The 144,179-nt window shown below is 40.8% G+C and overlaps 2 protein-coding genes and 2 long non-coding RNA genes across 31 annotated transcripts; 2 read left to right on the top strand and 2 right to left on the bottom strand.

Moving 5' to 3' along the window:
* Positions 1 to 20,984: 20,984 nt before the first annotated feature.
* Positions 20,985 to 22,379, top strand: Gpr151 (G protein-coupled receptor 151). Its single transcript, NM_181633.2, is given in 1 exon segment — positions 20,985 to 22,379. A coding segment is annotated over 1 exon segment (1,266 nt). The 5' UTR covers positions 20,985 to 21,027; the 3' UTR covers positions 22,294 to 22,379.
* A 2,436-nt stretch (positions 22,380 to 24,815) lies between these two features.
* Tcerg1 (transcription elongation regulator 1) lies at positions 24,816 to 85,526 on the bottom strand. 26 transcript variants are annotated; one of them, XM_087592856.1, is made up of 25 exons: positions 85,428 to 85,507; positions 78,705 to 78,930; positions 75,777 to 75,929; positions 74,566 to 74,968; positions 69,673 to 69,751; positions 68,203 to 68,445; positions 65,805 to 65,869; positions 64,136 to 64,198; positions 62,945 to 63,145; positions 62,358 to 62,470; positions 61,299 to 61,387; positions 50,132 to 50,292; positions 48,706 to 48,762; positions 48,494 to 48,560; positions 47,428 to 47,478; positions 46,005 to 46,140; positions 45,140 to 45,229; positions 39,451 to 39,569; positions 36,199 to 36,349; positions 32,626 to 32,790; positions 32,030 to 32,212; positions 29,505 to 29,684; positions 28,790 to 28,873; positions 27,292 to 27,392; positions 25,052 to 26,097 (listed from the first exon to the last, which is right to left on the bottom strand). In XM_087592856.1, exons 8-25 carry the CDS (start codon positions 64,188 to 64,190, stop codon positions 25,896 to 25,898), a joined length of 2,205 nt encoding a protein of 734 aa, XP_087448982.1. In that variant the 5' UTR covers positions 64,191 to 64,198; positions 65,805 to 65,869; positions 68,203 to 68,445; positions 69,673 to 69,751; positions 74,566 to 74,968; positions 75,777 to 75,929; positions 78,705 to 78,930; positions 85,428 to 85,507; the 3' UTR covers positions 25,052 to 25,895. The 26 variants fall into 26 exon arrangements, 12 of the variants coding, with proteins under 12 accessions (NP_001100860.2, XP_087448982.1, XP_087448984.1 ...); XR_015642316.1 differs by lacking the exons at positions 47,428 to 47,478; positions 65,805 to 65,869 and adding an exon at positions 26,357 to 26,450; XR_015642321.1 differs by lacking the exons at positions 47,428 to 47,478; positions 69,673 to 69,751 and adding an exon at positions 26,357 to 26,450.
* Positions 85,238 to 123,388, top strand: LOC147999762 (uncharacterized). 3 transcript variants are annotated; one of them, XR_015642520.1, is made up of 3 exons: positions 85,238 to 85,565; positions 120,745 to 120,921; positions 123,252 to 123,388. It is a non-coding gene; the product is annotated as an uncharacterized LOC147999762 (long non-coding RNA). The 3 variants fall into 3 exon arrangements; XR_015642518.1 differs by lacking the exon at positions 85,238 to 85,565 and adding an exon at positions 118,798 to 119,341; XR_015642519.1 differs by lacking the exons at positions 85,238 to 85,565; positions 123,252 to 123,388 and adding exons at positions 118,981 to 119,341; positions 122,949 to 123,040.
* LOC147999761 (uncharacterized) lies at positions 120,789 to 129,662 on the bottom strand. Its single transcript, XR_015642521.1, has 3 exons — positions 129,603 to 129,662; positions 128,966 to 129,122; positions 120,789 to 120,876 (listed from the first exon to the last, which is right to left on the bottom strand). It is a non-coding gene; the product is annotated as an uncharacterized LOC147999761 (long non-coding RNA).
* Between the last annotated feature and the right edge of the window lie 14,517 nt (positions 129,663 to 144,179).

Below are 144,179 nucleotides of genomic sequence, written 5' to 3'. Positions count from 1 at the left end.
AATATAGACTATATGAACCGGGACAGGACAAGCCACAATCCCTAGAAATAGACACTTGGGTCACGAATTTTCCACTGGCTTGGGCAGAGACTGGTGGGATGGGGTTGGCGCTCCAACAGCCCCCCTTAATTATACAGTTAAAGGCCACTGCAACTCCAGTCTCCATAAAACAATACCCCCTGTCACATGAAGTTCCTCAAGGTATAAGGCCTCACATTACGAGGCTTCTGGATCAAGGCATCCTAGTCCCCTGCCGGTCGCCTTGGAATACGCCTCTTCTGCCTGTTAAGAAACCCGGCACTGGAGATTATAGGCCAGTACAAGACTTGAGAGAGGTCAACAAGAGGGTAGAAGATATTCATCCGACTGTTCCAAACCCTTACAATTTGCTCAGTACACTGCCCCCTACACATACTTGGTATACGGTTTTGGACCTGAAAGATGCCTTCTTTTGCCTCCGGCTGAGCCTGAAAAGTCAACCCTTATTTGCCTTTGAGTGGAAAGACCCTGAAATAGGGCTTTCAGGACAATTAACTTGGACAAGACTGCCTCAAGGGTTTAAAAACAGCCCAACGCTCTTTGATGAGGCCTTACATCGGGACTTAGCTGACTTTAGGGTTCAGCATCCCACCCTCATACTCCTGCAATATGTAGATGACCTCCTCCTAGCGGCCACTTCTGAAACTGCATGCCAACGGGGAACTGAATCCCTCTTACAGACTTTGGGACGATTGGGCTACCGAGCCTCTGCCAAAAAGGCTCAAATTTGCCAGACCCAGGTTACTTATTTAGGCTACCAGCTACGGGATGGACAGCGATGGCTGACCCCGGCCAGGAGACAGACTGTGGCCGGCATCCCTGCCCCCAAGAATGGCCGACAGCTACGAGAGTTCTTGGGGACGGCGGGATTCTGCCGCCTCTGGATTCCTGGGTTTGCTGAAATGGCAGCCCCTTTGTACCCCCTCACTAAACCGGGGGTGCTCTTCCAGTGGGGACCAGAGCAGCAAAAAGCATTTGAAAACATCAAACAGGCCTTATTGTCCTCCCCTGCCTTGGGTCTCTCTGATATTACCAAACCTTTTGAACTGTTCATCGATGAGAAACAGGGGTATGCTAAAGGGGTCCTAACACAAAGGCTGGGACCCTGGAAACGCCCTGTAGCCTACATGTCTAAGAAATTGGACCCTGTGGCCTCCGGCTGGCCACCGTGCCTAAGGATGGTGGCTGCTATTGCTGTCCTGATCAAGGACGCTGGAAAATTGACTTTGGGACAGCCACTCACCATCCTAGCACCCCACGCAGTGGAGGCCTTGGTAAAGCAGCCCCCAGACCGCTGGCTCTCTAATTCCCACATGACCCACTACCAAGCCTTGTTACTGGATGCAGAACGGGTTCAGTTTGGGTCCATAGTCACCCTCAATCCTGCCACCTTGCTTCCTCTACCAGAGGAGGCAGAACAGCATGACTGCCTACAAATCCTCGCAGAAGTACATGGAACCAGGCCAGACCTATCGGACCAGCCTCTTCAGAATGCTGACCACACATGGTACACGGATGGCAGCAGCTTCTTGGCAGAGGGAGAGTGAAAGGCTGGAGCTGCGGTCACTACGGAGGACAAAGTGATTTGGGCGAAAGCCCTGCCTGCTGGTACCTCCGCACAACGGGCTGAACTCATCGCCTTGACTCAGGCGCTCAAGATGGCAAAAGGTAAGAGGCTAAATGTATATACAGACAGCCGTTATGCCTTTGCCACGGCAAACATCCACGGGGAGACCTACCGGAGGCGGGGGCTGCTCACATCTGAGGGTAAAGATATTAAAAATAAGGCTGAAATTCTGGCCCTCTTAGAAGCCCTATTCTTGCTCAAAAGACTGAGTATTATGTATTGTCCAGGACACCAGAAAGGGCACAACCCAGAGGCACGAGGAAACCGGCTGGCCGATGCCACAGCGCGAGAAGCGGCCATGAGCAAACAAATCTTGCCCTTAAATAGCCCAGACCAACCCACGCCCCCACCAGTGGGACAAACCAGTTGGGTTTATGCCCATGAGGACATAGAGCTCCTAGAAAAAATGGGGGCCATCTACCACCCTCAACTAAAACAGTGGGTCTACAAAGGAAAGACAGTTATGCCAATAAAAATGACTTTTGAATTGATCTCCTTTTTACATAAATTAACCCATTTGGGGTTTAAGAAGATGAAAACCTTACTAGATCGGGAAGAGATAAATCTGTGTTTTTTGAATCGGGACAAAGCGATACAAAAGGTGACTGAGAGTTGCAAAGCGTGCGCTCAGGTTAACCCGGGAAGGACCATGATTGGACAAGGAGTTCGTCCTAGGGGACACCGTCCCAGCATCCATTGGGAAATTGATTTTACTGAAATTAAACCAGGTATGTATGGATACAAGTATCTCCTAGTGTTTGTAGACACCTTCTCAGGATGGGTCGAAGCCTTCCCCACAAAGCACGAGACTGCAAAAATGGTCACCAAGAAGCTCCTCGAGGAAATCTTTCCCAGGTATGGCATGCCTCAGCGTTGGGGTCGGACAACGGGCCCGCTTTCGTCTCCCAAGTAAGTCAGTTGGTGGCCAAATTGCTGGGGATTGATTGGAAATTACATTGTGCCTATAGACCCCAGAGTTCAGGTCAGGTAGAATGCATGAATAGAACAATTAAGGAGACTTTATCCAAACTTACGCTTGCAACTGGCTCAAAGGATTGGGTGGCCCTCCTTCCCCTAGTTCTATATCGGGCCCGGAATACCCCGGGCCCCCATGGTCTAACTCCTTTTGAAATAATGTATGGAGCACCACCCCCATTTGTCCATTTCTTTGATTCAAACATTGCTGATTTTGCTGACAGCCCTTCTCTGAGGGCCCATTTACAGGCCCTACAGATTGTGCAAAGAGACGTCTGGAGACCTTTGGCCGCTGCTTACCAGGACAAGCTTGAGCATCCGGTGGTGCCACACCTGTTCCAGATTGGAGACACCGTGTGGGTGCGCAGACACCAGACCAAGAATCTCGAGCCACAGTGGAAAGGACCCTACACCATCCTCCTGACTACCCCGACCGCCCTAAAGGTAGACGGAGTCGCGGCTTGGATCCACGCATCACACGTCAAGGCAGTCCGGTCTGAGGAATTGACTAATCACAACACTACACCCCAGACATGGAGAGTTCAGCGCACTCCAAACCCCTTAAAGTTAAAACTCCTACGTGGCTCCTCCTAGTCCTTTTGTGGCCTAGAGTCAGTGGGGGAATAAGCCCCCACCACATTTATAACATTACCTGGACAGTCACTAATCTCATGACAGGAAGGCTGGCTAATGCTACCTCCGTAAGGGGGACGCTGGCCGATGCCTTCCCTCCCTTATACTTTGACCTTTGTGATGTGATAGACTACAAGTGGGAGCCTGGCACTACCCATAATTGGCATCCCTCAACCACCTACTATGGTTGCAGTCCGGCTTCCCACAGCAAAGAGATCTACGTTTGCCCTGGACACAGAGTGAGCCGGCAGTGCGGAGGGCCGGGGAGTGGGTACTGTGCCCAGTGGGGATGTGAGACTACTGGGGATGCGTATTGGAAGCCATCCTCATCTTGGGACCTGATAACTCTGAAACGAGATGGTCGGCTTCCTTACACCTTGTGTAAACGGGGCGCGAAATGCAATCCCCTCGTCCTCCACTTCACCGACTCAGGTAGAAGAGCGACCTGGGACGGGCCCAAATCTTGGGGCCTGCGCTTATACGTCACAGGGACCGATCCGGTGGGTCTGTTCTCTCTAAATAGACAAGTCTCTCCCCTGGCCACTCGACCCATTGGACCCAACCTAGCTAGTTCTACCAGATCAGAAGCCTCCCTCGCTCCCGGCACAAGCCCAACCCCCGTCATTGTCTAAGGTCACCCAGGCCCCTGGTAGTACCCCTACAAGCCCCTTCTCCACAACAGGGGGCTCCACCATTTTGATCTCCCCGTCGCCAGGCACTGGGGATCGATTATTCAATTTGGTGGCTGGTGCATATCTGGCTCTCAACTATTCAGACCCTTTTAGGACTCAGGAGTGCTGGTTGTGCCTCGTTTCCGGTCCGCCCTATTATGAAGGGGTGGCAGTCATTGGAAATTATACCAACCTGACTGCTGCCCCAGACAGTTGTGCCAATACCCCCAGCCACAAACTAACTCTGCCTGAGGTCTCGGGACGAGGGCTCTGCTTGGGGAATGTACCCCACACACACCAGACCCTCTGCAACACCACTCAGAAGATTCCCATCGGGAACTACTTCCTGGCAGCCCCAAAAGGCACATACTGGGCCTGCAATACCGGACTAACACCCTGCATCTCAGCCACAGTCCTCAACCAATCCTCTGACTATTGTGTATTAGTAGAAATTTGGCCCAAAGTCACCTACCATGAATCCGAGTATATATACTCGTTTTTCGAGAGACAGACTCGTTTCCGACGAGAGCCTGCCACCCTGACTTTAGCTTTACTCCTAGGAGGAATCACCTTGGGGGGAGTGGCCGCGGGTATAGGGACCGGGACCACTGCACTCATAGAAACTGGTCATTTCCGTCAGTTACAAGCAGCCATGAATGCAGATCTTAAAGCTATAGAAGAGTCTGTGAGTGCATTAGAAAAGTCCTTAACATCGTTATCTGAAGTGGTCCTCCAAAATAGACGAGGGCTAGATATGTTGTTCCTCCGCGAGGGTGGATTATGAGCTGCTCTAAAAGAAGAGTGCTGTTTCTATGCAGACCATACTGGAATAGTAAGAGATAATATGGCTAAGCTTCGAGAACGCCTGGCCCAAAGACAAAAACTGTTTGATTCCCAACGGGGATGGTTCGAGGGGTGGTTTAACTGATCCCCTTGGTTTGCTACCCTCCTGTCTACCCTGATGGGACCCCTACTTATTCTTCTCCTAATTCTTCTTTTTGGACCCTGCATCCTTAATAGGCTGGTACAGTTCATGAGGGATAGACTTTCAGTCATTCAGACCCTCGTACTGACGCAGCAGTACCATAGGCTGAGACAACAAGAGACAGAAATTTCTTGACCAAGTCGAGTGAAAGATTTCACTCAAAGTTAGCAAAAAATGGGGGAATGAAAGACCCCAGCTTAGCAGCAGTAACGCCATTTTGCAAGGCTGTACTTAAGATGACTGGTTCAGGGAAAGGTTAGAACACTGAGTACACAGCGGCTGCCAAGCAGGATGTGTATGGTTGAAGGCCTGGCAACAGGACGACTGCGGTTGAGCACCTGACAATGAGAAAAGCCCCGGGAGAGGTCCCACACCCTGGTGGGGGGCCGAGTCAGTCGTTATGTTCCAGGAAGGTGGCTAGGAAACTTGCCCCCGGGCTGAACCCTTGCCACATTAGAATCCACCAATTATATCCCTGTAACCATGCATCTGCTTCTGTATGCTTGCTTCTGCTCCCCAGAATCCTATAAAAAGCCCATCCTTGGTTCCATGGGGCGCGCCAGTCCCCCGAGTGACTGAAGCACCCACAGGTGCCTGTGTATCCCGACAATAAACCAAATCCTCTTGCTGATTGCATCCTGTGGTCTCGGTCTGGTCATTGAGTTGGAGGGTCTCCATCCCGAGGGAAAGTTCTCCCTGAGAACTTTTCAAAGGGTAAAGGCAAAAGGGTCTGCAGAGAAGAAAAGTGGTCACAGTAAATTGGGAGACATAGCCTCAGGCCAGTCTGTAGAAAATTTCATTTAAATTTTGATTGAAAAAATCTTTATACAATTTATTCTGATCATGCTTTCCCCTCCACCTACTCTATTCCTCCCAGATCCTCTCTGCCCACTCAACTCTACTGCATTTTTTTTAAAAAGAAACAAAACAGGAAATTCACATACACACACCCCACAAACCCTCAGAAACAGAAACCAAATATACAAGTGTAATGATCTGTATAGATATGGCCCCCATAGGTCAGGTATTTGAGCAGGTGAGGCCTGTTGGGGGAAGTGTGTCACCAAAGCGGGCAGGTTATGAGGAGGTCTCCTATGCTCAAGCCACACATGGTGTGGTACATAGTCTCCGTCTGCTGCCTGTGGAATAAAATTTAGAACTCTCAGCTTCTTCTCCAGCACCATGTCTGGCTGGACACTGTCATGACAATAATGGACTAAACTTCTCAATCTGTAAGCCAGCTGTAAGTAAATGTTTATAAGAGTTGTCATAGTCACGGTGTCTTTTCATAGCAATGAAACCCTAACTAAGACTACAAGCCAAAGACCAGTAGACCAAACAAAGCAATCTGAGACAAAAAGTTTACAAATATACCACTGAGTTCATTTTGTGTTGGCCACTAACTAGTGCTGGGCTTGTTAACACACCCTAAAATGTGGTTAATATACCCAGTGAGATTCCATTGGAGAAAAGTAAGTTTTCCTTTGCAAGTGGGTACCAATTAAACATAGCTTCTAGGTTAGTGGTGGGAGCCTATGTCCACATCCCCCTTTCAGTACTGAGACCACATCAGGCTTGAACCTGTGCAAGGCAAGTCTTGTGTATGCTGTCACAGTCTCTGTAAGTTCATATGTGTCTGGGGGGTCACAGTTTCCTTGGCATCATCTGCTACCTCTTAAAACTTATCTAGGGTTGGCGATTTAGCTCAGTGGTAGAGCGCTTGCCTAGCAAGCGCAAGGCCTTGGGTTCAGTCCCCAGCTCCAAAAAAAAAAAAAAGAAGAAGAAGAAGCTTTTAAAAAACTTATCTAGCTTGTCTTCCACATATCCCTGAACCCCAAGGGAAGGGTTTGATGAAGACATTCCATTTAGGGATGAGTGAGAGTTTCATCTTCATGGTAATATTTGAAGTCTTGGAGGAGTTGGGGGATGAAGGGAAGAAATGTGGAGGTACAAAAGATTCCATCAAGGTTGAGTGTTGAAAGACAGCCCTGTTGCACCATGGAAATACAGACAGACCTTTCAGGGGTGACACAGTCATGTGTGAAAGCAAGCTCATGGAAGATGTAAAGGTTCACTGTAGTTCCCAAAATCAAAAGTCAAGAAAGCACACTGAGATGTGCACACTGGGAAAAAGGCAGAGCATTTAAGTTAAAGCGCCTGACAAAGGCTGGATGTGTGGGCGCTCCCCGTCAGTGGGCGCAGTGACATTATAATAACTGCCCACAAAATAACATGTTCTCAATAAAAGGTTGTTATCCAACAGGCAAGCTATATTCCAATATAAATCCATCATCATCTTGAAATTTTAATCTCAGTGGAGATGAAGTTACTTTCCCCACAAAATGTCGAAACACTGCTGTCTTTGTCTTCTGCGACCTCACCTTCTCCTTGAAACGTTCCATTATAAAGAGACAAGTAGCTTGAAAGGACTACATGGCAGTGGACAGGACTTTGGTACATTATATACACATGCAGAAGCCATTATTTTATAAAATTCAGATATAAATAAATGTATGGAAACTGGTTTTCTATGGAGGGACAAATTCAGGCCATATGCAACATCTCCAAGAGGGTCTAGATCTTGGCAGACCACAAGACAAACTCAACTCACTAGCATGGTTTTGTTTTTATTCTTAGCCTTAGAATGATGTTTTTTAAAAAGCTAAGCAATGCTTTTAAATTAGATAATCAGAGATACTTTGATGTTTTTCTCTCTTAATGCATCAGAAGTACCAGCGACTCTGGGCATCTTTCCCACAGACAACCATCAACACAGGCCAAGGGGAGGCTGGCCCTCTTAGGCTGGCATCACCTCATACCACAAGGATGTCTGCACAGCACCTGCCTTACCCTCAGCAAGGAGCGTTATTTACTCTCCGCCCCTCTCCTGGCCAAATCCCTGCAACTGCAGAAAAGACCAAATTATCCTGCCCTGTACACAGCAGCAAACAGAGCTTTGCTACTACTCGGGGGGGTGGGGGGGGGACAATCGTCTCTGTTCCTAGCCTTTTCCCAGAAGCAGGTGACACGGGTCCAAGAGATGCAAATGGGAATTTGACAAATCGCCACCTTGAAAACGAAAGGGCGTGCTGAGTGCTAATTTCTCTTCATGCTGTGCTATACGTGGGCTTAGACGTGCTTCAGAACTGCTTGCAAATTTTGCTTTCCCAAAAACATTTAAAATATTAAATAATTTCATCACCATGTTTCTAAATACGATTAAAATTTTTGTTTATTACAAGGTCTTACTATGTAGCCCTGGCTGGCCTGGAACTCTTTACATAGACCAGATTGGCCTTAAACTCAGAGAACCATCTGCCTCTCTGCCTCTCTGCCTCTCTGCCTCTCTGCCTCTCTGCCTCTCTGCCTCTCTGCCTCTCTGCCTCTCTGCCTCTCTGCCTCTCTGCCTCTCTGCCTCTCTGCCTCTCTGCCTCTCTGCCTCTCTGCCTCTCTGCCTCTCTGCCTCCTAAGCGCTGGGCATACACCATCATGCCTACCTGATTAAAATACATTAAGACAGTCCAGAAGTGCACAAGAATTATCTTGTACTTATCTAAGATTGCAATATTAGACTCCTTATCCCAACATGGTACTCATGGTAGCCATAGCAGAGGCAAAGAAGAGGAAAAGAGAGGGAGAGGAGGGGAGGAGAGAGGAAGGGGGAAAGGAAGAGAGAAAAAGAAGAGAAAGGAGGAGAGGGACAGGAGGAGGGAGGAGGGAGAGAGGAGAAGACTGGGAAACAAGGAAAAGGAAACAGACAGACAGCAACCAGCAGAGCTCAGGAGAGTCTCCATCACTGAGTCTGCTAGGAACCCGTCCAGGTAAGCAGTCAGTAACCACCTCACAGGCATTCCTGGTCTGCCTGCAGATTTTATAACCACAGCAATTCCAGTCATGTTGACCAGCATATTTTGACAGCTACATCCATGCTCTACTTTTCAGATTCCCTTTTAATCCCCACTTCCCCATCTAGTTGCAGGAGCAACCCAGGACGAAAAGCACCGTGCACATTTTCTGCAGCTCAACTAGAGAGCAATGCTGGCCAAGCGCAGCTGAGCAAAGCCTCTCAGAGCATCAGACTAGTTCAGATCAGCAAACCGAGCATTGTCATTCTTACACAAATCCTACCTCAGCCATGTCAAACACAACTCAGAACCCCAGCAGAGCTCTCTCCCGCTAAGCGATTCATGCAAAAATAGAAGTGGTTTGTGTTGTATATGCACATATTTACAGTGAAAGCATCTTAGTCTTTGGAATGCCCTCAGTTTAAAGGCAGACACCCTTGGGTCCTTCCAGGGAAGTTGTGAGATAAAACTACTTCCTATTACCAGCAAAATCATCCCTGCTTTTTTCACTTCTCTCCTGCATGTGCAGCAGAATTTCTACAGTTTGCATGACCTGTGATCTTACAACAGAAAATGCAGTAGACAGTCTTTTTAAACATTTGCAAGAATGCTAAACAATTTGACTCCCCAATATTTTGTCTATTTGTCTTCTATATGAAAGTCTAATTTTTACTTTAAAAAAGTCTTTACTTGGGTTAACCTATAATGGGTGGCTTGTTATTGTTTCTCGGTTTGTTTGTTTGTTTTGGATTTTCAAGACAGGCTTTCTCTGTTTCACCTTGGCTATCCTGGAATCACTCTTTAGGGTAGTCTGGCCTCGAACACAGAGAAACACCTGTCTCTGGCCTCCCAAATGCTTAGGAAACATCCGGCTTGGTTTTATTGTTGTTTTGTTTTGTTTTGTTTAATTTTAAAAGCAGTGTGCATTCATATGTCTGAGCATTCGCTTGTGCAGTTGCTCTCAAAAGCCAGAAGAGGTTGCCCCAACCCCTGCAACTGGAGCTACAGGTGCTTGTGAGTTGCCTCCCTTGGGTGCTAAATGAATTCAGATGTTCTTCTAGAGAGACACACACTCTTAGCCACTGAGCATCTCTCCAGCCCTTTGAGTTACTTTCAAATGAACCTCCAGCTTTGGCTTCCAACCAAATAACAGGAGATGTAACCTAGGCCAAGCATAGAGGTAGAGACAGAGGATCCGGAGCTGAAGACCATCCTTGGCCACATAAAGTTATAAGAGACCCTGCCTCAGGAAACAAGAAAACCAAAAGCCTTCATTTTTCACAAGAGCCCAATCGCAGCACCAGCCCAGATGCCCCACAGGAGAAAGGATAAAGCAATGCAGTATCACACACAGTGGACTTTTCTTCAGTCAAAGGAAGAATAAAATAATGTCACTTTTAGGCAAGTGGCTAGAACCAAATGTCATCAATATCAAGTGAAGTCAGCCCAATAGAATAGCCGAAAAGACAAATATTCCCCCTCACATGAGGAATCTAGATTTAAACATATACATCTATCTAGATTTAAGTTAATAAACATAAGACATGAAGGGTGTGTGGTGGAAGGACCTGAGGGGATGGGAGGAACAGGAAAGGGAATTTGGAGAGGGAAGACAGGCAAAATATTGCAAGTTTTCTCTCTTATACAGAACCTAAATTTCACCATATTAATACACACGCATATGTATGTTTGTATATGAAGTGAAAGCAGAGGGGAAAAAGGGGACCAGTGAAGACAGTGAAACGGAACTAGAAAGGAGAGTGAAGGCAACACAATGATATGTACCACAGAAATGTTAACATCTGTTATTTCTGTATGCTAACTGAAAGATAAAACTATTGGGAGGGACATTGATTAAATTAAGCACTAATTAAAATACTAAATTAGGAAAGTGAAAATGCTTCGAGCATTGTCTAGGATGCAGTAATTCCCCATTAAACCTTGAAGACAATGATGCAGTGGGTTGTCAGCCAATAAATCCAGACGCTAAGACTCATTGCTTACAGTTAAGAAAACGTGTTACCCAATCTCCCACAGAGAGTAGGATGGCGCCCAACCCAAGGTTAAGCCTAGAATTCATGCAGCAAGCACTTTGCTGTGCTGCACCACTCATGTGAGTGCCTGGGCTGATCAAATTTAGGTTCTAAACTCCGGAGACCTGTGTGGGATCTGTTTGTCTAACCAGCGGTTGAGCTAGGCTGCGGCTCGACCTTGAACCATAGTTGAAGATTGTACACCTCTCCTCATGGATGCTGTGAATTTTTTTAAACATGTGAAAGGCATGGAAGGGATAGGGGTTTGAGGGGTTTGTGGGTGATGGTGGAGGTAGGGGTGTAGGAGTGTGGGGGTGTTAGCCACTCCTGTCAAAGCTTTAGGATGGTGATTCTTTTCTACCACCATGCAGGGCTCGTTTTGAACCCATGTGTTCATTCTCCTGCTTGTAAATATTAAAATATTCTCATGCAGATTAAAAAGTTCTTCAATAGCTCCATTCATGTCCCATTCAGTAGTCCCTTGTCTTCTCTGGACCCCTAACTTCCGTGCTGCTCACCACACTTCAAGCTGCCTTCTGTCCCAGCTCTGCAGTAGTATTTTAAATTGTCACAAGGGGGCGCCGCTCACTAATCTCAGGCTTCACTGCAGCGTTCTCCAGGATGCTGGTCGATTGTGTAATTGCTTGAACACAGTAATAGTGGATGGAAGCTGGAAAAAATAAAAGGCAGGATGCTACACGTGAATCCTGCCAAGAATCTGGGGCTGCGCGCCCTACTGTTTCGCCGCTGCCTTTTTTCCTCCATCTTTAGAAATGGCAGAATCATTGAAATCGTGACAAGGAGGAAAGAAAAGCTACAGCAAGCTTTTAACACCAGGACATTGATGTCATAACGTCATTTGCAGTTTGGGGACAATTGCTGTTTCTGTACAAGAAATACACCCAGTGCTGCTGTGCATGGTTTGGCTTACATCAGTAACATGAGATGCTTAAAGAACACACTCATCTTCCCTGGCCCACTTGTCCCTCACATTTAATAAAGAGAACACTGGCCCTTTGTGTGAAATGTGGGACAATATAGACAGCATTAAAAAGTTACTTAAGTTGAGTGTGGTGGTACACACCTGTTTTCCCAGTACTTGGGAGGAGATAGAAGAATGAAGAGTTCATTCAGTAACCCTCAGCTATATAACAAGTTTGAGGCTACCTATCTTTCAAAAAAAGTCACCTATGACATAATAGGAAGAGAAAAAGGAAATATGGGGATATGAGGAAAAGGGGACCTTCACCCTTCAGTCTGTCTGAGCCCTCAGCTAAGAAGAATTCCAGCGTGGTTAAGTACATTTGCTGTGATGATTACAGACAGAGACAGTAAGTTACTTTGTGTTGACTGTTAAAATAGCAATGAAGCAGGCCTGTCTGAGATAGGGTTAGCCCTGCTGTGATGCATCACCACCAAAAGCAACTCGGAGGGGAAATGGGCTAAGTTGGCTAAGTAAGATCCATACTCACAGCCCTTTGAGGGAAGCCAAGAAGGAACTCAAACTGGGCAGGAGCCTAGAGGCAGGAGCTGATGCAGAGGCCATGGAGGGGTTCTGCTTAGTAGTTTACTCAGACCACTTTGTTATAGAATCCAGAGCCACCAGCCCAGAGTGGCCCCACCCACAATGGACTGGGATTTCCCCCACTAATCACTAATTTTAAGAAAATGCTGGCCGGACAGTGGTGGTGTCCCAGCATTTGGGAGGCAGAGGCAAGTGGACCTCTAAGCTGGAGGCCAGCCTGGACTACAGAGTGAGTTCCAGGATAGCCAGGGTTACTCAGAGAAACCCTGTCTCAGGATAGATAGATAGATAGATAGATAGATAGATAGATAGATAGATAGATAGATAGATAGATAGATAGACAGACAGACAGACAGACGGACAGAGGAATGGAAAGAAAGAAAAAAAGGAGTCCTACAAGCTTGCCTACTGCCCATGGAGGCATTTTCCCGATTGGGCAACCCTCCTGTCAGATGACTCTAGCTTGTGTCAAGTTGACAAAACTAGCCAACATAACTAACCCTTTGTCAAGTCAACCTAACACACAAGCACATCATTGTTGAGTCACAACCTGTCCTGCCTTTTTCATCTCCACCATCACATATCAATAAAGACATCATGATATAAAACATTTTACAAACATAAAACGACCCAGCTGTACAAAGTCAAACACTTTAAAAGTTGTCTCTTTAAAAATATCCAGTTTCTTTTAAAATTCAAAGTCTCTGTAAAATTCCCAAATCTCTTTATTTTAAAGTGTAAAGTCTCTTAACTGTGTATGCCTGAAAATCAAAGGACTTCAAGAAGGACGAACCAGAGCAGAGTCAAAATTAAAGCAAACCACACAGTGCAAATAACTCACTGTCCAATGTCTGGAATTCATTCATGATCTTCTGGGCTCCAAAAGGCTTGAATCACATCTCTGACTCCACCCTCTGCCCCACACAGAGCTTGTCTTTCAGGCTGTGACAGGCTCTACTCCACCACTGCTACTATGGTTGGTAGTTATCCCATGGTTCTGGCATCTCCAAAAATGCTGGGGTCTTGATGACACCAAGCCTCAACTTTTCTTTTCAGCCCCTTGAATCCTGAGCCTTCAACTTCTACTGAGGCTGCACCTTCTTAACCTGGCCTCTCACAGTGCCAAGCCCCAACAGCTTCCCATGACTCTTCATGCTTTCAAAACAGATACCAGTTGGGTGACTCTTACTACCAAGTTCATATGCCAGTGCAAGGTACAACCTTGGCCACCTATGGAACACAGCTGTAAGCCAACTCTAAGGAAATACTTCCCAGACTACACCTCAGTGAGGCTGGTTTCTTCTTAATTATTGTTAATTTCTTAGCTCCAGCTGACCAGCATCAACTGTCCCAGTAAAATAAAGGCTTTCCTTCGGTGTTTCTGGTCTCTAGTTAATCACAGCAAATTCTTTAGCCCCAGCTAACCAAAGCCACTCATTCTCAACTCAAAATAGCAAGCAGCCCTCACAAGAGTCTTTATGTGACTCTCAAACCTCTCTCTGGAACTTCCCCAGCAAGATATTCATTGTCTGCATTGCTCTCAACATTCATATCTTCCAAGTCCCCATAGAAACACTCACCAAGCTTTAAACACTCAATGTCAATGCTAGCCCAAAGTTCTAAAGTTCCTCCACAAATCTTCCCAACACCAACATGGCCAAGTCTGTCACAGGAACACCCATTATCATGGCACCAATTTCTATGCTATGATCTATGATAAAATACCTTGACCAAAAGCAACTCTGGGAAGAATTTATTTCACTTATGCAGTCCACTGAGAAAAAACAAAAAGGGTAGAAACCCTGAGGCAGGAGCTCATGCAGAGGCCATGGAGGGATGCTGCTTACTGGCTTGCTTCCTATGGCTTGCTCAGCCTGCTTTCTTATACAACCCAGGACCACCAGCCTCAGCGATGGCACCACCCACTGTGAGCTGGGCCCTCCCACATTGATCACTAATTAAGAAAAATGCCCTACAGCCTTGGTTCTAGCCCAATCTTAAGGAGGGATTTTTCTCCATGGAGGGTCCCTCCTCTCAGATGACTAACTTGTGTCAAATTGACATAAAATTAGCCATCTCAAGGCCTTTGACTGTGGGTGGGGCCTTTTCTCAGGTAGTTCTTCTATTGCTGCAATAATCAGTTTTAATTCATCATACAACCTGGAGTCACACTCCATCACTAAGGGAAGTCAGAGCAGCAACCTGGAAGCAGGAACCTAGAGGCAGGAACCTGGAGGCAGGCACTAAAGCAGAAGCCACAGAGAAGTGCTGCTTACTGGTCAGTTCCCCATGGCTTGCTCACCTTGCTTTCTTATGCCATCCTTTGCCATGCTGGCACAAAACTAGCCAGCACAGGGCTCCTTCCTCTTCCAACCCTCAAGCAACAAGGTGATTGTTGACAGTAAAGCCACCCAATTTCCCTGCTTCCCTCTGATCTAGAGTTTTACCTTACCAACTACATTCATGTCTGGTGGCCTTCAGGGAATGACGTGTGACCTATTTCAGTTTCCTAGCAACCTTTTGAAGATAACTTCAAACTCTCCGAAATGGTCCCTGTGGCTCTTGCAAAGACAGTAAGGTGCCACTGTCTGAGAAGCCCACACCCACGCTCTCAGCTATGCCTTTGTTTTCTCCCCAGGAGTCTTCATTTCCTGAAGCCCTGTGTTTCAAAGTTCTGTTTCAAAGTGTCCTTTAATAACCTTCAATCTACTTCCTGCTGGCTCGACCTGAAATTTCCTTCTGCATGGAAGCTAAGGATCTGGTTTTAATTGAGTCGAGGTCCCTGATTAAAAGGACCTGTCAGGCTTGTGGGTGACAGCTGAGCAGTGTCTCTGTCCCTGTCCCTTCCAGCAGAACATCATAGGATCCCTTCAGAATCATATACAGGGGTAAAGTGTATTTGAAAATACATAAGTGGAGGAATCTGGAAGACATATCTCATCTTTCCCACAGAGCCTCTCCTGATAGACCCAGGCACTCTCCTGTCTCTAAGCATTTAAAACTGTTTTTTCTTTGCATTTTATCCTTAAAGCATTTCTTTTTGAGACAGGTCTCACCTAGCTCAGACTAGAACTTCTGCCTCAGGCTCCTACATGCTGGGATTCTAGACTTGTACCACCAGACCCACTGCTTTTCCTCATTCTAGGATTCACTCAGCTCATTAGAGTTTCACAGAGGGACTTCGGGGCTGCAACAGGAGATGAGTGGAACTTTAAAAGCAGGGCCAATGGTTCCACATCACCTACTTCATGGTGCCTAAACACACACACACACACACACACACACACACACACACACACACACCTGCTTCATGCTGTCTAGACGCCCCCAACACATGCCTGCTTCATGTTGCCTACAAACACACAGACACACAGACACACATACACATCTGCTTCATGTTGTCTAGAGATCTCCCCACACACACATGTCTGTTTCATGTTGTCTAGACACCCCCACACACACACCTGCTTCATGTTGCCTACACACACACACACACACACACACACACACACCTGCAAATTTGATCTGGGCAAGAAAAAATGGCCTCAGTCCAGCATCTAAGCAGTTTTGTAACTATAAACAGGTCATCAGGTCTGAGGGACCTCAGCTTCTTCTTCCTCCTCCCCCTCCTCTTCCTCCTCCTCCTGCTCTTAATGTTTATTACCACCTCCTCTAATTAAAAATTCATGAAATAAAAACTGGAAGTATTTCTATTTCTCAGTTGCAGGGGGATAAAATAATGCACACAGTAGAAGGACGTTGTGAAAACTGTTCGACGTTTGTTTCAGTACACACTCATATAGACAAGGTATTTCAAACTTTGCTTAATCTCATTGTACTCAGCAGAAAGAGTGTGTAACACTTTGTTCCCAGGTGGAAACATATAGCAGGAGTTTCTACAGTTTTCCGCCTCAGTCAGAGTAGCTGTTTTCTGATTTATCCTCCTCCCCAGTGCATTTGTTATTGGCAATGTTGAAAAATAATGTCACCTTAAAGGAACCAATCAGTAAAAATAGTTCATGAGGTGGCCACAGGCAGAGATGGCTGAAGTGCCACATCTTCCTCTGGGAGCATAGGGTTTAGGGCTATTTTGAGACCCTGAGAAACCTCATCAACTGATATCCTTGGTCTGCAACACCAAGGGTTGTTGTGGATTGCCCTGAAGTTATCTGTATTTTGATGCTAATTCCACTGCCCCAAGGACAGCTGCCTAGTCCTGTACTCAGGAATCAGGTGACTTCACCAGAACCTCCCCATTGAATTTGTAAAGTACAGGTGAGGGGCAGGTACAGGATAGAAGGAGGCCTGTCATTGGAGGAGAAGGAAGGATGGGCCGGAGAGAAGTTTGAAGGAAGAGGAGACTAGAACAGAGAGAGATAGGAGAGAGGAGAGGGTGAGAAGACATGGCAGGTGATGTTAAGATTCTGCTCTGTGTATTTACAGGTTGTTATTAATGTTCTCAAGGGATGGATGGTACTGGACTTTGTATGTTTAAGTGGGCAATTATATCTTACCAATTGGTCAAAGGTTATTGTGTTGTGTGTTCTTTTATGTGACAGTTTGAGTGTAGGGAAGTGTGTGGTGGCAAGAGACACTGGGCCGCCGAGGAGTTGGGATGTGTTTCTGCCAAGATATCTAGCAGATATCTTGGGACACTGAGGTACCAGACCTAGCAGGGTAAAAGACAACAATACATTTTACATTTTTTATATTTATACAACAACAAATAGTATCTATAAATCGTAAGTGGGATGCACATCAGTCTCAAAGAAGGCAATGGAGCTTCTCTTCCTGTGCAAGCGAGAAACCAAGGCAGTGAACACTCAACACTTTGAGTTAATGTCTAGGGATGCTGGAAGTGTGTGTCTAGATGCTATGTCCCCCACAGGGTTTCGTAACCATGGAAACAGCTCCAGTTTGTCGAAGAGATCATCACAGAGACTGGGCACTCTAGCTAGGAAGAATAGGAGAATGTAACATCACTAAATCTGGAATTACCTAATTTAATGACTGAATATGCGAACTCTAACTCAAAGGAAAATGTGGAAACAGATATTATACAACAGTCATATCTATGGGCTTTGTGATTTTGTGTGTGTGTGTGTGTGTGTGTGTGTGTGTGTGTGTGTGTGTGTGTGTGTGTTTGAGACAAGAAAACACACTTGCTATCAGGCTAGCAAGATGGCTCAGTACTTAAAGAAGCTACAGCCCAAGCCTCTGCAACCTCAGTGTGATCTCAGAAATCCCATAGGGTGAAAGCAGAGAGCCCCTCCAGGAAGTCGTCCTCTGACCTCCATGCATGCTCTGCAGGACTCAGTAACCACCACCACACTACGAGTAAAAACTAATATACATTTTGAAATTTAACTTAAAAATACAAATAAAACTATTTTTAAAGGGTATGACAAGATGTCTCAGTGAGTAAAGTGATCACTGCACAAGTCTGAAAACCTGAGTTTAATCCAGAGAAGCCATATTAATGTGAAGGGAGGGAATTCCACAAAGTTACTCTCTGAGCTCCACACTTGTGCCAAGTCATGCTCAGACATATCACATACACACACGCATACACATATCATATACACACAAATCACAGACATAACTTACAAACACATACATATCACACAACATACACATCTCACACACATCATACACATATCATACACACACACCACTCATACACACACATCATACACATGTCACACAACACACATACACACATGCACATGTCACATACATAAGCACACATATCATACAAACACATCATATACACATACATACCTGCATATCATGCACATACATGCATGCATATCATACAGACACACACAGGGTGAAATCCTCAGTAACAACAGAAGTGACAGGCATGTACACGGAATGAGGTTCTGCACAGAGTCCTGTTGAATGGAGCACATGAGGGGAAGCTTACCTCCCCATGCTTATCCCAGAGAAACACAGATTTGTTATTCTTGTCCATTTGATGATGTAACTCCTTTCAGTTACTATCTTAGTTTTCAGAGAAAATAAAGGGCTCAGATTTGAAAGGCGATATGAGAAGGGGGAAAGCCAACAAAAGAACAATGTACTGTGAGGAAAAGGTCTTTTATTTTAATAAATGTTCAATTTTAAATTCAGTGTTAAAAATAACAAGAGTTCACTATAGCCCAAGCTAACCTTGAACTTGCAGTCCTCCTGCTCCAGCCCTCAGAGTGCTAGAATCACCAGAGCACCACACTGCTCTGGAAGTGGATTCTTTTTAACAATTAGATTGACCTCCAAATGACAGGCTACGTTTCAGAATACAAATACAAAAACAAGACACCTGTGTCCAAGGATACGTTTATTGGGTATAAATCAAGACCATTCTTGGCCCACAGAAAGATCTTGGCATTTTACTTCCTGAGAGGTCCCTATTCTCCTAGGTAGGACAAGTCTTCACGAGTGAGCCACCTCTTCCTCAGTGTGGATAAACCACCTTCAAAACTGGGAGCATTCCCGAGAGCACAGCTTTTCATTATTTTACCACCACTTCCCAATTTTCAAGGATACCTTGCAGCAACATTGAAGTAGGTCATGGAAAAGTCACATGAGACCCAGCTGAGAGAATCTGGGGGTAGCAGCTACAGGCTCAGACCTGAGCATGATGTAGAAGCAGGCAAGGCCAGAAAAACCAGGCACTCTATCTACCAACTCCCTGCCTTCTAGGTCTTTCTTCCTCCTCCTACTGCCTCAGGGTAAAATGCACCTCCAGCCCGGGTCTGCTCAGCCATCTAAGAGCATGGAAATCTCATCTTTACCTTATCTCCACTCCAATAACTGTTTTCATAAAATTAAAAATATAGCAAGCTGGGTGTGGTGGCATACCACTTTAATCCCAGCACTTGGAAGGCAGGCGGCACTCTGGGAGTTTCTAACGAGGAAAGAAACAAACAAAACAAAAAAGAAAAACAAAAGCCGAGGTATTATTCACATTAAATTTATATGTTCTGAATATACAAGCAAAGGTAAATTGGTATATTTAATTGCTCAGAAATCCCCACAATACAATTTTAGAGTATTCTCATTTCCAAAAGGTCTATTGTACCTCAAAACTCAAAGGAAATCTCCATCACTAGTCCTTAGGACCAAGGTCCACCTCCCATATCTAAGGGAAAGGAAGCAGAATTCAAGGCTCAGCACCATGGCCAGCTCTCCCAGCGAGCTACTGTTGCGCATCAACTCAGGTTTTCTTTTCTCCTTCTTCTTTTCTTCTTTTCTTCTCCTCCTCCTCCTCCTCTTCTTCTCCTCCTGTTCCTCCTCCTCCTCCTCCTTCTTAAGATTTATTGATTATATTTTACATTTGTGGCTGTTTACCTGCATGTATGACTGTGGCTTCCAGAGTTCTTAATGTGCCCTCCTTTTCCTTCCCTGGGAAAAATGGCAGAATTAGTACAAGGACCTAGAGGTGTGCCTCACCACCTGGCCATTCTGACTGCCACACTAGAAGCATAGCATCAGTCACACTCAAGAGGGACAGCTCTTCCTGCTCCCACCTGGGACTGCCCTTTAGGCCTTGGGCATTCTGGGTAAATCAGTCTGCTGGTTATTCAAGTCTCAGTGATACTCGACCTTCTGATCCCCGCCTGCATCCACGCTGCCTGAGAAACTGCATTTGTCTGAGTTGCTCTTCCCAGAACCTTTTGTTATTGTGGGCCAGGGTGCCTGTGGAGGGAGGACAACTCTAGGGAGTCAATCTCAAGTCATTAGTGCTTTTTATCAGCTGTGGCGCTTGCTGGCTTCTCAACTTTAAAATGTTACTTTTGAATCTCTTAAATGTCTTCAACATAAAGATTCTGAAAAGCTTAATCATCATTCGGCCTCATCGCCACCATTCATTGAAGTCTTGTTATTATATAAACCAGTTCAGAGTTCTAAACGTACCTCGAGAAAATTTATAATGAACTTAGGTCATCCATAATTGGATTTAAAAATACTTTTCCAACCTTTTCACTATCCAGCTGTGCTTGCTATAGGTCAGTTAGTTATTCATGGAATTGATGTGGTAGTGAGGGTTGGGAAGAGGAATGTTCCTATCTGCAAAGAGAAAAGAGAGCACTGGTTCTTAAACGTGTGGTCTCCCAGTAGCAGCAGCAGCACCCCGTGAGAACTTGGAGAACAGACTCTTGGACCCTGTCTACACAGACTACAATATCAGAGATCCTGATGCATGTAAAAATGCAGAGAACTTGAATTAGGCATAGTTACTGAATTAGACCGGTCTGTACTTAGAAATTCAGTAAAGATTTTAGAAATAACTGAAAACGATGCCCCTCCCCACCTACCCTCACCCCAGGGGAACATCCCTACTGACTTGTTTCTCCTCATTTATCATTTATGGGAATGTTATCACTTTATGGGGCTGTACTTAGTATTAGACTTGCTGATGAATCGTATCAACACACTCCTGCTGCCTGTCATTCCGGGCAGCTAGAGGTATTTTCTGTGCAGCCCGAAAAGCTCAGCAGCCAACCTCCCACTGTCAGCCAACCAGCAAAGAGAGGGTCCAGAGGTGTCTTCAGTGTGGATGACGACAGAGGAAATTTTTTTCTTATGCAAAAGAACCAGAGAGAGAGAGAGAGAGAGAGAGAGAGAGAGAGAGAGAGAGAGAGAGAGACTGACCAACCTAATAAGAAGCTAACATCTGCAGGGAGGAGCTGGATGGGGAAGGCAACGCTGGCAGTCTTTGCTGACTCCGATTCCAGCAACATGAACGAGTCATTTGCTCACCTCCACTTTGCAGGAGGCTACCTGCCATCTGACTCCAAGGGCTGGAGGACCATCATTCCATCTCTCTTGGCGGCTGTGTGCCTGGTGGGCTTCGTTGGAAACCTATGTGTGATTGGCCTTCTCCTTCATGGTGTTTGGAAAAGAAAGCCATCCATGATCCACTCCCTGATTCTCAATCTCAGCCTGGCTGACATCTCTCTCCTGCTCTTTTCTGCACCTGTCCGAGCTACGGCATACGTCAAAGGTGTTTGGGATCTAGGCTGGTTTGTCTGCAAGTCCTCTGACTGGTTCACCCACATGTGCATGGCAGCCAAGAGCTTGACATTTGTTGTAGTAGCCAAGGTGTGCTTCATGTACGCAAGTGACCCAGCCAAGCCAGTGGGTACCCACAACTGCACCATCTGGTCACTGCTGGGAGCCATCTGGGTGGTAGCCAGCCTACTTCCCCTGCCAGAATGGTTCTTTAGCACCACCAGACATCACGCAGGTGTGGAAATGTGCCTCGTGGATGTGCCAGCTGTAGCAGCAGAATTCATGTCACTGTTCGGTAAGCTCTACCCTCTGCTGGTGTTTTGCCTTCCTTTACTTTTGGCTGGCTTTTATTTCTGGCGAGCTTATAACCAATGCAAAATACGCTGTGCGAAAACTCAAAATCTTAGGAACCAGATGCGTTCAAAACAACTCACGGTGATGCTGCTGAGTACTGCCGTCACCTCTGCTCTTCTGTGGCTCCCCGAATGGATAGCCTGGCTGTGGGTTTGGCATCTGAAGGCTGGAGGTCCAATGCCACCGCAGGGTTTTATAGCCCTGTCTCAAGTCCTGATGTTTTCCATCTCCACAGTGAATCCTCTCATATTTCTAATGATGTCTGAAGAGTTCAAGGCAGGCTTGAAAGGCATATGGAAATGGATGATAACCAGAAAGCCTGTAGTTACCTCAGAGGTTCAGGAGGTACCAGCTGGAAACATTGAGACCCTTCCTGGTAAGGCTCCATCTCCAGAGACCCAAACATGCATTCCAGACACAGACAGATGTGGCTCTCCTGACTCCAGCAAAGAGACAACTGACAAGGTGATGGTTCCCATCCTCCCTGATGTTGAGCAGTTTTGGCACGAGAGGGATGTTGGCCCTTCGGCACAAGACAATGACCCTATACCCTGGGAACATGAAGGCCAAGAGACAAAGGGCTGCAATTAGCAGACTTATGTTTCAAAGAAAAACAAATTGTTTTTACTGTATTTACTTGTACTGCTGGTTAGCAATATTGGTGACGTAAATTGCCATTAGATATTGCAAGATTTCTTTACTTTCAAACTATAAAATCTGGTAAGTAGAATGGAATGTAGTAATTATGCTTCAGAATTAATCTCTGTCTTAAAGAAATCACTTTTAGTGTTATGTAAAGCTAACTATTTCAAAGTGATTATAGGGCTCAGTGACTTTCCCCCCAGGGTATCTCCTAGACACAGCCCTGTGATGCACTGGCTGGAATAGTTTATCAGACTGAGCCCAAGTACTCTGCTTCTTCCTGAAACTGCTACTCTCAATGTCCCAACAAGTTATATTTCACCTAAGCAAAGCTCAAAATCTACATCTCCTTTGGTTTTTGAAAACTGTAAACTTCACTTGTAAAGTCTCTTCACTTGCTTAATAAATGTTAATTTACTTGACAAAAAATTCATAGAATTTCCTGAAGTAAAATTTACAGAACAATGAATACTTTCTTCTATTCTGCACTAGTTTCAAAGCATAGCTATATGGGGCCCACACTGGAGTAGATCAAGTTCAACAGTATAAAAGCTGTGTCAATCTTTAAAAATCCACCTGAGTGGGTTTTTATTCAACTATTGATTAAAGACAAGTATAAAGAAGAATGATGGGGACTTTTCTTGTATCAACAAACTTGAACACCCTCAACTTTTAAAATATTTGCAGGGTTCTATGGTATAAAAACAATCAGACATAACAAAGTGTGGAAAAGCACACAGACAACAGAGCCCAGCAGACAGCTAACACAAGATTTAGCTAAGAACAGAATAATCACAAGGACAAGTGCAACCACAATAAGTTAAAGCTTTTTTATAGTGCCTAGATGTGGAGAATTTGACAGCGGAATACAGCACACCAATAAAATGTGAGCATGCATTTCTCTCCCCTCCTGAGCATAAAAGGCATTACATACACTCAGGATTCCTAACTACTTCACTAATGGTATTCTGGGAATTTCCACTGCTCGGGTAAGGAAAATGCCTCTAACAAAGCAATGGAGAAGGCTGGAGAATATTCTGTAGGGTACAAAGAACCGCCATTTATAATGCTCAATCTTGGGATTATTTTATGATAAGAGATTGTGGCTTTCTTCTTAACAGAGGCCACAGCTGTCTTGTTCTTTGTTTTGCTAGAAACTGCATTTGAAGATCTCACATTCAAATAAAATTGTTTAGCCCAAGAATCCAAAATAACTGCTTTGTTGAATCTAGTTACATGAGGGTTTGCCACTGACCCTGAAAATCAGAGGAAGCAAGCTTTTGTTTCATATACACACACAGTAAGTACAGTGTAAGCTTCCAGTATATGACATCTTGTAAAGAAAGAAAAGCAATACTTTATTTCTGATTATAAAGACAATGCTGTTTGTGTCTGGAATCATCCTCTCAAAACCACTGCTCAGAACAAGAGGGTTTTATGAGGTGACAATGTTCCAGGTTTCTGGGTAAGCTGCAGATACCAGAACAACACATTATAACAAACCATTCATGAAGAACATGGGAGTCGGGTTAGAGAGATGACTCAGCGGTTAAGAGCACTGAATGCTCTTCCAAAGGTCCTGAGTTCAATTCCCAGCAATCACATGGTGGCTCATGACCATCTGTAACTGGGATCAGATGCCCTCTTCTGGTGTGTCTGAAGACAGTGACAGTGTACTCAAATACATTAGAAAAAAAAATTTAAAAAAAGAAAGAACATGAGAGGCCTGATCTGATCGATCTCCTTAAAATCTGCAAGGGAAAAGTTGACTCACGCCTAGGAACAATCCCACAGACAATTGATGTCAAATTTCTGCACTCTTTTTTCCTATGACGAGATGCAGTGAGCATGCAGACACTACCATGTGGAACTCAGAATAATAAAAGGTTTTAGGGAGGTCAGAAAGCTTCCAATTTGACTCCTTTATAAAAGTAAATGTGTAAGTGGTGGTGGGAGGATATGAATAATGTTTACAACTTTCACAGCTTTCAACCCTAGTCTGCTCCATTAATACCAGTCTTGACACGTAGCTTCAACTACATGTAATTGTACTAATTAAGTAGTAAGGCTATGGAAGTTATAGGTAACAAATACAGGTCAGCTGACAGTCCTCTTTCTAGGCTCTGTTGCCATCATAGTGGGTGGGAGACAATGGGGAAAACTAACACCTATACTTATGTGGCACTTCGCTGCTGGCAACCTGTGAGAACAGGATTTATACACACTCACACCCCACGCACTGGGAGGGGGTAAAGCCAGAGAAACTTAACTGAATGTTAGAGAAAGTGTTAGAGGGTGTTTGGGCATAGTAGAAAGGATGCCCAAAAGGCACAAAACTTTGAAATGTTAGAAAGAGAACTAGGAAAACGAATTATAATATTTTTGCTATTAGACAGCATTAAGACTGACTATACACACATATAAACATACACACACATACAGGCACACAAAAGAAAGGGAGAATAGGCTTTCTAAAAAATGTATCTTTTATATTAGAAATACATTATAGTCAAGCCTTTAAAAACTATATTCTAAGATTCAGTTGCCTCAAATTATCACATGCTTTTTTTCAAAAAATAAAACAAAACAAAAACCAACGAACCAAACGAGCAAGCAAGCAAGCAAGCAAGCAAACAAACAAACAAAAAAACATGTCTAAGGGTTTTTAAAAAATATATTGTGTAACAATAATCATTTACAATCCACATATATAAAAGGGTTGGTTTATTGTAGTTCAAATACATAAATTCAACATTCAAACATCTTAAAATTAAACTTTTTAGAAACAAAAGTTCAAACATTCAAACAGAAGTAGTTTCCAGGGAACGCCCAGAAAGGGAGTTTTGTTGTCTAATTGAGAATATTGGTAGAGATCATTCAGTGGAGAATAAAGAATGTTTAAACCAGGATTCCATTCTGGCCAACATGTTATTTATGAATGTGGTTCATACCTGAGAAGAAATTACTAAATACATCTTCTCCTGGGCTAAACAAGACTTGGCCTATAACCAAGAGGGGGAGAATCAAAGCTTACATGAACAAACACAACTAAACTGTGCTTCAGAGACAAAGGTAAAAGTGTGTCCGTTATAATATTCATAGTCTCTGGAAGAATCCAATTCAGTGTTTCCTCTTTTACCCGCTTAAAAAACAAAATCAAAAACAGACTCCAACTTCAGTTTTCCTGGAGTCTGTGCTATTTCCAAGCTCCTACCACAAATTCTCCTGTCTTGCTGAGTAACACTGCTAGTAAAAATATCACCAAGTCACTGGCTTCCACACCTTAGAAAAGGATGATTTTTTTAGCTTCAAGATTTTAAATTTACTAGAGACAGTCTATATTTGAGTATGTATGTCAGTCATGCCACACAAAGAAAAGCATTAAATATTTTCAAAGTGTTCTGTTCAGAGACTGCCCGCAATTGCTTCTCCTTCTGTCATCAGGTGGTTTTGCAATAGGTTGACTAATGCACATATATGTAAAAACCTGAAAATTTGGCTCATGCAAGCATTTTCAATTAACAGCAACCCCCAGGGAAGGGCATTTAGAATTATTTTGTTGATCGTCTAGTGGGCTCTGATGCTGTGGGAGGTGGAGGTGGACCTCGGCGATCCAGGTCATCAACATATGCCACGATGAGTTTCCTCCTCTCCTCTGGTACACAGTCCAGTACTAGATACCGTTTGTCATTCTGCAAAATTTTTTCTACATCTTTCAGGTGCTGATCAGATTCTTGGATTAGCTTTTTGGATCTGAAATAAGAAAGAAGCACAAGCATTACCGACTGCTGTCCGCTGGTTTCAGCAATGAGCTGGAAATGTCCGTCTAGTTCCTAATTGTGTTTCCACTTTTAAAGAAAAATTTCACTGCAGCAGTCACCTTTGTAAATCGCCTCAGCAAAGACTCCAGGGAGTGAAAGGGCCTCAGAAGCTGAATTACCCTCCCACCCCTACTGGTGGTCCCTCCAGATCAGGGCTGAGGGTGGGTAGGTAAATCTTGCCCGTGCTGTACCTGTTCTGTGGATGAACAGAGGACTTCAGTCTGCGGGGCTGCCAATCCCAGCATCTTTCACAAGCTTTCACTTTCACATCTTTCACTAAATTAACTATAAAAATGTAGAAAGAAGTCTTACTTCACATCTAATTTAAAAGCCCAAGCTGATGCAAAACATTAAGGACCCTGACCAAAAAATCCAAATGACAAAACACCTACGAAGCACACCCTCAGCACTATCTATCCTCCCGTGCACCCTTCCTTCCTTCCTTTCCTGCCTTTCCTTCCTTCCTTCCTGCCTTCCTTCCTCTCAGTCATCTTTTAAAGGAGGACATGCTGGTGCATGAAGCATAACTGGTTTCCTGCACACCACACAGACTGTAGGCCATGCCAACCTGTTTTCCTGGTGAAAGGTTACAAGTGGTGACGGGTGTGCTATAACAAAACCTCCTTTTAAGGGCTCTTGATTTTTATTTAATCTTTAAAAAAAAAATAAGTATATATAGCAACTCCTTTTCTGATGGAGGAAAATTATTTCTCTGCCTAAGAAGATGAATTCAGGCATTCATGTCTAACCCCACTCAGCAGTCTTCAGAGGAGGCAAAGTTAAGTTATAGTGAAGAATTAAAGTTTCTTTGTGAATTACAATTCTTAAAGAGTTGAGGGTCCTCAAAAAGGAAAAAAAAAAGCAGTGAAGTAAAAATAAAAGTGTATTTTAAAAATTGGATGTACATAACACAAAATGAGAATTGACATCTGGGCCCTTTCTTTAAAAGAAAAAAAAAAAAAAGGTACTGTGGAGTGGCCTGTATCTGCCCTTGAGGAAAGCTGGCATCTTCTGACTCCTCCTAAAATTAACAATGTCAGCATGTGTGTGAGTGCAAGTATGCTCTGGCCATTAGAGTTCAGGCTAGGAGACAGGAGCTGCCAGTGGGACACCGGACTGCACCTACCTGTACGTAATGAATTTGGTCTCTTTCAAAAGTGTCCTGAAGTCAGCTTTGGCAGTGATGTATTTGTCTCTGATGTATTCTTCAAACTCCCTTTGTTTTTTCTGCAGGGATGGGAAAAAATAAGATTAAAGGGAAGCCCACAAACTCTAAAACAACTTCTTTATTAAAGTCGCAAACCGTGAGTCCTGTAATAAAATTCTAAATAGAAAAAGACAAGGCAAGGATATGTCCTTCTTTCTGTAAAACTTACTGTAGTGTATAACATGCAAAGTACATCTTTAAGGAAAAGAAAGAAAATATGGACTATTCTAGCTGAATATGAAAGTTTGCTATGTGCACTCCACTGCTCAGTGGGTTACAGGGTCAGCTCCTCCAGTCTCCATAATGTCCTCGGGAGGAAGGCACAATGGAAACGAGAAACTAAGGATCAGGTACTTACTTCCTACAGAGCATATATCTTCAAACATAAAGACAGCAAGCAATGAGACACAGGTATGGACATACCAAGCAAGTACGTACATACTGAGCATTTAGCTTCCTGGTAAAAAAGTGGTAATGACTGCTACCTATACGGACCTTGCTATCAGTTCCCTAGAAGCAGTCAGGTAAATTAGAAACTGACAGTGGGCCTCCTAGCTATCAGTCTACCATTCTTTCCCAGTCATACATATTTTGTAGTTCACACATTAAAACTTCAGCTAAATAAGAGTTGAGTGAGGTCTGAGAAAAGTAGTTTTATGGGCTTTTCAATGTCAGACCTAGAGATGCCCCATCAGTGACAAAATAAGAAGCAAAAGCCAAAGGTATTAATATTAGATATTAAGTAAATTTGTTTCCTACACAAAAGTCAGAGCACAAGAAACGGACTCTACTTTTAAAATCTCATGCATCAAAAGACTCTGCTACTCTAAAGTCTCCGCTCTAAGAACTCAGGACTCTCACAGGTTTGCCAGCATGGCTTAACAGACTATAGCTTAATTCAATTGGTAAAATCCTTAAACACAAACCCAACCCTTAAAATTCTGAGCTTTAGATTACTACTTTCTTATTACTACAAAGAGCACAATTTTTAAAAATATGTTCTTAAAAGCCAGACGTGGTGATGGCCGCCTTCAATCCCAGCACTAGAAAAGCACAGGTAGATGGATATCTATGAATTCAAGGCCAGTCTGGTTTACAAATCAGGTTCCAGGACAGCCAGGGCACTTACAGAGAATGCTGTCTTGAAAAACAAAACAAAATGTACTTAAAATCCTGGTTTACATTCATATACTTTACTGTAATTCACTTAAAATGACCAGTTTCTTGGTGGTCAAGCAAGTCCTAGTGAGGATTATGCACCTTCGAATATTCATAAACTTCAAAGCACAGTAGTGCACATATGCATGTACTTAGTACTCTAGGCTAAGGCAGGAGGTTTATTAGGAGGACAACCAATACTACATAGTTTGTTTCATGTCTACCTGGGCTCCATAGGAAATAGAACAAATCCTCTTACCCTGTCACTGGAGGAGAACTTAATGCAGCGAGGATCTTCCTTAATTATTTTCTTCACTTCTTTCCACGTGGATGTTAAGGTAATCTTTCAAAACACAAGTGAAGAAAAACCATAAATACAGTTCCCTTTTATGCAGGGAGTCAAACAGCAGCACATACGTTACATAATAGTACACACTGACCTGCAATCTCTTGTAATGCCCAAGCGTAACTGGACTAGTTAGGGACAGGGAGCGGCTTTAATGCAATTTCTTTTTGCTGGCTTGTCACAAGTTATTTTCATGGCCATACTTTCAAGGTGGCCTAAGACAATCGCCTGCAAACCCTGTATTTACATGGGCAAACATCATAACTTCTGAAGAAACCATCACCAAAAAAGAGCAAATAAAGAGGAACAAACCCTGGATAACAAAGCAATAACCGCCAGGTAAGGGCTACAGCACCACACTGCGAACGGAGGGAGAGGAGGACAGCCCACTGATAACGTGCAGCTAAGGGCAGTCACAGCTGCAAAAAGAACTAGGTCCTGACTAGGGAGAACACCGTGACATGTTTAAACAGGGGAAAAAAAATCAGAAGAGGATGTCATAAAACCTAAAAATTTAAATAACAGGTCTAAACAAGACACTAAAATTTATGTCAGTACTTTTACATCAAACAGAAGATGAAATGAAGACTGCAGAAGATGAAAGGTAGGGACAACAGGAGACTCTCACCGCGGAAGTCTCATCCAGAAGCTGCCTAAAGTGCTCCCTTTTCTTTTTGGTAAGCGCTTCAATATGTTCATTAAAGAGTTTCTCTTTCTCCTCTCTTTCCAATAAGGAACCAGACTCCCAACGGTGGTCCTTCCGGAGGGTCCTCCTAGTATCAGACCAGGACACATCTGAAGAACGTACCTAAAAAAAGTTTTAAAAATTAAAAAAAAAATAAAAAAGGAACCAAGTGGATTTTGCATATCCCACAATAGAAGCTCAACATTATAGTCAGGAGGTAGTTACATTCAGAAACTGAAAAATATTTCCTGAAAAATAGATCCCTTCAACTAGACTACCTCATAAATAAATTCTATGTTAAAAGACAAGACCACTTTAAGTATAACTTTCAGTAAGTAAGTTTCTTAAGGACACAAAATCACCATCAAGTTAACCAACCACTAAGCAACGCTCATTTCCAGTATCTTAGGTGAAAGTCTGCGGTAATACCATTGCAGTTCCTAAGTCTCCTACAACTACTTTAGAATAGAAACCGTCAACTCACAGTGATCAGTTACCTGGTAATAAATACCCACTCAGGCTTGGGCAAGTCGACAAAGATGAGCAGTAGATTATCTTCCACCAGTCACAATCCATAAGAGGTTTAAACTGCACTTTGTATCTCTAAATCCTGTGCCATTTTAATGCTAATTTTGTCTTCTTTTAGCACTAAATATCTTCTCCCCAAACACAGTAAGACAAACTTTGTTTTGCAAGATGATTCAGTAAGTAAAAGGCACATGTAGCCAGGCTCAATGACCTGACTGTAGTCCCAGGAACCCATATGGTAGAAGGAGAGAACAGACTCCTGGAAGTTGTCCTCTGAAGTCTACATATAATGCACAGCCCAAGGCCATACACACATTCTTACATAAATGAGTCAGTGAGTGAAACAAAGTAATTTTTATAAATTCAATAGACTGGATATGTGGGGAATGTAAAGACCCCACTACGATGAGTTATAGTTCCAAAAGTGAGAAGGTAAACATTTTTCTTCTACAACATAAGGTTTTATGATATCTACCCCCAGCCCTCTTTCTCATCTAAGCAGGAAGGGAAGAGTTTAAAATGTCTCTAGTTGCTGATGGCTTGATTTTTATATATTAAAAAAAAAAAAAAATCAAAGGCTCCACCTAAACACTATTAGAAACAATAACTTTATTAAGTTTAAAAGGGTACACGTAAGAGTCACCACAGAAATGTTTGAGAACAATCTCACAAGCCTTAACAGTACCAATACCCCCCCATCAAAAGATAGTATAAATTTAAGCAAGGAATAAATTGTGTGCATGCTAAAAACTATTAAGCATTGATAAAAACTGAATAAAGTGCAAACAATGTGAATGATATTGTGTGCCCACTGCTTACACTAACTTTGAAAAAAAAAAAGAAAGACAGGGCACATCACAGATCTGGCTGGCAATTAAAAGCACTAAAAGTTGTCACACTACAGACAATGATGACAGGAAATGGGAGAGGATGAAAAGACAGAAAGAGAGGAAAGAAGAAAATATACAAATACAGAATTTCTTTAACATCTAACAAACATCTAAATACGTGCTTGTCATTGGAACTACAATTATTTCTTTCAAAGCGCACACTTGTATTTTCCACAGGGCAATGTTGTGTTACAGTGGTGTGTGTTGAACACCAAGGTGTAGCTGCAGGCGACCTCAAAGGGAGGTCCAGTGTGCACTCTTCAAGACTGAGAACCATGTCACTGCAGTGGGAAGGTGAGTAGCTGCCAGATGGTTCCATGTTCAACAAAGCTGCACAGCAAGGACTGAGGAGAGCAGGCGGACAGATAAAGTGAAGCAGGGACTAATGAATGGTCTTTACTTCATCCAAGGCCCTAAACTCGGTGTGGTGGTGAACTCATGAAGGCGAGAGAATCAGCACCAGAGGCCAGCCCAACCAACAAAAGAAAACCATACCTCAGAGCAAACAAACAAAGGAATTGACTTTTAAACTAAAATAAAAGCAACAAAAGGGTTGAATATGACTGGCACACAACTGCTGGGTGTTTTGGAGAACCTTCACCTTGTTCAAGTAAACAGGAGAGACAAAATGAAGTCTGCTGTTCTCCAAAATCACTGCAACTGTTTTCTCTGTAATGAGAATAAGACTTAGGGAAATGTCAGGAAGGAGATTTCAAATTACTGAATATGTCCAGAATGCAGAGCCCCACAACCCCCAAAGTAGTAGAAAGAAGAGAAAAAAAACCTTAAGAAAGCCTTTAGAGTCATTCATTGTCTCTTGTCAGTACCCTCCAGAACACCCAGCAGTATCTCATACCATCTACAGGGAAACAACTGATCATCACAGTGATGACTTTAAGCAGATGTTTTCAGCCTGTGGGTGAGAATCCACTAATACCAAGAACTCAATTTTTAAATGCTCTAGAAATAACAAGTTATGTCATAATTAATTCACAGAACATACACATAAAATAGACTCCCAAAGTCCAGTATTCAGAGGAAGAAATGTACCATGTCAGACAGAAGAGCCTTGAAATTCTGGATAGCTTCTTCTCGTTTGTGCTGCTCTCTCTCTCGATCAATTTCTTTAGTTTGCTCAGAACGTGCCTTTTGAACTTCTCTTTCACGTTCTCGAAGGCTTGCCTCAATGCGGGCTTGTCTCTCCAGCTCTTTTTCTTTTTCTGAGTCTAAATTCTGTAAAAATAAAATTACATTATCCTTGTTACCAATACCAACTTCCTTGAGATTTTTTTTCACAAGCTGGGCAGTAGTGGCATACACCTTTAATCTCAGCACTTGGAGGTAGATAAATCTGAGCTCAAGGCTAGTGCAGGCTACAGAGTGAGTTCCAGGGCAGCCAGGGCTAAACAGAGAATCCTTGGTTTGAAAATCAAAACAAAAAAAAATTTTTCCCATTAAGTATTTTTTCAAAAGCATTCAAGTATATTTTCCCCCAGAACATTTCAAACTGTCTTTCCAACCATGAGACTCATAATTTCATCTTCTTAACATGACAAAAGTTCTAGCCCCAACATCAAAGCAACTTACACTCTTAAACAACATTAAGAACGCAAACAGGTTCTAGCAGCAGTAAGCGTAACAGTCACCTTAGCTATTTTCTCTATGTACTGTTTGAAAAGGTCTTCTCTCATTGACGAACTATCCACTGCTTTGTATCGTGGGTCGCTTTCTACTTTGTCTTTTACTTTGCTCCACCGAGATTGACTGTCCAAGTGATGATTAGATAACAGTTCGAAGAAATCTGATTTAATCTAAAACAAGTGAAAACAGGATGATGTGCTATGAGACAGTTTCCATGTTTTAAGTAATTACGACCTAATAAGCTACTGTACTGTAACAGACAGCACTTAGGTTGATTGTAGCCACTGAGCTCATTCAAACGGGGCTGCACATAGTATCAGCAAGTCAGGTGTGTGACGTGACAGAAAAATACTTTAATATGACGATGTATCAATGGCTTATTTTATAAAAACTAGATGAATAATTTTTGTTCATAAAAATTAAGAGAAAAATTCAGAAATCAAACACATATAGCAAGTCTTGTCTTGATGTCAAGTGTCTAAAATAAAAGGATAAAAAACTTGTACAGGGCAGTGATGGCACACACTTTTAGTTCCAGCACTCAGGAGGCAGAGGCAGGAAGATCGAGTTTGAGGCCAGCCTGGTTTACAGAGCAATTCCAGGCCAGCCAGAGCTACACAAAGAAACCCACTTCAAAAACCAAACCCCCAAAACAAATCAACAAAAACATATATATTTGCTTTTAAAAACACAATATTTATACCTACCTTCATAAGAAAACTAATAATTCTGTAATTATAACCACTAGTTTAAAAAAGCATTTCAGTGTCTGTGCTTTATAACTAGTTAAATATACGTACCTCCATTTATTCCGCTATAGAGCTCAGGATATACACATCTGTCAAGTACTATCATGACATTTAGTGTCAAAGGCCTAGACGTCTACTAAACCTAGACGTCCAGTGTAAGAGCAGTCTGTTTAACAGAGAAGAACTGTGGGAGGCACTTGTTTCAGTAACTGTTACTGCTACACCAGAAAACACCCAAAGTCAGTTCAACAAGAGATTCTGGCCAAGCCTCCCTTTACCAATGGGACTAAATATTCTACCTTGCTGCCTGGCTGAGGAATGAGGAGTTAGGAATGAAATTAGAAGTTAAGATGTGTTAAGTTAAGAATTTTGCTTTCTACCCCTTCCCATTATTACTTCCTCTCAGAACTGTACTTTCCCCTCTCAGACAATTATGGAAGGTTATGCTCTTTTTGAAAATCATTTGGAAAGTTCTTAGACAAAGAATTCCAGCTTCAGAAACATTTTAAAAACAAACCAGAGGAGCCAATCAGCTATGGATTTTTCTGTTATTAAACTTGAACTTTAACTTAATTCAGATTAATAAAAAATGCTCAGAAATCCCACTTTTCAAGTATTAAAGTATTTGATGTATATTTTTATATTCACTTTGCCAACTTGTACCTAATAAATATTAATCCTAGGCGTGTCTGATAACTAGAAGGCAGAATTTATACTAAATAAATAACACATGTATTCTGTGTCAAAAAGACTTGTTTTAAGCCACAGGAATTTATATTAACTTAAAGTCTCTAAACATGTAAGCTATATAGTTAGTTTTTAATGTGCAATACAAAAACAAGTACTTTAGATAACCTCTTACATCATGACACATGTGCTAAAGCTGCTAAGCACGAGAAGTAGTCAATACCTGAATAAATGATGAAAAAGTGAAATTTATCCTCTTAATTCACAGTCCTTCTGCTTTCTAACCTTACCAGAGCAAAAATACTTAAACTGCTTGGCACAAAATTTAAAAAGGAAAAAAAAAATGCCAATTTTCTAACAGGGTTAACTCCATTGCCTATAGCATCAACTGTGTGGTATGAGGAATGACATATTTACAGTGAGTAAGTCACAGTAAACAACATGCATATAAGCCAAGTAAAGGCAAGCCAACTCTAGGGAGGGGTTTTTACAAAATGAAAGCAGCACAGACACCAACCTTACTATCCACATGGTTACTTCCTGTAGTGCTGGCAGTATCACCAGTAACAAGGTCACAGTGTAAGAGTAGCAGAAACAATACAGAGAGTGGTAACATTTTCATTAACCAAACACTTCACAAAAAGTGAACAAGAGATCTAGTGAACTTAACCCATTTCAATTCTCTCTGATCTAATAATCAATTTTATATTCTTTAAATTGACTCAATCTCCTGTCTTTTATAAGCCAGAGGATAAAGACATCAGGGGGAAAAAGTATGACGAGTAAGTACCGGAACTGCAGGATGCTAAAGCAACAGCAACCGGAGGCAATCCTCTAACACTATGTGCACCACTGATGTGGCAATGATTGGCCACACAGAAGAAAGCTGCAAAGACTAATCACTTATTATAAAATAAAATCCGTAAGTTATCCCAAACATGTTTAGAAAATTAAGTCATAATCTAATTTGTGCAAGTGCAATGACACACTATCAAATGATCATTCACTTTGTTTTCTTGAATCAAATACATTATTCTAAAAGTCAAAAGTAGGGGATGGAAAGATGGTTTAGCAGTTAAGAGCACTGGTTCCTCTTCCGAGTCCAATTCCCAGCACTCACATGACAGCTCCCATTAGTTCCAGGCCTTCTGACACTCTCACACAGACATGCATGCAGGCAAAACACCAATGCATGTAAAGCGAAATCTAAATTATATATTAAAAAAATGTAAAGTCAAAAGAAATTTATGTAATTTTAAATAATGTATAAAATGTGATTTTTGTTCACATGATTTTTCTGCATGTTTAAGAAGCATATCATTTTAAGTCACCTGTAAAATAATTCTATAAAAATTTACTTTGAAGCCATCAGATAATCAGAGTTCTGCTATTACTGTCAAAAGCTATTACATCTAATACTCTTACTATCTTAATTGAAAGAGGCTTCTTAACAATGAGATTTAGGATTACTTCCCTAACAAGGTTTCTTAATAGAATTTGTAACATTTTAGCTTCCCACTATAAGTAGCAATTTTGAATGTCAGGAATGATTAGGCTCTAGAAACTGTTTCCCCTATTACAAAGCACACCGGAACACTCAGGAGAGTGACTGTTTTGATGGCCATACACCACTGGTGTCATCTCCCCACTGTTCTGTCTCCACAGTGGTAAGCTCTCTGTTCCTGACACTGCTATCAAATGACATTTCAGATGCATTAATCTTTAATAGCTGACCTTTAATTCTGATAAGCAATAATTTATATGTAAGATACGTTTACTAAAAGATTAGAAACTTACTAAAGTGATATTTTTATAGAATACAAAGATGAAGAAGTTCTTTGAAATTCAAATGTTAACATCTATAAAGACTTCTGAAATCTTAACACACTTCAGTTATCTCAGAGCACAAAGTTCTAAAACCCAGTTCCAGGTGTACAAGGCACCTTATTTATCAGAATTTAAAGCAACTATATATAGTTTACTGAAGTTTCTAAAATAAACATTATGACAAGAAAGTGATTATAAATGTGTATTGACACTTGTGCAAATTAAAGGAAAACACATCCAACTGCTCACAGCTACAAACAAGGTTAGGAAACACTGCAGTGGACTAGTCAGACCACTAGAACAAAACCACCTTACCTTCTCACCTCTCGTCTTCGAATCTTCTTTTTCTTTCTTCCTTGCAGCTGCCACGAATTCATTAAACAATGCTTCTCTATCTTTCATCTTTTCAATTGCTTTGAATCTTGAATCTTTAGCATGTTTGGCAGCAAATTCACTAAAAGTAGCTCTGTAAGAAAATGGTCACCATTCTAACTTTAATTGACTATTTCGTTTCTAAAACAAGCATAAAGGAATCTCCCACTTTCCTAACAAGAATATATGCCACAGACATATGGGTCCTAAACTCAAACAGTGACTCACAAGGAACGTTTGACTGACTGAAAATGTGGTTAGTGATTGTATGCTGTCAGTCCAGATTAGGGGAATATAATAAATTACTTTTTAATAAAGGCACACCAGGAATGAAGAATGTGTGCATAGAATTTAATAACTATTCAAGGGTGTAGCCAAGGCTTGCTTCGAACACAGTGGGAAAGCTTATCTGACTATTCTTCCGGAATTGAACAAAGGACATCGAGCAACTGACTTAAAGCAGATGGCTACAGGTACCTGAAAAGAGAGAATTCCTGAGGTATGCACGCCCTACTGTTGTCCCCCATCACAGTCTCCCAAGGTCAAGAGCTGGAATACACACAACACAGTGGCTATAAATCTGCAAGAGTCTGGGCACTAAAAGAGCAGAGAAAGAAGTCCTAGAGACCGGACTCCCCAGAAGACTACGATTGAAGGATAATTCCCAATGGGGCCTCCAACACTACCTATCAGTTGAAAAGTATGGCATAGCTATTTTCTCTGTCACCAGGTTTAGAGTAAAAAGGCAGGACTGAGAAATGGCTCATCAATTAAGTGCATGAACTATTACCGTTCTTGCAGATGACCTAAGGTCGGTGCCCAGCACCTACCTCAGATGGCTCACAACCCCCCCGTAATTCCACTTCCAGGGGAGCCAACACTCTTTATGGTCTTTGCAAATGGAAAATGAGACTTGCTCATTTAATCTCTTTTAAAATTATTTTAATTAGAAAAACTAAAATGCATTATATCCTATGTTAAAACAAAGACTGTGTTATTTTAAAAAGAATAAATTGAAAACCTTGACTGAACAATTTGTGTGCAACCAAAATAAAATTAAGTTCCTGAGAATATGTATGGGGGGGGGGTCAACCATACATAGTCAGTTAAATGTTATTTTATTCATGATACATCAAGCACTTTGTTTTGTAATTTCAAAGTAGAAAATTCATGCTTTAACAATAGTTTTAGTTTAAAATCAAGATTTTTAAAAATTATTTGAGATATTTCTGATACATAAGATAGCTAGTATCTTTTACTCTAACAGACTACAATAAACATTTAAGCATTAGATTCCTAAGAAGTTTTTGGGGTAATGATTTTGTGTTGTTTTGTGTACAATTTATTTCTCAATTTTCAAAAGCACTATTTTAAAACAACAGATGGGGAAAAAAATCCTCCGGGGGAAATAGGTGGATAGATGGTAGAGAATAGAGAAGTATATTTTAACTCTAGAACATACATTTGAAATTTTTATCACAAAAATGAAGTTTTCGTCATTTTATATACATAGATATATATATTCTTTACTATGTTTTCATTCTTTCCTACTTGGAACAACCAACAACATTCTAGCACTGAAGAGTTGTTTTGTCTTTTTTATATTGCTCTTCTCCAAAATAGTTCAATAGGTAAGCTCTCTCACATTTAAGTTATTCTTGTTTTTTCTTCTATTTACTTGATACAGGTGTTATTTATGTATCAGAGTTACATGAGTCAATGAAGCAACATAGCATACCTAAGACATCTAACCTTTCCCCCACAAAATAACCTGCAGTGTACAGATACAGGCACTTTCACAATTTTATCTGCCCAAAAGCACACTGGAGGGGCCAAAATACAGTAGGGTACAATCAAGTCCATAAGAGTGGCGCTACTGTTGCTTTTAGACTTCTCATTATTCCCAGACCAGTGAGGGTTGGCTGGTTGTTTGGCTGGGTTTGTGGTCAGTTTATTTGCTATTATTGTACATATATGTGCATGATGTGTGGGTGGGAAGGTACAGGTGAGGTCAGAGGAAATCTTTGTGGAATCAGTTCCCCCCCTCTATTATGTGGGTTGTAGGGCTCAAATTCAGGCTGCCAGGCTTGTGCAGTTAAGCACCTTTACCTAGTGAAACCACCAATAAGAATTTTTAGTCAGTATCATTTTACCAAGTAATTTGAAAGTATAATAAAGACATAAGCCTTAACCTCTGAACATGTCAGCATTCGTTTCCTTGGGTTATCGCCTCTGTTTTTCCGTAGCTACAATATTCCAGAGAAATACTAATCTACCCTATGTACATTCAAATGGTCTCACATATCCCAGAATGTCTCTTGTAATCCTGTTTTAACTATGACCCACAATGTATATTCTATGAAAAAGCCCACGCCTGTTTGTAGTATGAAATTCTAACCCCCAAAAGTTACATTCTTCAGAGTCACAAGTAGTCATTAGTTTTCTGTACGTTGTACTAATAAAACCATTTTTTTACACTGCGGACTTAAAAAAAATTACATTAAATTGATGGGGGTAATTACATTAAATAAACTCGAATAGTATTACTTTTCTGTAGAGTTGTTTGTACTAAAAACACTTGCTTAACTAAAATAACCTCTACTTAATCCAGAAACCCATTATTCTGTCCTCTCACTGTGGAATTCCCCATGGATCTGGAGTTGTGGCTCAGTGTTATAATGCCAGCCGAATGTGAATCTCCCAGTTCTAGTCTTTTTTTTTTTTTTAATATGTCTATGTCTTTTTTTTTTTTCATATATATCTGATCATGTTTTCCACTCTCCACTACCAATTTTACCACCTTAAAAAATAAACATATACACTTCCACAGCCAGGCATGGTAGTACAAGCCTGTAGACACAATACTTGTGAGGGAGACCCAGCAGTCTGAAACCATCTTAGGCAAAATAGTGAGAGACACTGTCTCAGAAACAAAAAGAAAATAAAAACAAACTAACAAAAATCCCTGTGTGCTGTCATTCACAGTCACAAGCAAACCATGATCAAGTCTTCCTGTCTATACTATTCTGAGCAACAGTGGACTGAGGAAAGCTCCTGTCACAACCAGCTCATCTGCTTGTGTTACTTTCTTTATCTACAAGCAGGTGTAACCTGATGACCTAACTCACCCTGTCGCACACCCACACTTGAGCTCAGAGAGAAATCCACAGAGATGTGACTGCAGTAAACACATACCTTGGATTAAACTTTGCTTCTTCCATCATTTTTTTGAAATCTTCCTTGGCTTGCATTATTTTGTTTTTCTTTTCCCTGCGTTCTTCCTCTGCTCTGGTCTTGACATATTGATCAAACACCTATCAAAAAAAAAAAAAAAAAAGCAATTTGAAGACTCAATCTTCTTAATAGAAATTTCAAAAACAAAATCTCTATGTAAACTACAATGGGAACTGCATAAACAACTAACAGTAGACCATCTCCAGTAAGTCTCACTCTGAAGCCTCACCACACCAGTCACAAGCACACGGCCCTCAGTGTAGCCTTCCAGAAGGAAAGCAAAGAAAAGCCCTGTACTTTATAATTTTTTTCTCCAATGATATAATACATATTTCAAATTTAAAAAATAAAATAAAATAAATAAAAGCTAAGCCACAGTCCTCTTAATTTCATTTTAGAAAAGTCAGTAACACAGATCCCATAATTTAATTCTCGTTCAATATTTAAATCTATGCTACATTATTTTCCTCTCTTAGTATTGTATGGCTCAGATGAGTTAACTGAAATGTAAATGTGTGGTCTATAAAATGTCCATAAAGCTTCATCCAAACAGTCATACATTGTTTTACTTATTATCTATGAAGCTTCCACACTAAAATAGCAGATTCGGAGTCACAACTGACAGCATGTGGACCACAAAACCCCACATATCATCTGACCCTTAAGAAATTAAAACAAATATCTCATATAACATGATTTCTAAAGGAAGCATGTCAGACTAAGTACCTCAGAATTGAGGCAGTTCTCTAGGAGCTGGGGGGTTGGGGGACTCGGAAACCTCAATTAGGCTAATGAAATAATCCCTCATAAGGACTTCCAGAGGCTCATCTTCCTAGGAGGTCTATGCATCTATGCAGAAGTCTCCAGTCGTGGAAGCCTGGCCCAGGTGTCACACCGTTTTTTGGTGCTTCACTCTACCATGAGGCAAGAGTCCAAAGGCACTTGACAGAGGTCTACACTGCAAAATCAGAGTGTATACCAGAAAGCAAAGTTCAAAAGGAGAGAAAAAATACTTCAGCGACTTACAAAACCATGGCTATAAAAGAAAACCTGAAAGAAAAAAAAAAAAAAAACCTTAGAGACTGATAACGGGGAAGTAAAACTGAACTGAACAAGCTAACTGACAATGGCTAGGAAAAATGGATTTAAAAAAAAAAAAAGAAAAAAAAAACTTTTAATCAAGAGAAAAGAGCCAGGAATGAGGATGAGGGTAGGAGATTAACATCTAGTTCAGTGGCAGAGCCCCTGCCTGACCCATGTGAGGTCGGAGTTCAATATTCAATACCCCAAAAAAAGGTAAAGATTAAGGATGAATCCAGAATCCAGAGCCCAGATAGGTGTAGAGTGTGCAACCCTAAATGAGACATCTGTATCACATGCCTCCCAACATAGCTCAGGGAACACTGTGGAAGAGGGGTACAACTACTACAAAAGCAGGAGCTGAGGAGTCCTGTAGAAGTTGGCACTGCCTGAAGACCTGCGTAAAATCAACCCAGTGTAAGGTCACCACAGATGGACTTTAAGTAGCTCCATTAAGATGAAGATCTTTAGCAATGGAAGACTGCCAAGTAGAAAGGCCACTGAATTGCCTGTGTTTGGTTGGCCATGGTCAGAGGACATGAGCAAGGAGAAAAACATAGCAGGGGAGGGTATTGCAAAGTCTAGGGTAGACAGGATAATATATTGTATACAAATATGAAATTCTCAAAAAACAATAACAACATAAGTAATGGAAGAATTTTCCAGAACTGAAAGATAGTAGTTTTCATAATGTACAATGCAATCTTCTACTGGAATGTGTCTTACAGGAACATCAGACCACAAAGGATTAAGAAAGAATCTTCATACATACAAGGTCTAGGGGGATTCAAAAAAACAACAGCTGACACTATAGCATGATAAACATCTCCAAATGATTAAAACAAAGCAATACCTTCAAAATACTTAAGAAACTGTGCTTAGCTAGCCACACAATCAAAGAAAGGTACAAACAAGGCTTCCTCAAATATGTAAAATTTAATAGTTATCAACGCCCATTCTCCACTTAAAAGCAGCAAAAATCTCTAACAAAAACAATCTCTGAGTAGGCACAGTCGGGGTGGAGGGGCCACAACTCTAAAGGCAGCCCAAACTACAAGAGAAGATCCTATCTCAAAATGTAAGCACCATGAATGAGCTCAGTAGAAGAGCATTTACTCAGCACACAGAACACTGCACTTCATCTGCAGTGCTACCCCAATCAATAGTAAGCAAAAACCCCATGGGTTAACCACTGACAGCAACCCTATAAAAGTCTGGAGAAGGCCTTCTAGATAATGGCAAGCAAGTGAAGTTCTAGGAATTTAGGAAGTTCCAGGGGAAATGTTGGAAGTAATGAAGGCAGTAAGGCTATATTCCATCATCAGTGTCTATAAATCCACACCAGCATGTCTGCTTGAGATGGAGAAAATATTTCCTTAAAGCCCCTCTCTCCAGGCCAGTCTACACACAGAACATCACCAAAGCCATGCCCTGCCAGAGACAGACTCCATTTCTCCCACTCCCTTCCTTACTCATTCCAGTATTACATGATATATGAAAGGTGTTTCCTTGAGGCAGGAACATAAACTTAGCCTCCCTGTTTCTGCCTCCTGAGTTTCAGGATTATACACATACATAAACAGAGACCAGCCTCCATCACATTTTTCTTTCAAGGTAATGGAAAGAATTAAACATCCTCTCCTTTGAAGTAGTCCAGACCAATGTTATAAATTACTGATATGAATTACTATGAATTTCTTTTACTTAGAAATCTCTCCTTTCGCCTGTCATGCTTTCCATTATACGTGGCTGAATGTTTCCCCTTTTAAGCAACCATTTTTTTTTTTAATTTCAACTCAAGAATACAATAGTTACAGTGAGAGTGAGTGTATTTTAAAAAGCAATTCCTAGTTAAGATCCTTCTATACACATAGGCAAAAATACAATATTAAGGGAGTACTACTTGGGACTACCTAGGTTCTGGGATGCTAGTAATATTTTTTAAAGTCATTTACTTATTTTATGTATATGAGTCACTGTCACTGTCTTCAGACACACTAGAAGAGGACACTGGATCCCATTACAGATGGTTGTGAGCCACCATGTGGTTGCTGGAATTTGAACTCGGGACCTCTGGAAGAGCAGTCAGTGCTCTTAACCGCTGAGCCATCTCTCTACCCCACTCCACCCCCAATTTTAAAGATTTACTTATTATAAAAGTACGCTGTAGCTGTCTTCAGACACACCAGAAGAGGGCATCAGATCTCATTACAGATGGTTGTGAGCCACCATGCTTCCCAGACAACACTAGAGTTTAAAGATAATTTTCTTGGGTATAATCCCCATACAGAGGCTCTGTCTGAAACAGAGCATTCTCTCTGTTGTACTAAAACTCTAAGAAGGAGCTCAATTTCTACCAACTGCAAATGTTCTGGAAGTTGAAGAACCTGAATTCAAAGTACAGTTCTTAGGGTTCACTCACAAGTTTTGAGCAACATAAGAATGCATGATAAAATGTCTTCCAGAGCTTTTACTGCAGGGAACGACCCAGACACCACAGAGCAAGGAACAAAACTGCTGCAGGAGAAGTAAACAACGTGATGAACATTGTCCTTTCATTTTATTTACACTTATTTTTGTGTACATATGTATGCATGTATGTATCTGTGTTTTAAAGTAAGTGTGTGCGCATGTATGGGGGTCAGAAAACAACCTGCAGGGACTGGCTTTCTTCTTCCACCATGTGAGTCTTGAGAACCAAACTCAAGTCAGGTATAACAAAGATTCCTTCCTTTATATGTGGACCCACGTTGCCAGCCCCAAACTATACATTTCAGATGAGAGCTAACAATGCTATTCAAAAACCATGCCGAAAAGCACAGAAGGTAACCACAGACTGGCCAGGCAAAAGAAATACCAAGGACCAAATGTGCCTGCATTATTTAAAGGCTGCTGGTGTGGCTACAAGAAGAACTTTAAGAGGGATGGAGGAATGACTACATGTCAAGAATCTGTTTTATCTTAATTGAAATGGGATGTACTAGACAATTTTAAGAGTGGCAACTTAATCTGATTTCTCCTAAACGTTAAATTCTCTGGCTACCATGTAGAAAACTTGAGACCACAGAAGAACTAGAATAGAAATAAAGGAGAAAGGAAGAAAGGGGGCTCCTGAAGAGAAAACCAATAAGGAGCTACAAGGAAAGAGTCTACCTTAGTCGCTTAGATTAGGGTTATTTGTAGGGAAAATGATGAGCGAGAAGCTAGTTAGATGTTGTTTTGGAGGCTGACTCATTGAATAGAACCAGGGAAAATAAAGACTCAAGTTCATGACTATAATCCCAACACTGGGCAAGTAGGAAAATCCAGTTCATGTTTTAGACTCTAACAAAACAAAAAAACCCAAGGCTGATTCACAGACTTTGACTAGGCTGTTACATGACAAGAATGAAATGATCACAGCTGAACAGTTTAAAAAGTGTGCAAAACTAAACAGCTACAAAGCTTAAAGTGGACATGTGAATAACCTTGGACAGCTATATCACTAGTGTAAGCACAGACTCTACAATGCTCTCTCTTCATTCATGTTCACAAGTAGGTCTGTGTGCAAAACGATAAACTGCTAAGAACTACTCCGATCATACAATATAAATATTGAAAATGAATAGCGCTGCTACCAAAGGAAACTTCACAGCTCAAGTGTACCATGAGGACATGACTCAGATACTCACCATTTTACAGAAGCCATAGTCCAGATGGTTCAGAGAATTTAAATATTTCTTTTTTTTTTAAAGATTTATTTATTATATATGAGTCCACTGTAGCTGTCTTCAGACACACCAGAAGAGGGCATCTGATCTCATTACAGATGGTTGTGAGCCACCATGTGGTTGTGGGAATTGAACTCAGGACCTCTGGAAGAGCAGTCGGTGCTCTTAACCACTGAGCCATCTCTCCAGCCCAATTTAAATATTTCTTAAACTACAAGTATACAATGCTTTAGTGCAAGAAGCAGTTACCTTACTGTCCCAAATCATCAGGGCAATGAGAGCAACAAGGTGACTACCTCATGCAACTCTCCATATACTTACATGCATAGACAAGTTGGCACACTGGTTTAGAAGGCAATAAACAGTGGTTATGTCTGCTGGGAATTATGGATGGGTGCTTTTCTTTCTTATCGAAACTGTATTTTGCTAATTTCTACTCTAAATTTGCACCATTAGCACAAATTGATAAAATGCATTAAAAATAAGTTTTAAAACCACCAGACATAATCTGGTTTCTGACGTGGGAAAGCCTCCACACTGACCCACAAACAGCACTAAGATGCAAAAGTATGCTGCGAGGTATCATTAAAAACAAAGTATCAGTTCTTCTAGAAGACCTGGGTGCAAGTCTCAGTATCCACATGGCAGCTCTCAACTGTCTAGCTCCAGTTCTAGAGGATCTGACATCCTCAGACCATTGTACATTAAAAAACACACAAAGCAGACGGTGGCTTACTGTGAACAGTATGCTTTCACTGCAGCAAGAGAGACCAGAGCCAGGATTGCCAGCCTAGGAGCTTGGCTCAGTATGTAAACACTAAATTTCAAAATGGTAAATTTCCAGTTAGAATTCCTCTTACCTGTTTCCTTTCTTTAGGATTGAGAAGCAAGTACCGAGGGTCAAACACTATCTTGTGCAACTCCTTCTCCCATGTTGAAAAAGCTGACACCTTTAAAATAAAAAGAAAGCATTGCCTCACAATTAAGATACTCGACTCCAGAAAGGTCATAATTTTGCTTGAAATCTACAGGGCATCTGTTTGTAAAGGAGACATTAAAACCACAGTAAAGTTTCCATCACTAATAAATCATAAGCAGTGGGACGCTAGCAACAGCAAATTTCCACATTAATTGGCTCTGACCATTTCTTTGTTATAAGAAGTAACACACACTTCATTGCTCATTAAAAATAACCACTACTGTGTGACATTTTAAACTTAGTACATCAGAAAAAGCCTTGAGGATTTGCATTTTGATTTCACATACTAACTGCAATCTTATAAGCAATATTGTGATTTTAAAATGTAACAGTTTATTTATTCAAATACATCTGTGAATACAACCAAAACGTTTCTTTCTCAGTTAAGATTCTAATATAAGTATCAGTTATTTCAACAAAAGTCGTTCTGAAGATATTGGAAGAATTATATATACCTTACCAATCCGAAGTAGTCCGCAATTCTGTAATGTTAATACTCATACGTGTTACCGAAATTATATGACCCAACAAATGTTAAATGCTATTTATACTTTAAAATGCCACTTAAATATGATATGGTAAGCCAAATAAAAGGCCACTTCAAGAAGTGTACAGTAATTTAACAGGAACCCTTATCCTTCCCACCCCATTTAATGAGCACTAACCTTAGATTTGACCTTTTAGCAAGACATATTTATATTACTTATATAAAACAGAAATATCTCCCCCAAAGATTGTTTTCTGACCCCTCTCTCTAGCAGCATGTCCTTGAACTGCTTCATTCGAGCCTCCAGAGGGACAATGGCCCTTTCTCGGGCAGCTTTAATTTCAGCTTCCATGGCAGCTTCTTTCTCTGAATCAATGTCTTTATTATCATCTCTCCTATAAAAAAAAAACCATAAGGCGATATTAATACAATGAATACAAATCGTACTAAGTTCTTAAAATAAATGGAATTTTCAAGGCACTAGAAGCAGCATATTTTTGGCATAACAAACCATCCTGAGGATTTCAAATAAATTATACAGTACAATTTTCATTCTAATAATAATAAAATTACAACACATTTCTAATGTTACAGTAGCTACATTGGTTAAGAAAATATATATATATATCTTTAATGTGCTGTCTTACTCTAGTTGCTATATAAAGTGAACTAAGAAAGAAAAAGTTTTTCTGGCATTGCTTACAAAACTATGTTAGAATCAAATAGAATAGAATATATTTTTAGTTCTTGAAATATTTAAAAAATTAGCATTTCCCAAAATATTTTACCGTTAATTCAGAAAATATTTTAAGATCCATTAAAAATTATGAAAAGGTCTTAATAATTTCAAATATTTAAGAATAAAATTAAATAACTTAAAAAAAATACTGTGGGCAAGTATATATAGCAAGTGAGATAAACACCTTACCTAACATTCTTCCTCACTTTCTGGTGACAAGCTGATTTAAGCTGAAGGGCAGGTCTCAGAGAACATGTTCACAGAGTGGTTAGGAGGAGTACTAGGAATTAGGATAGCTCAGCAATGACTTAGCCTACTCCTCGTTTATCCAAAACTGCACCTCAGGGCTAAGGGGCAGGCCTACTGTTTGTGTGTACGCAAGGAGACAAACGGGAAATCATGCTCTCTCTCAAAACATATACACTATTTTAAAAAAGGCCTAAATCTGTATAACTAATCCAAGAAATAAATCCAATGTACCCAAATGTATTTGAACAAATCTTCCTTCTTAAACATGATCAACTAAGTACATAACACTAATAAAATCGGCTTATATTTCTGACATAAGTTACTGGAAAGTCAAAACCATGCTATATAGGTAACCTAAGAGCCTAACTAACAATGAGAGGTAATTAGCAATTGGGGATGGCTCAAAAGAAATAGAAAAACAATCCATGACCTTCAGGAGCTTAGTGAGATAGTCTGTGACCTAAGACATGCACAAAATAAACAGGTAAAGCAATTTGCCAAGCAATATTCCCTCTTTTCTTTACGGAAGAACTACTTAAATAGTTAAAGGAGTTCAAAGACAGCTACGAAATATAATAAAAACAACCTTTACAGAATTATACTAAATGTCACAATATAAACTATCACTATCTATCTCAATAAAATAAATAAAAGAAAAACTTAAGCCAGGAAAAACAGGCTTTTAGCTTTGTACCTAAATAGAGAAGCTCGGGCAATCCACATAAAGGGCTTCTTTGACATTCTCCTGATAAAAGCAGTTAAAAACCTTACAGAGATGTCTATAAGAACAAACAATTAAAAACAACCTAAAAGTTTAACATCACAGAAATATCTAAAATTATGGTACATAAACAGAATGAATACAGTCATTTACACATTTAAGACAAATGTCTTATTCTACAATTTTTAAAAACAACAAAAAATTAGATAACCACAACTAGTCAAAATACATTTGATTAAAGAATAAAAGGGTCAACTATGCAAATGAGAACAGCTGCCTCAGTTGCAGGATTATTGTAATTCTGTTTAATAAGATCTTAATTTAACATTGTGGCCAATAAACACTTATTTCAAACTATCTTACTAGAGTTGTTCTACCCATTTCAGCACAATCAGGCAGGCTACAGTCAATCTGTCCTCTTTCAATCAATTATCAAGCAGTCCCTAATAATGACCTTGGGCTTTCTTACTTGCTGAAAAACAGTAATTCCATTCACATACATCCTCGACTCCAACCTTACTCCCCCTAATAAAGTAACATCACATCTTGCCCACACTGATGCTCTAACCTCTTCAGTGTCTCTCAGTATTTTCTAACTAGTGAGTCAGTCAATCCACTCCTCACCAGGGAGTAATGACCAGTCTCTAGCAACAACCAAGTTACTATATGGAAGGAAAAGGTGTCCATTTTAATGACATCCCTTGAATGGAGTTTTTGTGTGTTGATATAAAGGAAATCTTATTTTTAATAACCTCCAGACCTATTAAAGTCTATAGAAAACTAATCAGTTAATGCCTAAATTTCAGCTAGCTTCATAGTATCTATTGTATGACCAAGTATTCAGAACTTTAACAATACAAAGAACGTCATGTCTACATTATAGAACAAAGCTAATTAATATCAGGTCTAAGAAAGCAATTATGACTACTGTTTTCTAACCACATAGATATTACACATTACCTTCCAATCACAAACTGGTAAACTCATCAACTCTACACTGTCAATCTACCTGGAAATGCACAAACTACGTATTACTTACTTCCGCTTTTTTGCTTTAATAGGCTCATCTTCATTCATTTCTTCCATTAATTCTTGTTCTTCTTTAACTGTAAGATAAAAATCCATTAAAACACTGAATAAAATATATGTAGGCATTAGTGAACTTCCAGCTGTTGATTCTTTTGCTGATCACTGCTGGAACAATTCACTTCAATGCATGAAAAAGCTGCCATTGACAGTTGTGTCACTCACTTGCACTCATCGAGAACTGCCACTTTTGGATGGACAGCATTGTCGGAGCCGGGTGCCCTAGCAAAGACATTTCAAACACTGTTATCAACAGTTACACACACATATTCACAAGCTTTCTGAACAAAATATCTACCAAACAGTTACTCTTTAATCAGACACTAAGCCAAGTATGATGACAATTCTTTATTTTTATCATCCCTTCAAAATGTAGTATCAATTTGGTTTCAGGTCTCCTGCCCAGCCCTTACCTTTAAAATGTACAAGTAAAACTTCCTAGTTTTAACTTTACCAATAAATAAAACTCCCAATTCATAACTCATAGAACATTTTTAAAGAAGGAATGCTTATATAATGAATTTTACTCAAATATAAAGAAAATGTCCCAAAACAGTCCAAAAGCAAATCACATGCTTTCTTGGCACTGTTTACTATGACTATAAAGTATTGTCATCATACAATATCATACAAAGCAACAGCACCAGAAAGTCAGCTACATGATCTACAAAGTGCTTAAAAGAACAAACGCCGGAACCACATGTGCACATGTGCATGCTCCATTAAATTTCTTGCTCACTTTAAAGACTGTATCAAGATGTCACATTAGAAATGTTAAATGATTTATCACATTTCCACATTATACATGAGTTCCATTAAAAACTAAATAAAACACTGAACAAACATAATACAAAATTGAGTAAAATTTCCATCAAGAATTAAACAAAAATTATACACAAATGTTTGTACCCAGTATTCTGAAATACTATCAGAAGAGGCAGTACATTTTAAAATGTCTGCCTTAAAAACTAAGGATTTCTATATTCAAGAAGAAAGCTATTATCTAGTTCAAAAATTTTTTGTTTTTCTGGTTGACAGGTATCTATATCTATATCTATAGATATAGATATATATCCTTGCTGATCTGAAACTCAATACGAAGACCAGACTGGACTGGATTCACAGATCAACCTGCCTCTACCTCCCAAATGCTGAGATTAAAAGTATCTGTCACCACATCCTACAGAATTGATTTTTTATAGTTTTATAAAATTTTGCAAATGTAGATTGAAATTTTAGAAAATATAAAAATACTGCATAGTTTGATTAGTGCAAACTCTATCACTAGTACAAAAGGAGGTGAAAGGCTAAGGGTTTCAGCAGCATTAGTAAGCATCAACCCAACAGCATCTCAGACTCACTGAAAATATGAGCTAAGCATCGCACAGTTCCAGCATCTCAAACTAGTAAGTCAAGGATGTTTTAAAAAATAAAACTATATCCGAATTCCTTAATTTTCATTTCTTATTGTATCCAAACCAGAATAACAGTCTATTTTTTAAAATTAAATGTTTTAAATGGCCTTTATACTATCCATCAAATAGTGAAAGGGGGTTAAATTCAGAGGATGAATTCCTAATTTAAAACTTACTTAGTTTCTTCATGTCTTCTAATCCTTTTTTATGAGGGGGCTCTTGAATAATTTTGTCAACATCTGCCCTTCCAATTAAATCATCAGGTCGGTCCCACATAGAAAGACGAGTGGTGGGATTGTAAAAGAAGACCCTCTCATCGCCAGTCCAAACAACACACCTAAAGATAAAACACCATTTTCCTGTGTTACAAAGGATAGCTTAGTCTTTAATATTAACTCTAAGAGGACAAAAGGACAGGCAACCAGTAAGAAAATGATAGGTCCTAATTAATAATAGTTTTTATAACAGCTTTCAGAACAAGAGATGAATGACTACCAGAAATGCAAATTCATTTGTGAATGGAGTTTAAAATGCCTAGGAACTGAATTCAGTACACCCAATCTGATACAGCACTAAAATTTTAAGCTATTTAAAGTATAAGTTCAAAGGCAACAAAAAAACACTATTAATAACTCTACAGCTTAAAAAGCAAACCATAGTACCTAATAAGTTGTTCTTTCTTAAATAAAAACATGACCTAATTATAGAATATGTAAAATTTAAATAAAGGACTGCACTAAAACCCCATAAACCACTGCAGTCCACTTGTCCTATTTTTTTTTTTCCGTTTTTTTTTTTTTTTTTTCAGAGCTGGGGACTGAACCCAGGGCCTTGCGTTTGCTAGGCAAGCTCTCTACCACTGAGCTAAATCCCCAACCCCCAACTTGTCCTATTTTTACAATAAGAAAACTAAAGGTATAACAAAAAAAAAACAAGTGTATGAAAATTAGTTGTAAGTTTAACATTAAATATATAAAAGTACACTGAGTCAAAATTTACAGAGGCAACTATAGGGAAGGAAATGGCCATTCTCGACCCTTCACAAGTTCAGACAATCAGAAATTATCAACACTGCCACGCTCAAAGTAAGCTAGATACTGAAATGAACAAAGGATCCTATGTTGAAATAGTCAAAGAATACAAAGCAAAAGCTATGTTTTCAATCATGAGATTAAAACACACACACATCTGAAGTTAATCAAAAGACGGCAGTTTTCAGAATAGAAAAAAATTTAAAAGATAAACAGAAAATTTAGAAACTTAAAATAGCTGATCTTAGGGTTAGATAGCTCTGCATAAAGAGCACTGAGGTTCTTGCAAAGGCACCTGGTTCAATGCCCAGTACCCACATAACAGCTCATACTGTAACGCCTTTCTCAGTGGATCCAGTGCTTTCTTCTGGCCTGCCTGGGCACATAGTACATAGACATACAGGAAGATAAAACACTCCCACACAAATTTTTCCAAAGGCATAACAGCAGACTAATTCTCAGTTTGTTGTATGAAGTACAGCTTAGTAAACCCCATAAAAAATAACTCCAAGAAAACCAGCCTAGACTTTATGACTAGGAGCAGCTGTGAATAAAAAATAAAGGACAAAAATCCTAGGAGCAACCAGGGACTGGGGAGGGGAATGGCAAAACTTATATGAGGCAATTTTATTCCTTAGCAAGAAAAGATCTGGAAAAAAGAATTACCAACCAGAACTTCACATCCTGCAGAACCAAAAGGGGGAAAAGTATTTTCAGATGAAGAGAAGCTAAGAGGTTCCAATCCAGAAGATCAGTCTAAGAAGAATGTTCTCCATGCTGAAATAACTCAACAAAACCCACATCTTTAGCAATAAATAAAACACAACAAATGGTAAATATAAAAATTTTTTTCTTCTTAGGTTTTTTGAAATTCTGTCTTTGGAATTTTAATGCATACAGAAGTGATGTATAGGATAACTAGGACATTAGTCAGTGTGTACAGTACAGGTTTAAAGGGGCCTGTCCAGCAGCAGGTTTATACATACAATAATACATTCAATTTAAACAAAATGGAGACTAGGTATGAATATTATAATTCCTAAAGTAACAACTGATGACAAGAGATGTCCTAAAAAAGTCAATAAATTAAGCAGAATGCTAAAGAAATTAAATAAACTGAAATTACGATAGAAGAGAGGAAAAGGCTAGAAAAAAACAAACAGTAAGTAATTATATTTCAAACCCAACACTATTAAAACTTACACTAACTGTTAATAGGCTAAAACTACTATGGTTGAAAAACATCAATAAAAGCAAAAACAGAGTAGATAAAAACATTACATTATAAGCTGTTTCTAAGGAACACTTTAAATATAAAACCATAGTAATGTTGAAATATAAAAATATAAAGTCTATTAAATAAAATAATTATTCTACTTTAAAAATATATATATAGTATATAAAGCCATGGGCTGGAAAGATGGTTCAGTGGTTAAGAGCACTGGCTATTCTTGCAAAGGTCCTGAGTTCAATTCCCAGCAACCACAGTGGCTCACAACCATCTGTAATGGGATCTGATGCCCTCTTCTGGTGTGTCTGAAGTCAGCAACAGTGTACCCACATATGTGAAATAAATAAGTAAATCTTAAAAAAAAAAAAAAAAGCCATAATAAATAGAAAAATAGAGTTGGGTGTGCTGGTACTCACACTTAATCCCTGCACTCAGGATGTTAAATCTCAAACCCTGGGACAAATGGAGGCGTCCATTTAACCTATCAAAGCTGACCTGGCCACCAGTTTCTCCCAGGAGCTGGGGTGCTCTTCCTTATATAATTTTGTTTACCTGGTTTTTTTCAACTACCCTTAACCCTTCTGGCCTCTTGGTTTGGCTCTTCCCTCTCTTCTCCCTTCTCTTTCATGGCTCAGGGTCATGTCCACTCCAGAATCTCCCAGACATCCCTGCCTCAGGCTATGTTTTCCCTTTTATTTACAATAAACTGTTCTCTTCCACCACACCTAGGAGCAGTCAAGCCCTCTCATTATTTGTGTTTCCTTTCTCTTTTTTCATTCATAAGACGTAGAGAGGTGCATCCCAGTGAGTTCAAGGCCAGCCTGATCTACAAATTGAGTTAGTTTTAGGAGAGCCAGAGACCTGCCTCAAAATATAAAATAAAAAAACCGAAGAATATACACCACCAAACAAAGTAGAAAAGGATGGCTGGGCTTTAACTATAAATAAAGCAAGCTTCGAGACAAAGAATATGAGAGAAGGAGAGTTCAAAGATTAAAACAAGATGTAACAATTATAAAACGTGGACAAGCTTACCAACAGGGCCTCAAAAAAACAGTCAAGAACAAACAAACTATATTAAAGTTGGCATGATGGACAAACACTAGAAAGGAATCCTGGTTTCAAAAGTTATGTTATAGGCAAATGGTTAGAACTGGAAAATATCATCCTGAGGTAACCCAATCACAGAAAAACACACATGGTATGCACTCATTGATAAGTGGCTATTAGTTCAAATGCTTGAATTACCCTAGATGCCTAGAACAAATGAAACTCAAGACAGATGATCAAAATGTGAATGCTTCACTCCTTCTTTAAAAGGGGAACAAGAATACCCTTGGCAGGGAATAGGGAGGCAAAGTTTAGAACAGAGGCAGAAGGAACACCCATTCAGAGCCTGCCCCACATGTGGCCCATACATATACAGTCACCCAATTGGACAAGATGGATGAAGCAAAGAAGTGCAGGCCGACAGGAACCGGATGTAGATCTCTCCTGAGAGACACAGCCAGAATACAGCAAATACATAGGCGAATGCCATCATTAAACCACTGTACTGAGAATGGGACCCCCATTAAAGGAATCAGAGAAAGGACTGGAAGAGCTTGAAGGGGCCCGAGACCCCATATGAACAACAATGCCAAGCAACCAGAGCTTCCAGGGACTAAGCCACTACCCAAAGACTATACATGGACTGACCCTGGGCTCCGACCTCATAGGTAGCAATGAATAGCCTAGTAAGAGCACCAGTGGAAGGGGAAGCCCTGGGTCCTGCTAAGACTGAACCCCCAGTGAACATGATTGTTGGGGGGAGAGCGGCAATGGGGGGAGGATGGGAAGGGGAACACCCATAGAGAAATGGAGGGGTTAGGGGGATGTTGGCCCGGAAACCAGGAAAGGGAATAACACTCGAAATGTAAATAAGAAATACTCAAATTAATTAAAAAAAAAGTTATGTTAATGACCTAAGAACTTAACATAAAACAAAAGAGTATAACGTCAATCAATGCAGATTGCATTGCGAATGCAAAGGACATCCTAGTAAGGGACATACAAGCAACTTTTATCCAGGAAATGCAAAGACTGCATTGCAGTGTTCAAGTCCCCAGTAACCCATCATTTAAAAAAAAAAAAACGAGGAGTCAGGCAATGGTGGCACATGCCTTTAATTGCAGCACTTGGAGGCTAGAGACCACCCTGGTCTACACAGTGAGTTCCAGGACAGCCAAGGCTACAGAGAAACCTCCTCCCAAAAATGGGATGTTGTGGGTGAAAAGAATCAGATTTGTTTTTTAAATTACTAAAACAAGGGGCTGGGGATTTAGCTCAGTGGTAGAGCGCTTACCTAGGAAGCGCAAGGCCCTGGGTTCGGTCCCCAGCTCCGAAAAAAAAGAACCAAAAAAAAAAAAAAAATTACTAAAACAAGAAAACCTTTTAAAGCTGATAAAGGCTCCTGAGAAACCTACAGCTAACATCTGAAAATAAAAAACTGAATTGGTCACGGCAGATGTGGCTCAGTAGTTGAGAGATTTTAGCATGCATAAGGTCAGGAAGGAAAGAAAAAGAAAAGGGAAGGGACGAAAGGCGGGAAAGAGAGGTGATGTACACCTTAATCCCAGCACTAGGGAACAGACAGCAGCAGAACTCTTGCGAGTTTGAGGCCTGGCTGGTGTACAGAATAAGACCCTATTTCCAAAGGAAAAAGACTAAGACGCATGCTCGTCGCCGGTACAGGGAGGGAGGAAGGCAAGCTCTCCCATTTTCCTTTTTCTATAGGAGGATCAGTAAAGGAGAAAAATTAATGAAACTCATAGATGAAAAGCATTTTTATTTGCAGGTGACAGTTTCAAGTAATCCTAGAGGACCCTGAAAAGTTGTCCTCTGACATCTATGGCATATGTACAGTAGTAAACAATATCATAATGTCTAGGACTATGTCTAGCAAATCATGTCCAATTCTACAGTGAACACTGTTCTGATATTTAAGGCCTAAACTGGCAATCTTTTCATCATAAATTATGTTTATGAATCAGGAAAGATGATGTTATTCTCCCTAACTTTCCTTCTATGTAGCTAAGGCTGCTCTCAAACTCATGAACCTCTTGCTTAATGTACTAAGATTATATGCAAACAACATCACACCAAGCTTCTCTCTTCCATTACTCTACAGTCAAGACAGGAATGACATATGTGCATTATCACAGAGAAGCTGCCAGAGAACCTCAGAATTAACCAAGAAACACAAAAAATTCTTCTATAGTACTAAGAAATGAGGTATATAATAACTTTCAATGTATAAATAAAGACCAATGGACTGAATGACAGGTAGGTTAAAGCAAATATGGCCAAGTAAGAACTAGAGACTCTCAGTGGTCACTATACACACTGTATATACTCAACAGAGAACTAGAGACTCTCAGTGGTCACTATACACACTATATATACTCAACAGAGAAGTAGAGATTCTCAGTGGTCACTATACATACTGTATATACTCAACAGAGAAGTAGAGACTCTCAGTGGTCACTATACATACTGTATATACTCAGCAAAGAAGTAGAGACTCTCAGTGGTCACTTGCACACATATACTCAATGTAAAACTATAGAATCTTGATAGTCACTATGCACATGCTGTATAAACTCAACATAAAACTGCATAAGCTCAATGGTCATTATGTATACACTGCATAAATTCATATTGAAGAATTCTCAACATATTTGCAAATTTCAAACTTGCCATAACAAAATATTGAGAATAAAAACGAACAATAAGAAAACAGAAAGGCTCTATGCAATTTTCAGTAAATTAAAAGAAAAAAACCAACCCAAAGATAAACTCAAAAAGCTTTTCTATTACATGTCTGCTTAAATGTATATGTGGGGATAGGGGAAGTTACTTCTGGGAGTCTGTTCTCTCCTTCTACCATGTGGGTTCCAGAGATCCAACCCAAGTCATGGAGCCTGGTAGCAGACGCCTCCCTTTACCTATGAAAGTATTTACTAAGTTAAACCCACAGGACCAGGAGAAATGGTCCAGTACTTGGGAAGTAGGAGCTCATGATCTCGCTCAGCTATACAACAAGTTCAAGGTCAGCCTGACTTGAAAAAACAAAAAGCCATAGATTAATAATAAAGCATGGGGAAAAAAGGCAGTCATCACTGTCCACAATAGTACAGGACTATTTAAATAACTATAAGCTAAATTATACCACAACTTTAATAAGTCAATGGAAAAGTTACAGTAAGTCTGTGACCTTAAAAATGTGTATATAAGAACTTTCAAAACTTAGAACCAAAAACTCATTGGTTCCTAGAGAATAAGAATACAGGACTTCCAATTTGACCTTATTAGAAATAAAAAAGATCAATTAACTTGGCCTCATCAAAATATTAATTCTGAGGCTGGAGGAATAAGTCAGCTATTAAGACTGCTCTTCTAGATGACCCAAGTTCAATTTTCAGCAACCACATAGTGAATCAAAATCACATCTGTCTGTCTGTAACTCTAGTTCCAAGAGATCAGAATGCACTCTTCTGGCCTCCATGGGTACAAGGCAGGCACGTGGTGCAGTCATACATGTAGGCAAAACACCCACTTTAAAACCAGATGAAATAAATACAATTATTAGTTCTATGGTGCTAGGGATATGACCCAGATCCTCACACACTTCTCAGTAAGTAATCTACCACTAAATACTCAACTAACAGTAAATATAAAATTTACACAAGTTACCAGAATAAAACAGATTTAGGTAAACTGGATACATGTAAAAGCAAAAGGGTTAAATAGCAATATACAAAAAAGACAATACATTACTTTTTAACACCAAGCAATCCCCACCCCCAAATTAGCAAAGACTGTAAAAAGGAATATGGCTAGTAAATATGAAATCAGTTCAACTTCAACAGCATTCTAAGAGTACAGTATCCCAGTCGACCACCGTGACAATGACTACAATCCTATTACCCAAAAGACTAAGACAGAAAAACCTTGAGTCTAAAGCCAAATCTTGAGTCTAAAGACTGAGCTAGAAAGGAGGGTACCTTGTCTTAAAAACAAACAGAAAGTAAATACATAAACATCCCTTTGTTAAATTACGGAATTAAATTTCACAACATTGGTATAAACAGCTGGTGAGCTCAAGGCCGCTGTCTGAGAAAACTGGCAGAATCCTTTAAGTCCTCCGAACTCTAGCTACCAAAACTTTAAATAGCTACTACCACTTGACTCAGCTTTTTCACATCTAGGAATCAACACAACAAAAACAGTTGAGTATGTTCATCAACAAATGAACCCAAAGGTAGTTTTTTTTATAATGCCAGGGACAAACAGATGGGCAAAAAAGGAACAAAACACAAACTGGCAAACACAGAGGAGGGAGGAAAGGAAGGAAACAAAGAAGAAAAAACCTTACCAATCCCCTGTAGAAAAAGTATGCATTGTAATACAATTGCTACTTTACATATTCTAAAACTGATTATTTCTAAGACAAATTTAGTGAAAAAACATAAAAATAAGTATTTCTAAATATGTTAAATGTTAAATAATATTCCTCACACACCCACAAGATACACCAAATACAAGAGAGTAGGTCTTAGTCTTTTACATGTACTACACAAGAGAAGTTTGGTACAGGTCAAATTCTATAATTTTAAACTTCATACACCTTTATTATATACTCTTTAAATGAATTGTTTTTTAATAACTTTCCAGACTGCTTGTTACATATGATCATGAAACATGGCAGCCTTCCCCTCCACTCCCAATTTCCAACTAAACATCTCTTTTAAGCAGAAGTGACCCTCAGACCTGCTTCAACTCTGGGCACCACACCAGCACAGTGAACAGGTGCAGAGCAGGGCAGTCAAGCAGAGCAATGCTGATCTCATGCGAAGGTAATGCTGACTATTTATTTATGGAAGTACTGAATGTTCCTGTTTGTAAAACACTGTTTGACAAAAACACAAAAGCTTCAAACAGGCACTCTGGCAGCAACCTAGAGCCTGCTACCATCTAGGCTTACAGAACTAAGAGTGTGAGAGAACCAAGTGGGTAAATAACAGCCTATCTACACTGATAACAAAGGTATAGGACCAGGTAGAAAAAACTAAAATATATACCTAATTTAGAAGATCAGTTGAGTGGCATAATATGCATAAATTAAATAATAAAGGCCCTTTAAAGGATCAAAGTGTAAAACCACAGACAGTTCATACAGTTTTATTATAAGACATTCTAAGCTGATATTCTGGATAGAATTAAGATGGTCATTACTGTTACTTAGCAACAGGGAGGCCAGAAAGGTGGTATGTAAGACATGTATGTGTTGAGTGGCCCAAAGGGCTGGGACTAGGAGTGGGTGAGATAGATGGCCAGCTGCAGCCTGTAGTGACAATCCACTTAGGGCAGAGGTTCTCAGCCTTCCAAATGCTGTGACCCTTTAATACAGTTCCTCACATTGTTGTGACCCCTAGCCATAAAATTATTTTCGTTACTATTTCATCTGTAATTTTGCTAGTTATGAACCATAATGTAGATTTCTGATATGAAGGATTATCTCATATGCAACCCCAAAGAGGTCACAACCCACGGTTGAGAAGCCCTGACTGAAGGGATTCCTTAAACTGCTGATGGATGATGCAAAGGAGAGTTGGAGCAGACTATGATGGTGGGGAAGTCACACACGCACACACCCTCCTCACTCACTGCTCTGCTTTTGAAATCGGCCCTGCTGAGGATACCAGAAGGGGAAGACATCTTCAGCCTTCCTCTACCCCTCCTTAAGAAAAAAGAAACTCACTACCTAAGTTAGGTCAATGATGAAAAACCTAAAGATAAAAATCATAAGAAGGGCTAGAGAGATGGCTCAGCGGCTAAGAGCACTGGCTGCTCTTCCAGAGGGCCGGAGTTCAATTCCCAGCAACCACATGGTGGCTCACAACCATCTGTAATGGGGTCTGATGCCCTCTTCTGGTGTGTCTGAGGACAGCTACAGTATAGACATACATTAAATGAAGAAATAAATCTAAAAAAAAAAAAAAAAAAAAAAAAAAACAGTTAAGGGCTTAGAGTAAAGACTAGATCCAAACATCTAGACATACAAATTACAAGTGGTCCAGAACAGAAAAAAGAAAGAAGCAATAATTACACAAAGTCTAAAAGAACATGAAGCTACTCTATGGACAGCTCCATGTGTGAAACCTGAAAACCCAAACAGAACAGGTGTGAAGCTGCTCAACTGTTCACGAACACAGAGAAATCAAACTTAGGAAAGCCTGGATATTAACTAGACTATTTTCATAACTGAAATTATATCAGACGCATATCTTATATAATTACTTTTAAATGAGTTTATCAAGTCAGTGAAATACATTCACAGAAAACTACACGTAGGATCTTTAAAACACATTTTTACTACAACCCTTGGTGACATACCCTACACATAAAAATAACTAGAGAACAGTTTCAACAGCCTTAGCAATTACATTAGAGGCAGTTTAGTGCTGATATTGTAACCTGTGTAAGAAATGCAAATAGTAATCATTGAAAAAGTCATGTGAGATGATGTAGTTCAGAAAAATGGCAGTGTCAGTAAGCCTCAATGGCACAAAATAGCATGAAGTTTTAACTGTACCTTTAAATATGTGTCTTCCATCTAAATCCACTACAGTCTTTTAAACTAGTAAGAATTCAATAGCAGCACTACCCGTTTTCAACACTGTGACCTATAAAAGCAACTTCTCACAAAAAGAAACATCTCCTTGAAAAACCGACTGAGTCTCAAACTGGAAATACATAAGACAAGCCTCAACATCTTGTCACAACAGAAAAAAGAAGAATATGAAAGAATCATCAGAAGACCAAGAATGAATCTTACGAAAGTCAGAAATAGGACAATGGAACATCAGTGAAGATAATCCCTCTACCAGACAGAAACATAAAGACATTTAAATCAACTATTCTGGGTCCTTTCTAATACAATCTATCCCTTTAAGATACCAATGCTGAGGAGGATATCTCTCCAAAGATACTTCAGTTAATAAAGTAAAAAAGGGTTAATACAAGGACATAGCACTATCAACCCTTAATAACTTATAGAATCTAGTCTAGGGATTTGCCTCCTTGCACTAATAACATGCTGGGCATATAACTTCTATACATAGGGAGCTGTGCATGGTAAGGTATTGAACACAACCGCTATTTCTCTACTACAAGCTATTAACAATCTGCAAGTTTTAACAATCAAAAATGTCTCCAACATTTTGCAGTTCTGTCCACTGAGGATTACTGCTGATTGAAAACCACTGATCTAGCTATCAATAACTGATCTGATCATCAGTATCAGCTACTAACATCACTCATATACACCAACAACTAGAAGCCTTTTGAGGAAACTCAAAAGATAAAATTTCTATCTGATCAAATTCAAGACCTGCTTGTCATTTTGTAAATAATGCTGAAACAAAGGTATCTACTCAACATTACCTCACGTACATGGTTTTTAACAGAGAGGCAGGGCCACTACTGGAAAAAAATGGCATTTGGGGAAGGCAAAGAGGGAAAGGAACAAAAGTAGCAAAACAAGAGCAAAGCAATCAGTGTATACGTAGTGGGTAAGGGTTAAATAAGCAAGAGAAGTAATAGAAGAGACACTAATGGAACAGAGGAAGAATGGAAAAACCAACCCAAGAAGAAAAGACAAGCAGATTCTCCTATGTGAAGAAAAAGTCCTATTTCCAGAGTTCTGTAATAATCACAGTGTGAGCCTACATATGCATGTTTATACTTACACATAAATAAATTTAAAACATTAAACAAGAAGCAGGTTCGAGATCTCACAGTAGTTCAAACAATATCAGTACGGAACCATGAAGGGAAGATTTTTATGTGATAATTATAAAAAATACTTATGGCAATTGAATTCTAAGTCTAAACACCCTAACAAGAATCAAAATATCTAATAGTTAAAAAATGTATCTGACCCATACTTTTACAAATCTCTTTTCTTCCTACAGAAATGTCATTTAAACAATCAAGTATAATAAAAAAAGAAATAAAATTGGTCAGATAAGTACATACCATGGAGTACCAGGAATAGGAGTAGTAGCTACTGGCTTTGCCTTCTGGGCAGCCTTTTCTTCTTCAGTCATCTCTTCTTCTTTGGGTTCCTAAGGGAAGTAATATTATATTTAATTAATAACACAAGACAAATAAGAAATAAATTGTCACTGCAAATACCTCAAACGAAAACCAACCCAAGATCTCTTGGAAGAACTCCAAGAGTAGATTCTGAGTAGGAATTTCTCAAAAATCCTACATCCTTGCCCTACATTAAAAAGCTGAATCACACATCAGCAGAAACAAGCATCAACAACTGGCCCTATCTTAGACAGACTAGCTATGCACCTGCGACTGAAAGAACGAGAGTGGAGAAATTAGACCTCCTCTCCCTTTAACATGGGTTCTCTCTTCTGCTAACTTCTGCAGTACTGAAACATGGCTACCACTGTCATCCTAGAGAATAAAAGCAGCTCCCAAAACTCAGAACTCAAGGGTCACAAAAGGACCATTCTAAACTTAAGACAGGACCGTGGAGAGGGCAGATGAAATACACCCAACTAGTAAGATGTACAACTTTACTCAAACTAGTCTACAAGCCAAGAATTTACAGATGAGGTCCAATCTCTAGCCCAAGATCCTGACCTTGACAAAGTATAAAAAGGAAAGAGCTGGAGAGATGGCTCAGCTGTAAGAGGTGTACACTGATCTTCTTGGGTACCTGACTTCAGTTCTCAGTTCCCATAAAAAGCAATTCATAACTGCCTATAACTAAAGCCCCAGTGGAGGGGTACCCACAAACACATTCAATGAAAATACACACACACACATTTACTTTAAAATAAAAAAAATTAAAAATACACCAAAAAAATTAATGAAACTTTCAAAGAAAAAGTATTAAAAACAGAAATTACCTTTAAAAAAATGAATGAAACTTCCAAAGGAAAAATTATTAGAACTTTAAACTTTTAGAGGCCAAATTTACAACTCTTTTAATATAGGGCAAATACATGTTTGGTTCTGTGTAAACCCTGCCAGGAAACTCAGGGTGGCCCCAGTTTAGCTGCCTTGGCCTTTTACCTCCTTTATCTCCTTTATAGGTTCTTCCTTAGGATCTTCCTCCTCTGTCTCCATTGGCAATGGCTCTTCAGATGCCTCCTTAATTGGTTCTTTAATCTTCTCATCTAATTTTTCTGTTAAAAAACTAAGATGATGTCATTCAACAGTTTATCTGTATTTTTTAAAAGAATTTCTACGAAATAAGCAGTTGAAATGTTCTATTTCTAAATGTTAACCATAAATATAAAATGCCCTTCTTGGTACTGTCACTAATATAACTAGAAAACTCTCTAACCTGCTGACTTCAAGAGAACATATTCGCAAGTTACCTATACCATGTGCAGCAACCATCCATAATACTGAACTGTTGAGAAGCAGGAATTCACAACATAGAACATTGAGTCTACCACATACTAGGTTCCAAAGACCTAAATTTTGTTATTAGTATCATAAACCTCCATAACAACAACATAACACTATAGCTGAAAAATGTGTTAATATACATGAATATTTTAAAACTATTTTTTAGCTTACAAAGTACAAATTTCAAATAGCATTCTACTTATTATGTAGTTCATAATTCGTCCTGAGTCACAAAACAACTATACCTTTTTCCTTCAGTTCTTGGGGCTTTTCCCACGTTGATTCAAGTGTTCTATTATTATAATAGTACGTCTTCCCATCTGCTGTTTTATATTCAGTCCACTCAGAAACTGCGGTGGCTCCAGCTAAGGTAGCAGGTGAAGCTGCAATAGCAACCTGGGGATGTATCATGGGTACTATAGGAGGGGCCATTCCTGGTAATACACCTAGAAAAAATAATAAAAAGTTAGGCCTAAGTATTAAGACATGACATAAAATAAAACCACAAGCTAAATCTTCCTAGTAAATATTAATAAATACTTGGAACAAGAATAGTATGTGAAAGGTGAGATATAAGTATTGATTCTACTTCCCTGGATTTCTGATTCTAATGTCTAAATTCAAATGGATACAAAATTGAATCCAAAAAATACCTTAAGAACAGTCAAAAGTTTAGGTGTGCTCTATGACAATGTCTAACTATCATGATGATAACAGTCACTGGGTGTAATTCCTAACCCAAAATTATTTCCAACTTGTAAAATACTTAAAGGGGTCAGAATTAAAATTCTTAGTTTTAAAGCAAAACAACTATTACCAACTCCAAATGGTAAATATGTGGACTATCAGATTACCCTTTTCCTCAAAAAGGCTGATCTATTTTTAAAAGACAAGCCACAATTTTTGTTTTTTTTATAAATACTGTTAATATAAGGATACAAGAATCCAAACAGAATCCAAAACAAAATCCTAGAATCCAGGTAGTCTTACTCTGGTAACTTTAAAATGCAAATGTATGCTATATACAAATATCACACACACACACACACACACATAGTCACTTGCATGCAAGTGTAACCACATCATTTTACACATGGAAATGACATTTTATATTTAACTTAAAAACATACATCAAAAATAAAATTAAATGTTATGAATATGAGAATGAAGTTGTTTACACTTATTACATAAATTAAGATATATAAAGTGATCTGACCTCATTTGCTTTTGTGAACCAAAGAAGCTAATACTACAGGAAATTGGGAAATTAAGTGTTGGCCAAATATGACAACTGCATTTAAACTGCTCATTAAAAAGAAAAATATTTTTTAAGCTCCACTCACTAGGGCAAAAATAAATAAATAAAAGGATAAACAACAACATTCACTACCATGCCAACTTACAGACAAAACAAACTAAGATGGTTTTAAAATTACCGGTCTTGGTGGTAGCGACTGTCTTTACATACGGGCAGCTGACTATTTGCATCATTGCTACACCTGTAAAATGGATAAGCAAGCATTGGTTGGAAAGCTGCCATTGTATGTCGGCTACCACTGGGATTCAGGGAGATAGTTTACCACTACAATTTAGAATCTATTTCCAATGAGAATGACCAAGAATGGAATAAAATAGTTGTTTGACATTTTGTGGGACATAGTGCCAAATCGAGTGATGCTATTTCTAGCTACAACACCAGTTACCTACCAGCTCTCATGTTTGAAGGAGCCTCAACATTTAAAATCAGCAAAAGAAACCCGCTTGGTTACACACTAATAAATTCTTGTGTGGGACCTTTGTCGAGCAGACATCAAACCCAGCTGCGGATGGATGCTTACCCGATAGTAAAAGGCACTGCACACAGTACTGTCTGACAGTGCTTTTGCTATCCTGATGCTCATTTGACAACACATGCTGGGGCTGAATGGTATGGCACAACTATACAAAAATAGAAAACGACAGGGCCTGAGGGGTGGGGGAATAAGAAAAAATTAAGCCATAAAATGGATTCAAATATTCCCCTGCAGGCAGTAACGGTTAAAATGAAAGCACAGATGGAGAGAGTGGCTTCCATTCAACTAGTGTCAAAATATGTTTAATGGCCGCCACATGAAATGGCACGAACACCACAAGGCAGGCCAAAGCAACCCTCTGATGTTCTTAGTCACTGTCCGTTGTCAGTTAGGCTGGGTGAAGGAGCCCGTATTAAGGAACAGATATTATGTACAGTCTGAGAAGGAGGAAGACTCATCATGATGTAATAGAATGATGATTAAAGGTGAAAAGAAAAGCTGGAAAACTGAGGAAATTCAAAAGTGAATGTGAATTTTAAAATGTTTTAAAAATAAAAATCTGAAGAATCATAGGGGAAATAATTTTTACTGTTTTGTTCCTGGAAAAAACTCAACTTAGTTTGGTACTGCAAATTTTAAAAATGTTAAATAGTATATTAAAAATAAATTTTCCCATTGAAGGATGGGAAGTCTCTCCTAGTTCAGAAAGTAAAATCAAAATTAAAACTCTGCGTTTTCAAATAATTGAAATGATGCTCACACACACGCGTACAAAAGCACCAAATTCTGAAGTGCCTTATATTTCATTACCATTCCATGTAAAGAGTAACACTAAACTTCCTACTAACTGTAAACCAAAATAAAGTCCCTGACTGTAAAAGGATGCTGAGTGGAGAAAGCTGGGTGCGTTGTTTTATTTCCCTAATGTTGAAGCAAAAAGAAAAATTCACTTCATAAAAGAAATTTCAGGCTTCAAGTTTCAGTTAATATAAATAAATACTGCCACCTACAGGAACTGCCAACCTATTTATTAAACCACCACTTCCCTTAGGATAAAACTTTCTTCCAAAGTCTAGTCTCTTAAACTATCCTCCAAAAAATGTTCATTATGTAACTTTAAATGAATCAAAGATCTTCATAATCAGACATAACTGCCAATGATAAAAATCAACGGAGCCACCTTAAGTATCTCTACATAACTATTAGCATATGTTTCTTCTCAACCTACACAGATAAATCTAAGGCTTTCCCTGAAGACATTACAAGCATATTATGAATACTCACAAAATAACCACATACCTAAAATACTAACCTTTTTTAAAAGGGGGAAGTTTTTGTCCAATTTTCCTACAAATTATGCTGTCCTCAAAATATGCTCTATTAGGAAATTAGAAAATTCCACTTAGCATTTTAGATTCTGAGGTCAATGACAGTTTCTTAAAATTGCAAGTAAGATTTCAGTTCTAGAAGTAGATACATCTAATCCTAATCTGTTACCACCCTTGAACTCCACCTTTTCATCTAAATCTTCTACCACTTTCCTTCATCTTACTCGTCTCCTACTTAGTCATTCTTATTACAACCAGACAATGCTATTACAAATAGAATTTCAAGCTGTAAAATACGTAACACAAATAAATCCTTCCAATTCACCTTAACACAGAGTTGACATAAAGAAGGGGGAAAGGTAGGATCACAGACAAAACTTTGGGGAGAAGAAGATAAGTGTTTTGTCTTTTCACTAAAACATCTTGTAGAATTTAGTGAAAAGGTTAATGAGAAAAAAATGATTATCAAATCAGAAATGCCTCAGTGCCAACTAATATTACTCTTACTCTCTATAAGACACCTTCTAAAGCTTGAACCACCCCACTGCTACACAGGTGGAGATTTCTTGAGTTTGGAGTACAGCTCAGGGGTATTAACACTTGCCTACCCTGCACAAATCCCTGAGTTCAATCCCCAGAAATGCAAACACACACACACACACACACACACACACACACACACACGAGAGAGAGAGAGAGAGAGAGAGAGAGAGAGAGAGAGAGAGAGAGATCAGTTTTCTTCCAGTTAACCTACAAAATCATTAGTGGCTGCCATTTTTTAAGTGTCTTTTACTGCCTAATTGCACAAGAATCATCTTCAGTTTGTGGTCACTACCACCTATTCTAAATTTTTGGAAAGTATGAAAATGAGGAACTGAACAAACTCCCACTTTCCACAAATCTTTGCTAGTACTATGTACCCTTTGCCTTTTTCCTCTGCTCTAGTAAAAGCATATGGAACAAAGTCAACATCCTTTCAAAAGACAATAATCTTTTGAAATATTTTTATGGGATCATAGTGCCACCTCTCAGTCTGTTCTCTACAAATTAAGAGCTCGGCATCCTCACACAAACCCAGAATTGGCCTTCATGCTGTCTTTAACTATAAAGTAGACTGCAATTTCAAGGCCTGAAGACTAGACAAGTGAGCCCCAGGCTAGGCTGGGCTACACAACAACACAGTAATAATAATAAATAATAATAACAGTTTTTAAAAAGAAAAAGGGTTTGACAAGTGTCATTGCCTTAAATATAACTCAAGAAAAAAAAATTGTACCAAACAACTTTTCATATTTTTAAATGACTACAGATTCAAACCTTCACATATAGGGCATTTTCTCTCTAGCACTTACCTACCACTATATCAATAATGTATAAAAAAAATTTTAATCCAATAAAAAACACCAGTTCTTAATTTTTTGGTTCTTGAAAATTTTTAATTTTTAAATGTATTCACACCTTTGCTTTTATACAGAACCTTATCCAGTAAGTGGCAGAAGCCTTGGGAAAAGTGTGAAAGTTAGAGACAGAAGCCAGGTCCTCTTCATGCTTACCACAAGCTAACCTTGTAAAACTTGTCTACAGAAACAATATTTTCAGCTAGAATACATAAGGGATGACTGAATCATGGATCAAGTATTAAATACATTGATTTGACAACGGCAAATTCACTCAAACTAGAATGCCCAACAATAGCGTTCCCTAATGGAAAACTTCTCCACAAAACAAATCCTTAAACTCGCTTTCTACTCCTCAATTCCCTGGTCAATAACACACAAATCTACCCGAAAGAAACTGTTAAATAATGCAGGGCATACTTTACTTCAAAAGTGTTGTAAAGAAACGTGATTACTAAGAGCTTGGCACCTGGATCTGGAGGGCAGCAGATCAAATCCTAATGCTGACATTTAACTAAGTAATACTGGACAAAAAAATAATTAAACCAGTCTGCAAATCTACCTACCTCCTAAGAATGGTTACAAAACTTAAGACTGAATGCATACAATGTGTTAGAATGATATACAGTGTACATTACTTGACCTGTGCTAGCTGTTACAGCTTGTAATTTATCAACTTCATAGATTCAATCTCTTTTTAAAAAAAAAAAATCACATTTAGAACATATTTACAAACAAAAAAAAATTTAGTTTATTGAGGCTATTATCCAAAATAAGTGTATTTTTAAATGTGACTTAAGACATGTAAACAACAACAAAAAAGGACATTTACCAAAAACTTAAGAAAAAAATATCGCAGTTAGCCATGAATCTTTCAAAACCATCTCAAACAGGTGAGATTCAAGGCAATTTCAAATGCAACAGACACATGAGAACAAACTGACAATGAGGAACAGCTAGAACATCAAGTGTGATCTGCATTTACCTGGAAGTGGAATTGGCATGCCAGGAAGGGGCACACGGAACGGAGGCACCATTACTGGTGGGAAAGCAGGTATTGCTGCTGCCGGCTGAGGGACTGAGTGAGGAACAGCAGGAGGTAACGTCTGTGGGTGCGGCTGGGGTACAGTTTGCACAGGTGTGGCTGTAGGAGCAGGAGCTGAAACACTAACTGTAGGCGTGGCAACTGAAACAGCAGAACTTGGGGTCTGGTCTTGTGTTGTGGGTGCTGATGAAAGAGAAAACAATATGTATCACTCATGACCCTTACTGTATCCTTCTGTCACTCACCCACTCACTCTCTCAGTATTTAAAGGGCCATCATCTCATGCACTGTAAGAAATGTGTCAACAAAACCCATGTTCAAGAAGTTTAAAAATAGCTACATAAAATATAGACAGAAACAATAGTAGGGCACAAAATGGAATGGAGTAAATGTACAGGAGTGTAACTAAGACCTAGTCTGTTCAGGTAGAGGATACAGAAATTTTTACACTGAGATTATTAAACCTCAACAAGTCAAGATTTCAAAGAAAGAGGAACTCAAAGAGAAAATAAGCAAATATTAAAAGAAGCATGAGTACAGCAAAGGGTAGAGAGCAGCAGTGGTCACAAATCACAAGTGAACACTCATCTCCTAAGACATGAGGCACACACCAAGTCTGGAGTAAGGGTCAGCAAGTCTCTACTCTGCTGAACAGGTAAAGGGCAGCGCTTACACAGAGAAAATGGGGTAGCAAACTACATGTTAGTGCACATAACAGTGTGTTCTCACATTATTGGCAAGATTTCATAAATGTAAATGAAGGGTGTATGTGATGAGTGAACTGGATAAATGCACAGGAAGAAGAGAGATCAATTACATTAATGCAACTGTCTAAGCAAGAAAGAGCACAGTGAGAAAGGAGATGCACACAACTAATGTCTGGTTAGGAATGAATGGAGCAGCAAATACCTTGATTATTTCAAATCTTAAGAAAACATTTTAAGTGCTTCTTATAGTGTGAATGGGTGAATGTAAAATTCAGGGTAATTTGGGTTCTGCTAACACATTTTTAATTATCAAAAATAAAGTAGAAATCGAAAAATAAAATCTATTCTTCACATTTTTAAAGGTTTTAGCTCTCACTTAATAAAGCAATTTGTTTATAACTCACCTAGTTCCAAATAAAATCCACTGTGATAATTCACTAGCTTTTCAGTGATTTTTTTTAAAGAAACGTATCAAACTGTACCTGTATCAAACTAAGAGTAAAGTTGCCAAATTACTAACAGTAATCTCAATCTTTAAGCAACTTCAATTTTTAGTAAGTGCAAAGTTGTATACAAACCGCCCAATTGTATTGTCCACCTGAAAACAAAACTCTGTCCACTACCATCTTCAAGCTTCTAAATGACAACCTCACTTAAGCTGGAAAGATGTGAGTGATTTTGTACTTGTTAATGAGGAACTCACCTTGGCTAAATAGACAGCAGGGCCAAAGAAGTATCTTCAGGGGCCCAGGAATGAATTGTTGGTCTAGCATAGACCTAGTCTTAGGGTACAGTATCATATTAATATAATTTATAACAGTGTGAAAAAGACAAAGTACATGCAACATTTGCCCAATCCCATATATACACCATTCAGCAATTGTAGACCACTAAACTGGCTGAAGATATATTTGTTCTCCCTGAATTCCCTGAGAAGTTGACTTCATGATCAGTTTCCATAACTTGCAAAACAAAAAAAACAAAAACAAAAAAAAGCTTATGCTCAACTTCAAGTAAAATAAAGGGTCTGAATGTTTATTCCCATGTAATTAATTACATATCTATATTATTTATAGTTCACAGAACTAAATTTTAAAATATTGTGTTAAGAATACTAAGCTATAGTCCAAAGGACCAATGCCAGGAAAATAAGTTTATAGGAACATAAAATTTCAAGTGGAAAAGATTACAACCAAGGAGATGGCAAAAAGTATTCACTCAACTCACTCCTACTTTCCACAACAGGGTATCTGCCCTTGCTTAAGGGTAATGAATCTAAGGAAAAGGATAAAGGCAATGCAGAGTCACGGGAGAACCCGAGAGCGATGCCAAGATAATGAGTAAGTTCCTACGAGTTCCACATGCTCAAAACACTGCTTAGTCCACGCTATTTAACCCAGGGTAGGAGTCTAAAAAAGAGCAGTGACAATGTATAAGTGGAAAAACAGTAAAACTAGAATGACACAGTACCAGTAGAATATTCAGGCATCCAATATCAAAACTGGTATTCAAAAGCAATGAAGGGAGCATGACTTTATTATGTTTAAGTCTTTTAAACAGCAAGAAGGGGAGGGGCACTCACTGATGAGGGTTTTATATACAGAAATGGAGCACACATAGACAAATGAAATAGCTACATAACCATGTTTGTCCCTTAAAGAAGCACCACCCTTCCCAAGCCATCATAGAGAGACCTTAAGCAACAAGAGCCTGCACACGGTGCTAAGCTGCCTTTAAGACTGCTCGGACGACCACCACCACATACTCCATCAGTCACTGGCAGGTTCCTGCCATAACATTCAAGCATAAACACGTAAGCTAAGATCACAATCCCGTGAGGCAGCACCATTCCCCTTCATTTACATCTTACACTCGCAAACATCAGGTACTAAATGATAGCTACAAACTGTCTCCAGCTGGATTCAGAGTGCTTGCCTGAAATGCTTAAGGCCCTGGGTTCAGTCACCAGTCCTGGGGGCAGGAGGGAGACACATACATCTATCTGTGGACATTCATCACATATACCTTACTTCCTTATCAATAAGATAAACTCAAATCTGAATCCATTATGATTATATTTCTTCACTATGTATTTCTTACATTACTGATTCCCAAATTTCTGAAACTACCAATCATTAAAATATAAGGAAATCCAGACAGTGCAATGTATTAACAATGATCACATCAAGATCATTTCAATAGTTCTGGGCTCAGTTAAGGTTTGCAGAGGAATACCACTGTCTTAAGAGTTTTCTCTGACAGGACTACATGATCAAGGCAAGAGACTTCAAAAGGAAAACACTTAGTTGGGGCTGGCTTATAGTTTCAGAGGTTCAGTCCATCAGCTGGAGGAGTTGAGAGTTCTATATCTTGATCTGAAGGCAGCAAAAAGGGACTGTCTTCCACAGGCAGCCAGGAGAAAACGGACTACACACTGGGTCTAACTTGAGCTTATATGTGAGACCGCAAAGCCCACCTCTCCACAACGATCCACTTCATTCAATGAGGCCACACATACTCCAACAAGGCCATACTTCCCAGTTGTACCAGTCCTTATTGGCCATTCAAACACATGAATCCATGCTAGGAACCTATTCTAACTACCACATTCCACATTCCACTCCCTGGCCCCCATAGGCTTCTAGCCATAACATAATATGAAATACATTTAGCCCAACTTCAAAAGTCCCTATAGTCTATCAGTCATCTCTTAACTGTAATACCCTATAAAATCAAAGGCAGATCACATACTTCCAATGATATCATGGTATAGAATATACATCTCCATGTCTGATATACAACAAATCTTTTCAGCTTTGTTGACTGTAACACAATTCTTTCTCTTGGGTTGATTCCATTCCCTGTTGGCAAATTTCCTCATCAGGTATCCCTCATCTCTGGTATCTCTAACATCTTAAGGTTGCCAAGGCAACTTCAACTTCACAGCTTTTTGATTCAATATCTAGGATCCACATATGATCTTCTGGGTTCCTCCAAAGGTTACTTCTTCAGCTCTGACCTCTGTAGCACTCCAGGCTCTGGCTGACTCCACTCCATTGCTGTTGCTGTTCCTGGCAGACATCCCACGGTACTGGCATCTCCAATACACTGTAGTCTTCTGCTGCAACTAGACTTCACCAATAGCCTCTCACAAACTCTCTTCATGGTGCCAAGCCTCAACTTCTTTGCCTGACCCCCTTCAGTCCTGGGTCTTCAAATGCCACTGAGGCTGCAGCTTCACCAATGGCCTTTCCTGGGCTCTCTCAGTGTCAAGCCTCAGGGATTCTCCATGACCCCTACATACTTTTGAAATCAGTACCATCTAGGTGATCCTGACACATTACCAAGTATCTCTGCCAGCTGCCAGCACAAGGTCTCTCTCTAGAACACAGCTTATTTGTGCTCTCAGAAAACATTTCTCAGATTTCTCCTCAGCGATACTGCTGGTCTTTTCTTTATCACCACTAATTTCTTAGCTCTAGCTAACCAACATCAATTGTCCCAGTAACCCTTCTATTCTTGACTGTCAAGCAGGAGCTGGCAAGTTCTGCTTGCCGGGACAAGAACATAGCCCCCTTGTTCTAGTACATCTTCACCAGCTTTCTATATTCAATGATTTTCTTCACTATCTAACCTTGGCTGTCCTGGAACTTGTACTGTATACTGACTTTGAACTCAGAGATCTGTCTGCCTGTCTCCTGAATGATGGAATTAAAGCATGTACCATCACACCTGGACCTAAGCTTTTCTTTAATTCCTTTTCACAAGATCTTTATAAGTAAGGCCACTATGATATGCCCCCCATTTCTGGATAGTAATTCATTCCAGATATAGTAGAGTTGACAACCGAGAATAGCCATCACAACTCATCCTTTGTCAGTCTGACACATGATCATATCTCCTTATGTCCAAATGAAAACAACAATCAGTGCAAAATAACACATAACATGATTTAACTATCCTCATACAACTGTAAACTCATTAAGTTTAGCTGGGTGGGATCATGCCCCAAGGGCACCACTTCTTTAATTCCATTTTACATCCTTGAATATCCTTGGATTTAGCTCCATTCCACTTACTGGTGCCCCTTTAACTTTTGAACCAAACGTTTTGTATTTTTCCTTTCTCAGTTTGCTACATCTGATCAAAAGGCTCTTCATAACAATGATCCACAGGATAATCTATGCTAGACTGTCTTGAAATTTCCCTGGCCAAAGCAATTAAATCTAAATCTCTTCATCTTAGCCTCAGGCAGACTCTTCAAATGAGGGCAAAAGCAGCCATTCTTCACCAAAACATAACAAGAACAATCTCTAGGCAACATACTAAAATTCTCCTCCGAAACCTCTACAGCCAGGCCCCCAAATTCCAATTCACCCTCAGTATAACTGTCTCCATGTTCCTACTAGTATGGCCCATTTAGCCCCACTTAAAGTATTCCAGTCTTTTACAAATCTAAAGTCCCCAAATCCACATTTCTCCAAAAATAATCACAGTCAGGCCTATGACAGCAATTCCCCAGTCCCTGGTACCAACTTCTGTCTTAGTTAAGGTTTCATTGCTGCAAGGAAGGGACAAGAAGTTCAAGGCAGCTCTTATAAAGGAAAACATTTAACTGGGACTGGTTTACCGTTTCAGAGGTTCAGTCCATCACCAGCATGGCAGCATGCAGGAAGACACGGTGCTGGAGGAGCTCAGGGTGCTACCATCTTGATCCAAAGGTAGCAGAAGGGGGACTGTCTCTCATAGACAGCCAGGAGGAAACTGATTGCACACTGGATTTAACTCCAGCTTATATGAGACCTTAAAGCCCACCTCCACAGTGACACTTGTCCACCAAGGCTATACCTAATCTAACAAGGCCACAACTCCTAATAGTGCCACTCTCTATGGGCCAAGCATTCAAACACATGAATCTATAGGAGCCACTCCTATTCTAACTACCAATATACAGAATAGTTGTTTAAAAACAAAAACCTACTTCTCTTCAGCCCTTACATCTGGTATTTATATACTTTCACTTTTATTTTTTAAATTTCTAAGCCAATACATACAGCATTTATGTATAACTTACTCTGGGGCCCACTGTCTGTAAAAGAAGTTTACAGAAAAACTCTAACAAAGTCTTCTGACTTCATTATCACCCAGAAGTAGCATCTGAAGAACAATCGAGAACATCTGCCTAATTTTTAAAGCTATCCATCTCCTACTGAGCAATATGAATTTGTCCTGCCTCAGAACTTCCCTAACAATCCCATAAACTACATCAGTCCTCATTATCTTTGTTCAACCCTCAATTAAGAAACTATAAAATAGGATCCAACACACATAGTTCTATAATTCCCACAGCATTTGTCATTAATGTTGGTCAATCAAAGTAACTGTACTTCTACACCTAATTTTACAAACTATACTTGGGAAAATAATTTCCTCTACTCATACAAATGTCTTGTTTTCTCTAACTCAAAAATTTTAATGTCAAAACATACTTTAAGTTAACATCAAGGGTAATGCTAAAAATATCAGAGCCATTTTAGAATACTCTATTTATTTGTTTTCGCACCCTTAAATATAAACACACTAGGCCATTACTTACTTGATACTGTCTGTGCAACTGAAGTAGCAGTTGTTGTGGTAGCTGTGGTGGAGGACGGGGTAGATGTTGGTGCTGACGTGGACACTGCAGGTGCTGGGCTACTGGTGGTAGGGGTGGGAGCGCCTACTGCTTGTGCTTGGACCTGAGCCTGGGCCTGGGCCTGAGCCTGGGCCTGAGCTTGTGCTTGCGCTTGGGCCTGAGCCTGGGCTGCCTGAGCCTGGGCCTGGGCCTGGGCCTGGGCCTGAGCCTGTGCCTGTGCCTGAGCCTGAGCCTGGGCCTGGGCCTGAGCCTGGACCTGTGCTTGAGCTGCAAGCATAGGTGTTAGTTCTGACTGCTGAATAACCTTAACTCCATCTGGCTTGGTCCATGCAGATTCACGAGTCCGAGCATTATAGTAATAAACCTGCAGAGGAAGGAATAAGGGATAATCACAAAACCCAGTACTAAAAATGTTAGTATTATTTTGTCTTAAAATATTTTAAAGAAGTCTTAGAAAAGGTTAAAAATATTCATAAATTGTAAGTCTGTTTCTATAGACAGGAGAGAAAAATCAATATTATATTTTGTGCAGGACGTTAATAAAGAAGACCTGACACTATCTTTATGAGAAAGCCTTGCTGACAAAATTGGCCTTTGCCTAACATGTAAGAACTATACCTGAGAAGATTACCATCATGCTCTTTCTTCCAAGTAAGAATGCACTCCATGCCTAAACCCCTCATGTTCATAGTCTGTTTTCTTTCTGGTAGTATGGAATTTTAGTATATGCTAAACAGTACTATATGACCAATGTCAAATGAAAACCCCACCAAAACCATACAGGTTCATGTGAGTTTATTGGTTACCATTCCTCTCTGAAGAAATTAACCATGCAGTATCATTCCTTCCGAGGATTTTGGGAAGCTTCAGTCGATTTTCCTTCATATGAACTCATGCACCTTCTCCTGTTTTGTATTCTCTCACTGTAATTTCAGCTGTGAGGTCAACTACGTGTTGATCCCTGCTAATGTTTCCCAAGCCTAGAGATGGTCTTGAGAATTTGTGACATACAGACCTCCATGTGATCTTGGAACTGCAGCAATGCAGCAGAGTCTAATTCAGGCCTTCCTCTAGTCACATCCTTGCCACTGTTTGAGGCACAGGGTACCACAGTCTCAATCTACCAAAGATTCACTACTTTGCCACCATAAAAACAAAATGTTCTAGTTTACCTTCCCATCTGGAGTCTTATTTTCTACCCATATCTCCTCAGTGGGGGGCAGTGCTGGAGCACCAGGAGCAGTCCCCGGAGGCATTCCTGGTGGGAACATCATGCCCGGAGGAGGAGGCATAGCTCCCATGGGTGGAGGCATGAATGGTGGTCTCTGTGAAATCACAAAAACAATTACTATCAATCATAAACTACTTCTTTTCCTTCAGGAAATAAATTATACCTCTACACAAAAGTAAATAACTATAAAAGCAAACAGTTGTCTGTTCAAATACAGTACTGCATGAGAAAATGATTAATCTGTAATAAAATTAATAGCAAGAATGTAAAAATATTGACAGGAGCTAGGTTATACCATCATGGGTAAACTTTATGTTCTTCATATCTCATTGCATTTTTCATGTTTTTACTTTTGTAGTGATCAGGATCAAACCCAGGGCTTTATACATGCTAGGCAAGTATTTTATTCCTGACCTACATCCCGACCCTTTATGTTTTAACATTAAGTTTATAAATGTTTTACAACTTATCTACAGTAAGTACTACCAATAAACAATATTCTACCAAAAATAAATAAATAAATAAATAAAATCACACAGCACAAACCCTTCATTGTTTTTTACTTCAAGCAAAAATAGTTAAGATATTTTCCACCATATTTTTCATGCAGTAATAATAAATCTCATCATTTTAAACGTCAGTGAGTTTCACAAATATAGAAAACAATTATCCACTCCTTCAGGTTTCATTTGTTCTGCTCTGGTCTTAGTACTGGGAACTGAAGTCAGCCCTTGACAAGCCCCTCAGTAGAAAGCTCAGAAATCAATCAAACATATAGGACACCACTCTTGTGAGTCTAAAGAACCTGAAAATTTCTCCACAGTCATTCTTCAGTAATATAACAAGACGCCAAGCTGTACATGAAGCCAGAAGTGCTGCTGCTGCTTCTGACATCTGTGCCTGGTAACATCTGTGCCTGGTAACGCTAAGCGGAAGGAAAGAGTCTTCAAGAACAAGTTTAAGAGCCAGGTGTGGCGGTGCACATCTTTAACCCCAGCACTCAGGAGGCAGAGGCAGGTGGATTTTTGTGAGTCTGAAGCCAGTCTGTCTACAGAGTGAGTTCCAGGATAGTCAGGGCTACACAGAAAAACTTTGTCTTGAATAAAGGGAAAGAATAAACCAAAAATAATGAATATTGTAGCTGTCATTTTGAACAAAGATTAAGATGTTTTCTATAACTTGTATATAATATAAAAATTCAATTACCAAGAGCACCTTAAATTAGGCAAGGTAACTGAATCCTACTATCCTCTAAGTACTCCCTGCACTGCCCTACTCCCTGCTTTGATGAACTTATTTCTGTCACTTTTGCATGCTCCTGTCTTTGCAGCACTAACACAAACTCCATTTATAAAAGTTCTACCCTAAATGTACATGTAGTAAACTTCTACTCACTAAGCTAAAAAGCTGGACCTTTCCAATCTTCAAGTAAATGTAATGCCACATCCCTAACAGACAAGCTTCCACTTCAAATACAAGTTTAGCCAAGTATAGTGGTACATGTCAACAATCCCAGCACCCAGAGGCTAAAGCAGTACATCTACTACATGCTCAAGGCCACTCTGGAATACAGGGTGGATTCAAGTCCAGCCTGTGCTAAACATTAACTTCCCATCAAATTGGAAGGAAGGAAAGAAGGAAAGAAGCAAGGAAGGAAGGAAATGAAGGAGGGAGGGAGGGAGGGAGGGAGGGAGGGAGGGAGGAAGGAAGGAAGGAAGGAAGGAAAAAGAAACACCTCTTTGTACATCCCAAGTTTTTACTTAGAAAAACATCATAATAAATCTTTTTCTAATAGTAAAATATTTGGCAGAAGAAAAGAACTATTATCCAAATCTATTTTCATTCTCCAAATTCTACCCTAGACATCATTTCTAGAAAGGATAATTACTGAAAAATATATATCTATCTACACTATTAGATACTTGCTAGCAATATAAACCATGAAAGATAAATACCCTCCACTCAGTACTTTAAAATCTGAAAGTCTTTTTCCCATACAGAAGACAGGTTTCAGTAAAATTAAGGATAAATACAAACTAGTCTATTAAAGCTAAGTTTTTTGAGTAGTTATCTGTCACCATTTAAGTTCCTGTTCTGATTTTCATATTAACAACTTGAGCATCAGCAGTATATGAAGACATGTCTTTAGTTAATTCAAAGTGATTAAAACTTGAATTTCTGCTGAAGTATCTCACACCTACAATCTCAGCATTTAACAGCTAAGGCAGGAGAATCACGGTAAAATCAAGGCCAGCCAGAACTACAGACTAAGAACTTGTCTCAAAAAATTAAAATAAAGGAAAAAATGTTAAAACAGGGAAAAAAAAAATCTAAAAACAGGGAACTAAGTCAGTGGTTAAGAATGTTTGCTCTTGGGGCTGGAGAGATGGCTCAGCGGTTAAGAGCACTGACTGCTCTTCCAGAGGTCCTGAGTTCAATTCCCAGCATCCACATGGTGGCTCACAACCATCTGTAATGAGGTCTGATGCCCTCTTCTGGCCTGTAGGTGCACATGTAGGCAGAAAGCTGCATGAAGTATACATAATAAAGAAATAGATATTTAAAAAAAAAAAAAAAAAAAAAAAAAAGAACGCTTGCTCTTCTTCCAGGAAACCCAAGTGTGGATCCCAGTATCCATATCCTGTGATTCACAACTGCTTGTTCACTGTGGCTTACAACCACAGTGCTCTTTTCTGGCCTCAATGGGTATCTGGTATACATACATACATGGAAGCAAAACTCATACACATACAATAAAAACAATAAAGAAAACTCTTTAAACACCAATAAACAGAATCAGAATTTTAAGGCAAAACCTGTATATAAAATTGATACTAATCAAGAAATGGCAACCTCTATAATTCTTTACCTGGAGGTGTGGTGGGCCCATGGGTGGAGGTATTCCTCCTGGGGGAGGCATTGGTGGCATATTAGGATCAAAAGGAGGCCGTCCAAAGGGGGGCCTGGGTGGTGGAGGAGGGCCTCTCATCATGCCGAAAGGAGGAGGTGGTCTCATAAGAGGTGGTGGGCCGCGCATCACTGCATTTGGTGGGGGAGCTGGGCCTCGGAATCTCAAGGCCTGCTGTTGAGCCATCCTGCATGAAAGAACAGCGAATACTCTCAAAATTACAAAAGTAGCTACTCAGAACTGAATTACAAAAATGTTCAAAGGGCTCAAATGCAAACAAGAGTTGGAAAGCCGTATTTTGCAACCACTTGGTAAAAATGAGGTGAGAATGGATGTGGGAGAATATTTAGATTATTTTAAAATACCTTCCCCACAATAGTACCTATAGTCACAAGAATGAAAACAACTTTAATCAAAAAATGAAGCAATTCCATAATTAATGTTGTCTACCTAAGGATAGATGGGTTAGTTATGACTGAGAGGGACATTCCACACAGTCCAACCAAGACTATACAACCTCTAACAATGAATATAGGATGTTACCGGAACAGTCAGAAGACTCAACAGGTAAAGGTACCCACCACCAAGCCCTGTGACCAGTTTTGATCCCTCAAATCCACAAGGTTAAGGGAGAACCAAGTCACCCTAGTTACCCTCTGACAGTCATATTTGTGTGGTGGTGTATACATAATGACTGTCCTGGAGGGGTGTTACGCAGAAATAGATGAGTCACATAGAAAAAGTTAAAGGCTAAAGAACCATATCCTAACACCATCTCTGGTTTATACAAACAGAGGCGATACATATAAAAGGTAGCAAGATCTACTGCTAGTGAAGGATCAACTTTAGAAGTTGATTCTTAGGCTACTTCTATAGTAACAAAAAATAGACACAAATGTATTTAGGGGGAAATGCTCCAACTTTTTGTTTGTTTGTTTTGAAACAAGGTTTCTTTGTGTAGCCTTGGCTGACCTGGAACTACCAAGAAAGGTCAGCCTTGCTTCTCCTGCTGGGATTAAAGATGTGTGCTATCACAGCCAAGCCCCCTCTGTATCTTAACCATAAGCAGTTCAGACTAAAAAGAGCATTCAGAATGCAAATAAAGCAAACATCTCCCATTTTATATAATTTTTAAATCTGAAATACCTTTTTGTCTTTATTTTTTTTTAAACAGGGGGTTTCTACATGGCCCTGGCTGTCCTAGAACTCACTATGTATGTAGACAAGAATGCCTCAAACTCACAGATCTACTTGCTTTCACCTCTTCTCTACTCCCTGACACTGGAATTAAAGGATGAACTGCCATTTTTAGAAGAGCAAAGGGAGCTGATTTAATTGCTCAGTGGTAAAGATGCTTCCTGCCCCGACTGATGACCAAAGTTTGATTCCTGGGAGAATAGAACTCCTGCAAGTTGTCCTGACTTTCATATATGCACTGTGGCACACAAAAAAATATTTAAAAATATGTATTTTATTAGAAGAGAGAAGATATAGTCTAAGACATTTCAAATACTGTTGTGTCTGAAGGAGAAAGCCTTTCCTTCCCTGTTCTGGCCAAACATCTTACTGTATTTCTCCATGGCTTCTGAACAAATAACTGTCATAAGAGCATTATTTACCTTTGCCCTCAGTGATTAAAAGAATTATCCTTCAAAGTTCTAAGTATGTGCCAGAGAGAATACGATGCTCTTTTCAAATACTGCTACTTAGCAACAGTTCTATGAGGTTATGAGGTGAACACTAGTGTTAATCCCATTTTACAGATAAGGAACTAGGGTACACAAAAGGAAATGCTGCACTCAGAGCTAAACACTCAGAGCTAGATCAGTGGTAAAGCAAGAATTAAAATGCCAGTGTCCTGAAAGTCCCTTCAGAGAGGAATTTTGTTCACTCAGAAATCCCCAGTACACTGTAAGGTCCCCACTAATACTCACAAAAGGTGTTAGAGAAGTAGCGTAGTGGTTTAAGAGCAGTGGCTGCTCTTAAAGAGTACCTGGGTTCACTCTCCTGCACTTACATGGCAGCTCACCACCAGTTCCGGCACATCTGACACCCTTCACCAGACATACACGCAGGCAAAACATCAACACATATAAAATATAAATAAATAAATAAATAAATAAATAAATAAATATTCATGGCCAGGCATAGGTGGTACACTCAGGAGACAAAGACAGGCAGATCTCTGTGAGTTTGAGGCCAGTCAGAGTGAGTTCCAAGACAGCCAGAGATACACAGAGGAAACCCTGTCTCAAAAACCTGAAAGAGCTACATAGGAGACCCTCTTTTGGGGGAGGGGGAATGACAGGATGACCACAGAGGCAGGAAGATCATAAGTTGGAGGTCACTCTAGGCAACTCAAGGTCCTCATCTCTAAATAAAAAATAAATAAATAAATAAATAATAATAATAAAAAAGAAAAAAAGGAAACATACTTTCTAAACTTCAACTTGCCAAAGACAATTGGAGCAATCTTCTGGGAAGCTAAAGTCTATACATTACCCACACAAACCACATTTCCATATTCAAAAAAACTAGATTAACAATATTATGCGTATCTGAAAATAATCAGAAACTGGAGGGATGGTCCAACCATTATTTACACCTGAGTTTGTTCCCAAAATCCTTATAAAAATACCAAGCATGGTGGTGAACATCATGCTTCATAGGCAAAGAAAGGAAGATTCCTAGCACTTGCTGGCACCAATCTAGTCTAACCATTGAGTTTGAGGCCAATGTGAGAACCTATTTCAAAGGAGGTTGTCTGTCTCCCTGTAGATGACATCTAAGGTTGTCTTCTGACCTCCACATCATGACAACAGGCAGACACAGACACACAGATGCACTTTCTCTCTCACACACACACAGACACACAAAATAATTAGTATTACAGGCTTTCCTCATCACTCTGGATTCTGTGCAACTTTCCTACATTTTCAAACCCCGCTTACAATTACCCTTTATGTTCGAAATTTTCACATCTCAGTTCAACTCTGCTACCATCAAAAGAATTCCAAAGTAACTAAAGTGCCTTCAGGAGAACGAGAGACTAAAGAACTACTATACAAGTATATTTAGCCAACAAGCCTATGCTGCAAAGGTCCAAGTAGGAGCACTCAGGAGGCAGAAGCAGGTGAATCTCTGTGAATTCTGGGCCAGCCTGGTCTACAGAACAAGTTCTAGACCAGCCAAGGCTACATAGTCAGAGAAACCCTGTCTTGATGAGAGGAAGGAAGGAAGGAAGGAAGGAAGGAAGGAAGGACAGATAGATGGATATACCTTAATCTTAGATATCTCCTTTTGATCAGTTTTTTCTTCAAAAAAAATCTATATTATTTCTTTAAAATTTCATACTTCTTGCTTCCAAAACAAGATTAAGCATTTGACCTCTGGAACCATTAAGCCATACCAGCTCTGCTCTTTATCAGGCTACTAATATAATTTCCAAGTCTGAATTACCTACCATGTAAATGAATGAAGACTTCAAATAAAAGCTACCTCAGAGTTCTGTTAAATGAGATAATCCCTGTCAATTTAAGGTTAACAGTCAATACATAGCAAATCATGCTATCATTTTCAATTATTCCTAATGCTTTATAATGCTTTATCTATATAAGACGCTTAGTTAATTTTCTAGATTTCTTTTTAAAATCTGCCACTTAATATCCTGCTGCCATAACCTAATGTTACTATTTTCTGACATCAATTATAGGCAGACCAAGTCCTGAGGTTATACACTGCTTCTAGCATTTCCTCACCAAAGTCTGCAGTAAGGACTAAATAAACAGATAAAGCACCTGAACAGCAACTGACAGAAACACCTTGTAAAGTTGTTATTGGCCAGCTACTATCAGGCCTCGTTTTACCTGGAAGTTGTGGACATTTCCAGACTCCAGTATTCCTGATCATCAAAGACATCAACTATCTCCATTATGTTGTAGCCCCTGTTCGTGGTTCCCTCTGCTTGGCATGTTCTTCCCACATCTTTATATGACTGTCTGTTGTTCATTATTCAGACTCAGCCCAATGTCATCTCAACCTGTTCCTCTAGCGTCTGTCTCACAGGTTCTCTGGGCCATCACTTGTTCTGAGTTTTCAAGTACAACAAATGCTACAAAGCAGTCCATCACTGCCTTTACCCATCATACAGTTCCCTTTAGTATACTGACACTGTACAATATTGTTTAATAATGACCATGAACCCTGGGCCCTTCCTACTTACCAGGCATTTTCTGTACTCTTAATTCTTACAGCAACCCAAAGTGAGTTTAATGCCATTTTTTACAAAGGAAAAACAACTTATCAAGGCAGCTAATCGCTATTGATGCCAAAGTATCCCCATTCCTGTTTTCTCCAGTGAAGAGACCCAGGTCTGAAGAACCTTGTCATAGTATCAGCAGTAAACAAAGGACCTAGGAAATAACTCCAAAAAGTTACTTTCATGGCCTTCAACCACAGAGGATGAATGACATTAGATCTCTGTATTTCAAAACACTTGGGTGACTTGAAATCTTACATCCTACTTTAACACTTCTGAGGAAAAGAAGCCTAGTCACATGAAGAGAACTTGCCTATCACCCCCACCCCCACCCCCACACAAAGGATGACCTGGAAATGCAAATATATTTTTCTATGAGTAGTCTATCCAGATAAGCAAACACCTTAGAGAAAATCCTTTAGTTGAATGGGCAAAAAATTAAAGATGCTATCTACACAAACATCATGGGGACCTAGGTTTTAGTTCAATCCCAATCAACAATCTCCACAGAGCTTCACACCTGCAGGCCGATTTCCTCATTTGATGGTTTTAGTTTCAAATTTGGATCAACCTCAATTAAACTGCAAAGTCTTTAGAAACATAGGACTTTTCCCTTTATGACCAGGACCTATCCAATAACTGTCACAGGATGCATAATGAGCAGTAAGACAATAGAGTGACCATTTCCCAGTATCAGTTTATTTACCACCCATCTACTAAACTCTTATTTCTCAGACTCTATAATAGACCCCACCTATGAACCATATATGGGATGCAAAGTGCAAACAAAGCGCAGTTTCTGTCATCAAAGCAGCCACAGAAACAGCCCATTTATCATAAACTCTCTGGAAAGCATGGTGATCACACATAACCAATGGCCTGAGATTTACCACCCTCCTGCTTCAGCTTCCTGAAAGCTGCGATTAGCAAGTGTGTGCCACCACACAAAGCTCCTCAAGCAAGCGACTCCTAAGCCCAGAAGCTAAGGTACAAAAACTTGCAGCAGGTTATCCAATTAAAGCCTTATTGGAGTCAGTTTTGCAATGTCCATGATGTCTAGACTATCAGGAATAAGTCTACAAGGCTACTTACAAGACCCACTCCTAGCTCCCTAGGACCTCTTGAGATCAAAATCAAAAATAAACTTTCTATCGCTAATACTGGAAGGCCCTGAAAATGTACTCCAGTCAATCACCACACAGTTATGGGAGTGAAACGAAATCGCTAATACTGGAAGGCCCTGAAAATGTACTCCAGTCAATCACCACACAGTTACGGGAGTGAAACGATTCAAGATTCATCTCGGAAATAAAACAAAACCTTGTTCCTACCAAAGAAGGAATATCTGTGTGACTTTCTGAACCTGAAAGTCATTATTTTCTTCTAAGCAAGATTAATCTGCATTTCCTTAGAAAATTTCACCCCGAACTCTAGAAAACACAAGTCCTCAAAATCAACACCTGTCTTCCTTTTAAATGCTAAAGGGGCACAATTCAGAATGGGAACTGAATATCTGAAATAGCATTTTCCCTTACAGGGAAAAAAATTGCACATATATAAAATAGGTGACCTTTCTTCCTCCTCAAAAAAAAAAAAAATCAAACAAAGAAAGGGCATTTCCCGACCACTGTGATCAAACTTTAATCACGAACGGCAAAGGCACTGAATGAGGAGGTTAAGAAAAAAAAGGTCACTGCCTCTGTGGGGCCGGGCCGTGGGTAGAACAGGACGAGGTCGCAGGCTTGGGACCCGGACAGAGCTACTTCCTGGATTCACAACTCCAACCTTTGCTCGTTCTACGGCCTCAACCCCTCTGAGAAGTCCCCTCGACTACTGGGACAGACGAGAGACTGGCCTGGCACCGCCTCTGGCCTGCGAAAAGCGCCTGCAACTCCTCCAAACCCGTGCTGTGAGGATCCGGGCAGGGGAGCCTTAGAGAAGCGGCTTTCGTGGCCCTGCAAACGGTCAGGGCTGCGAATCTTCACAAAAGAAAACGAATCGGAAACGAGGGCCGGAGGAAAGCAGCGGGGCTGGGGAAGGTGGCGCGGGAGGCCAGGCGGCGCGAGGCCGCGGAGGGCGTGGAGGAGGCCGCGGTGGGTCGGGCAACGCCGGCCGGGCGGCGGAGGGGAGCGGCCAGTGGGGCCCGCCACGGCAGGCGGGCCGCGGCCTGAGGATGAGGCGCGCCGACCAGGGCTCCAGGGCCCGCAAAGGACGCGGCTGCGCCCCACCGCGCGCAGGAGGCCGCAGCCCAGCCCCGGCCCGGCTCTCATTCAAGCCTCCCTCCCTTCCCCCTTTCGCCAGCCCCACGCGGTCGGGCCCCGGGCAGCCGCGACTCCTGTCCCCTCCATCCCCTCCGGTTTCAGAAGCGAGCCCCAGCCCCTGGGACGCCAGCACGTCTAGATGTGAGGGAAGGTAGCACCCTTTACCTCAGCTCCCCCGGGTTGAAGCGCTCGCCTTCCCCTCCGTCCCCGCCACGCTCCGCCATTACAGACAGCCGCGTTCATCCACCCGCCGACCCGGCGTTCCCAATTGGCCGGAGGAATCGTCAATCCCACTCACACAAGGTGGGACTAACTGAAATCTATATGATGATTGGTGAAGCTCACCATCAATCTTGACGTTGGGGTGGCATTTGCTTTACTATTGGGCAAAGGGCCCGCCGACTTTGAAAGCGGTATTGAGACTGTCAGTTGATTGGCCGCTTGGAGGCTTTATGGGAAATGAGACTTAGGCAAGGAGGAACAAGTGGCGCCCTCTTGCGGAAAAAAAAGCTAAGTCCTCCCAAGTTCCGCCCAGCCTAACGTAGCCACGTGTCCGCGCGGCTTCCAGGAGCCAGATGTGGAGCCATATTAGCCACTAATAGCTTAGGCCGAGACCTTGTGCGTTATATGAACCAATCGGAAATCGAAGTGAGTCCCGCCTAAACCAATTACCGAGTAGCTAGAGAAAGCGGTATTTCTCATCCTTGTAATTAACAAGAGGCTTAAATCACTATGCTGTCTATGCTTGTTCTTAAATAATTACAAGCATACCTTCCAGCTCACCTAATCAACTGCAGGCTAAGTGTTATATAATTTACTGCATTAAATTGGATAAGGGAAGCCTCTACAATTTACAGCTTCCTTTCCTTCAGTTAGCTATTCTTTTTTAGTCTCAAAATAAAGCTGTCTAAATTCTCACACCCTGATACCAGAAGTAATTATAAATATACTCTATTCAAAAAAGAAAAAAATCGAGCCCAGGGATTTCAATGGCATAGTGAAAATGACCACTGTCATCACTGAACTCAAAATAATGATAAATTTTACTCAGACACTACACACACACACACACACACACACACACACATATATGTATATATATATATATATGTGTATATATATGCAGTATTCTAAACACTGGCTATGGATTGATGTTTCTTTTATGCTTTGAAACCCACTAACAGGCAAGTGATACAAATAACCATAATTTGTGGGTGGGATTGAGAAATGTTTTAAATTACTTGCTCAATCTATGAAACTAGTAAATGCCTTAAACCCAAAACAGTATGACATCCAAATCTCACTGTAGCCCAAAGTAATTCTACCAACTCAAAAACTTGTGCAATAAGTACCATTATTTGTAATGCTAAAAAGGGGGGGATAACATTCCTCTGCTGGTAAATAGCTTTAAAATGGCAGCCATATGATGGAATATTTTTCAACCTTGAAACACCCACAAAAAAAAAAAAAAAAAAAAAGATGAATGGACCTTGAAAGCAGTATACTAAGCAAAAGAAACCAGACACAAGAGACCAGTGCTATATTGCTCTGTTTATATGACGTGTCCATAACAGGCAAGTCCGAAGAAAAAGAAAGAAGATTCATAGTTAACATGAAGAAGTGAATTTGAGGAACTGAAATTCTTTTTTGATACTGAAAATGAAAATGTGGGATTAAGTCCCAAACTAGGACACACTCATAGGGTTGGAAACAAGGAGTCACACAACAGCTAGGTATATGTGTACAGGAATCAACGCCACAGGGCTCTCCAGGACCCAAGTTACACACCAGTTTCTCTAGGAAACATTCTCCAGAGAGAAAATCTAACCCGGTGCCTCAGATATCTGGTTTCTCCTGTTAAATTCTCTTGCAGCAAGCTACAGGTCTTTGTGACATTCCAACTGTTGGCCTGCAGGAATAGACTTACAAACCACAGAATACTAATCTCAGTCAGTCAGGGATAGTTTATTGAGCATATGCCCCCAGGACTGATTAATGTAGGCCGTGGTTCAGACTCACTGACTTAAGATCCTACAGGCCCTCTTACTCTCTCTTACCCCTCTTGCTCTTTGTATTTCTCTGTTCTTGTCCACATCCCCCTCTTCCAAGTGCCTATGGCCAGCCGCCTTTCCTCTCTTCTTCTACTCTTCTCTCATTAAACCTCTCCACGTGGAAAAAAAAAAAAAAGATCCTACAGGTCGTTTTAAGCCTAAAATCTACAAAACATATATGCCAAGTTATTCTACCAATCAGAATTTAGGGGTGGGGTTTCCTTAGGAACGTGTCTTTGTTGTACACTTGTCCACTCCTGTTGGTTAGGGTATTCACTGTGGCAGCATCTATGTCTTAACTAGCCTACCAAGATGGGACTTGTCCAACATTCATGTCTTAACTCACCAACCAGAATGTCAGTTACCCATGTACATGTCTCTTTCTGCCAAGTAGGATGTCAGTTCCCAGGGAGGTCTTGGAAATTCACACTCAACCCCTACTCAACCACTCAAAATAAAAAGTCTTACTTCAAGTAGTTTCTTATATTGGTGATGGTGTCTCTCTTATCTTGGGGTCTATCCCAGGGGCAGCTTACAAAAACAAATAGGATAAAAGCTTATACACAGATGCAGGAAGTGTAGCTGGGTGGTTGGTTCAGGCCCAAGCTTAACGTGGGTAACTGTACAAAGCAGTTCTACTGACTTCTATTGTGACTGGTTTCCAAGGGCGGAGAATGTAGTCGAATATTATACCTTAGGGGGCAGAAAGCTTCCTAGTAACAGCAGAAACAACATATGAAAAAATGTCCTTACAGTATTAGTAACAGCACAAAATAGCAGGCTAACCAGGTAACAGATTTTACCTAGGCCTTAACACTAGCAACATGTTACTACAGTGGCACATTGAGCATTATTTAGGTGGCATTTTCATATTTTATCATAGTTTTTCTTGTAAACTTATTTATTTTGGGTTGTTGTTGTTGTTGTTGTTGTTGTTGTGTTTTGCCTTGTTTGTTTTATGGTTTGGTTTGGTTTGGTTTGGTTTTTTGAGACAGGGTTTCTCTGTGTACCTTTGGCTGTCCTGGAACTCACTCTATAGACCAGGCTGGCTTCAAACTCAGAGATCTGCCTCTACTCTGCTTCCCAAGTACCGAAATACCACCAGGCTATTTTATTTTTAGTGCTGAATTATTTTAAAGCAAATTAAGGACATCCCAAATTTCCCAATGTGTTGGACAGCTTTGTCAACTTGACACAAGCTAGAGTTATCAGAGAGGAAGGAGCCTTAATTGAGAAAACACCTCCATAAGACCAGATTGTAGGCAAGCCTGTAGGATATTTTCTTAGTTATTGATGTGTGAGGAGGTCCAGTCCATTGTGGGAAGAGCCACCCCTTGACTGGTGGTCCTGAGTTGTATAAGAAAGCAGGCTGAGCAAGCCACAGGGAGCAAGCCAGTAAGCAGCATCCCTCCATGGCCTCTGCATCAGCTCCTGCCTCCAAGTTCCTGCTCTATTTGAGTTCCTGGCCTGACTTCCCTTGACAAAGAATACTGATATAGAAGTGGAAGTGTAAAACCCTTTCCTCCCCAAGTAGCTTTTGATCATGGTGTTTCATCATAGCTACATTATAATCTTAACTAAAATACCTCCTATATATTTCAATATGAACCTGTAAAAACTCTCACAGTGTTCACTAGGCAGTGGCAGTGCACACCTTTAATCTCAGCATTCAGGAGGCAGAGGCAGGAAGATCTCTGAGTTTGAGGCCAGCCTGGTCTACAGAGTGAGTTCCAGGACAGCCAGGGCTACACAGAGAAAACTTCCGTCTTGAAAAACCAGAAGACAAGGTAGGCTGCCCACCTCCACTTTCTTTGTTGACCCAATCCACAGGGTCTCCCCTAATGCTGTAACAAAACACCAATTGCAACCTGTCTTCTCAACAGCCCAGCCTGCATTGGATCCTGCCTTCCCCCAAACTTCAACACAGAAAGTACTCCCCATGAACACACCATCCTAGATGGCCAGTAAAAAAAAAAAAAAAAAAAAAAAAAAACAGGCAACACAGAGCCAGCACACTCTCTGAATATCCAGACAGGAAACAAACTATTGTATTAGTCATGGTTCCCTAGAGCCACAGAATTTATGGAATGGATGAATCACAGAGATGATAGAGGTTATTAAAGAAGTATTGAAACATTCCTCAGAGAAAGTCAAGGAAACACAAACAACTGGAGGAAATGAGATATTCCTCAGAAAAAGCAAAGAAAACACAAACAACAGTTAAAGGAAATAACTAAAACTTTTCAAACCCTGAAAATAAAAATAGAAATGATAAAGTAAACACAATTAGGGAACTGGAAATGAAAAATTAGAATTGGAGCAGGAACTCCAAAGGCAAACTTCACCACAGAAAACAGGAGATGACAAGAGAGAGACTCTGGAGTATGGAAGATATCATCAAGAAAACGAACACATTGGTCAAAGAAAATGTATCTAAAACAGTCCCTGACACAAAACATCCAGGAAATCTGGGACACTGTGAAAAGTCCGAACTTAAGAATAATAGGGACAGAGGAAGTAAAAGAATCCCAGCTTGAAGGCCTGGAAACTACTTTCAACAAAATTATAAGAGAACGTTTTTATAACCTAAAGAAAGAGATGCCTATAGAGGTACAAGTAGCATACAGAACACCAAATATATTGGACCAGAAAAGAAAGTCCCCTCCCCATATTATAACCTGAACACTAAACAGACAGAAGAAAGAAAGCATATTAAAAACTGCAAGGGAAAAAGACAAAGGGGTCCAAGAATAGCTAAAGAATGATACCCCAGACTCAAATAGTATGCAAAAGCAAAGAGTATTTATTCGGCTGAATTTCCTGCATGCTGGGGTCTCCCCATTTGGGAACAGAGACCGCTGGTGAACTTGTAGGCCCAGCTTTTAATCTCAGTTAGGGGAATTCCAGGGAGGATTATGTGACCTTTTACCTTGATTGGTTAGCACTATCTCTAGGGGTCTGACTGATTCTACAGTTGGTTAGAATTCCCAGGGAGCTGCTTACTCATTCTAGTTACCTATTCTTAATTCAGGCTAAATGTCAAGGTGTCCTCAGATTGGCTACCCACATCTATGGTTGGCTGACCACAGGTTCTTGGATCCAGGTTTTCATTTCTGGGAATCAGAATCTTAGGCCTAGTCTCCCAAATTGCCAGTTTGCAGTCTGTTGTGGAGTCAGCCTGGCTCTGGCTAACTCAGTCCTCTTGCAAGTAACATATAAAGGCAAACCTATTAGAATTGCACGAAACTTCTCAATGGAGACTTTAAAAGCCAGAAAGGACCACAGATGCCAGCCACACGCTATACCAAGCAAAACATGCAATCACCATAGATGGAAAAAAAAGATATACCATGATAAAGTCAAATTTAAACAACATCTATCTACAAACCCAGCCCTATAGAAAGTGCTAGAAAGAAAACTCCAATCCAAGGAGGTTAACAATACCTGTAAAAACACGAGAAATAAAAAAGTCTCACATCAACAAAACCAAAAGAAGGAAAGCACACACACACACACACACACACCACCAATAACTCACACCACCACCACCACCAATAACAACAAATGAAAAATCATCGGTCAATATCAATATCAGTGGTCTCTATTCCCCAGTGTAAAGAGACTAACAGAAGGGATGTGAAGACAGGATCCATCCTTCTGCTGCATACAAGAAACACAACATCAAGGATCAACATTACCTCAGGGTAAAGGGTTGGAAAAATATTTTTGATCAAATGGATCTAAACAGTAAGTAAATAGTGTCACTATTTTAATATATATTCTTATTTTATGTATATTATAATATTATCTATGTTATATAATTGTTTATATGACTTCAAACCAATTAACCAAAAGAGATGGGGAAGGATACTACATACTCACCAAAGGAAAAATGTCACCGAGGTGACATTTTAATTCTTAACACCTATGACCAAAACACAAGGGCACCCACTTTTTTAAATAAAATACAACTACAGCTTTAAAAACACATATTGAGGGGGTTGGGGATTTAGCTCAGCGGTAGAGTGCTTGCCTAGTAAACGCAAGGCCCTGGGTTCGGTCCCCAGCTCCGAAAAAGAAAAAAAAGAAAAAAAAACACATATTGACCCTCACACACGGCTAGTGAGAGACTCTGATAACTTACTCTTACCAATGGACAGATCTTCCAAATAAAAAGTAAAAAAGAGTAATGCTGGAGCTGACTGACTTCATAAACTAAATGAACCTAACATTTTCACCTAAACACAAAAGAATATAACTTCTTCTCAGCACCTCGTGGAACCTTCTCTAAAATTAACAACATACTTGGAAACAAAGCAAGCTTCAATAGATAGAAGAAAATTGAAATAACTCCCAGAATCTTAACAGACCACAGTGGATTAAAGCTGGATTCAACAACAACGGAAAAAAGCAGAAAGCCTACAAAGCTATGGAAATTGAACAACTCTTTACTGAAAGGGGAAAAAAAAAAACCTGGGTCAAGACAGAAATAAATAATGGAATTAAAGACTTTCTAGAACTCAATGAAAATGAGTTCATGACATCCCCAAACCTATGGGACACCATGAAAACGATGCTAAGCAAGAAGTTCATAGCACTCAGTCCTGCATGAGAGACAGAGACAGAGAGAGAGAGAGAGAGAGAGAGAGAGAGAGAGAGAGAGAGATCTCACCATAGCAACTTAATACACACCTGAAAGCTCTAGAGCAAAAGGAAGTAAGCACACCCAAGAGGAGTAGAGGGGGCAGGAAATAATCAAATTGAGGAGTGAATTCAATAAAATAGAAACAAAGAGGAAAATATAAAGAATCAAGGAAACAGAGTTTGCTCCTTGAGAAAATCAACAAGAGAGACAAAACCTTATCCAAACTAAAAGATGGAGAGAGAGAGAGAGAGAGAGAGAGAGAGAGAGAGAGAGAGAGAGAGAGAGAGTATCCTAATTAAGAACTGAAAATGGGGACATAATGTCAGGCACCAAAAATCATTATATCATTCTACAAAAACCTGTACTCCACAAAATCTAAACAAAATGGACAATTATCAAAGTTAAACCAAGATGAAATAAACAATTTAAATATACTTATAACCCCTAGTGAAATAGAAGCAGTCATTGAAAGTCTCCCAACCCCCATCCCCCCAAAAAGCCCAGGGCCAGATGGTTTTAGTTCAGAATTCTACCAGACTTTCAAACTTTCAAAGAAAAGTTAATGCCAATAATCCTCATGTTATTTCACAAAATAGAAACAGAAGGAACATGGCCCAATTCAGTTTATGAAGTCATAGTTATCCTGATACCCAAAAGACATTAAGACTCAGCAAAGAAAGAGAATTACAGACCAATTTCTCTTATGAACACAGATACAAACATACTCAATAAAATACTTGCAAACCGAATCCAAGAGCACATCAAAGAGATCACCCACTGTGATCAAGCAGGTTTTATCTCAGGGATAGCTTTATGCAAGGATGGTTCAACATATGAAAATCAATAAATGTAATCCTCTACATAAATAAACTGAGAGAAAAAAAGACCTCATGTTCATTGCATCATGTGTCAAAAAAGTGACAAAATCCCTTCATGATAAGTCCCATGCCCGCACCAACAATAAGTCTTGGAAATTAGGGATACAAAGGAGATGCCTCAATATAATAAAGACAGTTTACAGCAAGCCTATAGCCATCACCCAATTAAATGGAGAGAAACTCAAAGCAATTCCACTAAAATCAGGAAGAAGGCAAGGCTATCAACTCTCTCCCTAACTATTTAATATAGCACTTGAAGTTTCAGTTCAAGCAATAGGACAACTGAAGAAGATACAAATTTGAGTGGAAGAAGTCAAAATATCACTGTTGGTAGATGATCTGATAGGATACACAAATGACTCCAAAAATCCCACCAGGGAACTCCTATGCTGAAAAATACTTTCAGCAAAGTGGCTGGATACAAGATTAACTCAGAAAAAATCAGTAGCCCTCCTGTATACAGATGACAGACTGAGGAAGAAATCAGGGAAACATACCCTTCACAATGGCCTCAAATAATATAAAATATCTTGGAGTAACTCTGACCAAACAAGTGAAAGACTGTATGATAAAAACGTTCAACTCTTGGAGAAAGAAATTAAACAAAGTATCAGAAAATAGAAAGAGCTCTCATACTTACAGATCAGTAGGATTAACATAGTAATATGGCCATCCAACCAAAAGTAATCCACAGATTCAAGTAAATCCCCTTCAAAATTTCAACACAATTCTTAACAGACCTTGAAAGGACAATTCTCAATGTCATATGGAAAAATAAAACACCTAGGATGGTTAATCAATACTTAACAATAAAAGAACTGCTGGAGGTATGGCCATCCGTGATTTCAAGTTGCACTACAGAACTATAATTATAAAAACTTCATGACGTTGGCATAAAAGCAGATGTGTTGATCAATTGGATTAAAGACCCAGATATAAATCTACAGACTGATAGACACCTAGTTCTTATTGAAGAGGGCAGAAATACTGGAAGAAAGAAACAATCTTCAACAAATGGTGCTGGTCAAACTGGATGTCAGCATGTAGAAGAATACAAATAGATCCATACTTATCACCTGGAACAAAATTCAAGTCCAAGTGGATCAAAGACCTCAACATAAAACCAGACACACACTGAACCTGATAAAAGATAGAGTGAAGACTAGCCTTGAATGTATTGGCACAGGAGACAACTTCCTAAACAGAGTACCAATAGCTCAGTCACTAAGATTAAAAGATTCGGTGAAGCAAAGGACACAATCAACAGGATAGAGCAGAAGTTTACAGAGTGGGAAAATATTTTTATCAACTCCACATTTGATATAAGACTAATATCCAAAATAAATAAACTAGATAGTCAAAAAAAGAAAAAAGAAAAGAAACCAACCGAACAATTCAATCAAAAAAAGAGATACAGATCTAAAAAGCGAATCCTCAATAGAGGAATATCAAATGGCTGCAAAACACTTTTAAAACAATGTTCAACATGCTTAGCCATCAGGGAAACAATGCAAGTCCATCTTACATCTGTCAAAATGGCTAAGATCAATAACACAAGTGATAGCCAAGTGGTGGCCGTGCATATCTTTAATCCCAGCACTTGGGAGGCAGAAGCAAGGCCAGCCTGGTCTACAGAGCGAGTTCCAAGACAGTCAAGGCTACATAGAGAGACCCATCTCAAAAAATAATAATAATAAACACAAGTGACAGCGCATCTGGTGAGGATGTGGAGAAAGGGGAACATTCCTTCATTGCTGGTAGAAATGCAAATTTATACAGCCACTGTACTGGTCAGGGTTCTCTAGACGCACAGAACTTATGGCATGTCTCTCTATATTGAGGGAATTTAGTGTGAGGATGTACAGTCTGTAGTCCATGTCCCCAACAATGGGCAGCTGTGGATGGAAAGCCCAAGAATCTAGTAGTTGCTCAGTCCCAGGAGGCTGGTTGTTTTAGCTGCTCTCCTATAGAAGTAGGTTCTAACAAATGTGTGGGCAAGTAAGTGCATGCAGTCAGTGAATCTTCCTTCTTCCAATGTCCTTATATAGGCCTCCAACAGGAAAAGGTGTTGCCCAGATTAAAGATGTGCACCACCATGCCTGGATCTGGGACTTTCTTTGTCCTAGGTTGACTTTGAACTCAGAGGTATCCTGGGATTGAGAGTGTGTACTATCTTGCCTGGGCCTAAACTTTTCATGGCCACTATGCCTCAAGATCCATATCAGAACCTTGTGTCTTCCAGCCTCAAGATCTGGATCACAGGTGTGCCCTCCCTCCAATTCTGGATCGTAGTTCATTCCAGATATAGTCAAGTTGACAACCAGGAATAGTCATTACAGCCACTATAGAAATCAGTATGGTGGTTTCTCAGAAAATTGGGAATCAATCTACCTCAAGACTCAGCCATAGCAATCTTGGGCATGCCCAAAGATTGCCCCATCCTACCACAAGGACACTTGCTTAACCATGCTCGTTACAGCCTTATTCATAATAACCAAAAACTGGAAACAACTTAGGTGCCCCTCAACTAAAGAAGGGATAAAGAAAATGTAGATCATTTATACTGTGGAATAGTACTCAACTGTTAAAAAAAAATGACATCGGGGTTGGGGATTTAGCTCAGTGGTAGAGCGCTTGCCTAGGAAGCGCAAGGCCCTGGGTTCGGTCCCCAGCTCCGAAAAATAGAACCAAAAAAAAAAAATGACATCATGAAGTGTGCAGGCAAATGGATGCAAGTAGAAAAAAATCATCCTACGTGAAGTAACCCAGATGCAGAAGACAAATATGGTATATATATATGCACTTATAAGTGGATATCAGTGGCTAAGTAAATGATATTAAGCTACAGTCCACAGGCCCAGAGGGTTTAGGTAAAGAGGAGTGAGTGGGGGATTCATGGAATTCCCTGGAAAGGGGAAATAGATTTTGCAGGTGGGATCATGTGTGTGTGTGTATGGGGTGGGGAGATAGAAAAGAAGGCAAGGAGAGATAGGTGGAATTGTGTAGCAATTGGGAAACAGTATGGAGACCTAGTGCAGTGGAAACGTCCTGGAATCTACGAAGGTGATCCTAATGAGGACCCCTAGTAATAGAGGACATGGAGTCTGAACTGGTCATCTTTTGTAGCCAAGCAAAACTGGTGGTGTGCCTGGTTGTTTGCAAGTTGAGATCCCCAAACAACCCAGGCTGATGCTAGGGCAGAAAGTTTGTAGTGGTTTAGATAGATTTGACCCCCGTAGACTCCTGTGTTTGAATGGTTGGCCCCTGGAGAGTGGCACTATTAGGAGGTGTGGCCTTGTTGGGATAGGTGTGGCCTTCTTGAAGGAAGTGTATCACTGTGGGCTGGGCTTGAGGCCTCCTCCTATGCACAGGCTCCACCCAGTGCAGATGATAGTCTATTCCTGGCTACTCCAGCACCATGTCTGCCTACATGTTGCCATGCTTCCCACCATGATGATGATGGACTTAACCTCTCAAACTGTAAGCCAGCCCCAATTAAATGTTTGCCTTTATACGAGTTGCCTTTGCCATGGTGTTTCTTTACAGCAATGAAACCCTAAGACAGGGTCGCTCTCTACAAACTGACATCAGGGACTGGCTGCTGAGGACAACCTCCGCCCAGTTCATTGAAGATATAAAGGTTGAGCTGTGCTTGCATGGAGCCCTGACCGCCACCTTCTAGTCTCTGTGGTGCAGGAAGGTACTATGCAGGCTACTGAAAGTGAAACCGGGACACCAACCCAGCCACAAAACCTTCAACCTACAATCTGACCTGCCTGCAAGGTGTGCTGGAGCAATGGCAGTGCAGAATTTGCTGGAGTGGCCAACCAATGTCTGGTTTAACTTGAGGCCCATGCCACAAGAAAGAGAGCATTTGATTTCTAATGACATTGGCTCAGACTTTGATAAGTGCCTTCCTCTGGCAGCAGAGGGGAGCAGGTGCAGAGGCCTGCAGCCAGACATTATTCGGAGACAGAATCTAAATTGGAGTTCTCCATTGAGTCCCTCTCCTCCAAGCTCAGGGAACCCCAGGGGAAGAGAGAAAGGAAAGGCTGTAAGAGTCTGAAAGAATAGAGGATACCAGGAGAACATGGCCCACTGAATTCAGTGAGCAGGTCTCACATGGGCTAACAGAGACTGAAGTGGAAAACATGGGGCCTGTGTGGGTCTGCAGTAGATCCTCTGCATATGTGTTGTGGCTGTTGTCTTGGTGTGGGACTTGAAACAATGGAAGCAGGTGTGTCTCTGACTCTTCTGCCTGTTCTTGGGACTTTTTTCCTCCTATTGGGTCTGATAGGAACTTTGATATAAGGGCTTTTGCCATGCCTTATTGTATCTTGTTTTGTTTGGTTGTTGTCTTTTGCAGGCCTGCTCCTTTCTGAAGGGAAACAGAGGGGGAGTGGATCTGGGGGAGAGGGAGGTGACAGGGAGTTGGGAGGAGAGGAGGTGGGGGAAACTGTAATCTGGATGTATCATGAGAGAAAAGAATCCATTTTTAAAAAACTCTTGGGATTGGGGATTTAGCTCAGTGGTAGAGCACTTGCCTAGCAAGCGCAAGGCCCAGGGTTCAGTTCCCAGCTCCGAAAAAAAAAGAAAAAAATAAAACTCTTAAGTTTTCTACATAGTAGAATAATTTATACCTAATGACTATCAGTAATCCACCTGATTTCCACAGCTGCCTCCAGAATGTTCTTTCCAGCTGCATTGCCCAAATTAGGATTCAGTTTAGAACCAAACAGTAGATCTGGGTGCTATGTCTCCTAAACGATTCTGGTAACCTAGAGCAGTCCTTGTATTCTAACACTGACTTGGTGAGGACAAGACCAGTTTACCTCTGGATCTGCCTGATTGCTTCCTCAAAAAATTGGATAGGATCTTGTTGTTCATTTTTTAGGTGGTGTTCTGAAAATAGGGCTTTTTCAACGAGTCCAAGCTGGCCTCAGATTCTGAGTGAGGAGATTACAGGTGTACACCACTGCGTCAGATTTATATTGAATATTTTAGCTGGGGGTCTGGGGGATGAAGAGGGACACATGCCTTTAATCCCAGCACTCAGAACACAGAGGCAGGTGGCTTTCTCTGGGTTTGAGGCCAACCTAGTCTACAGAGTGAGCTCTAGGACAGCCAGAGCTATAGACAGAGAAACCTGTCTTGAAAAAAACTGATATATTAATAATAATAATAATAATAATAACAACAACAAATCAAACACTTTATCAAGGTTGACTGTACTGTGTATTTCTCTGTGCCACATGAACACACAGCTATCTGGATGTTTCATCCTCTGTGATGCCAAGATTGACACTGGAAGGAAGTGATGGCAGCTTGAACCTTCCATGGTAATCAAATTGTTTCCCACATAATATCTTGGCTTTATTCAAATACTTTTGGTTTTGACTATGACTAGTTTGCCCATGCTCATGTGTTTAAGCACCTGCTCCCCCGGCTGCTGAAACTGGATGTGAAGCCTTTAGTTGGCTGTGGAATCTCTGACAGGCAGAGCTCTCTCCACAGAAAGTGAGTCTCTTGGCAGTAGTCTCTGAGGGTTAGAGCCCAGACTGCTTTCAACTGACTTTTCTGTGTCCTGGTTCACTGAGATGTGAATAAGTTTCCCCACACTCTGACCCACACAAAGCCAAGTCTTTAATCCTTCTGGGCCATGATAAACTGTAGCCCCTACAAGTCTGAGCCAAAATAAATCCTTCCTCACTCAAGTGGTTTCTGTCAAATGTTCTGTCACTCTGAAAAGAAAGGTATCTAAAACCCCTTTCATTAGAAGGGTCCTGTAACTTGTCACACAAACTGTACCTGGGGAGGGAAGTGGGTAACAATAATCACATGGGGACAGCAGTGATCAAGTGGGACCATCTCAGGCAAAGTGAGATGAATGGCCTGTCAGCCATTAAACTATGATGTAATCATCTGATTCTTCAGTAAATAACTATTGTCCTTAGGGACAGAAAAACAAAAACAAACAAACAAACAAAAAACCCCATGGTTTTCTAATTTTACATAACTTGCACTTAGCAGGCAGTCTTCTGTAATCAAATGTTTCCTTCAAGAACAGGAGCAGTTTAGTGACCCTAAAACAGTTTCTATTTAAAAAGTAAATAAAGGCCGGATTCTTCTCCTTTGTCAGTTTTCCAAATGAAATGATGGTTTGACAACCAATATCAACTGTTAGTTTTGCAATTTCCTTCTCCTAAGTAGTAGTGTAAACACAGAGTCACTTTCCAGTAATTAACGGGGTGTATTCAACTGTTAGAAATCATTAGGATGATCAAGTCTCTCCACATTACCCAACTCTTTATAACGACCATATGCAATATCACTACCCTGCCTTTTTACTTACCCACGATGAAACTAAGACAGGGATCAAGTAAGTAACTGAGAACCACACACCTAAGAAGGCCAGTGACTTAGGTCACTCGGACGATAACACCAGCCACCATTTGGACACGGTCGGAGAGTAGGAGCACATCTGTGCTTTTTTTAATTCCTGTTTCCCCCTGAGTGTAGTGCATTCAGTGCACAGCAACCATCAACAAGCGAATCAATAATGGTTTCTACTTGACGCAAAAATTACTTAGATGATGGGGCTAGAGACAGGTCGGCAGTTAACAGCATTGGCAGCTCTTCCAGAGGTCCTGAGTGCAATTCCCAGACGGAGGCTCACAACCATCTGTAATGGGATCCAATGCCCTTTTCTGGTGGGTCTGAAGAGAGCAACAGTGAAGTCATATACATACAATAAATACATCAATCTTGTTTTTAAAAAGCCAACAAAAATTGTTTAAACATCATTTAGATGAGAGAGCATCATAACGTGGATGACAGAGAACAGAAAGGATGGGGAGGACAAGGCGAGGAGCACATGGACGGCAGGAGGTGCACTGTCTACAGCAGATGACCATTCCTTTACATCCATTGATCTGAGATAGGGAGTATGCCATGCACCGTGTGTGGAAACAGAAGTCAGTTTATCAGGAGTTGGTCCCCTTCCTTCTCACCGTGTGGGGTCCGGGGACAGAACTCTGAGCATCCTTACCTGCTGAGCCATCTCGCCACCCTATAACGGATGATTCTTAAAACCAGATGATGAGGATTTACGGGACTGTACTTGCTGTCATTGATACCTGAAGTTTTTCATCAATAAACAAAATGTTCTGGAGCCATCAAAACACGAAGCTGAATAAAAGTACTTAAACTGATACCCAGCAAAAATAAATCTGTAAGATCCCATTAGTCTACTAATAAAGTAAAGATAAATCACCATAGGAATCATCCCAACACGAACTAAATCTACCACAAGCCCCAACTACACTACTCTGGGGCATGTACCCAAGGTTCATTTTCCTACTACTGTCCATGTTTAGAGCTGCTCTATTTACTGTAGCTGGGTGTGGTGGTCTGAATAAGAAGGACCCCATAGGTTCATATATTTAAAAAGCTCCTTCTCCATGATGTCTTAAATGCCCTTCAATTCAAAGACCCTTCTTTCTCTTTTTGGGTTTTCTTATATTCACTCCCTGTCAACTGGTTGTTTGTTCTGTCTCCTGGCCTATCCCTCATTGACTTTGTTTAGCTCCAGTTTACAGAAAGCTCTTAGATAAAAGGTCTGTGCTGGGGCTAAGCCACACCACAAGGTTTTTCCAGTCCACAGACTTGGGGTGAACAATGTGATCAAATATCCTGCAGCATTTTGTCTAAATAAAAAGGAAAGATTTAAACCATAACACAGCAAAGCTAATTATACTAATGAAGCTATTTCATCAAGGTTTCCACAATTTCCAGCTCGGCTGTATTTGGCAGTTTTAGGATTAAGTATTTTGAATTCGAAGTCCTGTACAATGTTCGTGTCAATCTCATGAACTCAGCAATTTGAATGTCCTGAGCAGTTTGTAATCCAAAGCTGATCTGTTTGTCGACTTAGTGGCAATCCTGGCTAGGTAGAACATACCAGTCAACCCAAAAGGTGTCCACTGTTTGCACAGAACCTGGTGGCAGAAGAGTCATGGAGCAGTTTTTCCCAGTGGTTAGAGTTACCAGAGTCCAGGTGAATTTGCCATTGTGAAGACCCATCATCATCTTGAAAACCTAAAAGGTTACTGTTAGTGTGAGGCCAAATCTTTTAAGTTCAAACTCCATTTTAGAGAACCTGACCTAAGTTTAAACAGGTAAACTAACAGGTTGGTACCTACCTAGCATTAGTTGCCAAGTTGCCCTCCCCCTCCCTCAACAAAACCAGAGTCTAGCTCCATTCTCTAGGCTAATCCCCAACAAAATCAGTGTTTCCAGGTTACACCCTCAACAAGACCAGCATCTCCAGGTAATTTGCCCAAGAAACCTGCACCCCAGGTTACAAGCCCACCCCCTGCCTAATGACTACCAATACTTGAGGGAACAAAAATTAAGTTTATCGCCATCTGGAACCTTGGTGCATGGAAGCTCCCAGAAAGGGCGGCATAGATCTTCCTGGTTGCTGCCCCGACGGAGAGCTCATAAGCAACACCCCATGAGCAAACTTGAGCCTCAGGACCACAGGTAAGACCAACTTTTCTGCTCCAAGTGACCTGCCTGGTGAACTCAAGACATAGGCCCACAGGAACAGCTGAAGAACTGTAGATAGGAAAAACTACACGCCCGAAAGCAGAACACTCTGTTCCTATAACTGGCTGAAAGAAAACAGGAAAACAGGTCTACAGCACCCCTGACACACAGGCTTATAGGACAGTCTAGCCACTGTCAGAAACAGCAGAACAAAGTAACACTAGAGATAATCTGACGGCGAGAGGCAAACGCAGGAATCCAAGCAACAGAAACCAAGACTACATGGCATCATCGGAGCCCAATTCTCCCACCAAAGCAAACAGAGAATATCCAAACACACCAGAAAAGCAAGATCTAGTTTCAAAATCATATTTGATCATGATGCTGGAGGACTTCAAGAAAGACGTGAAGAACTCCCTTAGAGAAAAACAGGAAAACATTAATAAACAAGTAGAAGCCTACAGAGAGGAATCACAAAAATCCCTGAAAGAATTCCAGGAAAACATAAATAAACAAGTAGAAGCCCATAGAGAGGAGTCACAAAAATCCCTGAAAGAATTCCAGAAAAACACAACCAAACGGTTGAAGGAATTAAAAATGGAAATAGAAGCAATCAAGAAAGAACACATGGAAACAACCCTGAATATAGAAAACCAAAAGAAGAGACAAGGAGCCGTAGATACAAGCTTCACCAACAGAATACAAGAGATGGAAGAGAGAATCTCAGGAGCAGAAGAGTCCATAGAAATCATCGACTCAACTGTCAAAGATAATGTAAAGCGGAAAAAGCTACTGGTCCAAAACATACAGGAAATCCAGGACTCAATGAGAAGATCAAACCTAAGGATAATAGGTATAGAAGAGAGTGAAGACTCCAAGCTCAAAGGACCAGTAAATATCTTGAACAAAATCATAGAAGAAAACTTCCCTAACCTAAAGAAAGAGATACCCATAAGCATACAAGAAGCCTACAGAACTCCAAATAGATTGGACCAGAAAAGAAACTCCTCCCATCACATAATAGTCAAAACACCAAATGCACAAAATAAAGAAAGAATATTAAAAGCAGTAAGGGAAAAAGGTCAAGTAACATATAAAGGCAGACCTATCAGAATCACACCAGACTTTTCACCAGAGACTATGAAAGCCAGAAGATCCTGGACAGATGTCATACAGACCCTAAGAGAACACAAATGCCAGCCCAGTTTACTGTATCCTGCAAAACTCACAATTAACATAGATGGAGAAACCAAGATATTCCATGACAAAACCAAATTTACACAATATCTTTCTTCAAATCCAGCACTACAAAGGATAATAAATGGTAAAGCCCAACATAAGGAGGCAAGCTACACCCTAGAAAAAAAAAGAAACTAATCGTCTTGGCAACAAAACAAAGAGAATGAAAGCACACAAACATAACCTTACATCCAAATATGAATATAACGGGAAGCAATAATCACTATTCCTTAATATCTCTCAATATCAATGGCCTCAACTCCCCAATAAAAAGACATAGATTAACAAACTGGATACGCAACGAGGACCCTGCATTCTGCTGCCTACAGGAAACACACCTCAGAGACAAAGACAGACACTACCTCAGAGTGAAAGGCTGGAAAACAACTTTCCAAGCAAATGGTCGGAAGAAGCAAGCTGGAGTAGCCATTCTAATAGCAAATAAAATCAATTTTCAACTAAAAGTCATCAAAAAAGATAAGGAAGGACACTTGATATTCATTAAAGGAAAAATCCACCAAGATGAACTCTCAATCCTAAATATCTATGCCCCAAATACAAGGGCACCTACATACGTAAAAGAAACTTTACTAAAGCTCAAAACACACATTGCACCTCACACAATAATAGTAGGAGATTTCAACACACCACTCTCATCAATGGACAGATCATGGAAACAGAAATTAAACAGAGACGTAGACAGACTAAGAGAAGTCATGAGCCAAATGGACTTAACGGATATTTATAGAACATTCTATCCTAAAGCAAAAGGATATACCTTCTTCTCAGCTCCTCATGGTACTTTCTCCAAAATTGACCATATAATTGGTCAAAAAACGGGCCTCAACAGGTACAGAAAGATAGAAATAATCCCATGCGTGCTATCAGACTACCACGGCCTAAAGCTGGTCTTCAATAACAATAAGGGAAGAATGCCCACATATACGTGGAAATTGAACAACCCTCTACTCAATGATAACCTGGTAAAGGAAGAAATAAAGAAAGAAATTAAAGACTTTTTAGAATTTAATGAAAATGAAGGTACAACATACACAAACTTATGGGACACAATGAAAGCTGTGCTAAGAGGAAAACTCATAGCTCTGAGTGCCTGCAGAAAGAAACAGGAAAGAGCATATGTCAGCAGCTTGACAGCACACCTAAAAGCTCTAGAACAAAAAGAAGCAAACACACCCAGGAGGAGTAGAAGGCAGGAAATAATCAAACTCAGAGCTGAAATCAACCAAGTAGAAACAAAAAGGACCATAGAAAGAATCAACAGAACCAAAAGTTGGTTCTTTGAGAAAATCAACAAGATAGATAAACCCTTAGCCAGACTAATGAGAGGACACAGAGAGTGTGTCCAAATTAACAAAATCAGAAATGAAAAGGGAGACATAACTACAGATTCAGAGGAAATTCAAAAAATCATCAGATCGTACTATAAAAGCCTATATTCAACAAAACTTGAAAATCTGCAGGAAATGGACAATTTCCTAGACAGATACCAGGTACCAAAGTTAAATAAGGAACAGATAAACCAGTTAAACAACCCCATAACTCCTAAGGAAATAGAAGCAGTCGTTAAAGGTCTCCCAACCAAAAAGAGCCCAGGTCCAGACGGGTTTAGTGCAGAATTCTATCAGACCTTCATATAAGACCTCATACCAATATTATCCAAACTATTCCACAAATTGAAACAGATGGATCACTCCCGAATTCCTTCTATGAAGCCACAATTACTCTTATACCTAAACCACACAAAGACCCAACAAAGAAAGAGAACTTCAGACCAATTTCCCTTATGAATATCGACGCAAAAATACTCAATAAAATTCTGGCAAACCGAATCCAAGAACACATCAAAACAATCATCCACCATGATCAAGTAGGTTTCATTCCAGGCATGCAGGGATGGTTTAATATACGGAAAACCATCAACGTGATCCATTATATAAACAAACTGAAAGAACAAAACCACATGATCATTTCATTAGATGCTGAGAAAGCATTTGACAAAATTCAACACCCCTTCATGATAAAAGTCCTGGAAAGAATAGGAATTCAAGGCCCATACCTAAACATAGTAAAAGCCATATACAGCAAACCATTAAACTAAATGGACAGAAACTTGAAGCAATCTCACTAAAATCAGGGACTAGACAAGGCTGCCCACTCTCTCCCTACTTATTCAATATAGTTCTTGAAGTTCTAGCCAGAGCAATCAGACAACAAAAGGAGGTCAAGGGGATACAGATCAGAAAAGAAGTCAAAATATCACTTTTTGCAGATGATATGATAGTATATTTAAGTGATCCCAAAAGTTCCACCAGAGAACTACTAAAGCTGATAAACAACTTCAGCCAAGTGGCTGGGTATAAAATTAACTCAAATAAATCAGTAGCCTTCCTCTACATAAAAGAGAAACAAGCCGAGAAAGAAATTAGGGAAACGACACCCTTCATAATAGACCCAAATAATATAATGTGACTTTAACCAAGCAAGTAAAAGATCTGTACAATAAGAACTTCAAGACTCTGAAGAAAGAAATTGAAGAAGACCTCAGAAGATGGAAAGATCTCCCATGCTCATAGATTGGCAGGATTAATATAGTAAAAGTGGCCATTTTACCAAAAGCGATCTACAGATTCAATGCAATCCCCATCAAAATACCAAACCATTTCTTCAAAGAGTTAGACAGAAAAATTTGCAAATTCATCTGGAATAACAAAAAACCCAGGATAGCTAAAACTATCCTCAACAATAAAAGGACTTCAGGGGGAATCACTATCCCTGAACTCAAGCAGTATTACAGAGCAATAGTGATAAAAACTGCATGGTATTGGTACAGAGACAGACAGATAGACCAATGGAACAGAATTGAAGACCCAGAAATGAACCCACACACCTATGGGCACTTGATTTTTGACAAAGGAGCCAAAACCATCCAATGGAAAAAAGATAGTATTTTCAGCAAATGGTGCTGGTTCAACTGGAGGTCAACATGTAGAAGAATGCAGATCGATCCATGCTTATCACCCTGTACAAAGCTTAAGTCCAAGTGGATCAAGGACCATCAAACCAGACACACTCAAACTAATAGAAGAAAAACTAGGGAAGCATCTGGAACACATGGGCACTGGAAAAAATTTCCTGAACAAAACACCAATGGCTTATGCTCTAAGATCAAGAATCGACAAATGGGATCTCATAAAACTGCAAAGCTTCTGTAAGGAAAAGGACACTGTGGTTAGGACAAAACGGCAACCAACAATTGGGAAAAGATCTTTACCAATCCTACAACAGATAGAGGCCTTATATCCAAAATATACAAAGAACTCAAGAAGTTAGACCGCAGGGAGACAAATAACCTTATTAAAAAATGGGGTTCAGAGCTAAACAAAGAATTCACAGCTGAGGAATGCCGAATGGCTGAGAAACACCTAAAGAAATGTTCAACATCTTTAGTCATAAGGGAAATGCAAATCAAAACAACCCTGAGATTTCACCTCACACCAGTGAGAATGGCTAAGGTCAAAAACTCAGGGGACAGCAAATGCTGGTGAGGATGTGGAGAAAGAGGAATACTCCTCCATTGTTGGTGGGATTGCAGACTGGTACAACCATTCTGGAAATCAGTCTGGAGGTTCCTCAGAAAATTGGACATTGAACTGCCTGAGGATCCAGCTATACCTCTCTTGGGCATATACCCACAAGATGCCCCAACATATAAAAAAGACACATGCTCCACTATGTTCATAGCAGCCTTATTTATAATAGCCAGAAGCTGGAAAGAACCCAGATGCCCTTCAACAGAGGAATGGATACAGAAAATGTGGTACATCTACACAATGGAATATTACTCAGCTATCAAAAACAATGACTTTATGAAATTCGTAGGCAAATGGTTGGAACTGGAAAATATCATCCTGAGTGAGGTAACCCAATCACAGAGAAACACACATGGTATGCACTCATTGATAAGTGGCTATTAGCCCAAATGCTTGAATTACCCTAGATGCCTAGAACACATGAAACTCAAGACAGATGATCAAAATGTGAATGCTTCACTCCTTCTTTAAAAGGGGAACAAGAATACCCTTGGCAGGGAATAGAGAGGCAAAGATTAAAACAGAGACTGAAGGAACACCCATTCAGAGCCTGCCCCACATGTGGCCCATACATATACAGCCACCCAATTAGACAAGATGGATGTAGTAAAAAAGTGCAGGCAGACAGGAGCCGGATGTAGATCTCTCCTGAGAGACACAGCCAGAATACAGCAAATACAGAGGCGAATGCCAGCAGCAAACCACTGAACTGAGAATAGGACCCCCGTTGAAGGAATCAGAGAAAGAACTGGAAGAGCTTGAAGGGGCTCGAGACCCCATATGAACAACAATGCCAAGCAACCAGAGCTTCCAGGGACTAAGCCACTACCTAAAGACTATACATGGACTGATCCTGGACTCTGACCTCATAGGAAGCAACGAATGTCCTAGGAAGAGCACCAGTGGAAGGGGAAGCCCTGGGTCCTGCTAAGACTGAACCCCCAGTGAACTAGATTGTTGGGGGGAGGGGGGAGGGATTAGCGGGATGTTTGCCCAGAAACCAGAAAAGGGAATAACACTCGAAATGTAAATAAGAAATACTCAAGTTAATAAAAAAAAAACATAAAAGCAACTTAGATTACCATAAGAAACCCTGCCACAGAGGAACACTGAGATCCTGTCCTGTCTACACTGTATTATGGGCCCTACGACTCATTCACGGTATCTCAGCAAAAAAAAAAAAAAAATTAAGTTTATGATATAACTCCCAGCACCAGTCAATTATGTTAAAGGCCACAGTAGCTTTCCAAACAGATGCTGGAACATGCACTCCATGTTTGCTGCTTACTATAAAGCCTCACCCCATAGACATTTGGGGTTCCCCCACCACCAAAACCATCCTGTGTGACAGTGGTGCACTGGGTGGACCAGGTGCATCAGGTTGTCTCCTGTCTGTGCTTTTGGGGATCACTAACATTTCCCTGGCACTACATTAAGATTTGTAGAAAACCTAAACATTTTAACTACCACATTCAGCAAATCTCAGATAAGCTTGAGGACCACAGTCTATTGAGTACATCCAAGGTACACAAACTTTCTTTCTAGTTACTTGTTTCAGACTCAAACCTGCAAACACATACAGGAAGCTAGATGAAGCTTATTTCTAGAATTAGTATTCTCTATGACACTAGTATCATGACAGAAAGTTTATATATACACAATAATCATACATTTTGAGATAATATTCATAACTTAAAAAAAGTTTTAGAGTGTCAAATGAAAATCAAAGACTATGAGATTAGTGGTAATAGAATAGTCCCTTATTTTTGGTTTTCCTCTGTCCCATGTCAGGTAGTTTTTCTGATATGAGGCAAAGATTTTGAATTTCCCTTTAACAAGTATGAGTGGGGTTTAGAGAAGGAGAGAGCCATGCCTCAACCCCAAAGCCAGCTTTAATTTTTAATTGAATTGAGACTACATAAATACCATTTGCCATTTATGTCTGTAAGAGGGCAGTGATACTACTTGGCCAACTTATTCTTTTTCTTGGGGCAGTTCCTCCTGATGATCCCCCTTATTCTTCAGATTGTCCAGAGGTTTCCAGCTTCCTTAGTTGAATGCTTTTATTCTCCTGGAAAGATAAAAAGCTAAACCCTGCCCTAAATCTAACCTTGGGAGATTTCCTTGGGGGGGGGGTGCAGATTATATCTTTCCTAGGGCAAAATAGTTTTTGGCAAAAGAAAAAGTACTATCCTTCAATTGAAATTTTTAAAAATTTCTTTTGAAAATTTGAAACAAAATATACCTTAGTGGACAAACATACCGATTTTTAGATCACAAAGGACATTCATGTTGAATTTTAGTCTGCCTTTTACAAGCAGCTTTTAAATCTAAATTATTTTAATTCTTGTATGACGGCCTCTGCCTTCCAAGTGTTGGGGCTAAAGGTGTGAACCACCTTATTCACTGTAACTCTAGAATTTAGAAACTAACTACAGAGATCTGTCTGTCTCTGCTAGGATTAAAGACAAGGGCTACCACTTTCTGGCTCAAATATTTTATCTTAACTCCAAATCATTCCAACTCTTAGAGGTCTAGAAAACAAGTTGAATTGTTGTAAACCTTTGAATTTACTTTAAACTTTTAAATCTCTTAACTGTGTTTTTAATACCAAACAATGAAGAAATAAGTTTCATAGATTAGAGAAACAAAGCTGTAAGAACAAAGTTCTGGGAATACAGGAGCAAGGTCTTGGTGGTCAGAGTGACCAGGCTTAATGGAAACTAACCAAATCAAAAACAACTGTTTTTGATTTGAAAGACCTCCCTACCCCTTCCTGTAGTGAATCCCGAGAACAACCACAAGATGTCATCCTGACCCTGCCCGACCATCCAGTGAACACACACACCTCCAAGGGACGTGCCAACTTAGCCCTTTCCCAGTGATTCTCCGAGGCCAGGTGTGGGGCTGGATGAGGAAAGAGACCAACTGAGCCAAGAACAGCCCCTTGAGCAGGCCAGCCAATACCTGACCAGATCCTTTGTCCTGTGTACCGCCAATGAGAATGAGCCAACTAACCCTGTTGCTGAAGTCTGACCTCTTTAATGAATAAAAGGTGTGTGCTTATTGGGTTCGGAGTTGCCTTTCCCTGGCGTGGATGAGCAACCCCACATACGTGGATTAAAAACTTATACCCTCATGCTATTGCAGCAGTCACTTTGTCAATCTGTGCTCTGTGGGTGGCGCTCCTGATGTAGGGCCACTTTGGGGTCTTACAACAACAAAAAAAGTGTTCCTTTTCTTTAAGAGAAGACTCAAAAGCTGATGTCCAAGATGGCATGCGATATGTGGAAATCTGCAGTCTAACATTCAAACATGGAATTAAGACAATAGTTAAAAAAAAAAAAACCCACGTTTCATTTCCTACCAGTAAGGCAAGTATGCTTTGGTAAATTATCATTCAAAAATTATTCAAAAAATTATCATTTTTTTTTCATGGCTAGTTAACCACTTTAAAGGTAGGGCAATTGGTACCTTTGAAAGACCAACACCTGTCCTGCCCTGCTTGTGGACAACCTAAAAAGTCTGTGACTGTTCTTAATATTACCTCTTAATATTTTTCTTAGAATCATTCTTTATTTTATGGTTTGTTTCTGAGTGGGGGAATGTTAATCTGTGTTTTCCATTGCTGCGACAAATCTCGTCCCCATAAATTCATGGTTCTATGGCTTTAATTTTCCTAATTGTCCATCTGACTCTGTACACTTGACACGTCTTGTACTTTTGTTTTACCCAGGATAAAGTTCCAATCCCTAGAAGCTGAGTATTTATCTCCTGAAGAGGCCAATCAGGATCTCTAGATTTTGGCGAAATGGCTGTTACAGCTGCTCCTGTGTCAACCACACCTTCAATTCCAATGCCATGTGTTTATATTGCCAGCTTTAGTCTCTGATCATTTATAGCAGTTTGCCAAAATACTTGTTTTCTCATCTTTCTTAAATTTTTGTTTTATCTCTTGAAGCTGGTCTGATCTTAATTACATCTGGAGCACCGGTGTTTTTAAGAACAGGCATTAAACTTTTTAATTGCTCTGTCCTGAGTTTCTCAGATGGTAACAAAGAATGACTGAATCAAATTTGATGGGGGTGGGGTAGGTGGTGTGGTGTGGGTGGGTGTGGCTTGGGAGGCCCCATAGGACATTCCCTCCACAGCAAAGAGTTACCTTGTCTGTCCCTTGTTGATCTGCATTCTTTAGTCCAATGCTGGCCTTTACCACACCTTCTGCATACTCCAGAAGGCTGGGGACTTCCTTTTGGATTATGTGTAGGGAAAAAAAAACATTATTTCTGGGAACGCTTTGCCTACAATCTTTTTCCAAATGACTTTGCTCATCACAGTTAAAACATCTGCCATTTTTATTTTCCTTAAGATCTTTAGAAATTATTTCTCCTACCACAGAAGCATCATAAAATACCAGTCACATCTCTGATCCATTCCTCTATTGGTGCTTATCCTGTCTTTAATGGTCTAATCATCCCTTTGCATTTGGGTTAACATTTTCAATAGCCAAAGTTTCAATTGATAGTTTTCTGACTTCTGAATCTGCTAGTATTATATTTACAGCTGAAAACAATCTTTGCAAAAAAAAAAACAAAAAACAAAAAACAAAAAACAAAAAAAAAACCACACACACACACACAAAACAAAAAAAAAAAAACAAAAAACAAAAAACAAAAAACAGTGCAGTCCTCTTTGGGGTCTTGTATAATTTGAGTAAATGACTCAGACCTCTTTCCTGATTCTTCAACCTTATTCCAAACATCTAAAGCTGCTAAATGACATAGTGCCATGGTATTCGAGCTGACTTTATAACTCAGCACATTGGCCTTCACCTAGCAACGAATCCTGGGAAGTGCCAATGCCTCTAGTCTGATTTTGTTGTTCTCTGGCCCTAGCTTCCTCTTTCTACCATGTTCACCATGGTAACTGAGGACCAGCCTCTAATATTGCTGTTGCCAAATCTTTTCAGTGTCACCGGATAATTCTGTTCTGAGCTGCCCGTGGATTTAACATCTGCTTCACATAAGATGTGAGAGGCCAAATCTTTTAAGTTCAGACTCCATTTTAGAGAACCTGACCTAAGTTTGAACTCGGGTAAACTAACAGGCTGGTACCTAGCATTAGTTTTCAAGTCCCCACTCCCAACAAAACCTGGGCCTAGCTCCAGTCTCTAGGCTCATCCCCAACAAGACCAGCATTTCCAGGTTACACCCTCAACAAGACCAGAGTCTCTAGGTTATTCCCCCAACAAACCTGCACCCCAGGTTACAAGTCCACCTGCCCTGCCTGACAACCACCAATGGAGAGGGGAACAGAATTTAAATTTATGATAGGACTTCCAGCACCAGCCAATTAAAGGCCACAGTAGCTTCCCAATTAGATGCTTATATACTTACCCTGGTTTGCTGCTTACTCTAAAGACTTGCCCCATAGATACTTGGCTCCCCCACCACCAAAGCTGTCCTGTGTGATGGTGGTACATTGGAGGTGCTCTGCAGTCAACTCCATAAAATAGGGACCCTGCTCTGAGCTACTTCAGATCGACTCCTGTCTGGTTTTGTTTTTGTTTATTTGTTTGTTTGTTTTTGAGGATGAAACACTTGGCACTACAGGTGAATGTATACTATAGGAAACGATTGCTCAAATCTAAAATGACTATAGGATTCCATTTTATTTCTCCATAACCTTGGGGGTACTTATTGTCTGCTGGCGTGGCGTGTATAGTAACTGGATAAACCAAGGTTACCTTTGTAACTCTTGGCCTTTCCCCCTCACTTTCACTGTGCGGTGGCATGGTAGGCTTTTGTCTAAATTCCCGTCTGGATCTGAGTATTTTTCCCCCTTAGGTCTTTCTAAGGCTTGCCTTAAATTCTTCCACCTGTGTCTGAGTATTTTTCTTATTCTCATTTATAAATCTCTCGGATTTCCTTCTAAGGCTTGTATTCTTTCAATCCATTTTTTTTTCTTTGAGCAGGTTTAGAAAGCCATTACGGCTACTAAAAATAAAGCATAAAATACCAAAATGATAATAATTATAATCAGTACTGAGCAAATTATAGTTAAGTCATTTAGTCTTCATCTTCTGCTTCTATTTTCAAGCCATCTGCAGTAGCACCTTACAGGGAACTGAAGCTTTCTATTATGGTAGGTCTCATCTTTGACTTTCTCCCTGAGGACTTCCCAGAGGACGTAACAAGTCTGATGACTTCTCAGTTTGTCGGCAGCTGGAGTGATCTCTCTGTCTGAGGGGTCTTGCCACAAGTTGGAGCACCAAAATGCTGTCTTAAACAACAAAAATCCCAGCCATTTGATTTTTACCAACAAAGACTCAGAAGCCAAATGTTGGGGTGAAAACACACAGAGAAAGCATCCCTATGACCTTTCTCTTCAATTAACATCCCAGAAGGAAAACAGTTCCTTCTCCATGCTATCTTAAATGCCCATCAACTCAAAGACCCTCCTTTCTCTTTCCTGTGTTTTCTTTTTCTTTTTTTTTTTTTTTTTTTCGGAGCTGGGGATCGAACCCAGGGCCTTGCGCTTGCTAGGCAAGCGCTCTACCGCTGAGCTAAATCTCCAACCCCTTTTCCTGTGTTTTCTTATGTTCACTCCCCGTCAACTGGGTGTTTGCTGTCTCTTGGCCTATCCCTCATTGACTTTATTTAGCTCCTGTCTACAGAAAACTCTTGGGTTAAAGGTGTGTTCTAGGGTTGAGGCACGCCATAACTACTTGTTTACAACAAACAGAAAGCTCCAACATAAAAGGCTGAGCCACACTACAACAAGATTTTTCCAGTTCACAGTCTTGGGGTTCACACTGTGATCAAATATCCTGCAGCAAAGGGTAATGAACAAGACCTCTAGAATGGTAAACAGGCTAAATGTTTTCTTTTGTAAGCGTTGCCATGGTCATCATCAGCTGGTCCCAGAGCCATGAAAATGTAATGCTTACGTACAATGGAGGTTTCATTCAGTTGTAAAGAAAAATTAACTTTACAGGTAAATGGATGGAGCCATAAAGCATCGTACTGTGTAAGGTAACCCCAACCCAAAAAGGTGACCATTTAGAATATTGATATCCTGAGTGTCGACCTTGGAGTACTGCATGGGAAGAGGAAGTAAGCTCTTACAGGTTTGGTAAAGAACAAAGATCACGGTGTGTGTGTGTGGTGGGGTTATGGGGAGCGGCATTTAAGTGTGGAGAAGGATGGGAGGGTTGAGAGACTGAATGACTAAACATATATAAAAATTCTATTTATGCTCTTCCACACACGGGTATTGTGTTCCTCCTAGAACTACTGTGTTGCCAGATTAAAAACTCAGTACCAGATGTGGAGTACTTGACCTTGACCTTGAGCTGTTGATTAGAGTTATACTAGAGACCACCTCAAAACTATACAGACTATTGCTATTGATATAGGTTGACCACCATAAGATATTGGTAAAACAGTATCGTTAGAGAAACCATACATATTGGTCACGGGACATGGAGAAAACAAGTTGGTGCTGACCAGGACACTATTGGTTGGATTGAGCAACAAACAATGGCTGCTGAATTCATGAAGTGACAAGGCCCTCACTATAATTCCGTAGGCCACCTGAGGTCTCTGAGGCACAGCTCACATTGCTGGGGAATGACTGCATGTTTGTTTCCATAATTGCTTTTCTTAGTAAGATACCACGTGACTGGTTAGGTTTCCACTTACTAAATCCAGTGGTGAGCAGAGTTTGTGGTTTCCCTGTGATAATTAAATTAAAATTAAAAATAGATGGCTATACTAGAGTTGCTTGTGTATGCATTTTCCTGATTTACTCAGAAACTTTAAATTTGCCCTAATAACACATCTGTAACCTGAGAATTTATTAACTCAAACACTTTGTCAAATCACCACGTGGTCAGTACTATTTTGTCCACTGAATGTCATGAGGAAAGAGAGTGCCACTCTCATTCTCCTGCAACCAACGGCAGCCTCTTTTGTCTCCCCTTCTAGTTCTAAAATTACACTATTTAAAAAAATTCTTATTTTTCAAAATTAAGAGCAATTTGTTGATCTTGTATATATCACACAAGGATAATATTTAAGACCAGATGATAACACAGTTATTTTGCTTACTACTTTTTCTCTATAGTTTCTTCAAAATACCATCTTGAAAAGTTACAAAAAACAGTTGAAGAGCTGAAAGGGATCTACAAGATTGCCTTGTCCACCACAGCTCAACAGATAAAGAAATAGAGACTGTGAGAATTTAACGGGGGTGGGGAGGCAGAGGAGTGTTGTTCTTTAGAAGCTCTCCACCTCAGTTTCTGAGAAGGATCTCTCCCTGCTTGGAATGGCCAAGAAGGTTAGGCAGTCTGGCCACCAAGCCTGAGGAAATCTGTCTCCACTTCCCCAATGCCACGCACAGTGTTTGTCACGTGAGCTCTGAGAAAACTGGACTCACGTCCTCAAGCTTAAAACGCAAGTACTTTACCAAAGGAGCTGTCTCACAGACCCAAGAGTTTAACTTTTCCCTCAGATATTCACTTTATTTTTCTGATATTAAAACCCTACTGGGGCTGGAGAGATGCTCAGTAGTTAAGAGTGCTGACTGCTCTTCCAGAAGTCTTGAGTTCAATTCCTAGCCACAACCATCTGTAATGGGATCTGATTCCCTCTTCTGGTGTGTCTGCAGATAACTACAGTATACTCATAAACATTAAATAAATAAATAAATAAATAAATAAATAAATAAATAAATAAATAAATCTTAAAAACAATGACAAAAAAACCCCAAACAACTAAACTAACAAAAACCCTAGGTGAGGTGGTCATAGGTCCCAGGTCCTCTGAACTGAGACTCTAGTGTGTGTTTTCACAAGATGGCCAGTGAATTCCAAGTAGGTAGACTTGGCAAACACCAACCCTTTCCAGAGGTTGTGTTTGGAGCACAGTCAAAAGAATGACTCATGGTGAACAAAGCCTTGGGGAACTGTGAGAAGAGGCACCAGGAAAAAGGGTAGACAGCCTTTTACCTCAAGTGATTTTGTTCCCTGGATTGTTCTTGGATATGATTTCATGCCCCCTGTGACAAACGTTTACATTTTTCTTATAAGACACATTTACTCTTGTTGGATGTCAGAATACAGCTCTGGAACCAAATCTAGTGAGTGGATATGTTGAGTGCTGTCCTCAGTGTGCCCTCAGTCTGGATATGGCCTTCTCTGTCTTGCTTTCATGCTTTCCCAGATATAACCTACACTACATGGCAGGTGTTGTCTTTAAATTGGCCTGTCCTGAGAAACTTCTGGGAAATGGCTACTCTGTTAAAATTTGTTATGTTTTTACTGACATTTATTTACATGTTTATCTGAACTCAATCAACCTTTCTTGGATCTTAGCTTCCTCTGCTGCCTTCATGTATAAAGTACACTAAAGCTAAAGTAAGGTTGTCCACAGCGTTAGGCTTAGTCTACCCTGCTCTTTCCAAGTCCCAGATCCCTGATCTCAAAGACACAGCTCTGCACAGGCTAGTGAAAGTCAACAGTGGGGTCAGGTAGCTGTAGGTGTTGGAGATGGCATTGAAGGTGGCCTTGTCAAAATTGTCCAGCGTGGCAGTGCAGCCCCTGGCTGATGTGTAGCAGTCATCTATGTTGGCCAGCAGCAGCAGCTTCTTAGGCACAGGAGCAGAGATGATGTTTCTTGTAGGAGGGATGAGACATATCAGCACAGAGACACACTGGCCTGTCACCTTGCATGAAACTGTGAGGCTTCCCAATCTTGTTTCCCTAGTTCCTTTCCACACAAGGACGATGGCAGTGGCTGTCTTCTTGGAGCATTTATCATCAAGATCAACATGACTACTGTAGTCCCTAATACTGACAAAATCCTTGAATCAGGTCTGCTGGGCAGCCAAGTCTGGGTCTGCACTGGCATAATCTTCATCCCTTAGGGATGTTCTTAGGAAAAAGCCAATTATCATGGATTTCTTATTCAGCAGGGAGAAAGGCAGATCTCTATATCTCCTCCAGAGACATCATTGTCATGTCCTTACTAGGTGGCACAGCTTGATGACAGGCATCCACTGTTTGTCTTCAGCTTGGCCTCCACAAGCTCTGTAGTCACAACCACAGCCATAACTGGTTATAGTCTCTAAAACTCCTGCCCCTTCTTCCACAGAAGTTAGTATTGTCTACTGTGGAGGTTTGAATATACTTGGCCCAAGGAGTGGCATTATTAGGAGATGTGGCCTTGTTGGAGGAAGTATGTCACTGTGGGGATTGGCTTTGAGAGACTCTCCCTAGCTATCTGGAAGTCAGTCAGTCTTCTCTTAGCTGTCTTTGGAGCAAGATGTAGAACTCTCAGCTCCTCTAGTTCCGTGCCTTCTTAGATGCTGCCACCCTCCTGCCTTGATGACTGAACCTCAGAACTGTAAGCCAGTCCCAGTGAAATGTCCCTTTTAAGGGCTGCCTTGGTCATGGTGTCTCCTCACAGCAATGAAATCCTAAGCCATCTACCATTTGGAGTCTTCCCAATGAGTGAGTTTAACTTTCTAATGATCAGCTAATGGCAGAGAACAAACTAGAACCCAGATCTTTAGAACTCCTCAACTGAATTAGACTGCAAGCTCCATTACAATTATTTCTTACAGCTTACCAAGTCCAATACCTGTACTGTGTCATCAGGAGCCATGCTGGACTCAGGACATCAGGCGAAATGACAAGCGTTCATTGTCATAGAATTAACTCATCATTTTATAAATTTTCCTAACTCTGCTTCATAAACCAAATATGTTATCAGCTGTTCCACATTTGTCATCAGAAGATAATCTTCCATTCATCTGTCAATTTGTCAAACATTTAGTGTACTGTTGATTATGCTTCAGTAAATACCATGCTTGCTAAAGACAGAGTCCACAAAGCAAAAGTCCAGCAGGGGACAAATATTGGCCAAGAAAGATTAGTATTCACTAAATGGTTAGCATATACAAGCATCTTACATGACCATAATGGATGATAACTACTTGTAACCATTTCACAGATGAGGAAGAGGAGGCTTAGGAAGTTTAAACATAATTCAGGTTACTATAGTCAGGCATCTTGTTGCTGCCATGTTTTTCTCTGGATCCCATGTGATACAGACACCGAGAACTCTTCCTATGGAAAACGAGGAGGCAAACAGGGGTAACTGCAGGATACCTTAGACACAGCATCTTGGAAGTAATTTTAGGAACAATAACAATGTCACTAAGACTAAAGCGCTGTTGTACAGGGTAGCGGCAGGACAGAGGTGGGTAGAGTTGTCCTTTATTCTGAGTGGTAGAGCATTTAAGTGTTTTGGGTGAAGACAGATCAGGCCAGTGTGAGCACAGTGGGAATGGAGATTTAGAGCAGAGCAAGCTGACATTAGAGAGCTGGTGCACAGCTCTTGAAATTGAGCTTGATGCGATGCCAGGCTGGCAGCAAGGAGGGGGAAGACTTGGGAGTTATTTTAGATTCGGTAAAAGAAGGTGATTGGTTGGATGGCTCAGGAGTTAAGAGCATCGGCTGCCCTTCAAGAGGACCCAGATTTGATTCCCAGCACCCACAAGGCAATTTGAAACCATCTGTAACTCCAGTCCCAGGGAATCCAACACTCTCTTCCAACTTCCTCTGGCACCACATACACGTTGTGCACAGACACACACACAGGCAAACACTCATACCCATTTTAAAAGACCATAAAAGTGCATGGAATGTTTTAAAGGATCTCAACAAGTAGAGCTAACTTAGCTAGCATACATACCAAGCACAGCTGCATCCCAGGAAACTCTGCTTGAGGCTGGCTTACACAAACCTCCTTTCACCAGCTCCTATCCACTTTTTTTTTAAAGAACAAAACAGAAAGTGAAGGATGTGAAAATCAAATTATTTACCCACAGCCCAGTCTTATCAGCACATAAAAACTCCGTTACCTTTGGATAAGATGTTTCCAGAACATTCTTGAAGAGCCCAAGTCATTTTGTACAGAAGAACGGGTTAAGTAAAACCATCCCAGTAAAATACAAATAACAAGTGGAGTGCTTACCTGCCATGTTGGAGACTCTAGGTTCAATTCCCAGTACTGCCTACAGAACAGAACGAGAACAGCTGTGAGCCTGGCACTGTTGGGAGAGGGCCCACCCAGCCTTCGTGAGGCTCTGGGTTTGATCCCCAGAATCATATAAATCCAGTGTGATGGTATGAACCTACAACTCCAGCCCTCAGGAGGGGGAGGCAGGTGTTGGGAGCGATGCCCTTGAAGCCCTCCATTATTGATGTTATTATTATGGTTAGTGTTAAGTATGACTGAGTTCATGGAAAATCCCCAGCCAGCTACAGAAGACTAATACAAATCTGGTGGTCAAAAAAAATAATAATATGATAAAGACATCCTGCTGACTAATAGATATGACAAACCTGTGACCTTTCTGACAACCTGTCAACATCAGCCTACTCCCCGACCACACGAATATTGTGTCCTTGGCCTGCGTAAATGTTTCTTACTTCCCCCCTCCCTCTGTTACCCATGTTATGGTATAAATTCAGCCTTGGAGAAAAATAAAATTGTCGCCTTGATCAGACTCTTGTCTTGGCGTCCTTCTTCTCGTCCCTTGTCCCCCATTCTCTTCCAGATACCCCCCCGGATCCTTTGCTTACAGGCAAGAGGATCAGCATTTCAGAATCAGCTTCAGCTACAAAGTGAACTTGAGACCAGTCTGGGCAATATGAGACCCTGTCTCAGAACACACATCAGCGCAAGGCAGAATTGTTGCGCTTCCCCAACACTTATTCAGTATTTTCAATACCTTTCTGCATCAGTCTTACAGTAAGAAATGAAGGCAGTCGTGCCTAGACCCAGTACTGCCAAGGAGCTTGTAGTTTAATGAAGGATACCACGAAACGAAAGAAACTGGAGGCGTGTATTATAGTTCCAACAGGGACTAGCTTGGGTGCTGGGAGCCAACCAGAGGACTGGGACTCAGCTCAGTGCACACTGTGCTCTCCTCATCAGCACCAGGCTAAATATCCAAGAAGAGGCATCTGTGTCACACACAGTATAAGTGAGCAGGGGGCAGAAAGACAGGGTATGGAGGTATTTGCTCCCAAAAGGTACTACTCTTTGTTTTGTTTTGTTTCAAAATAATTTTTTATTTAATGTCACATCAGGCTCCCTAATCATACTCACCTCCTAGGTCCACCTCCCACTGCCACACACACACACACACACACACACACACACACACACACACACACACACACACACATACACGAAGAAAATTAAAAACAAAATCAAAACCAAGTCCAATTTGTGGGGCTCATATCCTCTCTGGAGTATTGTCAAACTCCCAGTTGACAGCTCCTTAAAGAAAACAGAGTCTTCCCCGACCTGCACACCTGCCAGAAGCCCTCAATAATGGAGAGCTACACTTTCGTCCTTACTACAATTTTTAAAAATCTATTTATTATGTATAGTGTTCTGCCTGCATGTATGACTGCAAGCCAGAAGAGGGCACCAGATCCCATTACAAACGACTGTGAGCCACCCTGTGGTTGCTGGAAATTGAACTCAGGACCTTTGGAAGAGCAGTCAGTACTCTTAACCTCTGAGCCATCACTCCAGCCCCCCCTATTACAATTTTTAAAACTTCTCTCTAATGGTGTTCTGTCTAGGTTGTTACTTTTGGGGGGTGGGGTAGAGGTTGTCCTAGAAGTCTTTTCTGTCCTTCTTTCAGTATTAAGAACTTTGTGAAGGAGTCGTGAACACGAATGGCAATAGCCCCTTGATCCCAGCTCACCTGTTTGAATCCTGGGTCTGCCTCTTATTGTGAAATTTGGGGCAGTTTATTCCTAGTGCTAAAACATCTTGAAATGGAAGTAACTGTATCTACACACACACACACACACACACACACACACACACACACACACACACAAGTTGCCATGAAGGTTAAGTGAATGTAAACCATTTGGGGTGTGTCTTAGTTCAGGTTTTATTGCTGTGAACAGACACCATGACCATGGCAACTCGTGTTAAGGACAACATTTAGTTGGGGCTGGCTTACAGGTTCAGAGGTCCAATCCATTATCATCATGGCAGGAAACACGGCAGCATCTAGACAGGCACAGGCAGACATGGTGCTGGAGAAGGAGCTGAGAGCTCTGCACCTTGCTCTGTAGGCAGCAGAAGGTACCATGTACCACATCGAGCATAGCTTGAACATAAGACCTCAAAGCCCACCTCCACACTGACACACTTCCTCCAACAAGGCCATACCTACTCCAATAAAGCCACATCTCCTAATAGTCCTACTCCCTATGGGCCAAGCAGTCAAACACATGAGGAATTTGTGGGAGTTATCTATGGGGGCCATACCTACTCGAACCATCACAGGTATTTAGAGAAAGCTCGTAGTAAGTTCTAATAAACAACAGCAGTTGGCATTACTGTAAGTGCCATTTTTTACTCTTGTTTTTTCTTTTGTTGTCTTTATTCTTCTGTTGTTTTGAGACAGGGTCTGACTGTGTGGCTGAAGCTGGCCTCACATTTGCGATCCTTCCTGTCTCAACTCCCAGAAAGATGGAATCACACCTCTAGTTCATCAGGGCCGGAAAGGCAGCAGGAATTGAAGCTGGCCGTACTGCACCTGCAATCAAATATCAGAGGACGGGCTGGGAAGACGGCTCAGCAGGTAAATGCATTTGCTGACTGAGCTCAATCCCCAGAACCCACATAAGGATCTGATTCGGTCGTGTGTGTAATCCCCATACTCCTATGGAGAGCAGACAGGGTAGAATCAGCTCGAGGCTCACGAGGCCATCTATCAGAGAGTATGCCATGGAGCACCGCAAATAAGAGGGACCCTGGTTCAACAAAACTGATGCGGAGAATTGACTCAAAAGTTGTCCTCTGACTCCACACATACAGTATGGCACATACACGCCCATAAACTAAATTAAGTCTCAGAATAAGAAAAAAAAAAGAAGAGACCAATCAAGGAAAACTAGTGCTCAGCTAGCTTTCTGCATAGACTATTAGCCAGGATCCCCTGCTCAGGGAACATTCCCATTCACAGTCAAGATGGCTTCTCCCACATCAGGTATAATCAAGATAATCCTCCATAGGAGACCAAAGGCCCCTCTTCCAGATGGATATAGATTCGGTCACACAGACGATTGACACTAGCCACCACGTAGGACATCCTCGTCTTTATCTCTCCATGCCTGAGTCTGAGTCTCTGTTCTTTTAGCCCTTTCTGTGGCACAGAATGCCCTCAATTTTCTCAATGCCTTAATTGAGAAATAGATATGAACTCTTAGGCCAAGATCCGATACATAATGGATATTGCTGGCAACGCTAACACAAATGAAAACTTAAAGTGACTCTGACTGTATGCAGTCAAATGTAGTATTGATTAAAGGGGGAAAAATAAATCTACCCTGGAAAGTTGCATCTGGTCTAGATAACAGTCCTCAAAGAGACTTCATGCCAGAGACAACTCAGATTGATCGATTCTGATACACACATTACTCTTGGGTGATTAATTTTACCCTCTTTTTTTTAAAGATTTATTTATTTTATATATGTGAATACACTGTCTCTGTCTTCAGACACACCAGAAGAGGGCATCAGATCCTATTACAGATGGTTGTGAGTCACCATGTGGTTGCTGGGAATTGTACTCAGGATCTCTGGAACAACAGTCAGTCCTCTTAACCGCTGAGCCATCTCTCCAGCCTCTAAGCTCTAAATTTTAAATGAGAGAATTTGGGACTGCAGCTGAATGGCAGAGCAAGTGCTCAGGATGGGCAAGGCCCTGGGTTTGATCTTAAGCCTGAAGCAGAATTGAATGAAAAACTGCTTCTGTCAGAAATAATGCAGAGAAGGGAGGGTAGCCATATTAGTCACTACAAATGGTTCTTGAAACAGTGTTTCTCTGTGTAACAAGCCTGGCTGATCTGGAACTTACTTGCTTTGTAGACCAGGCTGGCCTCGGACTCAAAGATCTGCCTGCCTCTGCCTCCACAGTGCCGGAATCAAAGGCCTGTGACAGCACCATGCAGCAATCTAGGTACTTTTAAGTTGACAATCGCTATTAGTAGTGCATGTGTTTAATTCCTAATACTTGGGAGGCTGAGGCTGGAGGCTCCTGAGTTAGAGGGCAGCCTGAGTCACATAGCAAGACCATATGTCAAAATAAAACATGACAAAAGACCCAGCAACAACGAAGCAAAACAAACAAAAAGAAGTAAATTCAATTCGTGATTTTCATATCAAAACTTTAAATGTAAGGTATAAAATTGATCGATAAATTTACCTGTATATATTAAGGTTCATTAGTCATTGAGTTGACATTCACTAGAACTGGTCCCTAGATCATCTAAGATGCTCTGTGAGCTTGCAGCAGTGCTTATATAATTTTCATTCATTATCAAATTGTTATTAGGGTGCAAAGGATTGGGTTCAGAATTGGGGTATGGATCAGGTTGGGGGTGCGTGTGCACAGAAGAGGTGTTGGGGGGAAACAAAGGGCATAGTGTCCTTAGAATGAGCTCCCTGCAGACTCCAACCTCCCTCCATGCTGTCAGGAACCCTAGATTCTTTATCGTGGCTGACACACCAAAACATCAAACAGAACAGTGTGCAAACATCAGGGTTGGGCCCTTAAGAAAGAGTTCTAGCATTCTTTACCAAGCTTCAGCCTCCTCTTCTGAACAGGGGAATCGCAGCAGTGCTCTCTCATCTCTCCAGCTAAAGAGCACAGAGACGATGCCCCCTGACAGGCAGGCCTGGCAAGCATTCAGCCTCAGGTAGATATGAGCTACGGCAACTCTAACTGTACGAAAGTTTATTAAGTTGCAGAGACTTTGTGCCTGGTTAATTCTGGTGTGTTATAATTCTGCTTTTTTTTTTTTGCAACTTCTGAGAATAATAAAGCTTATTTTATAAAGAGCTACCATTCAGGGACTGGAGAGATGGCTCCGTGTTTAAGAACACTCACTGACTACTGTTCCTCCACAGGTCCTGAGTTCAATTCCCAGCAACCACATGGTGGTTCACGACCATCTGTAATGGGCATCTGGTGCCCTCTTTTAGTGTGTCTAAAGACAGCTACTGTGTACTCAGATACATAAAATAAATAATTCTTTTTAAAAAACTGCCATTAGCTCCTATTCTATTCAATTGTTCTACTTTTCCTCTGTGCTTGCTTGTGTGTGTGTGTGTGTGTGTGTGTGTGTGTGTGTGTGTTCACATAGCTAGCTGCTAGTTCTTTTGTGGTAGAACCTTCAGATCACATTTCTCCCTCCTTCCCTCCCCCGTACTAGTTCCAGGGCCCAGCACAATGACATGCTTAGCATCAGATCCTACTGATGTTTAGTTGGTGGGTTGCATGCAAAAGAGAAAGCAAAATTAAAAGGGGGGAAGAGAAAGGGGACCAGGGCTTCGAGACATGTGGGGTGCATCAAAAGCCACCTGGACAGATGGTTAGCAGGGGATCGGATCAAGGCAGGGAGAACACCTGGGCTCCCTACTAATTAGCTGACAGGTGGGTCAAGGATTGGAAACGGTAGGACACTGGATGATGCTTTTTCCCCAGAATCCAGGCTGCCCGAGGCAGGGTATGTTAAGACTGTTCCTCCTCCTCCTCCTGGCTGAGTTAGTGCAAGTTCAAAATGTGTCCCACTTCACCTGGAAGCAGCCCTGAGCAGAAGGGAAGCGTAGCTGACATGTTGATAACTGGGCCTTTCACAAAAGGCTCCAAGCCAGCAGCTAACTCTTCTGCTTCCTCCCATCCTATCTCCCTGCAACTAAAACACAGCTGGGAAAGATAGCTCGGTGCCCTCCTAGTCGCTACGGCTTCCTCAAGCCCTGACACGCTTTCTCGTTTATGAACCTGCGGGGCACTAATTCTCCTTGCTTGACATTTATGGCACCGCCATGTTAGCAAGAGGGTTCAGGGCCATTTTTATGAGGACTGCCTTGCTGAGCAGGGTTAATCACCCAAGCTGATCAGGACAGAGCAAAGTGTCCACGCTGGCTCCAAAGGAACCAGGAACAGGTTCAGAATTCATTGCTTCTCAAATGTGTCAGGAGCAGTCAGAAGCAGACTCAGGGCCCCTCTGCAGCGTCAGCAACTGTGGCTAGATCTGACCTCCGTATTCAACCCACCCCAAAGGATTCCTAAACCTTCCATTTCTCCTGCCACTACTGATCATCCTTTTCCACTCAGGGGACAGCTGTCACTTCAACATCTTTTTACTGAATGTCTCCATATTTTTGTTTGTTTTTGTTTTCCAAGACAGCATCTCTGCGTAACTCCTGGCGGTCCTGAAACATGCACTGTGGATCAGTCTGGCCTTGAACTCAAAGATCTGCCCGCCACTGCTTCCTGGGTGCTGGGATTAAAGACTTGTGCCACCACATGCTCGGCTTTCTGTACAGTCTTTAAACTTTCTGACTTGGTGGGGGGTGTCATGAATATCTTGTAGTAAGCATATAGTGTATGTGTGCGTGCCTATGTGTGCATGTGCATGCATGTGCGTGCGTGTGTGTGTGTGTGTGTGTGTGTGTGATGCATGCTTACTCCAAGAGGAAAATCGCAGTTATTCTGCAGGTGCCATCCACCTTGGGTTTTGAGATAGGATCTTTCATTGGCCTATGGCTTGCTAAGTAAGCTAGACTGACTGGTCAGCAAGCTCCAGAGACCCTGCCTGTCTTTATCTTTCTGGCATTGGGATTTCAGGTGTACAATACTAGTCTTTTAAAAGATGAGTTCTGGGGATCCAACCCAAGCCCTTCTGCTTACAAAGCAAGCATATTATTCACCAAGCCATCTCCCTAGATCATAGGTAGCATTGTTTTACAAACTGGGAGCTTCTTTTTTTTAAGCCAAGATTTTATTTATTTATTTTATGTATGCGAGTACACTGTCACTCTCCTCTCTCTGCAGACACACCAGAAAAGGGCATTGGATCCCATCACAGATGGTTGTAAACCACCATGTGGGTGCTGGGAATTGAACTCAGGACCTCTGGAAGAGCAGTCAGTGCTCTTAACCACTGCACACACCCCCCCCTTTTTTTAAGGTTTTTTTTTCAGACTGCAGAGATGGCTCAGTTGGTAAATTGCTTACTGTACAAGCACAAGGATCTGAATATTGATTCTTGGCATGCATATAAAACAACGAGTCAGTGGTACAATCCCAGTGCTGAGCACATAGGCTTGCTGGTCAACCAGCCTAGCCAATCTGTGACCTCTCCAGGTTCAGTGAGAGACCCTTGTCTCAAAACATAAGTAGAGAGCTATGGAGGAAGAAATCCAACATTGGCCTCTGGTCTCCACACGAAAACTATTTGTACTATCAAGTCTTTTAAAAAAATTGAAAATAGCCAGGTGGTGGTGGCACAAGCCTTTAAGGGATCTCTGTGAGTTCAAGGCCAGCCTGATCTACAGAGTGAGTTCTAGGACAGCCATGGCAACACAGAGAAACCCTGTCTGAAAAAAAATGAAAATATAGCAACCATTTGAAAGCTGTTTCTGAATAAAAGAAATGTATCCAGAATTAAGTCCCTGTGTGCGGTGAACCTTCCGTGATGGCTGGCACCCTGCTCACTTCTCTCTGGTCTTTCTTTCTCATTATCTTTGGTTTCTATTCTGACTTCAGTGACCACTATGTATGGACTACTCTAACTCCTGGAAGGTTCTTGGCCCAAGCTTGGAACACAGGGTTTTCTTCTATTGTTCTCAGGCTGCAGATGCACCATGAGAAGCCCTATTCCCACTTCAGAGCACTTTAAACGCCGTTAAAACATCTCCCGCCTGCCTCCTGAGCCAGACTACACGCTCCACCAGGAGAGAGACAGCATGCATACTTTCAGCCTGTAGCTCCGGCTTCACACAATACAGGGCTCTGTAGAAAAACCTGCGCGTCTTCTAGCAAACCACCTGCAGTTTTCATTTCTATCAATAGAGGGCACCAAAGACCCTCAATTGTCTAACTTCTGGCATTGCTCTTAAAACTTCTAAATTGTTACATCTTTCTCTTTGTCAGAGAGAAAGCTGGCGTTCATCGGGAATTTAAGGGACATACTCACCTACACAGACGCTTCCCCATCCCTTATTCACGGAGCATTCTTCGCTCCGAACCACTTATAAGGCATTTTTGTTTGTTTTAAGAGTTCAAGCTGGGGTTGGGGATTTAGCTCAGTGGTAGAGCGCTTGCCTAGGAAGCACAAGGCCATGGGTTCGGTCCCCAGCTCCGAAAAAAAAGAACCAAAAAAAAAAAAAAAGAGTTCAAGCTGCCAACTTGAACTTAAGAAACGATGGCAGATGTTACATAGCCTAAGACAAAAAAGGAGCCCAAAGGCCTGAAGCCTGTACCTGCCTGCCTAACCAGTCGGGAGTGGAGAGTGGGAGGAGATGCTCACTTCACACTCCACAGCTGTTAGGATTTAGGGATTTACAGCTCTCCCTTCTGTGTGGGAGGAGCAGGTCCCAGCTAGGCTGCTGCGGTTTGTGCTTCAGTTCCAGTAAGAACAAGCGGTGTGTCTGCTTCGTTCTCTTCTCCACATCTGTCTCTGCTTATTCCACCGTTTATGAACATCTTGAACTCCCGGCCCCCTCAGGGCAAGAACTTCAAGGTTTAAGTCCCTTGCCTTTGTGGGCTGAACACTTTCACTGACTTCGTGCTGAAACTGGATAGTCAGACATAGTGTCTCCGCTCCCTATAGTGCCTTCATTTACCTAATTCTGCCAGCACATCCTTCCATTCTTATAGGCTCCAGACATAGATCAGTGCTCTGTGGATAGAGCTGCTGCGGTAAGTAATCAAAAGAACCCTAAGGAGCCAGGCTTTCTAGCTCAGTCTTATAATAATCCCAGCAACTTGAGAGGCTGATGCAGGAGGATCCAAAATTCAAAGCCTGCTTGATACACAGCCAGTTCAAGACCAAACTGTCTTGACAACTTAGTGAGATCCTGTCTCAAAAGGAAAAATACAAAAAGAGCTGGTGGTGTAGCTCTGCATTAGGGCACTTGCTTTACCGGTACCGGGTTCAATCCTTAACACAGCTGAGAAAAGAGTGGGCTGTGGGGATTGTCAACTTCAGCACTGCTGACATTTTGGGCTAGACAGTTCTTTCCCACATAACAATGTAGGAGAATTCTAAATTGTTCGTGACATCCTGGTTTCCACAAATAGTGTCTTAGTTAGGGTTTCTATTGCTGTGATTAAACAGCATGACCAAAAGCAGGTTAGGGAGGGAAGGGTTTGTTTGGTTTATGCCTCCACATCACACAGTTCATCATCGAAGGAAGTCAGGACAGGAGCTCAAACAGAGTGAGAACCTGGAGTCAGGCGCTGACATAGAGGCCATGGAGGGGTGCTGCTCCCCATGGCTTGCTTGGCCTGCTTCCTTATAGAACTCAGCACCATCAGCCCAGATAGCACCACGCTCAGTGGGCTGGACCCTCTCTGACCTATCATTAATTAAGAAAATGCCCTAAAGCAGGATCTTATGGAGACATTTTCTCAAATGAGGATCCTTTCTTTCTGGTGACTCTAGCTTGTGTCAAGTTGACATAAAACTAGCTAGCTCAGACAGGCTGCAATAACCAGATGTTGCCAGCTATCTGCTGGAAGACACTTTGTCTCCAACCCTTTGAATGGCTCCTGAGGTAGAGCATTCAGGGATACTGTTGCAGCCTGGCATCAGGATCCTTGTGTCTAGTTATGCTTTCCTTACTCCATGTGTATCTGTTGTCACTTGAAGCCTCTGGACTTGGTGGACTGGACACCTGACCTGACCTCACCTCTCAGATTCTCTCCCCTGGGAATCTGAAACTCAGACCAAGGGACAAACCAACCACCACATGGGGTCCTAGTGGAAGTCAAAACTCAATGCAAATTCAGGAGATGAGGAGGGGAGGTGGTAACAGGGACATGGAAACAGAGTCTACCTCATGCAATTATAAGAATAAAAAAGAGGCAAGAGGCTTGAAGTAGGCACCTGGTGTGAGCTCCATCTGCCCCCAATATTTCTAAAGTGCAACTACATTTCGGACTTTAGTGGTTTAAGACATCCTTGTGCATTTATAACTACTGCCTCTTCTGTGAGAGGATGGTGGTTTTTTTTTTTTTTATATTTTCTGTTAATGGCTAATGTAGGGTTCTACTAGGTATATTCTATATGTGGCTTGGAACAAAAATTGTAGGCAGAAAACATCAGGGTACAAGTAGCTGATAGAGCCTGTTCTTGGCTTTCACCTGACCTTGCCTTGTCAGAGTCTCCTATCATTGACTCAGAGCTGACAGCAATGGCCACTTGGGTTTCTGCCTGTAGATTCCTGAGCAGGTGAATCTGATTGGCTCATACAAAGCATGGCCGGCTCTTACCCAACAACCAAACGTCATTAGTTTTGTATTGGTGAGTACCCAGGTGGTAAGTGATAATTAAACTGTAAGGGTGATGAGATGTGAGGGAAATCATCAGAGGACAAGGCTTACGAGGAAGAATATCACCTGTGACACAAGGACAAACCAGAGAGGGTTCTAACCTGTGCCCTTCCGGCCTGCTTTGGGTATGTCATGTGAGGACACGATATATAACATTGAGTTATTGCGTCTTGCGTCTTGTGTCTTGCAACAGAGGTAAGGCTGGAAGCAATATAGGAAAGGTGACAGGGGAGGACTTTGTATCCTGAGCTGGTGGACCAACGCTCCTGGAGCTCTTTACCTTTGGACGTCTTGTTACATCAGGTGTCCTTATAGCCTCAGCTGCCTTGACTCAGATGTCTTGTTACCTGAAACCTGCACGATCCTGACCAATGCAGGTCAGCTCATCTTTTCAGGCCAGGTCTCTCAGGTCCTAGGATAGATTCTGGCTGGCAATTCTGTAAATAGAGGAAATTAGAGACTCAGTGAAGCTTCACTGTGGAGTTCTACACTCATCTCCTAAGAAACAAGGGTGTTCTTTTATAGAACTGAATTACTATTGTCATCATTACTACTACTACTACTACTACTACTACTACTACTACTACTACTACTGTTGCTATTGTAGGTTTAACACTGATTATGCTATCATATAATACAAATATCTTAACCTCCAATTGTCAGGCTAGGGACAGTACTGTGCTGGTTTGCAAGCACAAGGAAATAAGTTTGATCCTCAAAACCCACCTAAACAGTCAGGGTTGGGCACACCGTCTTGTAATCTCGGCCAGAGGAGGAAGAGATGGGCGTCTAGCTAGCCTCACATAATGGGCAAGCTCCAGGCCAATGAAAGACCTTGGCCTTCATACCCATACAAGTGCACACATGTGTGTGCATATGCATACTCATGTACAAAGCAGCCTAGGGAGGCGACTTACTGGAGGAAGAGAAAGGAAAAGCAACTTGGCAGGTATCATGGATCATCTCGGCAGCCTGCAGGAGGCAGATGAAAAAGATGTAGTTATGCCTTTTGAGCTAGGGTCAGCAATGAAGGTCTACAAGATGCTATGAAGAGGAGAGAGGGAAGGTCTTCAGAGAAAAGAGTGGGAAAGCCCAGAGTGTTGGCAAGCACAGTCAGTTAGCACTGGGTAGATTATGCAAAGAAGAGATAGAAAGGGGAAGGGGAAGAGGAGGGGAAGGTATGCTTGGGTTAGAACTCAGGAGAGCCCGCAGGCTTCGTTGTGTAGATCTGTGAACAGCTGCCTGGAATTCTTTTCAATCTTCATTTTGTCTGATGGCTGAGATCCCTTCCTTTACCTTCTCTTTATATTAACTTTTCCTTATTTTAAGTCCATCTCTGCTGTGTCTGTCTAGTCCCCCTTCTGTTCTTTCTCTTTGAGACTTCACATCTAAAATGATTTCTATCAACTTGAATTGCGAGTCTTACCCTCCAAGGCTCCTAATTTTGACTTGAATTATTGTCTTTATCCTAGCGTTCTTCTGCTTGGCCACCTTGAAATAGAACACTGCATTTGTTCTCAGTCTTCATAAGCATTTCGTTCTGGTTTTTCTTCCCTTTGGGGATGCTATTCTGACCAGGGCTTCCTTTTCTTCTTATAAGCAAGTTATTTGAGGGTTTTGGTGTTTTTTTTTTTTGTCATTTTTATACAAACTTCGATTTTCCTTTAAGATGAAAGATGGGTCAGAATAGCTTCCCTTACAACTCCCTCACTTCTTCTTTTAGTGTCTTTACAAGAACTTTGTGGTGTGTGACCCCTCACCTTTAACCTGGGTCTATTTCCTTTCATACTGTGGGTTGCTATCTTAGAATGTGCTCTCCACACAGTCTGCTTTAGTGAGAAAGATTTCATGTAAAGGAGCCTTTTAGTTTTGAAAGGTCAGAGAGTCAAGACTGTCTCTTCTTCAGATCTTCCCTTTGGCGTGCCTACATATCCCGTCCTGTTCACAAACTACCCCCGCTGCTCCTCAGCCATGACTTATTTTCATCACCGAGTTCACCTCTGCCACCCACGTGCCTCCTTGTTCTCTTCTGTGTACGCTGACACCATGGGCATCTTTCACTATCCTTGTTAGGTTTCTTAGGTCTGTTCTGATTTGGGGTTTGGGGGATGTCTCATCTATTGAGATAGTTTTGAACTATTAACACTGGGCCATGGACATTGCTGTGTAATCTGTCCTTTAAACCTATATTTATTTCATTTTACATGTATGAGTGCTTTGCCTGTATGTCTGTATGTGTACCACATGCATACCTGGGACCCTCAGAAGTCAGAGGACGATGTTGATTAACTGGAGTTACAGTTGAGGAACCTGGGTCTTCTGGAAGAACAGATGCTCTTAAGCACTGAGCCATCTCCCAAGCCCCTAAGCCATCCTTTTATGGGAAAGAGGAGTTGGAAGGACTTACGCGCCTTGCTACTATTGTTACTTTATTCCCCATTGGCAAATTCTGAGGCCTGAATTGGAGCAGTTGAGCTTCCTCAAATTCTCTTGGTGCCATTAACTTTCAGAGTACAGCTGACAGTTCAGCCCAAGTTGCCACTGTTAGTAAGTCATTTAGGCCCATACAAAACTGCCATCTGAACTGGCCATCCACTTCCAGGATCCTTCTTCCAACTGCCTTGTGGGTTCTAATAGATAGCCTGTGTTTTACATGCTATTATACAATTTAATAATCTGCAACGTAATAATATAAATAATATTATGATGATCTGTATAATAAATGCTGTTAGATAGGAAAGAGTATAGATTAAAATATAGCCATGACATAAGCTATAATTTATGATTTCATTTATAATTAGTCCTTTTAGACAAGCATTGAAGAGTTTGAGCAAATATATCCAGCTATAGAATCACTAATGTAACCATTATATAGAAAATTTCCATCACTGCGGTATTTTTTATTCAACGCCTCCCCCAACCTCCGATAACCATTAATCTGTTTGTTTGGTTTTTTTTGAGATTTATTTATTTATTTTGTATATATACTGTAGCTGTCTTCAGACACACCAGAAGAGGGCACCAGATCCCATTACAGATGGTTGTGAGCCACCATGTGGTTGCTGGGAATTGAACTCAGGACCTCTGGAAGAGCAGCCAGTGCTCTTAACCACTGAGTCCCTGTTAATCTTTTTATTTTTTTTAAACAATGTCATTTTCCTTTCCCTTAGGATCATATTAACGAGTGGCTCTCAACTCTTTTAATGCTTTGACCCTTTAATACAGTTTCCCATGTTGTGGTGACTCCCCCCCCCCCAACCGCAAACACAAGTTGCTACTTCATAGTTATAATTTTGTTACTTTTATGAATTATAATGTAGACATCTGATATGTGACCACCAAAGGATCGTGACCACAAGTTGAGAGCCACTGAAAACAGAACCATATAACGTAATAACCTTTTGTGTTATGCATCGTCTACCCATCATAAGTGACTCAGCCATATTGTAACATGGGTTTGTTAGTTGGTTTGGTTTTTTTTTTTTCCACTGTATTGTTCTACTGCATGATTGTACCACAACTCACATATGCGGTCACCTATAAGTGGACAAGTGGATCGTTTTAAATGTTACAGATAAATCTGTGAGAAACGTCTGTCTGTGCACTGATTTTTCTGAAGGCGTAAGTTTTCTCTTTCTGTAGGTAAACAAGTAAGGAGGGTTGTTGGGTTATGTGTTAAATGTTTGCTTAACTCCATAAGCAAGTACTAAGCTGTTTCCGAAGAGCCTATGGCATTTCACATTCCAACTAACTACGTAAAAGATTATTTTTTTATTAATTTTTAATATTTCAAAAGTATAACAAAAATCCATTTTTATTATTTAAATAAGTTAAGACGTACATAAATGTTAAAAGCCCCCATCATTTTTTTCCTTTAACCCCTCTCTACCCCTGCTGTGTATCTGCAGAATTGTTCCTGTATTCAAATGACCCTTGAGGCGTCTCTGAGTTCTAATCTCATGGAGATTGTGTGGTTTGGGGCACTGGGGTCAGCGAAACTTGAATCTTCATCCTGGATTGGCAACATGCACACATTGCACATATATATTTCCAATCTGAATTACATCTATATGGATTATATATGTTAGCATGTATACGCAGTATCATAAGGATATATTTATCTGTCTCAATACATGTCATACTTCAAATAAAGTATGTAAATATATGTTTCCGTGTGACATTTCTTATCAATCTGAATTTATAAATATTTTGGTAGTTAATATTTTTTTCCTTTGCTGGTTAGTCTTCATCTGCTTTGGGTATCAGACAGATTACCCTGACATAAAGTTTTCACCTATAACTTAATTGTTCATAAAATTCTTCAGAAGATGAAACTATAAGTAAGAACTAAGCAATTTTACAATATATATGTTGTCTATATTTTATATGTGTACACATGTATACATATATGCAAACATAAATGATACACTCATATATATGTATATATACATATATTTATTTAGGTTGTAACATTTAAGAATTATTTAAAATTGACCAAAAGCAGCCATGAGCTTAAAAATGAAGAAAATCAGATCACCTCCAAAGGATATTTGTCATATTACTTTTATAATGATAAACTTGAAGAAAAATGTCAATCAAGAAGGGATGATTACAATTTTACTGATATAAGATAAAGTCAACAAATTTTAGTAGCAATTTTGGAAAGTATTGTAAAATGTTTTAGATGGAAATGAAGCTCATCAAAGCTTTTATATAGTAATCTTCCTTGTCTATTTCAAACACACACACACACACACACACACACACACACACACACACACACACACAGCTAGACAGATACAGATAGATCCCTGTGTTTGAGACCAGCCTGGTCTACAAAGCAAGATCCAGGACAGTCAGGGTTTCCCAGAGAAACCTTGAGATAGAAAAAATATAATAATAAATACATAAAATAATGTGTGCATGTTAGTATAATTTTATAGGAAAACAAAGACCATGATTTCTTTATCATAATTGATTCAGGTACTTGTGGGTTGGGTCCCTTTCTACTCTCCACCTAGGGGTTATCCTCTTGGTGGTGTTGGAATTTATATCATTCTTGGGACAGTTTTTAGACTGGACAAGAGGCTCCCTTCTGAACGATCTTCTTAGAGTCCAGCATGGCAAACTCACAGTAAAAGGCAAGTTTACTAAAGAGCGTGGGTGCCCACTGCATGATGCAGCTGTGGCCCTCAGCACGCACCGTTCAGGCCACCTCAAATGCTCTTGCCTTCTTCCTTTTTCTTTCTTGCCTTTTGTCCTGGAAGCAGAAGGTGACTTTCTACAAATGTCATGACGGTTGTGGCTTGTGCTTCTGCCAATGCCACGGAAGGACAGTCCTAAGTAGGAGAATTCGAGCTGTGGCAGCATTTAGGCAAGAGAAAAGACAAATTAATTAACCTGTCAAATCCTTCCTCTCAGATGTCACAATGCTATAGATTCCTGCATAATAAAGTATTGTTTCCCAGGGGTGATGAACATCCACTTTCTTGCTTCTCCAAGTTCCAGTCTGTGGACCCATAAGATTAATACAGTGTCTGCAACAGCTGCACATGGTGACCAAGGAACATTTTGCAATAGTAAACATCTACTCTTCGTTGTTAGAGACAGTATACCCACAGCAAGTTGGAAGCATGAAGCATACCTGTTATGGTTTGCTTTCCATAACTGTGATTAAACACTTTGACCAAAGGAAGTTGAGGAACATGGAGTTTATATCAGCTTACAAGGAAGTCAGGCAGGAACTTAACACAGGAGCTGAGAAGAAGAAACCGAAGCAGAAGACATGGAGGAACCCTGTTTACTGGCTTGCTCTTTATAACTTGCTCAGCCTGCTTTCTTATACCACCCAGGACCATCTGCCCAGGAGCAACACTGTCCACAGTGGGCTGGGTTCTTCCACATAAATCATTAATCAAGAAAGTGCCCTGCAGGCTTGCCTACTGGCTGACCAGAGGGTAGGAGCGAGTGGTGATTGGAATGAGAATGGACCCCATAGGCTCCTATAGTTGAATGCTTGCTCTACAGTGGGTAGAACTGTTTGGGAAGGTTTATGAGGTGTAGCCTTGGAGGAAGTAAGTCACTGGTAGACATGGGCTTCGAGATTTCAAAAGCCCACACTATTTTCAATTAGTGATTGTCCCTGCATCTCTTTGTGTCTTTCTCTCTCTCTCTCCCTCGTGACAGTGTCTCAAGAATTAAGCTGTCAGCTACTTCTCCAGTGCTGTGCCTGCCTGCCTGCTGCCATACTGTCTGCATGATGGTCATGGACTCACCCTCTGAAACCGTAAGTCCCCAATAAGCTCTTTCTTCTGTAAGTTGGCTTGGTCATGGGAACCTTAGCAATAAAAAGTATCTAATACAAAAATGAGAAGTGAGTATTTTCTCAGCTGAAGTTCCCTCTCTCCAAATGACCCTAGCTTGTGTCAAGTTGGCAAAAAGCTAGACAGCACAATGAAATTACCTTTTTTAAATTAGCAACTGATGTGTTTTGAGCATAACTATCGCAAATAATCTATATATATTTATAAAAATATTAACATTTTATTTAGAACTAAACAATTACTTTTATTTAAAATTTTAATTTATGTAAACATTCATTCATTTGCATGCCACATCCACCTTTTATTTATGTGCTAGGATTCGAACTCAGGTCCTCCTGCTTTCACAGCAAGCACTGTTACCACTTAGCCATCTCCCTAGCACTTCTTTTATTCTTTTGTATCATTGAGAATGAAAACAAAATGAAAGGGTGGGGCAGACTTACAAAGCCAGAAAGCAGAGCTCAGAGTAAGGGCAGAAAAGAACAAACAGCATGCTCAGAAATGTATCCCCTTGCTCTTTTATACGGCAGGCTGTGACAAAAAGCAGTCTTCTGACAGGCACAGCCTGCATAACACTCAAAGGGAAGTCTTACAAACTGTTCACTTAATGACGATTTAGTTGCAGAGCAAAGTAATTAAAATAAGAGTAAATCCACAGGACAGATGAATCCCCTCTCGCCTTATATTCTTTACTAATGAATGTTTTTCTTCCTGGTCCAAACAAGATCTTAAAAAAAAAAAAGCATGTTTTCTTTGTATCTAATTTACAGTTTAGAAGGAGCAGATTCAAGATAGATCCACTACCCAAAGAAAAATTCCAAGGAAATTGGTGAATCTAGGAAAGAAGAGAAAAGCTGGTAATCTTTCTAAGTCCTCATCAGAAGGAGAGTCTAGAAATACATGGCTCAAGCCTACTGAACTCAGGAACGTGTTTCCGAGACAGCACGCTGATTCAAAATCATTGACTATTGATTTATTCATTGTAAAAATGGCAGGAATATTAGCATTTAATAGCATGGTAAAACATTTCAAAGGAGAAATTGTAGGAACTTTCTTTTAGTCAAAGTGGAAAGACGAAGCATGCTGGTGCTAGTGCTATGCCATCCCCCATCCATCTCCATGGTTATTTTCCCCTACTATTAGAGTTCATAGACAGATTACTTAGGCTTCTAATTAAAAGAACAGAAAGTGTTAGTTTCGCTAAAAGGGGGGCAGGGACAAATACTAGGGGTGAAAAGAAGTCTGAAATAATAGCAAACAATCGGACATTCAAGGAAATAAATGCATTTATGGACGCTGCTGCCTCACAATAAGAGCCTCACAAAATACCATTGGGTTATCCACATTTAGCCCAGCTTTGTGTGATACCAACAGCGCAATATTCATAGAAGACAATGGAAATTATCTAGTTTATTAGAAAAAAAAGGAATGCAAACTTCTGCCAAAATGGTGAAGCAGGTAAGAGTCATAAAAACTAATATAGAAAATAACATTTTAAAGGTTTATTTTGGTTTTTGTGGGGGTGGGAGTGATGCACGTGCATACGCTTTTTGGGCCCCGTAGCTGGACTTACAACTAATTGTGAGCTGCCAACATGTGTAGGGGTGCTGGGAGCTAAACCCAGGTCCTCTGATAAAGATAACAACTTTCTTACTTAGTAAACATTTTTAAAAATTTTAAGGGGTCTTTTTTATAAAGATGTATTTATTTGTTTTATGTATATGAATAGACTGTAGCTATCTTCAAACACACCAAAAAAGGGCATCAGATCCCATTGCAGACGATTGTGAGCCACCGTGTGGTTGCTGGGAATTGAACTCCGGACCTCTGGAAGAGCAGTCAGTGCTCTTAGCCACTGAGCCATCTCTCCAGCCCAAGAAACATTTTTTAAAAATTATTTATGTAGCGCAGATGTGAAACACTAATTGTGGATTAATGAAGTACTGAGACGTATTTCATACACGAATACTTTGTGTCAACAGGTCAAACACACGCATCTTCATTTCTTTATGCCAGAAACCTTCAGAATCCATTCTTCTAACTTCTTGAGGCTGCAGCACAAAGTCACTACCTAGAGTCACAGGAGGGTGCTCTTGTGTAGCTGCATATCACAGCTTGGGTTTTATAAAAAGGTTTGTTTGTTTTTATGTGTGTGAGTGTTTTTCAGGCATCTATGTCTGTGCTCCATGTGTGTGCATGATGTCTGCAAAGACCAGAAGAGGGTATCAGATCCCCTGGAACTGGAGTTGCATATGGTGTGAGTTGCCGTGTGGGTGCTGGAAAGTAAACCCCAGTCTCCTTGAAGAGCAGCCAGTGCTCTTAACTGCTGAACCATCTCTCCATACTCCCCTCCCCCAGCTTCTTGGTCATATCCAATTGTAACACGGTATCCGTGGGATCCTAGTTACCACTCACCCCTACCTGTTGGAGAAGGGTTTCTCTGTGTAGTCCTGACTGTCCTGAAACCGGTTCTTAGACAAGGCTGTCCTCGAACTCAGAGATCCGACTCCCTCTACCTCCCAAGTGCTGGGACAGCTCACATATAACTTCTCTGTGTGACTTACTTCACTTAACTTCATGTTCTGCATTTCTTCCATGTTGTTATGAATGCAGGATTGCATTCTTCTTAGGACAGAACAGTGTCCCATTACTGTGTGTGTGTGTGTGTGTGTGTGTGTGTGTACATATATATGTATGATGAAACACACACAAACATCCTGCATTTAGGATTAAAACCAGCTTCAACTTCATTTTGCTCCCCACCACTCGTCCATCAACTAAGTATTTAGAAACAACCGTGTCGCTTTTTTCTAGGATCAGCCATCTCTACCCAGACAGAGAGGGGAAACGGTCCATCCAGTTGTCTAAAACCTGTACCAGATATGGGGACCAGACTGCATGCAGATTTACCATGCAGATCTTGAGCTTACTCAATAATAAATCTTCACAGATAATCAACCAAGGGAAGATGGTAGGAATGGGGTGGTGAGGGATGTCATGCTGTATTTGCTCCCTGGCTGTGAACACAAAGAAGAGAATGTTCTGCTACAGGGAGAAGCAAACTCCTCCATACAGTAGTGGTTGTGGTCCTCACAGTATAGAAAGCAGGGCCAGTAATCCAGTCCACAAAATTGCCAATGGAAAGAAAAAAAAAGAAGAAGAACCCAAAGCCTTTGAAGTAGTTAATGAACCCACTCTTTTTAACTTACTCCGGTCTCACTGCTGAGAGCGGTGCAGTTTTTGCTCCTGGGCAGAAGTTTCGCTAATGTAGGGATGTTGACTGGCCACGGCATCAAATATTTATCAAGTCACAGATGGGAATCTACAAAGAGTTTGCAGAGAGGTTTCGTGTCTCCCTTTGGTTCTAGGGGAAGCACATCAGCACAGCAAAATGCAAGACCACAAACACACACTTTTAAGGTGATGAGTAGGGTTGCTGACCCATTTAAGCAGGTTAAATGGGGCCAGCTTAAAGACATTGCTTTTCTCCCTTAAAGTAAAAGCGTACCCTTTCAGCATAAACATTTTAGAAAACACCCTTGCAGTAAAGGAAGAAAACGGAGCTCACCCTTCATCTTAGCACCAGTTTTACTGTGTACTGTATCAGTTTTTAAAGAAAAATTAAGTCAAACTGTGTTGAGTATTTGTCCTTGTTTATCTCTTTAGCTTTTCTGTGCTTTTCTCACTTAACATTCTCTTTTCAAACCTTATTTTAATTATGGTGTATGTGTGTGCATATCTCTGTCTGTCTCTGTCTCTGTCTCTCTGTCTCTGTGTGTGTGTGTGTGTGTGTGTGTGTACACGTGTGTACCACAGCCTCCTTTGTAGAGGCCAGGGGGGACTTTCAGAAGCCAGTTCTCTCTGACTACTGTGAGTGACAGGGACTGTCACTTCCATGGAGAGTGTTATGGTGTGCGTCCAGGAAACGTAGCATCTAATGGAGACCTAAAGATTGGCTGGAGTTTGCTCAGGTTCATCTGGAAAAATCCCTACAGAAGCTGGTTTAATAAATGTCTTCAATAAGTAAGTGGCTGTCCAATGAGCCAACAATGCTGAGCTTGACAATACTTTTTTTCTTGAAAAGGAATATTTTACTTGGCTCTTTTGCAACATCTTAATGGGAGGTTAGCAATAATTTTGTCAAATAACCCAAAATTCAATGAACAAAATGCCTACTGTTGACTCCTTTTGTATAACCTTTTGAGATTATAATTTTTTAATCTTTCCTTCCATTTTAACAATATATTTTTATATATTTGGTAATGTTGGGTGCTTTTCTACGATATTGTCTCTGTCTCTGTCTGTCTCTCTCTCACTCACTCTAGCTTTTCTCACAGGGTTTCTCCGTGTAACCCTGGCTGCCCTAGAACTCACTCTGTATACCAGATTGTCCTTGAACTCCGAGATCTGCCTGCCTCTGCCTCCAATTCCTGGTATTAAAGGCACACACCATCACTGCCTGATTAGTTTTGCTCTCTTGCACGAAAAGGCAACATACAGTTTGTATAACCAATCCCTTGGTGTTAGACAGTTCAGCTAAATCTACCTTTCTTGGGTATTGAGTGGCATTTCTTTCACTTTTTTTAGGTTTATTTATTTTATGTATATGAATACGCCATTGCTATCTTCAGACACACCAGAAGAGGGCATCGGATCCCGTCACAGATGGTTGTGAGCCACCATGTGGTTGCTGGGAGTTGAACTCAGGACCTCTGGAAGAGGTGTTAACCACACTGAGCCATCCCTCCAGCCCGTAAGTGACATTTCCAATGTACATCCCTAATAACCATCACTTATACCAGTGTTCATTTCTATGGATGGAATACGAGAGGGGCGGGGCTGTAATTTTGGAGTTGTCAGCTCCCTGGTCTTCAGAAAGATAGGTTGCAAGGTCATTGAGAGCCACATCACTGCTGTAGGCGTTTGAGAGGGCTGGTTGGCGTGTTTGTTTTTGTAACAGCCTCTCTGTAACTTGAACGGTTTTCGTCTTTAATTTAACAGCTATCATGCTTCACTTATCTCCCATCTATTTAGTTACACTGGAGAGGAAGAAGGATCCCTTTGATGGTAAACAGCATGGCCCTGGCTCATGAGGATTTATGGCTCGTTGCTTTGCGTTGTGAGTGACCACAATTCTAATGTGGGCTCTATCAATATCTCTTTCCTCTAGCAATAGAATGTGAGCTGTTTCCTGCAATTGAAGTCTCCTGGAACAGAGGTTCAATGATATATGCAATAAAGAGCAGAAGAGGGCATTGGTAAGACAAGGTCGCTGACTTTTAGGTTTGCCAAAGAGATGATAGCCATCTACTGCCATCAGCACTGAAGTGAACGCTGGAGCACACATGAACTCACATAAAAGAACAACAAAAGAGGATATAATTACGAAATAGCCTTACCTAAGGAAGAAGAATGGACAAGCATACTCCCTGTATTCTTCCTCCTCACACAAGATTGGGAGACACCCTGTTGTTTCGTGTGAAGACCAGTATTAGATGGTTTTGACTATGTCTGTCACACAGACAGGCTTTAAGCCGATCTTCTTCCCTAGACAAAAAAGAAGTGAGAGCATCTATATGTGTTCCCTCCCAGGCTCCCATTCCTGCTGGCTTCATTGATGAGTTCCTCATCAGACTGCAGTGTGTGCTGTTCTCACAGTTTGTGCATAGCCACATGTGACCTACAGTATCAATGAGTTAGGACTTCATGTGTGTCTGTGGGAGGTAGGGGGCTGCTTGTAGGTTTTCTTTTGTTGCAGGGTTAGGGGTCAGGCTGATCACCTTGCACACAGAAGACAGGGATCTACCCCTGAACTATCTCCCTAACCTTAGCATTTATTTGAAATCAACACGTTTTAAACATCAAGGGATAAATTTAATTCAAATGAATTAATATTGGAACACAAATGGGCCACCAATGTGCTTGCCATAAATGAATGAAACAGTTGTATTGGATTCCAGCCCTTGACTTATGCCTGTCACGGGTCCTGCCTGAGATGGGTGCTTTGTTGGTTTTTAAAAGCAGAAAGAAGGAGTGACATTAGCAGTGACGGCTGTTAAAGATTAATGGTGGTGGGTGAAGTGCAGGTGAGTGGCAGAGCCCTTGCCTCGTATGGAAAGGCCCGAGTCCAATCCTCAGAGCTGAGAAATAAAAGATTAAGTACAGGTGAAATGTTGCCCTTGACAGAACCAGTGTTTCAGGGAGCTTTGAAGGGAGCAGGTTTCCCAATGTGAGAGGCCTGGTGTTTGATGCTTGTGTATCTCAGGGCTGGGGAGGCAAAGACAGGGGCACCCCTTGCTTGGGCTCGCTGACCAACCAGTCTAGCAGAATCAGCGAACCCGAAGTTCAATAAGAGACCTGTCTCACAAATAAAATGAACAGCAATTGAGGAAGACACCCAAAAATAGCAACAACCCAAAAATAGCAATAGCACACACACAGGTGCGCGTGCGTGCACACACACACACATCATACACACACACATCTCACACACATACACGCACACACATACACACGCACACACATACATACACACACATACACACACACATCACACACACATCACACACACACACGCACACATATACACACACACATCACACACACACATATACACACATACACATCACACACACATACACACACATATACACACACATACACACACATCACACACACATATACACACACACATCACACACATCATACACAAACACACACATACACACACACACAGACACAGAGAGAGACAGACAGACAGAGACACACAGAGAGAAACAGACAGACAGACAGACACAGAGAGAGATAGAGACAGAGAGAGACAGAGACAGAGACAGAGAGACAGAGACAGAGACAGAGAGAGGGAGGAACAGCTAAAGACTATACTAAAGTCCACCTGTGTGTGTGCGCACACTTGCTCAGAAACCCACACTGTATGTAATCTGAGATATCTCCTCAGGGCAGTTGTTTGAGAGATGGCTCAGGCAGATGCAGGATGAAGTCTGTAAGTCTCTCCTGAGCCCCAAGACCAGGGCTGCCTGTGCTAGAAAGAGGCCCGGCAAGATCTCTGACTGACATGGGTCAGCGGATTTTTGTCTTTGCTTCCAGCAGAGCACTCAGGGCTTCTGAGACTTTCATCATTGCCGATGGAAGCTCCCGAGGCGGCCTACGCCCGGGGCACACTGGCCACCTTGGCAGATTTCCCTTTAAGCTTCATGTCGGCCTGTCAACCTCATCGTGGCCGGCGAGTTAAACAAACATCTGTTAGGCTCCCAGCCCCTCTGGACACTGTGACTTTTATTTAAGGGAGTGTTTCTGATTTTTACAGTTTTCAACCACACCCTAATTATTTCCTTTCCAGAGGAGAAAGGGTGCCTCTTTCAGCTTGAATAAGAAGTATATTATATGGATGTGGACATGTGATCTGTATACCAACTATGAATATTCATGGATTCTCTTAGATATATCACATCCAATCTGTGTGACTGCCTAAGCGTTTCACTCTAAAATCAAAGCTAAACGGGATGCTTTTAAATTCTCATTCGGATTTTATTATAAATGAATATATTTATGATAAATTTGTATTCCAATTAGATATAATTCACAAATACATAATTAGATAACTTGCTTTCTTCCCTGAGTGGTATTTCTCACTGATCTTTTTATGATCATTTAGTTGTAAGTCTTTTGAAACAGATATGGATAGACACGTTCGAGGTCGCAGTACGCTGATGCCTGCTCCATTTCAAAATGGCCATTTTAGATTCCATAACAACTCAAAGTGGTTTCATTTCTCTCTCTTGGTTCTTTTTTGATCTTTCATCGGCAAAGTTGGGATTTCACTGTCCGTTTAATTCTGTTTATTCAACAATCTTAGAACTCAGGTTTTACTCTGGTAAAGTTTCATTTTTATTGTTCGTCTTAAGAAACAGGGAAGTGGGGGTTGGGGATTTAGCTCAGTGGTAGAGCGCTTGCCTAGCAAGCTCAAAGCCCTGGGTTCGGTCCCCAGCTCCGAAAAAAAGAAAAAAGAAAAAAAGGAAAGAAAGAAAGAAGAGAAAGAGAGAGAGAGAGAGAGAGAGAGAGAGAGGGAAGGAAGGAAGGAAGGAAGGAAGGAAGGAAGGAAGGAAGGAAGGAAAGAAAGAAAGAAAGAAAGAAAGAAAGAAAGAAAGAAAGAAAGGAAGGAAGGAAGGAAGAGGGAAGGGGCCTTTCCGCTCGGCCGTTCTCCTGTACGGGAGGCAGCCATGGCGTCCAGCCAGAATGGCATGATCCTGAAGGCCCTCCCAAAAAGAAACAGAGAAGGGCTACCAACTGCAGCCCTCACTTGCCGAGTGCGCACTGCCCTGTGTACAGACTCGTGTCAGAGAAAACAGTGTCATCGACCTCTCACTTTACAAATGAGGAAACAAACTCAGAAAGTCCAGGAACCCTTGATAAAAAAGGAAAGGGAACCCTGCTATCAGTGGCCAGATTAACCTTAAACACACTTAACGTGCCTCCAACCCACGAATACACACCAAGCCCCTTCTAGGGTGCAGACATCACTCTCCACACTGCAACGGGGAGAGCAGGCAGGCAAAGCCCTGTTTCTAGAAAGCTTGCAGTCTTCTCAGCCTCCCCACTAGTACTAAACTGAAAACTTAGACTTTCAGCGATTGCCATGGAAGGGCTTGCGTGTGAGGGCATACCTAGATATGGTTGCTAGTTTGAAACTTTTGCTGTGACGAGGCTGGCCTCAAACTCACAGAAATCGACTTGCCCTGCCTCCAGAGTGCTGTGATTAAAGGTGTGTGTCACCAGGGCCCTGCAGATGAGCAGTTCTCAGCTTGAGGCTCCACTTCATTTCATTGACTAGTACAGTAACTGGATTCTTTTAAGTTTTTAATAAATACTTGTAATTGTTGTTTTTCTTTTTTCATTTAGTCCTCCAAAAGAGAAGAATAATGAATAATACCTCATTTATACCGCTCTTTAAAAAGCAGTCTAAGGGCAAGGAATGGCTCAGAGGCTAAAAAAGCTTGCCAAACAAGGCTGACAAGCTAAATCTTAGCCCTAGGACCCCCAGATATAACAATCAAGAGTTGTTTTCTGATGTCCACATGCATCCTGTGGCATGTGTGCACTTACACATACATAGATGCACACAACACATACATAATTAATTCATTACTTAAA

The sequence above is a fragment of the Rattus norvegicus genome, chromosome 18, assembly GCF_021556685.1.
Source record: "Rattus norvegicus strain SHRSP/BbbUtx chromosome 18, alternate assembly SHRSP_T2T, whole genome shotgun sequence".
NCBI lineage: Eukaryota > Metazoa > Chordata > Mammalia > Rodentia > Muridae > Rattus > Rattus norvegicus.
The sequence above is the reverse complement of the archived record's forward strand: the minus strand, read 5'-3'. Positions and strand labels throughout refer to the sequence as shown.

Coding starts and splice junctions, on each gene's coding strand:
- Tcerg1 (XM_087592847.1), bottom strand. CDS start 85,486: ATGGCGGAGCGTGGCGGGGACGGAGGGGAAGGCGAGCGCTTCAACCCG. Junction 75,930..78,704: donor TGGGCCCACCACACCTCCAG/GTAAAGAATTAT, acceptor GTGATTTCACAG/AGACCACCATTCATGCCTCC. Junction 29,685..32,029: donor AGGCTCTTCTGTCTGACATG/GTACATTTCTTC, acceptor AACTTTTTTTAG/GTACGTTCTTCAGATGTGTC.